Below are 144,179 nucleotides of genomic sequence, written 5' to 3' on the forward strand. Positions count from 1 at the left end.
AAAACATGGAGAAGTTTTGCAAAAACAATAGCAAGAACAACAATAATAAAGAGGATAAATGTGAGAAATAATTCATTTGGACCCCTACTGTATTCTAATCAGTTTGATATAACACATAAATCATATAGGGATAGATAGGTTCTTATAGTAGAGCTCAAACTTTAATGTAATGTTTACTACTCATTTACCAAGTTATGAGGCTCACTTGTGTAACCACAAGAATGCTGACAAAGATATCTCCACCCAGTTTTATTCAAATTCCAATTCCAAACCTAGCATGGTGGGATGCCTTGATGCTTTGGAAAATCCCCCAATTTATTTTTGTACCTCCAGGCCATTCTCTCTTGTCCAACACGAGCAGGTGACCATCTTATGACCACTTAGTACAGGTGCTCCATGCTTCACCATGACACCCCTCCCCACCCCGCTAATATGTCATGTCTGGCCCTCAAGAGCAAGTCTATCAACCCATGAGATTCTGTATTTTGCCATGCCCTTTTTGCATATTTGGATATCAAACCCTATAAAAAGCGAAGTACTGGAAGAAGGGGGCATCTCAGATCAAGAGGAAGATATGAGGTTCACTTCTTTAGAGAGAACCACGGACCTTAAATAAAGTGCCATTGACTCAGAGCTCTGCCTCAGCCTCTTTTATTGTAGGTTGGGCAATTTTAACCCCCCCACACAGTAAAAAGAGCACTAGCTCTGGAGTCAGAGGACCCGGGTTCAAATCCAACTTCTGACATAATGCCCATGTGACCTAGGGCAAATCATTTAAATTCCCTGGGCCTCAGTTTCCTTATAAAACAAGAGGAGTAGGACTAACTGGTCTCTAACATCCCTTCTAGCTCTCGTCTTAGGACCCTACGATCTCTGAAGGTGCTCCAGAAATTCCCCAATTCTCTCATTGCAATCGCTGCAAATTCTTTTGCAGAAAAGAAAGTAGGAAAGAACCTTTGGGGTTACTCACCTTTTTTCCAGCCACGGCAGATAGGAGAGGGCTTCGCATTTCACAGTAGTAAAGGCTTGGCCAAACACATGCTGTGGAAATTTCTTCAATTCTGATTCAGTCATGTTCCGAAATCCCAGCACAGTGTCAGCCCAGAACGGCCTCTCTTGGTGGGGAACAGTTCTATATATCTGCCAGCTAAAAGCCATGGATTGAAGAGAGCTCGTCAGCTTTCATGGAACGCACACACTCAACATCATCAACAATAACAACAATGGCCTCTATTTCTATGGCTATTTAAGGCTGGCAAGGTGCTTTACGTATGTTATCATATGTTATCTCACTTGCCCCCATTTGATAAGCTTCTTGCTATTCATCTTGGCCTCTCTCACTACTGAGCACAGTGGTGCCTCGTATGAGCACACAACAGATATTTGTCAAGAGAGCAAACAAATGAGGTGTGACTATAAAGTCACGAGAGAGGATTTTTCAAGTGGAGTTTTTAAACTGGCTCTGAAGGTAATTGCAAAAGCAGAGTCTCCAAAACTATTTTGGATCAATACAACAGGTCAGAATCAGGATATAACCTTCCAAAGTACTACTAATAGTCAATTATAATCAATCAATAAACATTTATTAAACAACTATTAGGTCATATGCCAGGCACTATGGTTTGGTGCTGGGGATACACAGGCAAAAATGAAGTAATTCCTGTCTTAGGAACCTTACTTTGAAGAGGAAAGCAAATTCTGGTTTCTCAAAGGATCTCCTGGCTTTATATTTATATGTATATAATCTCTTTAACAAAGCATCCTGGGACAACCCTCACAAACCATACCAGTGCCGGTTGAAAGAAACAAGCTGTCACTCTGGTGAACATAGGGGCAGTATAGGACCAGTGAGGCTTTTCCCTTCCCCCCCAAAAAAAGTACTTTGCTTTTATTTTGTATACATTTCACATGTATTTATATGTGTGTATGTGGTATCCTCCTCCAGAATGTAAGTTTGAGGCCAGGGACAATTTGGTGTAGGTCCTCAGTACCTCCTGGCACATAGTAGGCATTAATAAATGTTTGTTGATTTGGTGAAGAAAACATTTAACTATGTTCAGCATCCTCTGCTCAAGGAGCCAGGAAAACATATGACAGGTTTTTTAAAGATGTCCATTCCCATTACCACAATTCTGTAAAGGAAAACATGGAAAAACTTCTTAATTCTGATCAATGCAGTGACCCATTGAGTCTTCCAAAGATAGACAAGCATGATTCCCATTTCTCAGTAAACAGGTGGCAGGCTATAGGTGTGGGATGAGACATACATTTTCAGATGTGGGAAATATGTTGATATGTTTTTTCTGAATACTCCTAGGCTAGCTACATGAGGTAGCAAAGTGAGTTGAGCACTGAACTTGGAGTTACGAAAACCTGAGATCAAAACCAGCCTCAGACACTTGCTAACTGTGTGAGCCTGGGTAAGTCACTTAACCTCAGTATGCCTCAGTTTCTTCATCTATAAAATGGGGATAATAATAGCACCTGCCTCCCAAGGTTGTTGTGAGGATAAAATAGATATTTGTAAAATGTTTTATAAACCTTAAAGCACTATAAAATTGTTAGCAAGCTATAAGTTTCAAAGGAGGACTATTTTTTTCCAGGGAGGGGTTGTTATTGAGAAATGATATAAAAAGAAAAATTATCAGTAAAACATCAAAAACATATGGTAACATCTAACTTGACCTAAAAAATGCTCAACCTTACTTACTTATAATAAGAAACATTCTGTGGGGAGTCATTAGGAAATGACAGTGATACTTCAAAAGGTTCAATAAAACATTTTTAAATGTCCATCTAAATGGATAAAACTAAAACATTCTGGAGGATTCATTTTTGTGGTATACCTCTCTCCCCCACTGATGCCAGATAAATGCAGTCTTACTATACGCAAGTATATTATACTTCTATTTATACATTTCAATATCATGCTATGAAAACCATTAGTCTCAATACACAGAAAACCATGTTCGGCTCTTCCCTCACCATAGCCATTTTTTCCACTGTGTTACTTCCTAACTAACCATTCCCCCAAAGAAACACAAAATTATTATTTTTTTTTGCAAGGAACCATAGCAATTGTTTATTGTCTCTAAAGCAGCTAAGTATTATCTTTCTATCTTTTACATTTCATGAAAGAAGCCACTTTTCAAATGCTGTTTCTAATTCCCCTAGCATTTGGAGCACCGCAAGCATATCTTATGATGAAGAGCATGTTTATTCACAAGTGTTTGACATTTTTTCAAAGGCCCTCCTGAAATTTGCTCACTTACCCAGATATTAGGTGAATGCCAGCATCTATAGCTTCTGATGAATTAGTGATTGCAAACAATCTGTCAAAGGTTTCTTGAAACCATTGCTTCTGCAGGTGAATTGGTGTATCTATCATTATGACATAAGAAAAAAAGGGAAACAGATGGAGAAAATACAGTTTTTAAAAAAAGACTTCAGACCAGCTCCTCCCTGAGGATCAGAAAATAAATTCAGAAACATTTTCTTTGATCATATCACTCCCCTGTTTAAGAAGCTTCAATGGTTCACTGTTACTTCTAGGTTGAATTATAAATTCTGTCTGGCATTTAAAGCCCCTAAAAATATGACATCATCTTGCATATATGTTAGGTGAATTGGGCATGCCCAGACAAGCCTGGGTTACTCTAGAATAGACTATGGACAGAGTGCTAAAGTCAGTAATGAAAGAAGTGAGGATTGCATGTTGACAGGACATAGGATTCCCACCCCCCATTTCAGAAAAGCAAGGCCTCCCCTCACACTTCACAGAAATTGGCCCTTGGACCACTGTCTTTACCGTCATGTCTTTCCTCCCCTTGTTTGCCAGAGCCACAACTGTCCAAGCCAGGGGTGCGGAACCTGCGGCCTTGACGCCCCACCCCTGGTCCAGGCCTAAAACTGTAGTGTCATAACTGAGCAAGGAGAGGTCAAGAAAGAACAATGGCTCAGGCTGATTCCTTTCCTGAGCCACCTGTCAACTGTAGATGCTTCATGCTCTCTGCTGCCTTGCTATTTCATGGGGTTTTGTTCTTGCAAACTATTCACCCCCCACTAGGCTTTGGACTTGTTCTTGGGTTCTGTTCACAATCTGTCCTTCTGGATGAATTGTTTCTGCAGATTTGTGACCTTGGGTTTTCCATCTTAGATTTCTGTTTGAAACAGGTCCTTCTTTTTTCTTCCCCAATCCAGACAAAATGAATGAACAGAAAGGGAAACAAATATTGATTAAGTGCCTTCTGTGTGCTAAGTGGGGGAGGGGGCTCTGTACAGGAGGGAGTAGGTGTAATATGTCCTGAGTGAAGACGAGATACAAGAGGAGTGGTTTACTTCCTCCCAAGCATGCTCTCAGATGGTCTGTTTGTTAAGAGCTGCTAATCTCTGGCACCTCATGCCCCCACCACCAATGCCACAGTCACCATTATCATGGCAGCCGTGGGCAGAGAACCAAGAAAGGCCTACCCATCTTTATCAGCAGAATTCTAGTCTAACAATGCTAACTGCAGTTTCACTCACCTGGATAAGCATGAGGAATAAGTATTCCAGCTGCTACATCGCTAGTGGTGTCAGGTGTAAATTTATCTGAAATAACATCGATGGAGCATTGTGGGATAGATTCAGAAATGCAGACAGCTGTGGAGAGCCCAACCACACCTGCACCAATAACGGCAACCCTGGTCATATCCATTGGCTCTGTGAAGGTGGGGGAAAGAGAATTCTAAAATACTGCTTGGAGACTTTCCGTTCTTCCAACAGAAACTGTGCTTCTGAAAAACTTTCATTAAGCATTGAATTAAGCACAACACAGTATAATAAAATGTGATACAACAAACACATACTAAGTGCCTACAGTTGCCTCTGACTGATGGACTCCCATTTGGATCATATAATTTTAAAACAACAACGTGTTAATTGTAGGATTTTGTCCAGTCATTTTTGTTTTTGTTTTGTTTTTTCAGTCACACCCAACTCTTTGTGACCCCATTTGGGGTTTTCTTGGCAAAGACACTAGAGTGGTTTGCTATTTCCTTCTTCAGCCCACTTTACAGATGAGGAAACTAAGGCAAACAGTGTTAAGTGACCTGCCAAGGATCACACAGCTAGTACGTGTCTGAGGCCAGACTTGAACTCATGAAGATGAGTCTTCCTGACTCTAGACTGGCACTCTCTCCACTGTGTCATCTAGGTATAGGATAGCTTCTATTAATCGTGGACCCATTTCTGATGGGATAGTTACAAGGAGAAAGGTGAGATAGGTGTAATGAAACTAGGATAGAATTCAGAGCTGGAATGGACACCAGGAAGGAAGGAAACAAGAATTTATTAAGCACCTACTATGTGCCAGGCACCTTACAAATATTATCTATTTGATCTTCCCAACAACACTGGGAGGTAGGTGCTATTACTATCCCTATTTTACAGTTGAGGAAACTGAGGCAGACAGAGATTAAGTGATTTGCCCAAGCACACAGCGAGTAAATGTTGGAGGCTGAATTTGAACTCAGATCTTCCTGAGTCCAGGCCAGAACTGTATTCACTGTACCACCCAGCTGCCTTAGAGATCTTCGAGTCCAATGCCTTCATTCAAACTCATCATACCCAAGGCCTCTTATACATGGAATTCCAACCCGAGGTACCAAAAAGACCATAGGTGGTCTGGAAACAAGAGCTCTAACAGGGTTGTATTGGAAGGACACACATCCCATGCCAAAAGTTTCTCTGCAAGATTAAAATGAATCTGGTGGTGATGACACACATACTTGAAAATCCATATTGTCCTTGGGACACTTCCAAGACAGGAGTTAATTAGTTCATCAGTAGGCATGTGAGGGAACCTCTGGTATGCGCTCAGGTCCATAAGATAGACTTTCCCAGGTAATTTTGCAGCAATGTACTATTTAAGACCAGTACTGCAAAACTGTAAACTTTATGGTTACAACATGTTCTCATAATTACTCTTTGATTCCCATTTTACCATTGGTTGTGCCCATTCTTCCTTGTTTCCCCCAGCAAGCAGACCAGCCCTGAAGTCTATAATATGATTATTGAAGGGAGCCAGAAAATCTCACCTACCCCTCAAATTTCTTACCTGCAGTAAAATGAAAAGAACATTGGATTTGAGTTGATTAATCAACAAGCATCTATTAAACACTATGTGTCAGATATTGCGCTAAGTTCTAGGGATACAAAGACAAAAAAAGAAACAGTTCCTGACCTCGAGGAGCTTATATTCTAAAAGGGTTAACAATATATGCTTATATAGGTAAATAGAGAATACTAGAAGACGAATACAAGGTAGTTTGAGTGCTGACTTGGCCACTTCTTACCTATGTGACATGGGTTAAGTTACTATGGGGCAAATTACTATGGGGCAGTTAGGTATTGCAGTGGATAGAGAACAGGGCCTAGAGTCAGGAAAACCTGAGTTCAAATCCAACCTCAGACATTTGCTAGCTGTGTGACCCTGGGCAAGTCACTTAACCTTGTTTGCCTCAATTTCCTCATTTGTAAAATGACCTAGAGAAGAAAATGGCAAACCACTCCAGTATCCTTGCCAGGAAAACCCCAGATGGGATAACAAAGATAAGGACACAACTGAACAACAACTTTGCTTCTCATTTATAAAATGTAAAATAATGCTACCTCCCAGGGCTGTTTTAAGGAAAACACTTTGTAAATATTAAAGCCACCTAATTGTGAGCTGTTATTACTATTACTTGAAATTTCACTGTTAGAGGTCATTCCTTTGGGTTAAGGATTTGCCAAGAGGTCCCGAAGTCCTCTGATAATATTTTACTCTTCTGAGAACATTTGTAGTTAACCCTCTGAAGAGTATTTCTTCTGCAGATTGTTTGGGTGTGGATAGGATAACTACTCAAAAGGAAAGGGGACACAGAATAGTAAATTTTAATGAAGGCAGGAGGAGGGAAGAGGAAAGAACGCAATTTGAAAGGGAGTGGGGAGGGCTCTGCCCTAAACCAGGGACAGCATGGTCTAGTGGGAAGAACCGTTAGAGAACTTGGGTTTAAATCTAGCCTAAAACACTTACTACTTGCAGACACTTAAGGGACCTTGGGAAAATCACAGAACCTCTTTGAGTGTCAGTTTCCTCATCTGTAAAAATAAAGCCTTGGTTGGGGCAGCTAGGTGGCACAGTGGATAGAGCACCAGCCTTGGAGTCAGGAGGACCCGAGTTCAAATTTGACCTCAGACACATAACACTTACTAGCTGTGTGACTCTGGGCAAATCACTTAACCCCAATTGCCTCACCTCCCCGAAAGAAAAGGAAAACAAAAGACCTATGATAGGTACCGAGAGGAGGAAGAGGAAGGTCCAGACAAGAGGTAGGAAAGTAACAAAGACAAGTTTTACTCTTCACAATTTTTCTGTTGGGGGTCAGCCTTGATCAGCCTCATCATTCTTGGCTATAGAATATCTAGCCAGGGGTGGGGAACCTGCAACCTCAAGGTCATATGTAGCCCTCTAAGTCCTCAAGTGTGGTCCTTTGACTGAATCCAAACGTCACAGAACACATTCTCTTAATAAAAGGCCAGTCTAGCCTGTGTGGGCCTTGTGATGATGGGATAGAGAAACAGAGCAGCATCACTGTTGTCATGGAAAGAGCTATGTGGATTCAGAGTCCAAGGGCCTGAATTCAGATTGCAGCTCTTCCTCCTTGGTCAATTCACTTAACCTCTCTGGGCCTCAGTTTCTGCACATGTAAAACCAAGAGGTGGGACTAGATCAGGAGTTTGTAATCTTTTGGGGAGTCATGGACCCCTCTGGCAGACTAGTAAGGTTAAGCCCTCCTCAGTATAATGCTTTTAAATGCAGAAAATAAAATATATAGGATTAGAGAAAAATTGTAAGTCATCAAAATATTAAAAAAAAAAAAAACCAATTTCGTGGACAGCAGGTTAAAAACCCCTGGAGATGATCTCTAAGGAACTTTCCCTCTTGGATCCTGCCTTAAGAAACTGGTGAATGCTAATGGCATATTACATAATACTACTTAAAAGCAAAAGAGGAGCTGTGGGCACGAATTTTAGCAGCACTCACTTAAGACTCCCAGCTCACCAGCTTCCAGGCCACCTTTGAGGCACTCAGGACTCTGCAGAAACCTCTCACATTTAGACAATTACACCTGGTTAGTGAAGTGAAGGAGAAAATACCTGGACTGTACAGGTCTGGGGCTTCAGCCTGGGAATCCACCGAGCACTTGAAATCAAAACACTTGTTTTCCCAGAGGAAGAGGAGAAAGAGCCGAGTCAGCTAGGGCCAAAAGTAAAGCTGCTCCCCATTGGAGGCATTTGGACGACGCCCCCGCTGACTTCACTCCCCATTGGCCAGTGGGTCTTTTCGGCACTCGAACCTCTTGATCTCTCCCCCGCCCTAGGAACTGGGGTCCCCAGGAGGGAGCTTATACGTTAACGTTGGCAAAGCTGCCAGGAGATTTACAAAAACAGTTTTGCCCGCTTCCCTCCTTTCTCTCCACCTCCTCCCAGGTTTCATTTTAATACCTAGAATCCAGCTGTCTCCTGGACGTGCCTGAATTCTTCGGTGTCCCAGGGAGCCCAGGCTGGAAGCCAAAATTCCATTACTTTCCTTTGACCTTTCCTTGGCAGTCACCTCCCCACCACCCAAGTCCACTTTCTTGTTAGCCTCCAAGTCCAGCTGGCAAAGAGCGACTCCCAGGGTACAGCCTGTGGGACGTAGCTTTCTCTACCTGTGGACCCCCTTCCTTGTGAACAGGAGGATTGGTTATTTTTGTTATTTTAAATAGAGGACCAGGCGTTTGAGGTTATCAGCAGCCCTGGAAGCCCCGTATATGGACTACAGGCAACTCCTTTACAAAGAAAATCTCAGAATAGTCTAAATGATTGTGTTCAAAGTGCGACTTGAAGCATAGCAAGCTTTGTGTGAGAGAACATCTCACAGTTGGCCAGTCACATGATACCTGAAATTCCACCATTATTGCTCATCTGGGGAAAAGAGTTAATTAACAATTCGTTGTTGCCCAGCATTGTCCTACTCTTCGTTACCTCATTTGGAGTTTTCTTGGCAAAGATACTGAAGTGGTTTGCTATTTCCATCTGCTCGTTTTACAGATCAGGAAACTAAGGCAAACAGGGTTAAGTGACTTACTCCCAGTGACACAGCTAATAAGTGTCTGAGGTCAGATTTGAACGCATGACTACAGACCTGGCACACTATCTACTGTGCCACCTACCCACCCCTTAATTAACAATACTTTTCAAAATATATTCAACAATCATTTGTGGTTGAAATCTTATCAGCACTTTGTGCAACACACTGTGTTAAATGCATTAGGGATTCTTAACCTTTGTTATGGTCCCCTTTGGTGGGGAGTCTAGGACCCCTTCTCAGATTGTTTTTAAGTGAATGAAACAAAACTCATAGGATTACAAAAGAAACCAATGATAGTGCAATGGTTATCCAAAAAAAAATTTTCTTAAAGTTCATGGCCCCCAGGTTAAGAACCCCTTCAAAGGATAGAAAGACGTATAGGTATAGGAAATACAATCCCTGCCTTCATAGAGCTTATGGATCATCACAAGGTCTAAATTTAGAGCTGGAAGGAGTTCAGGGTCATCTAGCCCAACTCTCTCATTTTGCAAAGAAAGAAACTGAGATCCAGAGAGATTAAATGACCCTGTCAAGGTCATAGGGGTAATAAATTTGAGGTGGGATTCAAATCTAAATCTTGATTCCTAAATACAGATCTGGCCATGTCACTCCACTATTCAATTAATCCCAGTAGCTTGCTACTACCTCCAATATCAAATAAAAATCCTCTGCATCGAATTCAAAGCCCTTCATTACCTGCTTCCCCTGCCCTACATTTTCAGTTTTCTTACATCTTACTACCCTTCCAACACACTCTGGGAAGCAGTGACTGAGCATTTCCATTGGCTACCTCCTGTGCCTGGAATTGTCTCTCTCCTCTGCCTCCTGGCTTCCCCACCTTCCCAGCAAGTTTCAGTTAAAATCCTAGCTTCTGCAAGAAGCCTGCCCTTATCTCCCAAATGCTAATTTCTTCCTTTTGTTGACTGTCTGCAATTTATCCTGTGTACATGGCTTACACAGACTTGTTTTCATTTCACCTCCTTTAGACTCTGAACTCCTTGAGATCAGAGGCCATTTTTTTGCCCTTTTTTCTATTCCCAGTCTTTGACACAGAGTAGCTGTTTAATAAATTTTTGTTGACTAATTGCTTTTCTCTTGAGGTAACCTTCTATTAAAAGCTCACTTTTACATAGAACTTTACAGTTTGCAAGGGAGGCTTTATACATATGATCTCATTAGATGCTCAGAATAATTCTAGGAAGTAGGTGTTATTATTATCTGCATTTTACAGATAAAAAAACTTATTCAAAAAGTTAAGTGATCTGCTGAGGGTCACATAGCTAATAAGTTTAAGGTAGGATTCAAATCCAAATCTTGATTCCATGTACAATACTCTATCCAGGAGACTTTGATTGATTTTTTATATACTTTGTATTTATTACTTGTATATTTGTTGTGCCTACCAGGTACAAAAGAATATAAGCTTTTTGAAGGCAGAGACAATGTCATTTTCATCCAAATATTCCCAGTACCAAGTGTCTTGCCCATAATAGAAACTAAGTATTTGTTAAATTGATTTTTTCAAATGGAGATGGGAAGTTAGACTATCTGAGCTAAGGCTCTAAGTAAGCAATTCCTCAAAGAAGCAATGTTTGGGGAACAGTGAAACTGGCTAGGGAGGGAGGAGAAAAGGACTTTAAGGAATAGTAAGAAGTAGGTCAGAAAAAATCAATTGGGGCCAGTGTGTAAAGGATTGAGCAGGAATTAGGTAACATGCTGTGTGTAGTATAGTTCCTGGTGAATTGACCAAAAAGAAGAAAGACTAGAGAGAGGCTCAAGGCTTGAGACGATAAAGGATAGAACTTGTGGTGTGGAATAGGAATGAAAGAAAAAACGATGAATAGAGAAGATATTTCAGGGGAGGAAATGATAGACTTTAGCCACTGATGGAATATTCTCAAAGACTTCACAATCCTGTTGCAACTGATTTATCAAAACAAGATAGAATTTGTAACTATAAAACATATTAAGATTAGAACTTCATAAGTTAAAATACAAAAAAGTAAGCATAACCACATTGGTCAGAGCAATGCCCAAAAAGGCCCTGTCTTTGACAGTGTCAACAATGGACCCTTTGAAGGAAAATGTTTCTAACCTCCCTAATATTAACCTCAAAAATTAGACATATTCCTCTCCCAAAAAAACTCCTGGTGTCATTTAATGGTTATTATGGATCTGTCATCCACAAATTTATCTAAGCCTTTAAAAATCTATTCATATATTCAGCCTCTACCAGCTCTTGGATTAATGAGCTCTAAAATTTTACAACCCACAGTATGAAGCTGTGCTTGTTCTTATTTGACCTAAATTTCCCTTTGTTGGGTTTTCAAGGGCACAAGAGTTAGTGTTTGGGGGGTTTATGATCCAGGATTTGACACAAACCCATGTTTATTTTCTCTACATTGCTCATTGTTTTATAGAATTAGATTTCATGACTTTCATGTGAAAGGTGTCAATAATTTTAGTCTACAACTTCTCCCCTGCATCCTCCTCTAATTACAGTAAAATCTGGAATTCCTGGGATTGACCTGATCCCAAAGCCCCGAATATAAAGGTTCAGGAGTGGTATAGTTGCCTATCCTAGTGTGGAAGCCTATTATCTTGGGTCCAGGACACATCAAGAGAGGGTATATTTTCCTATAGATAGCTGACTAGCTAAGTAGTCCTAATCCCCAGACTTTCCAGCCTTATGTATATTCATACTATATTATTCCAGTTATGATTACCTTTTTTAAAATAAAATTAATTTTTGTTACATTTTAAGTTCCAAATTGTCTCCCTTCCTCCCTCCCAACCCCACATTAGAAAAGGCCACCTAGATAGATACATTGATAGATAGATAGATATAGATATAGAGATGTATCTCTGTGTGTATATATGTGTATGTGTAAAACCATACTTCTCTTTATCAGTTCTGTGGAGGTGGATAGCATCTTCCTTTATAGATCCTTTGTAGTTGATTTGGTTATTTATAATACTCAGAATAACTTAGTTGTTCACAATTGTTGTCCGAACAATATTGCTATTACTCTATACAATGTTCTCTTGGTTCTGCACATTTCACTCTTCATTATTTCATGCAAATCTTTCCACGTTTTTCTAAAAGCAATTTACTCATCATCTCTTACAGTATAGTACTATTCCATACAATCACATTCAAATAAACAAAGCACCCTCCACCTTTCCTTTAGACCATTATTTGTTAGGAAAATGGTATCATGGATTGAGCACTAGACTTGGAATCAGGAAGGCCTGGGTTTGAATCCTGCCTCAGACACTTTCTGCATGTATAAACCCAGGCAAGTCATTTAACCTCTGTGAGCCACGGTTTCCTCATGAAAAATGAGGGGAAAGGTGAATTTGCTGACTACTAAGGCCCCTGGTGATCTATGATCTTGGGAGTAAGTGCCTAGGGAGTGTGCATGTATGTCCCTGTCTGGTTCTTTACCCATATTTCAGCATCACAAGAGAGCAAGGGTGAAAACAGAAATTAACAATTAAAAGCTCTTGACTCAGAATCTCTTGGTCATTTTAGGTACCTCTCTCCCAACCTTCTCTACTTTTAATCTACCCCTCTTGAAGGGCAAGGACCAGAACTGTGTATAAGATTCTCTGTAAGGAAGTACCATAGAGTTGGACAAGACTACAATCATGCTTTGCCTCTAATTCCCTCACTGAAGACAAAAATGCCAAGATTTTTCTTGACCCATTTTTGTCCACAGCAGCATATTTGGCCAGTGTTTTCAGAGGACAATTTACAATGACTCCCAGATCCTTTTCCTGGATTATAAGTAGGAGCTCAGAGTTCATCATCATGTAAATCTAGTTGGTATTCTTTTCCCCAAAATGTACTTGGTCATGCCAAGTCATCTCCATTTCTCTCCTCAGTTATGAAGAGAAACTCACCTGGGAACATCCCCTCTGACATCATGAAGTATAACTGGGATGAGTCGAACAAATTTCTTGACAATTTACAGCATAAAAGAGGAAGGGGAGAGGTCAGGTATTTCCAGAAATAATTGTGATTTGTTTATTTATTTATTTTGTTCATGATAATCTTTTTTTAAAATTTTTTAAACATTTTTTTTTAAGTTTTAAGTTCCAAATTCTATCCCTCCCTCCTTGCCTGAGACAATAAGCAATAAGATATAGGCTACACATGTGCAGTTATGTAAAACATTTCCATATTAGTCATTTTGTACGAGAAGACTCAAATTAAAGAAAAAAATGAAAGAAAGTAAAAAGGAGCATGCTTCACTCTGTATTCAATCAATATCAGTTCTTTTTCCGGAGGTGAATAGCATGCTTCATTATTAGTCCTTTGGGGTTGCCTTGGATCATTGTATTGCTGAGGACACCTAAGTCATTCACAGTCCTTCATTGAACAATATTGCTGTTACTGTGTACAATGTTCTCCTGTTTCTGTTCACTTCACTATGCATCAGTTCATGTAAGTCTTTCCAGGTTTTTCTGAAATAATCCTGCTTGTCATTTGCTATAGCACAGTAATATTCCGTTAGAAGCATATACCCCACCTTGTTTAGCCATTCACCAATCGATGGCCATCCCTTTGATTTTAGTTCTTAGCCACCATAAAAAAAGGCTGCTACAAATATATTTGCACATGTAGGTCCATCTCCCTTTTTTGGATGTCTTTGGGATATAGACCTAGCAGTACTATTGCTGAATCAAAAGGTATGAACAGTTTTACAGTCCTTTCCATATTGCTCTCCAGAAAGGTTGGATCAGATCACTTCTCCACCAATAGTGCATTAGTATCACAGTTTTCCCACATCCCCTCCAACAGCCTAGGGGGCTGCTAGCTTGCAAGAGGGCAAGGCCTCACTAGTAGATTGCCCCAGGCTTGGAGTTTTGCTGCAGACGCTCTGATGTGAGGCTGGCTGCTGCTGCTGCTACTTTTGCAGCTCAATCTCCTCCTACCCCACTAAGACAGACCTTTCCTGCTATGCTGGTAAGTTGCTTCCCTGCTCCTAGAACAATTTGAGGTGGTTTTCTAGTTGTTTGGAGGAGAATTTGGGAGGGTTTTAGAGGGTTCTTTCCTAACTCCACCTGCCATCTTGGCACCAGAAGTCTATGTTTGTGATTTAAAAACAAAAGTTCTCAATTTAAAAAAAAAATATTGAAGACAGAATAAAGAACTGGGATGGAGAGGCAACATGGTACAGAGAAGAAAAAAAAACATACTGTATTTGAGTCAGAGGACTTGAATTCAAATCTTGGCTCTTCTGTACATAAAACTGGGTGACTTTGAGCAAGTAACAACCTCTCTGGATCTCAGTTTCCTCATCTTGAACTAAATGGGTCTCCTAGAGTCTTCTACCTTGAAAATCCATTATTCTAGTAAATTATCCATGGGAAGAGTTTTCTGGTAAAATTTGGCAAGGGTATAAAACTTATTTGCAGATGAGAAGTGTAAATGATTTTAGCTGGTAGGAAACTACAAAATTACCCTCCCCAGCTTCCTTTTAGGGGGTTCAGGATAGGGAGGGAAAGAAGAAACTCCCATTCTCACCCTAAATGGATGAGGGAATAGGAAGAGGCAAGGAACACCCTATCCTCAAGGTAAGAACTGACCTCTGTGTTTATTTATGAAGCTAACTAAAGTGAATGTAATTTTTCTTGTTTGAAAGAGTTATTGATATGTGACTATTTGATTTAACCATTCTTTAAAACAAAAAAAGCAAAACAAACTTTGACATCATAGAAAGTTGAGGCTTTTGGAGGGGATATGGTATTAGTGTATAAAGCAGTAATAAACTTGGAGTCAGGATATCAGGGATAAAATCTTGCTTCATAGACTTACTAACTGTGAGACCCTAGACAGGTCATTTAGCTTCTCAGAACCTCAGTTTCCTTATCTGTAAAATGGGGATAATATCTAAGTGACTTTATACAAATGAATTATTTTTATTATTGGACCTAATGTTTTTCATCACTGGTCATTATCCTTAATCTCTTTTAGCATTATTTTGACTTAATTATTATAGCCTTTCATTATTCTTTCAATGCTTTTTCAATTCTTCTGATTAAAGTCAGTGAAAAGCTTCTTTTAGGTACTAATTATCTTGAATATCTAGTAACTCCTTTAATAAGGGCAGCTAGGTGGTGCAGTGAATAGAAGGCCAGGACTAGAGTCAGGAAGACCCAAATTCAAAGCCAGCTTCAGACAGTTATTAGCTGAGTGACCTTGGGCAAGTCACTTAATCCTGTTTGCCTCAGTTCCTCATCTGTAAAATGAGTTGGAGAAGGAAATGGTAAACCATTCCAGTATCTTTGCCAAGAAAACCTCAAATGGGGTCATCCAAAAGTAATACATAATCGAAATAACTGAATAACTCCTCCAATAAGAAAGAAGGAAACCCAGAGCAAGGTACAAAGGTATTAAGGGGACAATACAAATACAAATACAAAAGTATTAGGTATGAAGTGGTAGTAGGAATCAAGAAGCAATGAAAATTCAAAAACAAGAATATTGAATCCATGAATCAGAAATTCTAGATTATTAATGTTTGTGTGAGAGAACAAAATAAATTTCTCAGGCCTACCCTCTAGCTCTGGCTTCTAATTGAGGGCTGGGAAAGAGACAGAAATCAGACAGTGAAGTAGGGAGGAAATCAGGAATGAAAGTATTACCCCATGACCTCAAAAAAGTCACTTGATTTCTGTGGACCTCAGTTTCCTCAACAGTAAATGAGGAAGTCAGAGTAGATGATTTCCAAGGACCCTTCCAAATCAAGATCTATGATCCTACATAATGCTTTAAGTCATACTTTTTAGGAATATGCAATCATGAACCTGATGGCTAAAATCACGACCTTCTCCGCTACAAAGGTAAATAACTTCATAAGGACAGAACACGAAATTAGCTTGCAGCAGCTGGGTTGTTGTTTGAATAGGGTTCACAAAAACGGAAAGCCAAGAAACTGAAATTTATCACACCCCGGATGCAAGGAGGCTATTATTAGAAGACAGTAATATTGCAGATATTTTGAAATAATTTTGCAAGTAGATTATCTAGGGATAAGATCACCAGTTTTGAAATGTCTGTTGGTCAACCCATAGTCTCAGAGGGGGAAAAGTGTTTGACAGAGCCCAGGTCTCCTGATTCCCTGGCCCTGCTACTCTTTCCACCAGACCCAGCTACATCCATATTAATTGAATTCACCCTTCCCTGCACAGATCTGCTATTACTTGGTTCAGGAAACAAATTAGATTAAAGGCTTTTTCAAATGCCAAAAGTCAGCCAATTTTAAATCTCTGTTCATAATGGACTCTTAAAATTAGCATCCATTGACTAAATCTTACAGTTGTTAACTATCACATTGATCAGAAGAATTCAATTACTCCATAAGAACAACATGCCAACATTAGTTTTGAGTCTGCCAATGAACCCTTTAAAAAGATAGGTTTAAAACAAAACAAACAAAAAAAAAGGACACATTTATGAAAGGGTTAACAACAGTTCCCAAGAAGTATATACATGGTACATTAGAGAAAGTGTTGGTTGTGAAGTCAGAGGACCTTGGTTAGAATTTCGCCTCTGATATTTACTGCCAGAATGACATTGAGCAAATCGTGATATCTGGGCCTCAGTTTCCTGAGCTCTAAAATGAGGGACATTGGCCTAGATGATCTTTAAGGTCCCTTCTAGATGTTGACCGAGGTCAAGATATTGTGGGTATACATAAATATATATATATTTATATACAGGTAGAAACTTTTGGATTTTGTTTCAATTTGATTTTACTCATGGTGTAGGACAAGCACCAAGAGTTGATATTATTTATCTCATCTATAGAGATACGAAATAATTCTAAAAATCTCTTAGGAACAATATCCCAAAAAGTGATGTTGTTTCTTATGTAAAGATCTCTTTATCTGTTTAGCCTTTCTCTTTTAATGTCCTTCTGTTACGGACATGTCAGTGTTTTCAGGTTCCTCTGTCTCTTGCTCTGTTTCTTTTTCTGTTGCTTTGTGTCTCCTCTCATTTCCATTCCATGTTCCTTAACCAATTGTCCTTTTGGAGTGAGTTTCTACAGTTATTGAATAGTTTATGTTCCTTATTCTTAAAGTTAGAAAAACATTTTCTATTCTACTCCTAAAAAAAATCAATGAAGTTCTGGAAGTCATGTTATAGAAAGGATAAGGACAAGCTGGAGTAGATCCTAAATATGAAAGTCAAGGAATGTATGTCTTATGAGGCCTGGTTGAAGGAGCCGGGGGTGGATGTCTGGCCAAGATGTGACACCCTACCTATTTTGAAGGAGCTGAAGTGGATGAGAGATTAGATTTCTGCTTGGCCCTAGCAGGCCAAACAAAGAGCAATCAGTCTAAGCTGCAGAGAGAAATAAAGACATGATATAAGGAAAAACTCCGTAATAATTAGAAGTGCACCAAAATGGAAAGAGCTGCCTCAGGACTTAGTGGAATCCATCTCACTAGAGTTCTGAAAAAAGAGATTGGATCTCCAAGTATGTCGCTGAGGGGATTAGGTTCTAGTTAAAGTTGAAAAAGATGGCCTCCCCTTGTTTCTCAAATATATAAAGAACTGAGTCAAATTTGTAAGAATACAAGTCATTTCCCAATTGATAAATGGTCAAAGAACATGAAGAGGCAGTTTTCAGAAGAAGAAATCAAAATGACTACATATAGTCATATGAAAAAATGCTCTAAATCACTTTTGATTAGAGAAATGCAAATTAAAACAACTCTGAGGTACCACATCACGCCTATCAGATTGGCTAATATGACAGAAAAGGGAAATAATAAATGTTGGAAAGGATGTGGGAAAATTAGAACACTAACGTATTGTTAGTGGAGTTGTGAACTGATCCAACCATTCTGGAGAGTAATTTGAAACTATGCCCAAAGGGCTATCAAACTGTGCATAACGTTTGATCCAGCAATACCACTAGTACGTCTGTATCCCAAAGAAACTATAAAAGGGGAGGGGGGGAAGGAATCTACTTGTATAAAAATATTTATAGCAGCTCTGTTTGTGGTAGAAAAGAAGCAGAAATGGAGGGGATGCCCATCAATTGGGGAATTGCTGAACAAGTTGCGATATATGAATGTAATAGATTACTATTGTGCTATAAGAAATGATGAGCAGGCGGATTTCAGAAAAACCTAGAAAGACTGAAGCTGAGTGAAGTGAGCAGAATCAGTAGAACATTGTACACAGTTAACAGCAACATTGTACAATGATCAGGTATGATAGACTTCGCTCTTCTCAGTAATACAACAATCCAAAACAATTCCAAGGGACTCATGATGAAAAATACTATCCACATCCAGAGAAACAACCAATGGAGTCTGAACGCAGATCGAAACATACTATTTTCACTTTCTTCATTTTTTCCTTTTTCTTTTTCTTTTGGTCTGTTTCTTCTTTCACAACATATGACCCATATAAAATTGCTCACTGTCTTAGGGAGGGGGAGGGGAGGGACAAAATTTGGAACTCAAAATTTTTAAAAGATGAACATTAAAAATTGTCTTTACATGTAATTAGAAAAAAAATCAAATGCTATTTAAAAAGGAAAAGGAAAAGATAACCTCCAAGGTCCTTTTTCAACTCTAAGGTTCTAGGATTTCTAAAGATGATGTTTCTAAATTTTTTTGTGTTATACACCCTTTGGCAGTCTGGTGAAGCCTAGGAACTCCTTGGAATAATGTTTTTAAATGCATAAAATAAAAAGCAAAGGGTTATGAAGGAAACTAATTCTATTGAAAGTTATTAAGTTAAAAAAAAAAGTTCACATACACATATATCCCAAGTTAAGAACACTTGCTATTGAAAAAAAATTGCTTTTTACTTTTTTGTTTCATATAAAATACACATGTGCGGGGCAGGTAGGTGGCACAATGGATTGAGCACAGACTCTGGAGTTAGGAGGACCTGAGTTCAAATCCAGCCTCAGACACTTGACACTTGCTAGCTGTATGACCCTGGGCAGGTCACTTAACCCCAATTGCCTCGCAAAAAATAAATAAAATAAAATAAAATAGACATGTATGTGCGTATATAACACATAATCCCTTCACTAAAATCCCACTCTGATGCCAGGCAAGTCCTGGCAGTGCTCAGTGATGGACAATATGACTATTGTTGACCCACTTCACTAAATTCAAAGGAACTCAGCAAGTTATCAGAAGGATCGGGCATTTTTTCAGCTACAGCACTATTCAATATTGTCACCTAAGGCATAGGGGGATTGCAGTCTGCATCAACTGAAGGAGTATCCACACCAAGGAAATCACAACACTAAGAAAGGATGAAGTTTATACATGTATATGTATTTGTTGTTATTCAGTCATTTCAGTCATGTCTGACTCTTCATGACCCCATTTGGGGTTTTCTCATCAAAAATACTAGAGAGGTTTGCCATTTCCTTCTCCAGCTCATTTTACAGAAGAGGAAACTGAGGCAAACAGGGTTAAATGACTTCCCCAGAGTCACACAACTAGTAAGTGTCTGAGGCCAGATTTGAACCCAGGAAGATGAATCTTCCTGACTTCAGGCCTGACACTTTATCCACTGCACCACCTAGCTGCCCTTGTGTATATAATATATATGTATGTGTATGTGCATGTCTAAATGTCTAAATGTGTGTATACATTTTTAAAAATAGCTCAACATTTCCATTTCTCAAGTCTTTTATTTTAAAAAGGACAGGTTCACATAAACATAAGGATTTTCTGAACTTGAAATATAACATCGAGAGAGAAGCAACATGGCACTGTGTATAGAGGGCTGGCCTTAAAGTCAGAAAGACCTTGGTTCAACCCATATCTCTGACACATAACAGATTTATAACCATGTAAGTCACTTACTCATGTAAGTCACTTAAATTCTTGTGACTCAAGCAACTTTGTGAGACTAAGTTACAGATAAGATGATCTGTATTAGCAAAAGAAGTTTCCAAATGAATTTCCTGCACTAATGAAATCACAGGTCTGGACCTCCAAATGGAAATATGTGTGTTTATGTCTATGTGATAGACATATGTGTGTATATATGTATATGTACATGTGTATTGTATGTGTATGTTTTATATACACACACACACACACATATTTTAAGTTTGAAACAGTTAAGAGAATAGCTACACATAATTTTTTGTGATATGTTTATGGGACCCCCACCTAGGAAGATCTCAACTCATCTATAACTTACTGTTCTTTTTTTTTTTTGTGAGGCAATCGGGGTTAAGTGACTTGTCCAGGGTCACACAGCTAATGAGTATCATGTGTCTGATGCCAGATTTGAACTCAGGATCTCCTAACTCCAGGGCTGGTACTCTATCCGCTATGCCACCTAGCTGCTTCCTACAACTTACTGTTTCAGAATGTTGCCTAAGGCCTGCTGATGTAGAGACTTTTCCTGGGTCTTCCAGTTTGGAAATGTCAAGAGTTGGGACTTACACCCAGGTCCTTCTGATTCTATGTACATCAGCAGTCTATTCACTATACCATCTCTTCTTATTTCTACCCAATGAATTTAGTATCAAAGTGTCCAATAAAGAACAGGATATCAATAAAATGTTGATCACACCATGAACAAAATGTCGCAGCTACCAAGCCCCACCTCACCCCTAACTGTACTTGGCCATTATAGTTTTGCTATGACTTTGAGACCATGCCCATGTCACCTGAGTAACTCCCTATCAGGTCAGGACACTCTCAGGGCCTTTAGGATTACATCCTTGTAGGCTTAAGAGTGTCCAGTTGAACCAGATCACCAAAAAAATGATGGCAGATCTCCTCTGAAGAGCAGATGATTTGTCAGTTGTCCTTTTCCCAGCCTACTGCTTCAGATTAAATGGAAGTCAATGAGATGATGAAAGGTGACCAATAGTGAGATGTTTCTTGTCAGGGTAGTAAGACTGACAAAGGACATAGAACAGTGAAAATCAAAAATAGACTGATAATGAAGGAAAAATGAAAGAGTTTTTAAAAAAAGTAGAAATAGGAGAACAGCAAAAGGAAACCTTACCTTTTTCATTTGCATTCCTGGTAGGAGAAACTAATTTTTTAAAGTTTAAATGAAATGGAGAAATGGAGAATTCAGCATTTTCCCAGGAAAGCCAATCATGTAAAAGCAATACTAGTCTTGGTCCCAGAATACATAGAATTGAGCCCTAGTAACAATGCTTGCAGTACAAACCTGGACAAGTCACTTAATCTACCTAAGTCTCAGTTCTTCTATCCATAAACATGGAGATAATAATATATTTGTACTACCTATCTTACAGGGATGCTTAGGGAAAAGCAGTACCTAAACATGAAGGTTCACATGGAAAAACTTACATGAACTGATGCTGAATGAAGTTAGCAGAAACAGGAGAACATTGTACACAATAACAGCAACACTGTGCGATGACTAACTTTAATAGACTCAGCAATGCAAGGATCTAAGACAACTCCAAAAGACTCACGATGGAAAATGCTGCCTATGTCCGGGGAAAGGACTATGGAGTCTGAATGCAGATCGGAGCATTACTATGTGCTCTCTTTTGTTGTTGTTTTGTTTTGTTTCTTGTTTCTCATGGTTCCTCCCATTGGTTCTAATTCTTCTTTACAACATGACTAATGTGAAAAGATGTTTGATATGAATGTACATGTAGAGCCTATATCAGATTGCACACCATCTTGGGGAGGTGGGCGGGAAGGAAAGAGGAGAAAATTTAAAACTCAAAAGCTTATGGGGAGCAGTTAGGTGGTACAGTGGATAGAGCACCAGCCCTGGAGTCAGGAGGACCTGAGTTCAAATTCAGCCTCAGACACTTGATACTTACTAGCTGTGTGACCCTGGGCAAATCACTTAACCCCAATTGTCTCACTAAAAACAAAAAAAAAGCTTATGGAAGTGAATGTTGAAAACTAAAAATAAATAAATTTTAAAAAGAAGGAAAAAAAAACCATGAAGGTTCTACTGTGCTTAATGCATAAACAACGCAGTGCTGATGAAGTTTAAAAAAGCCACCATTTTTTTCTCAGTAGCATGAACACCTGATTTTCCCAGACAACAAATGGGTCACATAACTTTTTAACCCTCTACTTCACTTAGAATATAACTAATAGCTTTGTCTCTCTATTCAATTAGCTAAAGATAAAAGAATCAGTTCCTGATGATCAAGAAAACTACCAGTAGCTACAAATAAATACACCTGGGAGAAAATGTGCACATCAATCCTAGCAAAAAAGATTAGAATGCAATGATAGTTATGATGGAATTGAAAGGGTTAGGATGGTAATGTAAGTTTTAAAATCTAGCCAGAAGTGATGAAAGAAGAAAAAGAAAAACATGTCATGAAAAAGGAATGACATCTTCATGCAAATTGCTAAGAACAAAAGCCCTTAGAAATATTCAAATTGACATTAGTTCAGTCAGCATGCTGACCTCAAACTCTGACTTTGCAGTGCAAACTTGCAGAGATCTTTGAAGCGCTAAATTGTCACCAACTTCAAAGGGAACTTGGCATGTGAAGGAGACTCATGGGGCAAACCTGGCTGGAAGACAAAGGGAGAATTGGCGAGTTCACTCAGTCATTAATTATATGATAAAAATCACAGAATAGGGCTTTCAAATTCAAAAATCAAACCACCCAGAGGACTAGAAAACCACAAGCATAGCGTGAGGATCAGATCACCCAGACTGGACTTAAAACAAGGGGACCTGTCATATTTGATTCTCTGTTGATTCTCTGTTAAACAGCCAAACAACTTGTTCTAGGGGAGTCAGGAAGACCTGAGTTCAATTCCAACCTCAGATATGTGTGACCCTGTTGGTGTTTTTCTGCCATCTGCATTTACATTTCCTTAGGAAAAAACTGTTATTTCAGTTGTGTCCTCTTCATGACTCCATTTGGGGTTTTCTTGGAGTGGAGGTTTGCCATTTCCTTCTCCAGCTCATTCTTTCAGATGGGGAAGCTGAGGCAAACAGGATCAAGTGACTTGCCCAGGGTCACATAGTTGAGTAAGTTTCTGAGGCCAGATTTGAACTTAAGAAGATGAGTCTTCCTGACTCCAGGCCTGCCACTCTAACACCTCAACACTGAGCTGGCTATGTGACCCTGGGTAAGGTATTTAACCTCTTTTTTTGGCCTCAGTTTCCTAATCTGTAAAATGGGGATGACAACCTCTGAGGATTGTTGTGAGGACAAAAATGAGATAATATTTGTAAAGCACTTTGTAAACCTAAAGATGCTATTTAAGTGCTAATTAGTATTATTACATTATTATTATTGCTTTCAATCCATCCACAAAATGAATTTGTTATCTGAGAAAGCATTTAAGAATTTTTAAAGCTCAAAAAGTAAAGAAGGAGAAATGGAGGAAAAAATTACAAAGGGAAAATATATCCCCTTCCTATTAGCAATAAATCGATTAAAGAAACAAACTGGAAGTGTTTGCATGTGTTTAATCTATTAGCAAGCAGGACATTGTTTTTATAAAATTTATTTATTCATAGAAAATAGTTTCCAAAATTCCTTATAAAATTAAAAAGGGTGAATACAAATACATAGGAAAGGAGTTCTAATAAAATGGCATTCGTGGTTAATGATTTTTCAAATGATAGCTAACATGTAAAACACTCCTATCCGTGAGCACCAGCTGTCCCTTGATGAACCATCTCTATTTTCCCTGAGTCCATACTATTTATTGGAGGAATCAGTTTGGCAGAAGGAATGGCTCTCTTCACTCCTAGTTCTTCAGCTTCCTCCCAAGTGTTGGTCAAAGGTTTCCCGAGAGTTTCAGGGAGCATCAGCGTTAACATTCCAGTCAGAAAGGCTATAATACCAACCAGCAACTAGAAAAAATAAAATAAATTCACAGGTCATCAACAAATCAATCGACGGGCATTTAATAAATACCTACCAAGTGCCAGGGGTGGGGAACCTGTGGCCTTCTAGGTCCTCAAGTGCAGCCCTTTGACTGAGTCCAAGTTTTACAGAACAAATCCTTTTATTAAGGGCTGCCCTTGATTAATCCCCTTAATAAAAGGATTTGTTCTGTAAAACTTGGACTCAGTCAAAAGGCCGCACCCAAGGACCTAGAAGGCCGTATGTAGCCTCAAGGCCACAGATAAAGATAAAATAAAGGATAAATAGGTCTTTCCAAGAGAGGGAAAAAGAGCTTTGGAATTTATTTCAGAAGGAGATGAAGATGTTGTCCTACTTTGCTATGATTTTTACAACTGTGAGAGTGTTTCCTTCAAACCCACCAGATTTCTGGGTAGGTGGTACACTAAGGATCTGGAAGATCTTGGGGTCACTGCAGTTTATCACTGAGCAACACACTAGGGGGCAGTGTGGAACCATTTCCCTACAAATGTTCAGTGTGGATTTTGACTTTTCAACTCAAGCTGAACATGAAAATAGAAATCTGACCTGATGTATTAATAATTCACATTTATAGAGTACTTTAACATTTCTCATCCTTCCAATATCCTTGATTTCAAATTTGAAAAAGAACTGATGCATTCAATAAAAGAAAGGAACATTATATATTGATTAGAAGAGGGAGGGAGATAGGATTTCTTAATTCCTAAGAATAAAACTTTTTTTAATGACCTGGATGAGTTAAATTAGAAGGATAAATTTAGAACTGACTGTGAGACATACCTCTCAGCAACAGGCAAAACAGTCAATCAGTCTACACTGAACATTCATGGTGGGCGGAGCTTTATATTTGCTGGGAAGGGAAGGTTTGCTCTTCTTTACTATTAGGGAACAGCACTGCACCTGTGATTTTATTGGTACAAGAAATTCCCTTAAGGGAAGCTCCCTCTATCAATACAGATCAGCCAATTGAGGTAGAGTTGCCTAACATAGTGGTGTCAATTCAAACAGAAACAGATCCCTGAAGGCATATGTTGACTTAACCCACAAATTAAAATTATCTGTTGTACTGTATTTGTATTCCATTAAATATTTTCCAATTACATTTTAACATACCCAGGAGTGTTACTGGCTGCATACTTGACATCTCTGGCCAAGAGTACTGAGCAGTTAAGTGAATTACCCAGTATCATGAAGGCACAGGCAGGACTTGAACTCAGGTCTAACCCAGCTCCAAGACCACATCCACTAAGCCATGCTGCCTTCTATTTTTGTTATTATTTAAAATAAGCCAGGCCCTACCATGAAACTTTTTTTCCATGGGAAATATGGAACCTATCTCTTTAACCTGTTCTCTTTTGGGTCAGTGTTTAACTGACCTAGCAATGGAGAGGACCTGGGAGCCATATAGACCAACCCCCAAAACTGGGGAGACTGAGGCTCAGAGGAGTTAAATGACTTGTCTAAGGTAGCATCAGATGCAGGGTTTGACCTAGCTCTTCTGACTCCAGAACCAATGCTCTTTCACAAGAACCCCTATACATGAAAATGTATAGTTCACAGATAAGGAGACTTTATAAAAGACTTAGCAATACTTATGAGATCATTGATTTAAAGCTTGAAGGAATCCAGAAGTCATTCAAAACAACCTCCCCCACCCCTCACTCCAATTCAGTGATTTCCTATTACCTATCAATAGAATGGAAGTACATATTCTCACAGCCCTTAAAAAGAAACTACTGCCTCCTTGGGCATTATGTCAGCCACACATAAACTTCATAAGAAAATTTGCATTATTATTGTACAAATTTCACTTTTTAAAAAAATCAAAATAAAGCATAAAACCTAAGTTACTTGAGTTGCATTAACTGGCCAAAGAAAGCATGCTCAATTACACAAAGGTATTGTTTAAAAATATATTAGGTTGATTATATCAGATTGCTTACTGTCTTGGAAAAAGGGGGAGGGAGGGAAGGAGAAAAATTTGGAACTCAAAATCTTATAAAAATGAACGTTGGAGGGGCAGCTAGGTGGCACAGTGGATAGAGCTCCAGCCTTGGAGTTGAGAGGACTTGAGTTCAAATCCAGCCTCAGACACTTGACCCGCACTAGCTGTTTGACCCTGGGCAAGTCACTTAACCCCAATTGCCTCACCAAAAAAAAAAAAAATGAATGTTGAAAATTATCTTTTCATGTGATTGGAAAAATATACACTACTTATAAACATGTGTGTAGATAGATAAATAGATAGAGAGATAGTTGAGATTCCCCCCCACTTTCAAAAAAACCTACTTTTTCCAAATATAGGCTAACCGTAGAATGACATCTGATTGGAAGGGAAAAAAAATGTGCATGTACATATGTGTACATGTATAGAGAGGGACAGGGATTAGACACCTGATTTCACTGGTATATAAACTTTTGCATCAGGAAACTAACTCCAGCAATGAAGGTCAGGACCTTCTCTGCAACTTTTAGCCTTGTGGGTACTGAAAAATAATTGATTATAAACCACACAGCTTTTAAAACAAAACATTGAGGTAGAGGAGGGATCACGCCTATAACTAACAGGATATTTCAACTTTTAATTAAGGATCCATTTGAATTTAAGAAACTTGAGAATTAACCCCCACATACAGACCCAACCCACACAGCAATCAGGCTTCTCTAATGCCAGATGTGCCAAGCATAAAGCAGCAACTGCCATTAACACCTGATTATCATGAAAAATTGATTTTAATAGGAATCTGCCAAATGGCTGGATTCTCCAGCACACGCTTTGTAGTGTCTAGAGGCTTCTACACCTCTTTGCATCTGTAGGATCATATAAGAGTGCCTTGCTATCTGCTTTCCTATAGTGAGGTTTTGCAGTGTTTGCCCCAAATGAAAAAAAAAATCAGAGCTTTTAGCTCTGTTGAAGAAGCAACTGAGACAGCTAGAGGGTTCAGTGACTAGAGAGGTGGTCATTTTGAGAATTTCTACAAAGGGACAGGTCAAAACCACTGTGCCCCAAGAAGGCACTGTTTTCTCCTCCTTCCATACCAGCAGAAAGAGGCAGAGAATTCCACTGCAATTCCTGCACCATCAGCACAAAGCACCTTTCAGGAGTTTGGGACAAGTCTTAACAGTGAGGGAGAGCAAATGCCAAGCTAATCCTTCTGAAGGGCTGGACCAAATGAAGTCAGACTCTGAAATATCCAATGTTTTTCTTGAATGCTTCTTGCTGTTCAGTTGTTTCAGTTGTGTCCTGACTCTTGGTGACCCTAATTTGGGGTTTTCTTGACAAAGATACTGGAGAGGTTTGCCATTTCCTTCTCCAGTTCATTTTACAGGTAAGGAAACTGAGGAAAGTAGGGATAAGTGACTTGCCCAAGGTCACACAGCTAGTAAAGGTCTGAGGCCAGATTTGAACTCAGAAAGATGAGTCTTTCTGACTCCAGGTACTGCTCTCTTTCCTCTAGCTGCCTCAGTTACTTCTTCAACAGAACTAAAAACACGGATTTTTTTTTTTCTACTTGGGGCAAACCCTGCAAAACCTGCCACAGAAAAGCAGAAGGCAAGGCACTGTTATGTGATCCTGCAGGTTCCACCAGGGAGGGGTAGAGGGGGGTGGGGTGCAGAAACTACTAGATACAACAAGGTGTGCCCTGGAGAATTAAGGCATATTTGACAGATTCCTATTTAGATTCCTATTGAAACCAATTTTTCTTGATAACCAGGTGCTAACAGCAGTTGCTTTTTTATGCTTGGCACACCTGATCGCTGTGTGTGTGTTGGGTTTGTATGTGCAGGAGGGAGGAGAATGGTATCCTTTACCATTTACCATGACTAAGGGTAGATGCCTTTGGGGAAGGGACTGAAAGAGAGTTTGAAGCCCAATCTAAACTCTCACCCTCAGAACCTCAAAGTAGCATGTTAAAGCCATGGAACCTGAGGGATTATCTAGTTCAACCCTTGGATTTTACAGAAGAGGAAATGAGGCCCCCAAGAGAGGAGGTAACTTGGCCAAGGTACTCGAAGGTTCAATAAAGCTTTACTGAAACAGAGGCTGATTTGGGGTAGAGTCAAATGGAGCCTAAATCTCAGAAACTCACAGCTCATTAGAATTGAAAGGGACCTCAGAGAATGCTTGGGCCAACTCCCTCATTTTACAGAGAAGGAAATAAACCCAGAGTTAATGTCAGAGCAGGGACTAGGAAACAGGTCTCCTGACCCCTAATCCTGCCTTTTTAGCCACGTTGTTCATATATAGTCACCTTGAGGGCACAGACAACTGACCCTTCCAATAAATATAGCAGTGATTAGTCTAATGATAAATGACAAGTGGCTAAGCAGTGAGAGGGGCCTTCAATCCTTCCTGGCATACCCTGGACTGAAGATTACCCTGTTTCCTCTTCCTGGTGGGAAAATTTCAACAGTTTAGGAGGGCAAAGCTTCAAATGAAAGAAAAGTCTCAGGGACAGGGGGGAAGCAGATGCATATCCAGGAAGAAATGGACCTTCATGGACCTTCCTGGCCTTCCCTTGTTTCCCACTTCTAGTTTGGGGCAGATCTTGCTGCACTGATAGAAACCTCCTAACCTGGGACAAACATCTTCTCCTCCCTGGGGCTGCCCAGTCCCTATTTTATGAAGGGCTAAAGGCCTTGAAATTCCCCTCTCAAGTCACCACAATTTCAACATGGCCCTCTGCCACTCACTGAACTCATTATATCTAACCTACCACTATAAATCACTAATAATTAGAGAAATAGAAATGAAAGCAACTATGAGGATCTACTTCATACTCATCAGACAGGCAAAGATGACAAAACTGAAAAACGACAAATGTGGGAAAAGCTGTGGGAAAACAGGCACAATATCAATGACTCTTTTCTCTCTGACGCTCTCTTCTCTGTCAGGGGTGGGGAACCTGCAGCCTCCAGGTCACATGTGGCCCTCTAGGTCCTCAAGTGTGGCCCTTTGACTTCACAGAACAAATCCTTTGAAGTTTGGGTTCAGTCAAAGGTCGCACTTGAGGGCCTAGAGGGCCCATGTGGCCTTGAGACCACAGGCTCCCCACCCCTGCTAGGTTTTCATGGTACTGCTCTCTTTCCTCCAGCCTACCCAACTGTTTCTTCTAAGTCTCTTTTACTGGATTTTTATCCAGGTCATTTTACCAACAGCCATGGGGGGGTCCCCCAAGGTTCTGTGCTGGATCCTTTTCTCTTCTCCCTCTATACTGTTTCATTTGGTGAGCTCCTAACCTCACGTGGTTTCAATGATCACTCATATGCAGATGATGCTCAGTTCTTTTACAGCCCTAACCTCCAGCCTCATATCTCCAACTTCTTGCTGGACATCTTAAACTGGATGTTGCACAGACATTTCAAATTCAACATTTCCAAACTAAAATCATTATCTTCCTCCCCCCCCAAAAAAAATCCCCCCCTCTCCCAAACCTCCCTATTACTATTAAGGGTACCACCATGCACACAGTGACCCAGACTCACAACCTAGGTGTCATCCTTCTCACTCCCTCTCTCCCCCTTCCCCCCACGTCCACTCTGGTGCCAAGTCCTGTTGATTCTACATCTCTTGTATACGTCGCTTTGTCTCCTCTGACTCTGACACTACCCTGGTCCAGGCCCTCTGCACCTCATACCTAAACTATTGCAATAGTCTACTGATTGATCTCCCTGCTTTGAGTCTCTACCCATTCTAGTCCATTCTCTATTCAGCTATCAAAGTGAAAGCATAGGTCTGATCATATGACCCCATACCCCTATTCAAGAAACTCCAGTGGCTTCCTATTACCTCCAAGATTAGACAGTTAAGCTTCATTAAAGTGTAGGTAGCTAGATTGTGCAGCAGATAGAGCAACAGAACTAGAGTTAAGAACACCTGAATTCAAATCTGGCCTCAGACACTTAGCAGCTGTGTGACCCTGGGCAAGACACTTAACCCTGTTTGCCTCTTCTGTAAAATGAGCTGGAGAAGGAAATGGCAAACCACTCCAGTATCTTTGCCAAGAAAATGTCAAATGGGGTCACAAAGAGTTGGAAACAACTAAACAACAACAAAGTTTAAAACCGCACTGAGATTTTGGGATACCCTGTCCTCTGCTTAGTAAGTTCTCTTTCATAACCTTATCTCCTCCTATTTTTCCAGTCTTCTAACACATCACTCCCCTCCACTAAATATTCCATCCAATGACACTGGCCTTGCTGTTTCTTCCACAGGACATCACCCCTCTCAGAGCATTTTCATTACCTGGAACATTGTCCCTCCTCATCCCCATCTCCTTTCTGGCTTTCCAGGCTTCCTTCAAATTCCAACTAAAATCTCACCTTCTACAAGAAGGCTTTCCTAACTATCCCCCCCATGTTATATTTTATCAAAAGCTTTCTCTGTATCTAATTATAAAATTACATAGTCTTCTTATTTTTCTCTTTTGATAAGATTTCTTACATGAATCTTTCCCTTGCTAGTAAGCCATCCTTGCACTCCAGTTATAAATACTTCTTACTCATGATGGTTAATTTTTTATGTACTGCTGTATTCTATTTTGGGGCATTTTAATATCTTTGCATTAATATTCATTAGTCATAGTGGTCCATCAATTTCTCTCTTAGCCTTGTCTTGTCAGGCTTCGTGATCAAAACCATATTTGCCTTGCCAAAGGAAATTGCTAGTCTACAATCTTTCTCTCCATAATAAAACAGTCTCTATACTAGAGTATAGGTCCTATGCTATAGGAGTTACTTGTTCTTTTAAAGTTTGGTGAAATTTGCATGTGAATCTGTCTGAACCCCGTGCCTTTTTTTGCAGGACAAGCACTATATCAATGTCTACTCAGATATGTCCATTTATATTTTCGACTTCTTGTTTTGCTAATATTTGTATTTTATATCTTTCTAAGTCATTATTGATTTCTTTTAGATTCTTTTAGTTTATAGGTCAGAGCTATGTGTAGTAATTTCTGATAATTTTCTTGATTTCTTTGCTCTTATGAACTCTTCTTTTTCCTATTCATTTTAACCATTTGGACTAAACTCTCTTCTCTTTTTATAAAGTTTTTGGATTTATCATTTGAATTTGCTTATTTCAATTGGTTAAATTCTGTTCTATCTTATTTTATTTCTCTTTTTCTGTTAGTATATTGCTTTGTTCATTTTCTAGGTTTTTTTGAAGTATAGATTCAACTTTTTGATCTTGACAGGGCTTAAATTTGCTTCTGAGTACTGTTTTTGCTGCATCCCATGGGATTTGAAATGTCTTGTCTGTATTATAATAATCTTTTATGTGATGACATTATTATTCTCATACTTTCTTCTTTTACTCAGGAGATATGTTTCTATTTTATATTAAATATTCTTAATTTTATATTATTAAGATTTGATAAAATTACCTTGGTTACATATGGGCTTACTCCTTTCATGCATTATATAATTATTTGCCGTTAACTTTATTGCATTCTGATCTGTAAACATAATGTGTACAATCTCTTCTTTTCCATATCTACCTCTACTTCTTTTTGAATCAGTATGTTATCAATGTTTCTGGATACTCCATTTGTTCTTAGAAAAACCTATACTCTTTTTTCTCCCCATTAAGCTCTCTCCATACAGCAACTGCATCTAGTTTGTTTGTTTGTTTTTGATAGTTTATAAAGAACCTTCTTTTATTGAAAAAATCAATTTCATTGATAGCTTTTGTTTCCATACTCTCTACATTTCCCATTGTATCCTCTCACCCTCCTCATTGAGCCTTCCTTTAAAAAAAGTTTCTCTGATGCTTTTTTTTTTAACATAATTTTAATTTCCCAATGGTTTACTGCTCCCTGTACTGCACAGTAGAACTCTTCCTTGTAACAAATAAGTATGGTCAAGTATTGGCCATGTCTAAAAATATATGCCTCCGTGTACACCTATTGAATGGGAAGTATGTTTAACTATCAATTTCTCTGAAGTCATGGTCACTGCTTTGATCAAAATTCTGGAATCTTTCTATGTTATTTTCCTTTACACTATTATGATTATTATGTAAATTATTTTCCTGGTTCTTATTTTTCCATTTAGTTAATTCCATTTTTTTTTTACTTTGGAGATCATCTAATTTGTTTATTTTTTTTTTGTTTTCAACATTTACTTCCACAAGATTTTGAGTTCCAAATTTTCACCCCATCTCACCCCTCCCCCCACCCCAAGATGGCATGCATTCTGAATACCCCTTCCCCTAGTCTGCCTTCCCTTCTATCTCTCCCCCCCTGCTTCTCTTATCCCCTTCCCCTTCAATTTTCCTATAGGGCAGGATGGATTTCTGTACCCCATTTCCTGTATTTCTTATTTCCCAGTTGCATGTGAAAACTTTTTTTTAAACATGTGTTTTTAAAACTTTGGGTTCCAAATTTTCTCCCTTCCTCCCTCCCCACCCACCCTCATTGATAAGGCAAGCAACTAAATATAGGTTATATATGTGCATTTATGCAAAACACTTCCATAGTAGACATGCTGTGAAAAACTAACTCTATTTCCCTTAATCTTATCCTGCCCATCTATTAATTCTATTCTTCCTTTTGACCCTCAGAAGTATTTGCTTCTGATTACTCCCTTTCCCCATCTGCCCTCCTCTCTATCATTCCTCTACTCTCTTGTCCCCTTCCCCTCCCTATTTTCCTGTAGGGTAAGACAGATTTCCACACCCAATTGAGTGTGTATGTTATTCCTTCCTTAAGTCAAAGCCTATGAGAATAAGATTCACTTATTCCCTCTCACCTTCCCCTGTTTCCCCTCCACTATAAGAGCTATTTCTTCTCTGTTGTTTTTTTTTTTTTGTGGGATAATCTACCACGTTCTACCTCTCCATTTCTCCTTCTCCTAGTATATTCCTCTCTCACCCCTTAATTTTATTCTCCAGCTATGACCCCTTCATTTTCAACTCACCCTGTGCCCTCTATCTATCTATCTATCTATCTATATCTATATATACATACATATAATTTTTTCCCTTCCAACTACTCTAATACTGACAAAGGTCTCATGAGTTACAAATATCATCTTTCCATGCAGGAATGTAAACAGTTCAACCTTAATAAATCTCTTATGATTTTCTCTTTCCTGTTTACCTCTTCATGCTCCACTCGAGTCTTGTATTTGAAAATCAAATTTTCTATGCAACTCTGGTCTTTTCATCAAAAAATGCTTGAAAGTCTTCTATTTCACTGAATGACCATTTTTTCCCCTGCAGGATTACACTCAGTTTTGCTGGGTAGGTGATTCTTGGTTGTAATCCTATCTCCTTTGCCTTCTGGAATATTATATTCCATGCCCTGTGGTCCCTTAATGTAGCAGCAGCTAAATCTTGTGTTATCCTGATTGTGTTTCCACAATACTTGAATTGTTTCTTTCTGGCTGCTTGTAATATTTTCTCCTTGACCTGGGAACTCTGGAATTTGGCTACAATATTCCTAGGAGTTTTCCTTTGGGAATCTCTTTCAGGAGGAGATCGGTGGATTCTTTCAATTTCTATTTTGCCCTCTGATTCTAAAATATCAGGACAGTTTTCCTGGATAATTTCTTGAAAGATGATGTCCAGGCTCTTTTTTTGATCAAGGCTTTCAGATAGTCCAATAATTTTTAAATTCTCTCTCCTGGATCTATTTTCCAGGTCAGTTGTTTTTCCAATGAGATATTTCACATTGTTTCCTAATTTTTCATTCTTTTGGATTTGTTTTACAGTGTCTTGATTTCTCATAAAGTCACTAGCTTCTAATTGCTCCATTCTAATTTTTAAGGAAGTATTTTCTTCAGTAAGCTTTTGGACTTCCTTTTCCATTTGGCCAATTTTGCTCTTTAGGGCATTCTTCTCCTCATTGGCTTTTTGGACCTCTTTTGCCATTTGGCTTAGGCTGTTTTTTAAGGTGTTATTTTCTTCAGTATTTTTTGGGGTCTCCTTTAGCAAGCTGTTGACTTGTTTTTCATGATTTTCTTGCATCACTCTCAGTTTTTCCTCTGCTTCTCTTACTTGCTTCTCAATCCCTTTTGTGCTCTTCCAAGGCCTGGGACTGATTCATATTTTTCTTGGAGGCTTTGGATGTAGGAGCTTTTGCTTTGTTGTCTTCTTCTGGTTGTATGTTTTGATCTTCTTTGTCACCAAAGTAAGATAATATAGTCTGACTCTTTTTGCGCTGCTTACTCATGATCCCGGCCAATTACTTGAGTTTTAAACTCTTTGTTAAGGTGAAAGTCTGCTTCCAATGTGAAGAGTGTACTGTCCCAAGCTTCAGGGGTTTGTACAGCTGTTTTCAGAGATACTTCTAGGGACCTGTAAATTTTCAATTCTTCCAAGTGCTATGATAAGGGGTGAGGTATTTTCTCTCCACCACCACAACAAGCTCCACAGCACCAGCATTCCTCCTTGCCCCAGGACCGCCCCTCAGAACTGTGACCCAGATCCAAGCACCAGTAAAGCAAGAGATTCCTGCCTCAGCACTGGCAAAGAGATTCCTGCAATCCCCCTCTGATCAGCCACTCGATTCCCCGTCTGATCAGCCACTCGATTCCCCCTCAGTCTGTGGGTTGGAAGCTCAGGAAACAGTCACTGCCCCGAGGGCCGTGCTCAGGACTTGCGGCTGAGACCTAGCTCCTCTCTCACAGCAGGCACAGACTTTTCCCACTGACCTTCTAAGTTGTCTTTGGCATTCAGGGGTTGAGAAGTCTGGAAACTGCCACGGCTGCCTGCCATTCAGTCTTCTGAGGCCTGCTACGGGGTCGCTGCAGCCTGCGCGCCCACGCAAAACTGCGCTCTTCTCCCGCCTGGTGCAACATACCTTTCCAATCAACCATCCAGGCTGTCTTTGACTGGAAATTTGTTTCACTCTGTCTTTTTGTGGGTTCTGCTGCTTTAGAATTTGTTTAGAGCCATTTTTTTAGGTATTTAGAGGGCTTTGGGAGAGAGCTCAAGACAGTTACTGCTTTCCCTCTACCATCTTGGCTCCGCCCTGTTAATTCCATTTTTTAAGGAGTACTTTTCTTTAGTGAATTTTTATGCCTCTTTTACCATTAGGCCAATTCTGTTTTCTTAAGGTGTTAGTTTTTTCATTATTTTTTGTGCCTCTTTTTCCAAGCCATTTTTTAGTATATATTTTTTGCATTACTCCATTTCTTTTCCCAGTTTTTCCTCTACCACTCTTATCTCTTTTTTTAACTCAGGAATTCTTGTGGGGTGTGGGCCCAATTAGCATTTTTCTTTGAGGTTCTGTTCACAGCAGTTTTCACATTATTGTCTTCTGAGTTTATATCTTAGTCTTCCCTGTCACCATAGTAGCTTTTTAATGGTCAAGTTCTTTTTTTGTCATTTGCTCATTTTTCCAACCTATTTCTTGACTTTGAATTTTATGTTAAAGTTGATCTCTGCTCACCTGGGGATGGGAAGTTACTGTTCCAAGCTTCAGACTTTTTCATGTTGCTGTTTTTGGAGCTAGTTCCGAGAGTTTGCATGTTTTCAGTTCACATCCAAGGTGGTGTGATTTGAGGAGAGGTGTAATCACTGCTCTCTCCTGGTCTCAGCTCTTCTCTTTACCCAAGAAGGGCTCCTGCTCTCCTGCAGTCCCAAGCACTAGTGCTCCTCTCTGCCTTGGAACTGAGACCAAGGTCCCAGCACCCTTGTGACCAACCAGAAGCACTACTCTCGGCCCTAAATCTGTGACCCAGAATTGCATATGAGCAATACAGTCACCAATCAGAACCAGTTGCACCCAGTGCCAGCAAAGGGTCCCCTGTAATCTCCTTCTGACCAGTTGTCTGACCCCCTTACTGTCTCTGGGCTGAGAGCTCCCAAAGTTTCTGCTGCTGCTTTCACAGTGGCCCCCAAAGCAGTGCTTCTATACTCTGGGCCAGCTTCCACATCGGTGTCACAGACCTTTCCTGCTGACTCCTAAGTTGTCTCAAGCTGGGAATATGCCTCATTTTGACCTTCTGTTGGCTCTGCCACTCCAAAATTTGATTTGGTGAGTTATTTTAAAGTTGTTTGGAGGGGAATGTTGGGAGGGTTCAGCTGGATTGCTGCCTGTATTCTGCCATCTTGGTTCCACCCCTATCTAGCTTAGTACTCTGTTGGGCACTGTATTTTTTTCTATTTTTCCTCTCTTTTGATTTGCCCTATTCTGATAATGGGGTATTGAAATCTCTCACTTTTTTTTTTTTGCTATTCCTTTTTATAACACCCTCAGCCTTTCTTTTATGAATTTTACTGCAGAATTATTAGGTACATCCATATTGTAAATAGATTTTTCTCTCATTTGAATATAAACTTACAGCATAACATAATATTTTTGATTATCTTTCCTAATACTTTCTGGTTAAAATTTGATTTTGCTATTTTCCATACCATTCTTGTTTTTTGTGACTTTGTAACAGCATGGCAAACTTTATAACACCTTTCATATTAAATACAAAGTTTTCTAACTTAAGTGGAAAACAACATATTTGTTAGATTCTATTTTATGCCATTCTAGAATTCATTCTTTTTACTAAAGAACTCATTTTATATTTAGCATTGCAATTGTTAGATTCTTCTTTCCTTCTGGCATTTTATTTCCTTGTCATAAATTGGATAACAATTCAAAAAACTTTTGTTGTTATTAATAACCTAAACCAGAATCAAAATTCTTGTTTTATACTGGTAATATCTTAGTATGTTTCTTTAACTTAGACTTCTCCTTTATCAAGGACAGAAGCTTTTCTTTTTCCCTAGAAATTGTTCTCTCATGTACCTTTGTACTCATCTTATTTTTCCCTTTTTTCTTTGTTTATATAAAACAGTCACATTTTTCATTAACATCTATTTCTTGTTAATTCGAGAAATATTAGTTATTTAAAATTTTTGTTTTGCATTTGAATGCTTAATTATTTAAAGACTTCACTAAAGTGTTTGAACAAGTCTCTATAAATTATATTAAATTAAATTCCCCACTACATTTCAATGTTGTATGTATTGTATTTTTTCTCATCAACCTACATCTTTTTTGAGAATTTCAAAATTGATGTTCCTTGGTATGGTTATTTCTCTTGGTAACTTACATAGTTTTTGTTCTTTTCTTTAGAGTATTAAAATTTAACTATAAACTGGATTCAAACCTTGGCTCCTCCACTTTATATTTATATGTGATGTTGGTCAAATCATTTAATTTCTTTGAGTCAGTTTCCTCATCTGTAAAATGGTGGGGAAAGGGTAGTCTGGGGCATTGGACTGAATGACTTCTGAGGGGTTTTTTTTTTCCTACTCTTAAATATATGACCTTATTATCTTGCCTGGGAGAATTGAATCTTGCCATTTTCTTTGTCAGGGCAGCCAGATGGCACAGTAGATAGAGTGCCAGGCCTGAAGTCAGGAAGATGAATCTTCCTGAGTTCAAATCTGGCCTCAGACTCTTACTAGCTGTGTGACCCTGAACAACCACTCCACAGTATCTTTGCCAAGAAAACCCCAAATGGGATCACAAAGAGTTAGACATGACTGAATAACAATTTTCTTTGTCAGTTATGTTAATCCTTTCTATTTACATTTAGTCATTAGTCTGTTCATTCCAAAAAAGTTTTATTGAACAATTTCCTGGAACATAGTATTAAAAATTTTTTGCTTTTTTAAATTGGGAGGGGGATGTCAGTAAAAGTCTTAACCTGTTGACTTTAATCATTTAAGTCTGAATATTTTATGGTGCTTTTAATAATTTGATGAGCTTGTTTTCCAGCTGTTCTGTGGAGTCTACAGTTCTGTTTTATACAATGATAAACCTGCTGCTTGCTGCCTCATTGATTTTGAACTCTTTCAGGTATGTTCTCCATTCTAAATGTTATTTCCCTCCTATCATTTAAAAGTATCTATTAATTCTAGTTTCAGCTCCTTTCTCCCTTTGTAGCTATCTACAAAAATTCCAATTTGAGGAACACTGAAAGACCAGCCTGCTTAATTATGCCTTTTTTACCTGCCTAAAATCCCTACCACTCTGACTCTGCTAGGTTAGACAATAGCAGCAGTTGTCTCCAGAAAACTAGAGTTAAAATAAATACCTGTTACTTCAGAGAAAACCACCTCTCCTCTTGGCACATCCGACATTGAGAGGATTTGTTTATCAGATAATAATAGGTGAGAACTTGGACCCTGAAGGGTTCAGCCACAGAACAGATTGGTTTCAATGACAGAGGCAAAGTATATTTTCCATACTATTCTTGTTTTTTGTGACTTTGTAACAGCATGGCAAACTCTATAACACCTTTCATATTAAATACAAAGGCTATACTTAGCCTTGGGTGGTGAAAGGTAAGCATGAGAGTGTCTGATCACAGGAGAATTTGTTCTGGCTATGATGTGACAAAACATGAGAAAGGCAATGGATAGAGGGAGGTGAGAAAGAACAAATCCATTCAATTTGCCTAGAATAGACCCTGATTCCAGACTTAATGAAGTGATGAGGAGATGATCATTTCGATAATAGACACGATGATTCGTTGTTGTAGTTGTTGAGTCATTTCAGTAGTGCCTAACTCTCCATGACCCCATTTCGGGATTTTTTGGCAAAGATATTGGAGTGGTTTGCCATTTCCTTCTTCAATTCATTTTACAGATGAGGAAACTGAGGCAAACGGGATTAAGTGACTTGCCCAGGATCACACAGCTAGTAAGTGTCTAAGGTCAGATTTGAACTCAGGTGCTCCTGATTCCAAGCCATTCTATCCACTTCACCACCTTGCTGCCCCCCACAATGATCATAATAATGTAAATATTAAGAACTCTAAAAGGAATCCAAACTTAAATGATTGTTTAACCAAATTTGACTCAAAAGAATAATGAACGCTACCTGCCTCCTCTTAGCAGACTGGTGAGGGACTGTGGGGGAAGCCTGCTACATATGCTTTCACAAGTAGTCACTGTCTCATTTTGGCTCATCTATTTTTATTACAAGGGAAGACTTAATTCCAGAGGACGGGGGTGTGGAGGCTTGCCTACATCTGAAAATTATTGTGATATAAAAACAGGCACCAATAAAACTTTTTTTAAAAGATATGATCATTTCTAGGAGTAAGAAAAGAGAATCATTAAAAAAAAGTGTTTTTTTAAACCATCCACTTATTAGAATCTCACTGACTACTATTGTTAAATTCTAAATTAGCATTATCAATAAAATGCTGTCAGTTGATACCTGTGGCATGAAGATCCACGCACTTGAGAGGTAAACACAGAAAGGTGCAATCACGCTTCCTACACGGCACATCATGCTACCACTTCCTACCGCAAGGGACCTAAAAATGTTAAAAAAAAAATGTTAAGAAAGCAACAGCACAGGAAGTAAGGGGCAGATACAAGACAGAAAACTGGGAAGAATATTTGAACATTGCTGCAATTTCCTGGGTGGAAGGAGTCCACAGGCCAAACTGCATTGATACATGGACTTCCCTCAACCCACACAGTTCATGGTCCCCTCAACACCTTCAAAAGAGATTTTTTAAGAGTTGCTGTGGTCAGAAATATTTATCACCTAATGGCCGGCTTTCTGACAATGAGCCATTCAGAACTCAGCTAGCCTGGGCCGTGGCCTGTAGACCAACAATGGGTCTATGCTTGAAGTGTCCCTGGTTTGGTAGGGTTCTCCAGAATTCACACACCGTTAGCATAGCCACATTGAATCAAGAGAACCCTCCACATTCTGGAAAGACACTGGAGGAGGATTTCTTTGGTAGAGAAAAGGACATAAGAGAAATATTAGATGAATTCAGAAGGAATTCTAAGATAAGATTTTTCAAGAATATAGATATGAAACAAAGTCAATGCATAAGGTTTTGCAACCACGAGAGTCACAGATAGCATTATGCCTCAATTTATGCAAGTGTGAATAGCTGAAAAGTTGTACATAAATCTGATTTTCTTTCACGTCAGGTAGTATTTTAAATATATGACCACTATCTACAGAGAACATCAATATATTTTTTTGTAAAGTAAGAAAGCTTCTTTTAAAGTGAATTATCCAGGGGTAGCTAGGTGGCACAGTGGATAGAACACTGGCCCTAGAGTCAAGAGGATCTGAGTTCAAATCTGGCCTCAGACACATGATACTCACTAGCTGTGTGACCCTGGGCAAGTCACTTAACCTCAATTGCCTCACAAAATAAATAAAGTTAGTCATCCCTCCCTAATAAATAGTACTGTTTCACAAGTTCAAATGTTCACCTGTTGACTTTTTCTTGAAGTAGGATGTACCTCTAGTTGAAAAGAGACCATCTATTTTATTAAAATTCATACCAGCTGCCATTTTAATAGACACTTCATAAATGCTAGTTGATGGGGTGCTTTGAAGTTTGCGAAGCACATCACAAAGCTGACCTCATAACAACTCTATGAGGAAGATATTTTCATTATTCCCATTTTATAGATGAGAAAACTGAGGCTTGAAGAGATAAATGAAGTGGCTTGCCCATGGTCATGTAACTAATTAAGTGTCAGGGCAGGAATCAAACCTCTTCTCTTCCTGTCTCCAATTCCAACATACCATCTCCTATGGCCACACAGCACAACTATGAGACACACATCCACACTAGTGGCTTAAGGCAATCCCTCTTCTCCTTAGCCAATGGAGATTGACTGAATTCTTCCTTGCCCTGAATTATAGAAAATGCCCTACAAAAAGAACTTTTAGAATTTGTAAGTGTCCCAGGATTAGGTCTCATCTCATTAAATGTGAATGGGTTTCCTTGTACTCTATAACTGGGCATGTTGCTTAGATCTCTCCCACCTTCTTTCCTACCTATAGTCATATCTAGGTTCACAAATGAGGCCTAAGGACCTCAGAATACAAGGAATAAATAGCACCATTGGTTTCTGCTTTCATGTAGAAGGGAGTATAGCCAATTATCCCCTGCAGGCCACCACCTGTTTTTGTACAGCCCACGAGATAAGAAAGGTTTCTACATTTAGGATCATAGTTTGTCAAACATTAAAAGAACAGCAGTGATATATCATGAGAAAATAGGCCTCCTGTGGTATAAGAAATAGAGGCAGTCATAGGATATTGGGAATTAAAGCTAGAAGAGGCCCAAGACAATTGAGTTTTAAAGTTCTTTAAAAAGAGATTTTTAAAATAAGTGTTTCAAAAATTTTTTTTAGTTTTTTAGTGCCAATGAACCATAGTTGATACTTAGCACAGTGCCTGGCACATAGTAGGTGTTTAATAAATGCTGGCACTTATCACAGTGCCTGGCACATAGTAAGTGCTTAATAAATGTTTACTGACTAATCAATAATCACAACCTTAGAGTTACAGTACACCAGAATTTCTTTGACCTCAGGCTCTCTTTCTATATAGAAGATATCTGGGACATCTGTTTATTAAGTAGCCAATTAAACAAATGATGCCTAACTGTGACGTACCGTAAAGTCCTCTTTCAATGACTAGTTGGGGAGTGGAGGTGAGTTTGGGTTCTCAGTAACTATATCAGCAGAGTGCAAACCCTGGTATGCCCTATCGAGTGACTTACCAACTGAAAAGATTGTGAGTTTAGGCCTGGCAACTTGGATGGCTGTCATCTGTCATCATTAGGCAACAAGCCAAGAGGCTCATTATCAGTTTGGTCAGTGTGGGAGAATAACAAATTTTTAGTCATAATAAATCTCACAGCTCACCTTCTGAAGCATAGTGGAGAGCCGCTATCTGCATCAGGGAAGGCAGCACCCACAAACAAGTCACACCTTGAAGTATCAGATGATGTACATTCAACGATAACAGGAAAACAGGAAGCTAAATCGCCAACTCTCACCTTATGAATGTTGGATACAGTTCTGCCGTATACAGGTAAATGAGGCCAAATGCAACACCAATGGCAAACTTTCCTGCCATATTTGCCAAAACATTCAAAACACTGCAATGCTGTGGAAACAATGAAAATGTGTCATTCTCAGTTTGCAATGACCTTTTGACTCATTATCTTCTTTGAAGCTCATGATAACCCTGAAAGATGAGTACTACAGGTATGGGTCCCCCATTTTACAGATGAAGAAACTAACAGAGAATCCAATTCACATTATAGCTAACAAGTGTTGGAGCTGGGATTCTAACCCAAGGATCTCCTAACTCCAAGTCCTGCATGCTTGTCTCTACCTCGGGCTGCCTCTCTCTTTTTCCTGTTCCTTCTTTATTCACACTGTCACCACTCAGGGGTGCCTAGAGCCTAGAGACAGCTAGGTGGTGAAATGGATAGAGCACATATCAGGAGTCAGAAAGACCTCAGTTCAAAACCTGCTTCAGACACTTATTAGCTATGTGGCTTTGGACAAGTCACTTAACCTCTGTCTCAATTTTCTCATCTGTAAAATGAGGCTAATAATAGCTCCTACTTCACAGAGTTTTTGTGCTGATCAAATAAGACAATATTTGTAAAGCACTAAGCACAATTCGTGGCACATAGTAGGCACTTCATAAATGCTTATTCTTTCCCTCCCAATGCAAACCTGCATCATCATTTTTCTTCTGGCCTGTTTTATAAGCTTTATACCTAGTTTCCCTGTCTTCCCTCTCTCTAATACCTCTTTTGCACCACTTTGAAATTATTTTCCTAATGCACAGCTCTGACTACATCCCTCCCCTGCTCAAAAATCCTCAGTGGCTCTCTATTGACTTTAGGACAAAATAGCAACTCAGATGGGCATGTAAGGCTCAAAATAGTTCCAAAATAAGTTTGCAGCTTTATTTCCCTTCTCAGGGACTGCCCTGCAGCCAAGCTAGACCCTGCTCTCATTCTGCATGCTCCCACCTGATAGAAGAGCATTTCATTAATTCAGGAAACCCCCTCTGACCCAGAACATTCTTCTTCCTCATTCCTCCAGCTCACCCACAAGTCCTCCTCATTTAAGGCACACCAAAGGTGCCAGTTCTTCCATGGTACATTTCTCATTCCCTTCCACCTGAATGCATTTTCTTAGCCCTCAAATTTTCTTAGAACACTTTGGCTCTCTCCTTTGCCCATAATATACTCTACCCTGGACTATACTGGTTTGTATGGTGTATTCCTCCTCAAGCAGCTAGGTGGTACAATGGATAGAGAGCCAGGCCTGGAGCCAGGATGACTCATCTTCCTGAGTTCAAATCTGGTCTCAGATACTTACTAGCTGTGTAACCCTGGGCAAGTCACTTAACCCTGTTTGCCTCAGTTCCTCATCTATAAAATGAGCTGGAGAAGGAAATGGCAAACTACTCCAGTATCTTTGCCAAGAAAACCCCAAATGAGGTCACAAAGAGTTGGACATGACTAAAAAGACTGAACAATTCCTCCTATAAGAATGTAAATTCCTAGGGGCGGCTAGGTGGCGCAGTGGATAGAGGACTGGCCCTGAAGTTAGGAGGATCTGAGTTCAAATCCAGCCTCAGACCAAACACTTGATACTTAACTAGCTGTGTGACCCTGGGTAAGTCACTTAACCCCAATTGCCTAAAAGAAAAAAAAAATAATAAGTAGGTCAAACGAAAGCTAGGAAAAAAAAAAGAAAAAAAAAAGAAAAGAAAAAAGAATGTAAATTCCTAGCCTATTGGACATTATTCCCTTTTATGTACTTTATATTCCAGCCAAACTGGACTACTCCCTATTCTCATATGGGGTTTGTATTGCTATTCCTTTTTGTATTTCTAGCATCCACACATAGTAGGCACTTTACAAATGTTTTCTGAGTCAAATTGGGAACCAAAAAAATGGGTTCCTTGGATATATTTAGGTAATTTGGGAGGTGCATTTGCTCTCCCAGATATGAGGGAGAGCAAATGCTCCTGAAAGAGATCCCCAAAGGAAAACTCCTAGGAATATTGTAGTCAAATTCCAGAGTTCCTAGGTCAAGGAGAAAATATTACAAGCAGCCAGAAACAATTCAAGTATTATGGAAACACAATCAGGATAACACAAGATTCAGCTGCTTCTACATCAAGGGACTGCAGGGCATGGAATATAATATTCCAGAGGGCAAAGGAGATAGGATTACAACCAAGAGTCACCTACCCAGCAAAACTGAGTATAATCCTGCAGGGGAAAAAATGGTCATTCAGTGAAACAGAGGACTTTCAAGTATTCTTGATGAAAAGACCAGAGCTGAATAGAAAATTTGATTTTCAAATACAAGACTCAAGTGGAACATGAAGAGGTAAACAGGAAAGAGAAATCGTAAGGGGCTTATTAAGGTTGAACTGTTTACATTCCTGCATGGAAAGACGATATTTGTAACTCATGAGACCTTTGTCAGTATTAGAGTAGTTGGAGGGGAAAAAATTATATGTACATATATATAGATACAGATAGATGGATAGATAGAGGGTACAGGGTGAGTTGAAAATGAAGGGGTCATATCTGGAGAATAAAATTAAGGGGTGAGAGAGGATTATACTAGGAGAAGGAGAAAGGGAGAGGTAGAACGGGGTAAATTATCCCACAAAAAAAAAAAACAAGAAAAGAAAAGGCTTTTATAGTGGAGGGGAAACAGGGGAAGGTGAGTGGGAATGAGTGAATCTTATTCTCATAGGATTTGACTTAAGGAAGGAATAACATACACACTCAATTGGGTATGGAAATCTGTCTTACCCTACAGGAAAATGGGGGGGGAAGGGGACAAGAGAGTAGAGGAATGATAGAGAGGAGGGCAGATGGGGAAAGGGAGTAATCAGAAGCAAATAATTCTGAGGAGGGACAGGGTCAAAAGAAAGAATAGAATTAATAGATGGGTAGGATAAGATTAAGGGAAATAGAGTTAGTTTTTCACAGCATGTCTACTATGGAAGTGTTTTGCATAAATGCATATATATAACCTATATTTAGTTGCTTGCCTTATCAATGAGGGTGGGTGGGGAGGGAGGAAGGGAGAAAATTTGGAACCCAAAGTTTTAAAAACACATGTTTAAAAAAAATGTTTTCACATGCAACTGGGAAATAAGAAATACAGGAAATGGGGTACAGAAATCCATCCTGCCCTACAGGAAAATTGAAGGGGAAGGGGATAAGAGAAGCAGGGGGGGAGAAATAGAAGGGAAGGCAGACTAGGGGAAGGGGTATTCAGAATGCATGCCATCTTGGGGTGGGGGGAAGGCAAGATGGGGTGAAAATTTGGAACTCAAAATCTTGTGGAAGTAAATGTTGAAAACAAAAAAAGAATTACCATAAAAATAAATAAAAAGAAAAAAAAGAAAATAATCAGCATAAAGATGGCAATTTAAAAAAAAAAACAAAAAACAAAAAAAAAAACAAATGTTTTCTGAGTCAAATTGGGAACCAAAAATAATGGGTTTCTTGGATATATTTAGGTAATTTGGGAGGTGCATTTGCTCTCCCAGATATGAGGGCAGGTTACCACTACAGTATAACCTATACTCACTGATCTAAAAGGGCTCTCAAAAAGTAATAGGATCTTAGGTTCATCACAGTGCAAACTTGGGGCAAGTCATTTAATATCTATGGGCCTCAGTTTCCTCACTTGTGGACTGGCAACAATAATATAGCGGGATCAGGAAGACCTGCGTTCAAATCCAGCCTCAGACACTTCCTACCTATGTGACCCTACGTAAGTCACTTCACTTCTTTCTGCTTCAGTTTCCTCACCTATGAAAGAGATAATAATAGCATCTACATTCCAGGGTTTTGATGATAAAGTGAGATAATATTCATAAAATACTTTGCAAAGTACATACATACAGCTTAAAGAGCTATATATATTATTAATGTTATTATTATTACATGCACAATTGTTACATGGCAGCTATCTTTCCCCTAGTAAAGTGAATTAAACTAGAATATATTTTATTTTGAGAATGTGAAAACATCACAACACTGCTTGAGACAACTGGAGATACAACTGGAGGTGTCACCAAGCCAGTGCTAAAAAGCACAGCCTTATATAGAAGATTTCCTAAGAAGGAAGCCTGTTCCATACTTTGAAAAGAATACAGAAAGTATAGAGAACTTGGAAGAAAATATTGCCTATTGGAGATCAAGTGAAATGAACAGTCTAAAAAGTCTCACATTAAAAGCATTACAACCATGCCTGGATCATCCATCAGTATAATTCTATCCCCCAAAGAAAAATTCCTGATAGTAGTCCCTTATCAATCAATCAATAAGCACTTATTAAGTGCCTACTATGTGCCAGCGATTGTGTGAGGTGCTACAGATACAAAGACAAAGGATGAGACAATCCCTAAGAGGAATTCTCATTCTAACAGGGAAGCAACAAAGGCATATGTAAGTAGATACCAAATAAATATAAAAAGAACAAATATAATGTAGTTAAATAGAGGGTAGTTTGGGAGGGAGGGAGGTAGCAGTTAAGGACATCAGGAAAGGTCACTACCAAGAGATTCAGCCTGGAGATGGACTGTTGTGTGTGAAGATCAATGGTCAGTTTGGTTGGATCAGAGTCAAAGAGGCTGAGGAATACACAGTGAGGTGAGAAAAACAGGTTGGGCCCAGGTTGTGATGGCCTTTAAAAGCTAAACAGGAGTTTAGAGTTTATCCTGGAGGCAATATGGAGGCCCTGCAGTTGATTGAGTAGAGGAATAGTAGGGTCAGACTTGGGCTAATGGAAAATCACTTTGACAGCTGTGCGGAACTTCCTAGATTTGGACAATTTGACTGTAGACATGGGATAATCATTTAAAGGGGAAATACAGTCAAAGAGAACATATATTCTCTCAATCTTGAAGGGCAAAGCCTTCTGTAGCTCCCTAATGCCTTCAGGATAAAATATTCACTCCCCATGGCATTTAAGGCCCTCCACTCTGGCTCTCTACCTCCTTTCCTAGCTTATTGGACATTATTCCCTTTTATGTACTTTATATTCCAGCCAAACTGGACTACTACCTATTCTCATATGGGATATTTCATTTCTCACCTCTGCCATAACTCAACAGCTACAACAAATTCCACCCTCCAAATTTGCCTCTCTGAAGCTTTATCTTCCTTCAAGGCTCAGTACAAGAGCCCATTCCCGACTTTGGGAAGCCTTTCCCATTTGCCCAGAATTACTATTTCTCTCTTTCACTGAACAGATTATCTTATTCTTACTTATCTATGTACATGTCCTAGCCAACAGGTTAGAAGCTCCTTAAGGGCAGGAACTGTTTCAATTTTATCTTTGTATCCCCATTGCTTAGCACAGTGTCTGGCACTTCAGAAAGATTTTTAATTGGATGAACTTCAGTTCTGCTCTAAATAGAAGTTATATTTAAATCTCAAGTAATTTGACTTCCAAAAAATTGCAAAATCACTTACAACTACTAGATCATGCTATGTCATATATTTCTAATGTCTAATGACTGCTGACACTATTTCTTGATGAGCACAGCAGCTATCACTAAAACATTTCCAATCTCTTGACAGTATCTATTGTTGAATATGGAAAGAAAGCTCATGCTTATAAACCCACTTACTTTACCTCTAATTCAATATATGCAACAGAAAAACAAGCATTTCTATAGTGCCTACTGTGTGCTAGACACTGTTAAGTGCTTTACAAATATTATTCATTTGATCTTCACAACAACCCTGTAAGGTAGACGTTGTTATTACTCCCATTTTACAGGTGAAGAAACCAAGGCAAACAGAGTTAGGTGACTTGCTCAGGGTCACATAGCTACTAAGTGCCTCAGTCTAGATTTGAATTCAGGTCTTCCTAACTCCAGGCCTGGCACTCTATCCAAATGGCAGGCTCATTTCTTGGAAAATAAGATTGAAGAAGTGGTTCTCTAAGTATGAGATATGAGTTTCCCTAGGTGAGCCATGAAATTTTGGATGTTATACTATTTCATATAAAAGAAAATATATAAATAATTTAATATGAATTTTACTTAGCTAGCATGCATAGTCTAAGCACTGTTTTTTTTTAAATAAACAAAACATGCCTAATATTATGTATGCATTCACCTTGAAATACACCAGACCTTGAACTGACAAAGAACTCTGCTCTCACAGAAAGGGAATCACGCCAGTGACAGTCACCCAATTTTCCTGTAGTGCCAACTTAAACATTCAGTGTGTCTCAATTCCTCCCAGCAAAGAATACTGAGCTTTACACCAAGAAAAGTTGGAGAACCACTGATTTAAGATAACAAACAACTCACCTGAGGGATCAGCATAATCATGGCACAGATCAGGGCACTAGAGATAAGAAATGGCGTCAGGGTATTTCTTCTTCCAACTCTGTCCATTCCGAGGCAAGCAATTACATAAGCAGGGAGCTCCACAGCACCTGTCAATGGAAAATTTAGCAAACTGTAGAGTAAGATAAGAGCAGCTAGGTGGCATAGTGGATAGAGTGCCAGGTCTGGATTCAGGAAGACCCAAGTTCAAATTCAGCCTCAGACACTTACTAGCTCTGGGACCCTGGGCAAGTCACCTAACCCTGTTTGTCTCAGTTTCCTCATTGGTGAAATGAACTGGAGAAGGAAATGGCAAACCACCCCAGTGTCTTTGCCAGGAAAAGCCCAAATGGTGTCACAAAGAGTCAGAATGACAAATGAACACTAACAAGGGCAAGAAGACAGACTCTATCTGTCAAAAAGAAGAGAGGAGCTGAGGTTCCCATCCCTGTTGAAGAACTCTAGATTTGACATCAAAACACCAGGATTCAAATCTTACTACATGCCACTGTCTGTCTAATCTTTTTTTTTTTTTTTTTTTGGCTTTTGGGTGAGGCAATCAGGGTTAAGCGACCTGCCCAGGGTCACATAGCTAGTAAGTATCAAGTATCTGAGGCTGGATTTGAACGCAGGTCCTCCTGACTTCAAGGCCAGAACTGTATTCACTGCGCCACCTAGCTGCCACTGTCTGTCTAATCCTACTACATTCTCTGTCTAACCTTGGACAAGTTAATCTCTCTGGACCTCACTTTCTCTATCTGTAAAGTGAGCAGGTGAACCTAGACGAGCCTAAGGTTCCTCCCAGCTGTAACTCCTATGACTGACATAAAATGAAGAACTCTTCTGAACCTATTTTTAACTGGATTCACTTTTATTTATGCCGCTGGCTACAGGCCCGTGGTTTTTCTGACCCTTTTGCAAACATTGATTTTGGAATAATAATCATATCCTTAGAAAAGACATCCTCTAAACTTACAGATGTTCTGCCTGTAATTTAACAAAGGTTTAAATAAGGATAGCATTTTCATGGGAAAATAAATTCTAGCTACAAAGCAAACCCTTCAATCCTGGGATCCCAAGTGAATCTTTCCAAAGGGACTCTTCCCCTCATGCTCATCCCTCTTGCCTAATACCAAAAAAAAAAAAATTTTCACTGCTACTGTCATAGGAAGTGGGTCCTCCAAGCAATGTAGCTTGGCTGGAAGCTAGCTTATAAATATTTCTGTAACAATTGTGGTGGCACAATAGATAGAGTGCCAGGCCTGGAGTCAGGAAGATTCATCTTCCTGAGTTCAAATCTGGCCTCAGGCACTTACTAGTCACGTGACCTTAAGCAAGTCACTTAACCCTGTTTGCCTCAGCTTCCTCATCCGTAAAATGAGCTGGAGAAGGAAATGGCAAACCACTCCAATATCTTTGGCAAGAAAAGAATCAGACACAACTGAAACAATCGAACAACAACAATTTTTACAGCATCATGGAATCATAAGCTAGGAGCTCTCATTTTACAGAGGAGAAAACTAATTCAGAGATTGTGACTCATCCCAGGTCACACATTTAGGAAACGAGGACTCAAATTCAGCCTTTCTGACTCTTAGTGTGAACCTCTTTGACTCCCTGATACCCTATCAAAGAGAAAGAAGAAATTGTACGGAAAGGATTGAGCTTATTAAATACAAGAAGAATTTCTGGACAACAAAGATAGCCAAACACCAGAAAACTTCACCAAGGGTGGTTACTGAGACTCTTTCTTCAATGGTCTTCTGAGGGAGGACTGTTTAATAAAAATAGCTAGCATTTATATAGCACTTTTAAGGTTTGCAAAGTACTTTACAAATATCTTACTTTATCTTCACAATAACCCTGGGACCAAGGTTCTATTATTATTATTCTCATTTTACAGAAGAAAAAACTGAGGCTGAGACAAGTTAAGACTCGGGGGTGGGGAACCTGCAGCCTTGGGGCCACATGTGGCCTTCTAGGTCCTTGGGTGTGGCCTTTAGACCAAGCCCAAGTTTTATACAACAAATCCTTTTATTAAGGGGATTTGTTCTGTGAAGCTTAGATTCAGTCAAAGGGTCGCACTTGAAGACCTAGAGGGCCACATGTGGCCTTGAGGCCACAGGTTCCCCACCCTTGTATTTGTTCAGGGTTACATAGCTAATAAGCATCTGAGGCTGGATTTAAACATAGGTCTTCTTAATTCCAGTCCCAGTGCTCCATCCACTGTGCCACCAAGCTGAAAGAGACATATTTTGAAATACAGGAAATGTAAAAACACAAGTTTTGTGTGTATGTGTGTTTTTTTTTAAATAAAGAGAGGAAAAGGGAGAGAGAAGGTAGAGAAGAGGAGAGGGTGATAGATAACATAACCTAGGCTACCTTATACTGTAATTATTTGCATACAGGTCTTAGCCCTCACACTAGAATGCCAAACTAGAGGCCAAAAACCATAGTGGTTAATAATTACCGAGTGATATTAGTTGAACAAATCAATAATACTATTTTTATCATTCTAAAGAATTTTCCCCCAAAAAATTGCCTTAGTGGCAAAAGTATAATATTCTGGGGTTCCGAAACAAACACTAAAGACTTGTCCTTTATTTTTTGTTACAAGAGATGATTTGTTAAGTAGGGAGGGGACAGAGAAAACAATTTACTAGGTACCTACTATGTGCCAGGCACTGAGTTGAGTACTTTACAAATATTACCTCATGTTATCCTCACAACAAGCCTGTGAGGTAAGTGCCATTACAATTTCCATTTTCGATCGAAGAAACTGAGGCAAACAGAGGTTAAGGGACTTGTCCAGGATCACACAGCTAGTAAGTGTCTGAGGCCAGGTCTGAACTCAGTTCTTCCTGACTCCAAGCCCAGTGGCGTATTAAATGTGCCACCTACTTGCCCCTAAGTGCCTCAGTAGGGAGGTGGGGAAGAATATATTCAGAAATAATTTGACATAAAAATAAAATCCATTAATAAAAAAAGATATTGTTTGAAGAACAGACAGTGCCCGTTAACTTTTTTTTTTAGTGAAAAATAAATAAACCTTCTGAGAATATCCTCCTTGTTGCACATGTGTAACTATTGTGCATGAATTCTTTGAGTAGTACATGTGCCGTTAGTCTCAGAGGCTCTCTGAACTACAAAACAATGTACTAAGGCACTGATAATCATTCTAGTATCAAGTGAAGCTGGGGTGAGGGGAGGTGAGAGTGGTGAATGTTTAATAGCTTAAGAGAAATTAGTAATATGCCTAGGTGGTCCTGGTTGGTTAGGGTGTAGAGGCATTGTCTGCATGTATTTGTTAGTTTTGTCTTTCCACTTAGGTCTGAACCCTGATGATGTCATGAACAATGCCCACCTCTTTGGTAGTGACCTCCAGCCTTTCTGAAAAGAGAATTAATCATTTTACTCTGAGAAATGGGAACATATCAAGACATATCCAGAGATCATCAGATATATCCCAGTGTGTCAAAAGACCAGGCCTGAGAATCACAGCCATACCCAAGCAATTTCAAAAATCTGTAACTTCAAAGGTTTATGTACTATGCAGATTGGGGGGAAAAATTCACTACAATCATTGCTCAGTAATCTGCATGAACGGCAAAGACATTGAATGATGCAAGACAGTAAATAAGCCAAAATAATTTACATTCAGTTTTCGAAAGAATTTTGGCTATTACATGGGCAGTGCTTGATCATTTGGGAATTTATGCTACTAATCAATATAGCAAATGTCTCCCTCGTCTTCTCCTTTTCCTCCTATTCCTTGACTTTGAAACCTGTATAGGGCTTTCCTTGTGAAAACCCCATGAGATACCTTTGTTACCAGGTTATAAATGGAACTGAGGTCTTGAGAGGAAGATTAAATTGGTCATGGTCACATAGCTAAATGTCTGAGCTGGGATCTGAGCCCAAGTCTGTGTAGCATTTCCCAAACAGATTCACAAAAGAGTCTGAAGCAGAGATGAGCCATCTCTTACAAATTTGCTGGTTCACTCATTCCTTGAGCAAAGGAATCCAGTAATTATTTTGTCTTAAAAGCTATCTTTTTGGTTCCCCATACAGTAAACAGAATCCCATTTATGACAATTAACTACCTAATAAACCAAGAAAGTAATAATAACTGGAATTCAAGATTTTGCATGGAAAATCCACAATGCAAATAAATCTTCCCACAAATAGTCAGGAGTGCAGCATAGCATATGCAAAAATGAAGACTACTAAGTTTTCAATAGTTTACAAATCTGTACTTTTGTCTAAACTGGGACTTGCACGTTGAGTACTACCAGAGCAATACTGGAAGCAATTCTATCATGCCACTACAAAGGAATAAAACATGCCTCATATTCAGTAGCATGATAACATGCAATTTTATCTACTGCAATTTGGCAGGGAAAGGTGGAAAAGTCATTTTACTGGCTAAATGACTACAGTAAAAATAAATCACATTTTTGAGATCAGACAGAAGCCACGATAATGTGGTTAGCAGTCACGTTCTTAGAATAAAAGGATAATGTAACTATGCTACACAGATCTATTGAAACTGCCAAGTTATTAACTAGTCACATGACTGTCATCGTAAATTGGGTCAATATTTACCTATGAGGAACAGGTTTAAATATTCATTGCCTCCCAGGGTAACAGAACTCAAAGAAAATACATAGTATCCCAAACTGCCAGTAAACCAAATGAGCCAGACTGTGAGGGTCCTCCTTGCAATATTCCAGTTACAAAACAGATGAAGTATATTGTGACTCCTGGGTGCAGACACGACATCCCCAGTGGTGGTGCCAATATCACCACCCTGTTCCACCAAAAGCAGGTCAGACACATTACAAGAGTGTGTTCCATTCCATTTTGCTATCATATCAATTACTGTCTGTGCTTCTTCACATCTTCCTTCTGAGAGAAGCCAAAATGGTGTTTCAGGCAAAGCCCAGCAGCATAAGACAAAGGGAAGAGTTGTCACGGAAAGACAAATCTGATAGAGCCACCAGGTCCGGACCAAATATCCCATCAGAGCCACTACCATAATGCCGACCGCAAAAAAGGCATGGACGTGCATAGACGCCCATGTCCGAGCTTTAATACCGATGAATTCTGTCACATAAACAAATACCACCACCAGATAGCCGCTGGCAGCCTGGGTGGGGAAAAGAAAGAGACATTAGTTCAGCCAGCACAGCTTAATAAAGAAAGAAGGGTTGCCAGCGAAGATTATGTTTATCTTTACTCTAATAATGGAGACCATCCACCTGTAAATGACATTCACATGATGTGCTATGGAGGGAAGAAAGAAAAAATGACAAGAACAGATTTCTAAAGTTTTCAAACAGCATTCAATTCTCTTTTGCTTTAATTACTTGCAAATAGCATTCAGGTTTCTCCTTTCTCCTTAATTACGGGGATTACCCTTCTTTACATAAACATCCTCTCACTCATCTCTCTAACTCCCTCCCTTATGTTTACTTAGTAATTCTCTTTAGAGGGCACGCAGCATGTTGTTGAGTTGTTTCAGTCACGTCCAAACTCTTCATGATCCCATTTAGGATTTTCTTGACAAAGATACTGCCATTTCCTTCTCCAGCTCATTTTACAGATGAGGAAACTGAGGCAAACAGAGTTAAGTAACTTGCCCAGGGTCACACAGCTAGTGTCTGAGGCCAGATTTGAACTCAGGAAGATGAGTCTTCTTGACTCCAGGCCCAGCATTTCATCTGCTGTACCACCTGGCTGCCCAACATGCAGTATACATAGCCTGTAATAAGTCACGTTAATTTATTAAGTGCCTACTATGTGCACGGCTTTTTGCTAAGCATTGGCTACAAAGAGAGGCAAACAACAGTACGTGCTATTAAAGAACTGAAAGTCTAAGATAGTTTTAACGACTATGTACAAACAAGATAGGTACAGGATAAACTGGAAATAATCTCGGAGGGAAGGCACTGGGATTGAAGAAGGTGGGATTTAGCTGAGACTTATAGAAAGCTAAGGTAAAGTCAGGAGGCAGAAATGAGAAGGGAGAGTATTCCAAGCATGGGGGACATCCAGTAAACATGGGGAGTGAGGAGATGAAACGTCTATTGCAAGGAACAGCAAGGAGGCCACTGTCATTTGATCACATTGGAGAGCTGGTAGATGGCACAATGGATCAAGCAATGGACTTGGAATCAAGATGTATCTTCCCGAGGTCAAATCCAGCCTCAGACATTTACTAGCTATGTGACCCTAGGCAAGTCACTTAACCCTGTTTGCCTCAGTTTCCTCATCTGTAAAACGAACTGGAGAAGGAAATGGCAAACCACTCTAGTATCTTTGCCAAGAAAACCCAAATGGGGTCATGAAGAGTCTGATATGACTGCACAAAAACAACAACAAAAGATGTAAGACTGGAGAGGTAGGAAGGAAACAGGTTTTGAAAAACAAACACCAAAACATTTATGTTTTATTCAATCCTGGGGATAACAGGGAGTTTACTAAATGAGATGGTGGCATGGTCAAACTTGCACTTTAAGATCATTTGACGGTTGAGTAGAGTTGGGAGAAACATAAGGCAGGGAAATCAACTAGCAAGCTAGAATATTACAATATTACAATAAGGACATGAGGGCTTGGAGCAGGGTAACAGGAGTCTTGAGATGGGGGCTTAAACAAGGTAGATAGTGAAAGTAGAATAACTTGGTGATAAGTTGGATATAAGGAGTAAAAAAGACTGAGATTCATCCAAGATGACCCTTGCGTTGTAAGCCTCACTAACTAGGAGGATGGTCATATCCTCAAAAGCAACCAGGAAATTAGGAAGAAGGAAGGGTTGGGGAGATGTTCTGTTTTGAACATTCTGAATTTAAGATGTCTATGGGGTTTCTACTTTGAGATGTCCAGTAGGCAGTTGAAGATTTGAGACTGGAGGTCAGGAGACAGGGCAAACAGATTTGAGAATCAACTGCATAGAGATGATATTTGAATCCATGGGAGCTGATGAAATCATTAAGTAAAATAATATACTACAAGGAGAAGAAAAGAGAGTTTGGGACAGAACCTTGGGAGACACCCAAGGGTGAGATGGAAGAAGATCCAGCATAGGAAGTGGAGGAGGAATTGCCAGCCAGGTAGGAGGAGAACCAGGAGAGAGCAGGGTCACAAAAACCTAGAAAGAAAAGAATATTAAGAAGAGGGTGATAGGGACAGCTAGGTGGTGCAGTGAATAGCAGTGATCCTAAAGTCAGAAGGATCTGAATTCAAATCCTGCCTCAGACACTTACTAGCTGAGTGACCCTGGGCAAGTCATTTAACCCCAATTGCCTCCACACACAAAAAGAAGAAGAGGAGGGTGATAGATCAGGTCAAAGGCCACAGAGAGGGCAAGAAGGATAAAGACTGAGAAAAGGTCCTTACATTTGTCAATTAAGAGATCACTGATAACTTTGGAGAGGATTTGAGTTCCAGTTGAATGATGAGGTCAAAAGCTAGACTGCAGAGAGTTAAGAAGACAGTGACAGGAAAGTCAGTGGAGAGAACAATCGTAGTCAGCCTTCTCAAGGAGTTTAGCTACAAAAGTGAGGAGAGATATAGGATGATAGTTAGCAGAGATAGATCAGATTAGGATTTTTTTAAGGATGGGGGAGAGATGTGCATTTGTAGGCAGTAGTGAAGTAGTCAGTAGACAGAAAGAGATTGAAAATAAGTGCTTAATATTTTTCATTCATTAATAATATTTAACAAATGCTTTCTCATTTATTCATTCGTTCATTCATTTATATACCACTGTCCTCCCTCCATTGGTTTACCATAAACAGGCAGAGAACCACAAAATAGCAAAAATATATAATACATTTTTTGGTAAACATAAATGTTAGAAGACATTTATCTTTTGATTTTAAACAAAACACTATAGAATTTGTTTTAGCTAGCTTCTTATTAATGTCCATTTATATTAATCTCTCATCTAATGTCCTTCTATATCTCCACAAATTACGTTCAATAAATGTTTGCTGCTGGGAATGATAATTTTTTATTCAGTCATTTGAGTCATGTCTGACTCTCTGTGATCCCATCTGGGGCTTTCTTGGCAGAGATACTGGAGTGGTTTGCCATTTTCTTCTCCAGCTCATTTTACAGACGAGGAAACTGAGGCAAACAGGGGTAAGTGACTTGCCCAGGCTCATACGACTAGGCTGAGGCTGGATTTGAACAGGAGTCAGGAGTCAGGAAGACTCCAAGACTGGTGCTCTATCCACTGTATCACTTAGCTGCCCGTAGGAATAATAAATAATGGACAAATTTCATTCATCTTCCCTTCATTAGCAATTTTTTATCTTGGAGACTAGCCCATGAGGCAGGCATTAGTACCATTCACATTTACTAGAACGACCTCTTCACTACATCAACACTCTCTTTCCTACTGACTGTCCCTATCTCTAGGCTTAGAAAATTGAACCATCTGTGTGTCCTTCATAAACAAAAAAACTCATGAGATTTAAAGAAAATGGAAGAAAGAAAAGCATTATTAAGCACCTACTAAGCGCCAAGAACTATGCTAAGTGCTTTATAGATATTTTATTTGATCCTCACAACCAACCTAGGAGGTAAGTGCTATTATGATCTCCATTTTACAGTTGAGGAAACTGAAACAGAGAAAGGTTAAGGGACTTGCCCAGGGTCACACAGCTAGGAAGTGTCTGAGGCTGGATTTGAATTCAAGTCTCCCTAACTCCTGGGCCAGCACTCTAGCTACTTCACCACCTGGCTGCTTCTAAAAAGGATGAGAAAACAAGTCAGAACACCAGATTTTATTTTTGCCTCAGGATTACCTTTGTGATTGCAGGCAAGTCAATTAATGTATCGGTACCTCAGTTTCCTTTTCTTTAAAATGGAGAAATTTAATTTGTACCACGTTGCTGCGAGAAAACCCCTTGCAAAGCTTGCAGTGCCAATTTTTATTATTACTACACCCCACTCCTTCACAAATTGATTATCTCTCAGGAACTCTACAAGCACAATTGACTAATCAATTCTAATTTAACAAAGCTGGGAGACCAAGAAGAATTCACAGACATTTGGTAACACTAGTATGAACTGATTCAGAGCAAAACGAGCTAGATCAAAAGTGAAAGACAAAGACCACAATAATGTAAAGGAAAGCAGCAAAAAAAAAATGCTTCAGAATTGTAGTCACTGCAGTAACCAATAGTGACTTCAGAGGACTGACATTGACCCATTTCCCCTAGCTCTTAGAGGGGTGGTAGACTACATATGTAGAACGCAGCGTGCATTCTCAGACATAATCAGCTTTAATTTGATTCACTTAACTGTACTTGTTACCGAGAGGGTTCAATTAGAAAGAAGGGGACGAGAACAGTCATAGAGAAGTGCCAGTGTTATTTTTAAAAGCATCAATAAAACTTTTTTTAAAAGGATGATTCTAATTTTATATACAGCAAAATAAAGTCGTAGGGAATTTAGGTGACTAGTCATTTTGGGATGAGAAAGTGGAAACAGTCTCTGGGAATAGCTGCAGAGTTAGGAACAGAAACTAGGTACACCACTTCTCGATCTTCTTACAAAAGCCACCAGTTTCTTTTCCTGAATATAGAGTGGTTACACTTTGGCAGCTTCTGAAGTACACGAGGGCTAATGGGGAAAGGATTTCATCTTTCATTGGGAGACTGACAGGTGAATGAATAGATTTCTAGAATGCTAAGAATGGTAGGAATCCCAAAAAGCCAACTAACCCATCTAACATCCTTCTAGGAAAGAGAATACTTCCAGGGTAGTTCAAAATATTTAACAACAGGCTCTCCAGGAGGAAAAAAAAAGTACTCACAATACATATTTAAGCTTAATCTGCATTTTTCGCATTTCCCCCATCACTTTCTGAAGTCTGAATAATCAACGAAACAATTTTTAAAAAGCCCTGATTTTTAGCATTTGCCAATTTCCAAGATGTAAATGCTCACCCTGAAATTTTAATAATCAGCTGTGGTGAGTAGGTTCACGGTGGTTCTAGAATACCCTGTACTATTATACAGCCATATGATGTCAAGATGATATTTATGTTATTTAGCCTGAAAAGGAAATGATAAAAAAAAAATTTCTTATTAACCTGTCCTGCTGCTTTAATGAGCCCTGCCATCAGAACATTTGTTTTTCATCTGATCTCATCCTGCAGCTTAAGAACATTTTCCTTTTATTTTGTCTTTAGTGGAGTTAGGAGAATAATGAAAGAATATTTTTTAATAAAAAGACTTCATGGACCAAAAGAAAATTATTCAGTCATCCCCAAGTCTTTTCTCTAAGGCTTAATACTTAATCCCTCTTCGCTGGCTGTATCTGCCAACTCTTTAATCACTGGATAGAAATAATCTCAGCTTACTGAGTAACAATTTTTCATTTTAATGAATTCCATCTTTAAACCTGAATGAACAGAACAATATTTTGTTACAAGGCAAGCAAAGATTATTGCCAGCTCATTTGTCACAGACCAAAAGAGTTTGCTGGGTATATGTGTGCCTTATGGTGACAAAGATGATAGGAGATATTTAATGCTGGAAGGGACCTTGAAGACCATCTTGTCCAACCACCTCATTTTATGGATAAACAAACTGGAACCCAAAGAGATTAAGTAACTTGCCCAAGGTCACACAGGTGGTAAGTGGCAGAAAAAGGAACTGAATCCAGGTCTGTTAATTGTAAATCCAGCATTCTTACCACTGTCCCACAAGATACTCAGATCTTGGGTCTTAAGCCATGTGTAACTTTTGCACATGTAAGATGAGGTGTTTAAAAAAAAAGTCTAATTCTTATATTAAACTAATGGGAAATTTTTAAGGGCACACGATAAGTCACATGACTTTTGATTAATGTTGATGGCAAAGGGGGCTTCAGAAGAACATAATTACTGCCCCAATTCTCCACTTCCAAATCTCTCCATCACTAAGTCAACCACAGTTGCAATTTTAGAGGAACCACCTTATCTTGATATACTAACAGCAGAACAGGAAGATAATTCCCAAGTATATATTTTTGGTAAAGTATATGGAATTCAATTCAATTCAATTCAACATTTATGAAGTGCCCCTATGTGTAAGGCACTGTGTTTGGTGCTAGGGATAGGAAGACTAAAGAGAAAAAAATAGTCCCTGGGCTCAAGGATCTTAACGTTCTCCTGAGATGATACCTGTAGCCAGGCACTAACCCTTACCATATAAGGAAACTATAAAGGACAGATGAGAGACAGAGTGTCATCATGGGTAGAGTGCTGGGAAAGGAATCAGGAAGACCTGGCTTGAAAGTTTGCCTCAGAAACTTACTTGCTAGTATAAGCATGCATATATGGTTGCCTGGGCATACCTTAATGAATCCAAAAAAATTAATATTTTGTTTATTGCTTAAGTAAAATTTAGTAGTTAATTTTTACAATTTAGTTGTTTTAGTTTCTTTGATAAATAAAAATAATATTCTTTATGACTGAATATTCCATAAATATTCACCTTAAAACAACAAAATTCCTTTAATATATACTCTAATGAAATATGCTGTATACTATGCTGATTCTGTGACCCTGGATAAGTACGTCACTTACTTGCTCTTAGCCTCAGTTTTTTTATTTATAAAATGGGAAAAATAGTGGCACTTACCTCACAGGCTTGCTGTGGAAGACCAAATGAAATTATACTTTACTTAGGTAAAGCATTTTGCAAACCTCAAAATTCTGCACCAATATTGGTTTTTATTATTCTATGTAAAGTGGCAGCTTTGGAGAGAAAGGGACAAATCTGAGGTATAAGAAACAATAGGACAGAGTGGGGAACCTGCGGCCTCATGTGGCCCTCTAGGTCCTCAAGTACAGCCCTTTGATTCAGTCAAAGGCCCTGAATTTGGTCAAAGGGCCGTGCTTGAGGACCTAGAGGGCCACATGTGGTCTCAAGGCCACAGGTTCCCCACCCCTGCCATAGGAGGCTTCTTGTAATGTACAGGGTTCAATTTTCTGGTTTTCTGTGACCTACAGTATGACACGACTAAGTTTAAATTAAGAAACGTTTCAGAATGGAAGAGTCGTATTTTTTCCAGACACTCACCATAGCAAGAAGAATGCGTACAGTTATGAAACTGTAATAGTCAAATGTAAAAGCCACTGCAACCCCCAGGCAGAACTGCCCAGTGCTTGTGAACCACATCACAAACCGCCTTCCTAACCTGAAAAATCACACAATGGAAGAAACAAAGCATTGGTATACAACGACATTAAACACCGACTCCACTTGTCATGTACAAATGTCACAATATATATTAATCAATAAAGAATGTGACAACCCCAGGACAGAGCTGGTACTTTGTTTCTAAAACAGGCTTACCCTTCCAATTTCTAAGAAAGCATTGCCTAATTGGATAATATACACATAAGAGAGCAACACATTATCTCTGACTTTCTCAATTTCTCTCTCTCAATCTCTTTCCTTCTCCCCCATTCTCTCTCTCACATAATTTCTCTCTCTGTGTGTATATATGTATGTCTCTGTCTCCATCCCTGTCTCTCTCTATATATATGTTTCTCTCTCTCTCTCTCTCTCTCTCTCTCTCTCTCTCTCTCTCTCTCTCTCTCCCTCCCTCCCTCTCTCTCCCTCTCTCCCTCACGCTCTCTCCCTCTCTCTCTCTCTTTCTCTCTCCCTCTCTCCCTCTCTCCCTTTCTCTCTCTCTCTCTGCCTCTCTCCTTCCCTCCCTCCCTCCTCATTAAAGAGGCTGTTCTTTGCCTCATTTTTCTACCTAGCCTTAATCACTAAATAGGTGTTGCCTCAGTCAAACTGAGACCTGCTAAAGACCTTGGCTTTAAAATGCCAAGGTCTTCCACCACATCTGGGGCCATCTCCAGGCATCCTGATGTGTATCTGGCCACTGGATTCAGAAGGAGGAAAAAGTGAGGCAGGTGACTTTGCACAGCATTCCCTCACTTAAATACAATTTCCTTTCATGTCATGGCATCACCTCCATGATATCATGGTCCTCTTTGAGAACAAAGGACAAACAACAGCAATAACATATGTAATTAGTTGCCAAGTGTTTTCAGTTCTATTGCCACAACCTCTCTTACCTCAGTTCCCCTTTCTATACTCTCACAGCCACCACGCTAGTTGAGGTCTTCATCAGGTATCATCACAATTATTCCAACAGCCTCCTAATTGATATCTCACCTTCAAATCTCCATCCTCTCCAATGCATCAGCCACACAGCTGACAAAGAAATTTTCCCAAAGCATAGACCACAAAGGTAAAATTACATAGTGGATATAGAACTAGACTCAAAGTCAGGAAAAAACTGGATTGAAACACTATTCAGATACCTCCTAGCTCTGTGACCCTGGGCAAGTCATTTAACTTCTCTCAGCTACAGTTTCCTCATCTGTAAAATGGGATAATAGCCCCTACTTCTAAATTGTTGTGCAGATCCGTTGAGATGACATAGGTGAAACATTTTGCAAACCTTAAAGCATTATATATGTTAATTATCATTATCATCGTTGCTCTCATCATTATTGTTATTATTATTACTATTATTGTCATTGTTATCATCATTATCATCATCATGTCATTCTCCTCCTCAATAAACTCCAGCAATTCCCTATTGGTTCTAGAATCAAGTATAAACTTGTCTGTTTGGCTAGTAAAACCCTTCCCAATCTGGCACCAATCTACCCTTCCAGCTTTCTATATTCCTGCCCGTCATACGCTCTACAATCCACCCAAACTGGCCTGTTTTCTGTTCCTTTCACAGGATACTCAAGCCTACATCTTTGTGCCTTTGTGCTTGCTGACTGTTCCCCAAGCATGCAATGCCCTCTCTCTCAACCTTCACATCTCAGAAATCCTAGTTTCCTTCAAAATTCAATTCAAGAGCCAACTTCTATATAAAGCCTTTCCTGATTTACCCACTGTTTCACCCTCAAGTCCTCACCCTCACTCACGCCACAAATCTAAACCACCGTCAGATCTTACCATTTTTCTCTTCATGACATTTCTCACGTACATCTCCTTCTCTCTTCTCATACAACTCCAACCCTAGTTCAAGTCCTCACCATCAACTCTCACCTGGATTATTGCATTAACATTTTAATTGGTCTCCCTGCCTCAAATCTCAGAATGAACTCCAATCCATTCTCTACTGAGCTTGCAAAGTGGTTTTTCTGCATTGTAAGAATGACCACATCACCTTTCCCACACTGACCTAACCCCCACTCATTAATCTCCAGTGGTTCATTGTTACCTCCAGGATAAAGTCCTCTGTTTAACATTTAATGCTTTTCTTAACCTTTCCATCTTTGTAGTCTCCCTGCATTTTACTCCCATTCACATACTTCATGATCTAGCTACACTGCCCTAGTTTCTATTTCTTGTATACAAAACTCCACCGCCTACCTCCATATCTTTGCACTGACTGTCCTCTATACCTAGAATGTTCTCCCTTTTCACCTCTGCATCTTAGCTTTTGTGGCTTCCTTCAAGACTCAGCTCAAATCCCACCTTCTCTATCCCTGAAGCTGCTAGAGCCTTCCTCTGTGAGATTACTTTCTATCTACTCTATCTATATTTGTTTTCTCTGTTAGAATGTGAACTCCCTGAGGAAGGGGACTGTTCTGTTCTGGCATCCTCAGAACCTAGCACATTGCTTAGCATGCTTAGGAACTTAATAAATGCTTTTTGAATTGATATAGTCATTTCAGAGACCTTTTACATAAATGAGATCCTACCTAATTTTAATAGCTTTTACTTTAACACTCTCTTCAATGTGGGTACTCGATACAAGGGTATCATGTCAGGGGTGGGGAACCTGCAGCCCTCTAGGTCCTCAAGTGTGGCCCTTTGACTGAATTCATACTTCACTGAATAGTTTCTAATTGGTCTCCCTGCCTCAAGTCTCAAGAATGAACTTCAATCCATTCTGTACTGAGCTTCCAAAGTGATTTTTCTGCATTGTAAGAATGACTATGTCACCTTCTCCACACTGACCCAAACCCCACTCAATAATCTCCAGTGGTTAACTGTTACCTCCAAGATAAAGTCCTCTGTCTAACATTTAACGTTTTTCTTAACTTTCCTATCTTCCTAGTCTCCCTATAGTCTGGATTCAGTCAAAGGGCCACCCTTAAGGACCTAGAGGGTCACATGTGACCTCGAGGCCACAGGTTCCCTACCCCTGGATACTTTCTTATCCTAAGTAGCACAGTGGATAGAACACTTGACCTAGAGTCAGGAAGACCTGAGTTCAAATTAGGCCTGAGACACTTACTACATGACTTAGAGAAATGTCATTTAACTTCTCTCTACACTGACCTCGCAGGGTTTGCTGTGAGCATAAAATGTGCCACTTTGGATAAGAAAGGATGTACCTTTGGACAGAGTACCCACATTGATGAGTTGACAGATCCATGGAAGTGTTCAAGTAAAAACTTTTAAAATTAGGTAGGATCTCATATTTAATACTGTTCCTCTTAGGTCTCATATAATAAGGACACTGAGGAAGATGGGACTAGGAAATTCATCAGTGACTATCTTACCAGTGTAAAAAGTTTAAATAATCCTAAATCACACTTCCTAGTAGATAAATCTGGGTGACAAACTTGGTGAAAGAATTGCTAGAAAAACATTTGAGCACACACTGAATGAGGGTGCAGAAGTTTGTACAGATATTGTATTGCAAAGGTATATCTATACTTTACCTATCTGAAAGATCACCAAAAATTACTGCTCCCAGAAGGACTCCAAGCATGAAAGTAGGTTGAATGGATTTTGCAAACCACTCCCGGTGACAGACCAGATCCCATTCAGTCACCACGGTGCTCTTCCACTTGGTCTGGTCATAAAAGTAGCCATCAGTGCAAGGAAAGTAAGATTTGTTACCATCATATTGGTATTCAAAATAAGGGTGCTCCCTTTTGGACCTGCTGCACTGTGCAAGTTCCCAAACATCTCCATTCTGCAGCTGCACTACCATATAATCCTCTTTGCCTGGTGTGAACAGCGCCCAGGCATCCTCTATCTTCAGGCTAGATGAATTATAAAAGAGGACCTGACTTATGTTCCCCAGGACCCCACAGGAAAACTTGGGGGTAACAGCCATGAACACAGAAGCCAAGTAATGGATTCCACAAGAGATGGTTTGGAAGACTGATGCAAAATAGATAAATGCCTGGAATCTGCAAGAGAGGAAAAGATGGTTAATAACTTCCCACTGAAACATAGAAGATCTCCCAAATCAGAGATACCTCTGGTTTGGAAATCAAATTTATTCTAAGGAGAAAGTCAGTCTCTAATGGTGGCAAATCAATTTATGGCAGTCAGGGGAGAACCCTTCACAGTTGTTCTGTCATTATTAAAGGAAAAAGAAGATATCTTCCCTATCAAGGTAGGCTTACCCGGAATTATTGAGGAGTCAAAGCCTGTCTTCACATTTTGTCTCCTCCACTAAGAGGAAACATCAATATTCTTTGTATTGATATATGTGATAATATTTGTCATCAATATTATATCTTTGACTCTTCTTACTCAGAGCCATTTCACCTCCAGTTCATAGAATCATAAATTTAAGAGTGAAAGAAAACTTAAAGATCTTTCATTTTACAGATGAGGAAACTATGGACAAGAGAAGTGAAATGATTTGCCCAAGGTTACACAGGTAGGGAAGGGGACAGCCCAACTTTGAACCCAGATTCTCTGACTCTAGACCCAGGTCTCTTTCCTCTGTACCACACTGTCTCCCATTAGGCTCCTGGTGGTCCCTTATTTCTTTCTCATGGAATTCTATAATTCTTGCTATGTCTCTCTTCTTTCCTCCCCTTCTCTAAATTCTTCTCTCCCCTTGAGTCTCCTTTTCCTTTTTCTCTCTGATTCCTTCTTTATTCCTCTTCCCCTCCCTGGAAGTCTCTCCATGCTTCTCAGTCTCTTTACCCAGCCTTTTTCTTTCCTTCAGCCTCTCTCTCTATTTCTTACCCAGGTATCATCATCATCATCATTACAATAATGTAACAACAGCTAGCATTTATACAGCACTCTAAGGTTTACAAAGTACTTTACATATGTTTGATTTTCAGAACAACCCCATGATAGCAATAATATTATCCCCATTTTATAGGGAAGGAAAGTGAATCTGAAAGAGGTTAAGTGACTTGCCCAGGATCACCCAGCTGATAAATGTCCAAGGAAGAATTTGAACCCAAGTCTTCCTGACTCCAAGTCCAACACTCCATCCACTATAACACCTAGCTATTATATAGAACTGAAGGATAGATTCTATCATGTGTGTATTTACTGAAAAGTCCTAAATAGTACAGATTGAAGCATATTTTTTCTTTATTTTTCTTGGGTTTTTTTTTGTGAGGCAATTGGGATTAAGTGACTTGCCCAGGGTCACACAGCTAGTAAGTGTCAAGGGTCTGTTCTGAGACTGGATTTAAACTCAGGTCCTCCTGACTCCCGGACCAATGCTCTATCCACTGTGCCACCTAGTTGCCCCTGTTCATTTGTTTTTAACAGCTTGGCTAATGTGGAAAGTATACAATACACAGGACTAAATGACCATAGTAATCTAGTGTTCAACAAACCCAAAGACCCAAGATTTTGGGACAAGAATTTGCTATTCGACAAAAACTGCTGGGAAAATTAGAAAGCAGATCAGCAGAAACTAGTAATAGATCAACATTTCACACCATATATGAAGATAAGTCAAACTGGGTACACGATTTAGACATGAAGGGTGATACCATTAGCAAATTAGGGGAACACAGAATAGTTTACCTGTCAGATCAATGGATAAGGGAAGAATTTATGACCAAACAAGAGATAGCATGACAGGATATAAAATGGATAAGTTTTATTACATTAAATTAGAAAGGTTTTGCACAAACAAAACCAATGCAGCCAAGATTAGAAGGAAAGCAGAAAACTGGAGGGGGGGGAATGATTTTACAGCAAATTTCTCTGATAAAGACCTTATCTCTCAACTATATAGAGAACTGAATCAAATCTAAAAGAATACAAGTCATTTCCCAATTAATAAGTGGTCAAAGAATATGAAAGGTAGTTTTCAAATGAAGATATCAAAGGTATCTGTAGTCATGAAGAAATGCTCTAAATCACTATTGATTAGAGAAATGCACATTAAAAAAACTGAGGTACCACATCACACCTATCAGATTGGCTAATATGACAGAAAAAATGACAAGTGTTGGAGGATATGGGAAAATTTGGATTCTAATGCATGTTAGTGGACTTGTGAACTGATTGAACAATTCTGGAGAGCAATTTGGAACGATGACCAAAGGGGTATGAAACTGTGCATACCCCTTGACCCAGAAATAGCACTACTAGGTCTATATCCCAAAGAAATTTAAAAAAAGAAAAAGACAAAAATATCTATAGCAGCTCTTTTTGTGGTGGCAAAGAATTAGAAATTGAGGGGATGCCCATCAACTGGGAAATGGTTGAATATGTTGTGGTACATGAATGTAATAGAATACTATTGTGCTATAAGAAATTATGAGCAGGCAGACTTCAGAAAAACCTGGGAAAACTTATATGAACTGATTCTGAGTGAAGAGAGCAGAACCAGGAGAACATTGTACACAGTAACAGCAATATTGTAAGATGATGAAGTATGAATGACTTAGCTATTCTCAGCAATACAATAATCCAAGACAACTCTGAAGGATTTATGATGAAAAATGTTATCCGTCCCCAGAGAAAGAATGATGGAGTATGAATACAGATCAAAGCATACTTTTTAAACTTTAGTTTTCTTGGGTGGTTTTGTTGTTGGTCTATGTTTTCTTTTACAACATGATTAATATGGAAATATGTTTTGCATGACTACACATGCATAATCTAGATCAAATTACTTGCCTTCTCAATGAGGGGGGTGGGAAGAGAGAGAGAATTTGGAACTAAGAAATTTTTAGAAGAATGTTAAAAATTGTTTTTACATGTAATAGAGGGAAAATAAAATACTAAATTAAAAAAGAAAAGGTATTGAAACCATCCTTAAAGACTAAAGATGAAATATGCTACCTCCCGACAGAGAGGTGATGAACTCAAAATGCAGAATGATACCTTTCTTTTTTGACACAGTCAAATAACAGAATTTGTTTCACTTGACTATGAATACTTATCTAAGGGTTTCATTTTTTTTCTTTTTTGTTTAATTGAGAGTAGGGAAATGGAGGGAAAGAGAATAAATGCTTTATAATTGACCAATCTTTTTTAAAAAACCATTCTCAAATCTTCATTGTCTCTAGGGACTAAAATTTGGACCACTGACATAGCTATAACTTCCTGATTTTCTTAGTACAAAAAAACCAGCATACAAGAAAGCAGACAATCTCAAAGTTCCTTTGAAACTCTAAATCTATGATCCTATAAGAATTACAAAAATACACCAGCATTATAAAGTGTTTCCTCTGCAGTCAATACAGTAGTGATGATGATGGTAATGATAATATAATAGGTTTGTGCCAAATTCATCTATATCATAAGAAAGAAATAATGATACTTTGATGACTTTGAGCTAAAGGTACAAGAACTACAGCTAGCAATTCTGGCATCTAGGGCATGTAGAACAAAGAAAATGCCATCATGTCAACTTTGTAAGTCATGATGTGAAAATAATAGAAAGAACCATGACAAACCCAACTCAATGATAGGTGAGGACCCAGAACATTTCCATCTAGGGGAAAGAGGCCCCAAAATGCATGTTCAATCAAAATATTAATATAATAAAATTATATTTTGTTACTATTAAATTTAAATTATCCAAAGTCATTTTAAAAGTTTTTATGCAAAACTAGTAAAGCTACAATAGGAAAGGAAAATCTTTGTATCTCACACATATGTGTGTATATGCATGTATATATATATAATATATATATATATATTAGATATCAAAGCTTTATCAGAAATGTTGGCATCTATGAGAATATGAGTACAAGAGCTACTTCACAATAGATAAATGGTCCTCAAGAGATATAAAATGGGCAGTTTTCAAAAAAAGAAACGTAAGCTATCAACAACCATATAATTCAATGTTCCACATCACTAATAAAAGAAAATCAAATTAACCTCATATCCATTAGACTGGTAGAGATGACAAAAGATGAAAATGGGCAGTGTTGTAAGGATTATGGGAAAACTAGTACACTATCAATAGAGCTGTGAACTGATGCAAAAATTCTGAAAATCAATTTGAAATATAAAGAAGTGATACAGAACAAAATAATCAGAATCAGGAGAACAACGTACATGATAACCACAATTCTGTTATATTTTTTTAAAATGAAAGACTTTAACATTTTTATCACAGTGACCAATTATGACTTCAGAGTCCTGATGATACAGCATGCCTTCTGCCTCTCAGCAGAGACAGTAGGCTATAGTTACAAAATGAGGCAGACATTTTCAAATATAGCCAACTTAGTTAACATTTTGCTTATTACTTCTTTGTTACGAAGGAAGGTTCTATTATGGGCAGGGGGATTGTAAGAGTTTCTGGAAAATGATAGCAGTCCTTTTCAAAAGAGCATCAATGAAGCATTTTTTTAAAATGTAAATTTAACAAAAATTTAAATTGCATACTCTTTTAAAATCATTATTTTAAATTTGCATTCCCTCTAAATGTTAGTACCCTGGAGCAGGGATCTGATTACCCCCATTCTAGTAACAGCTCTGAAAGGTACTACATATAAGTCAAAGGTACAATATCCATTATTTTTATGTTTCCTGGACTCAATTTCCATAAGCTACCCTGTCGGCTGGATAAAACTGCATAGAAATGAAAGAAATGATACTTGTTCAGTTTCAGCAATGTCAGACACAACTTCTGTTGCCCAATCTAATGCCTATGTTAAACCTTTTCTTAAAAAGATCACATGAACCTTTTGAGAAACCTCCCAAAATGATAGTCTACTATAATTTCATCTTCATTTCCAAGTTTTGCTCCTTTATGAAACAGATTTATGAGTCAAATTGGTAATATGCTTGCTCTTTAACCCTAGGGTAAACTAGTTCAACCTCCTTCATTTTACAGGTGAGTGAGGTCAAGAGAGGAGAAATGACTTACCCAGCGTCATACACAAAATAAACGCCAGAACTGACACTAGGCACATTGTCCTCTGACTCCAAATCCAGTACCTTCTCTCTGACTTATATTTTACTTGACATCTAGCTATATCTACACAACACAAATGCAATTTGCCGTTTCAGTGAAAAATAAATCAAATCAGTTGTTTGAAATAATGGAAACAAAACAACTGGATGATTGGTTGTTTGGACACCTTTAGACAGCTTCATTCTACTCATCTGACCTTCACTGGTTGGGTATGTATGTATGTATGTATGTATGTATGTATGTGTGTGTGTGTGTGTGTGTGTGTGTGTGTGAGAGAGAGAGAGAGACAGAGACAGAGACAGAAAGACAGACAGAGACAGAGAGCTGGAGAGTGTCCATAGGTTCAAAACATCGCTAAAACACAAGAAATTATTGCAGCGCTAGACCTATCTTGAATAGTTTGTGGTCTGTCTGAAAAGGATATTTCTCTAAAAACATATACAGTTAAATTTTGTCCTAAGTTTCTGGAGGTAGCAGGTCAAGGACTAAGACAACATAGCTAGAAAGGAACAACTGAGAGGTAGCAGGGTACGTGGACTAAAAATATTTGACTTGAAGTCAGAAGACCTGGGTTCAAATCTCAGCAAATCTCTTAACCTCTCTGGGGTTTCCTCATCTGTAGAGTTCGAGGGTTAGATTAGATGACTGCTAAATTCCTTCCTAGCTCTAAATCTATGAGTGGTATCTTTCTTGTCCTTTCATTAATGCCCAAAGAATCTACTAATATTAGGGAGTTTATTTTTTAAAAAAAGGAAGGATTTGGGATAAAGGATTATATTTTATTAAAATGTTTCCTATCGTCTGAGTGGTGTTAGTATATATAACATAGTAAAACAAACCTGGGAAGACCTACAGCATTTTTTTTAAGCCAATATTCTATGGAGAGTTTTTGGAAAGGCATACAAAAGAAAGACAGAGGATAAAAATCCAGGAGAAGCTACTCAAATAAAATCATTAATCCAGTGTCAAGGTTTATTTGAATGCAGAACAAATACACAAACTTTAGACCTTGAACTGGGTGCATAAAACACATTGTTAAGACATATCCAGACAACACTCTGGAGCTCATATTTCTAAAAACCACAAAAAATTTCCAGTTGCTATGGCCAATTAACACAGTTTAAATTTTTCATTTTTACCATCCATATATTTTGCCTATATGAACTATTAGCTATTCCTTGTTCTTATCCTGCCAAGGCAGTGAAGTTGCTCAATGAATAGAGTGCCAGGGCTGGGAGTCAGGAAGACTCATCTTCCTGAGTTCCAATCTGGCCTCAGATACTTACTACCTGTGTGACCCTGGGCAAGTCACTTTACTCTGTTTGCCACACTTGTAAAATGATCTAGAGAAGGAAATAGCAAACCACTCTAGTGTCTTTGCCAAGAAAACCCCAAATGGGGTCACAAAGAGTCAGACACAACTAAACAACCACAGCAATGTAATCTCAGACTACATTAACACAATCCTAGCCCGTAAAATGAGGAAGGTGGTGATCCTGCCACATTCTGATCTTGAGATTCTATATCTGAAGTACTAGTTCCGGCCACATTTTAGGCAGGGCAGTGGAAAGCAGTAGTCTGGTCAGAGGAGAATGAAAGTAATGGAAATCATAGCATGCAAGGATCTGTTTAAGAAATTTGGGGTATTCACCCCAGGGACAGCGGTGGTGGTGGTGGTGGTGAAAGTATTTATATAGTGCTTTGAGGTTTGCAAAGCATTGTATATGTTTTTTTTTTCATTTGAACCTCCCAAAAAATTCTGCAAGGATTTTGTTATTACGAGCATCATTTTACAGATGAAGAAACCAAGTGATTTCCTCAGGGTCAGGAAGCTAGTATCTGAGGTGGGATGTGAACTCAGGCCTTGAGAAGAGAAAATTTAGAGGATCATGTGTTTAGAACCAGAAAGGATCTTAAAGGCCATTAAAACTAAGTAACTTTTAACTTGAATTCAGGTCCCACGTGCTGCCAAAATCAGTATTCATTCCACAACTATACCTTACTACTTTCCCAAGGTTTGATAAGGGGTGGATGATAGCTATCTTCAAGTTTTTAAAATTTTTTTTGTTATTTAAAAAAAATTTTTTTTAATCTTCAAGTTTTGAAAGGCTGTCATATAGAAATGGGATTAAGTTTTAGGGGCTTGGAACCAAGGGCAGAGGGAGAAAGAATGGTGAGAAATTATAGAAATACAGATTTTGGTTCACTACAATGAAAAACTTTCTAACTAGAGGAACAACTCAAAAGCAGAATTGGCTTCCTTTTGTAGGCAGTGAACACCCAAGCCAATCAGGGTCTTTCAGCAGAGTCAGATGTCCATTTGTCAAGGAGATTTTAAAAGATATTCCTATTCAGATACAAGTTAGACTAGATGACCTCTTAACCCAGAGATTTGTCCCTTTTAACCCTGAGATTCTATGAGTTTATAAAAAACTAAAGGACATGGAATGACAAATTTTCCTGGCTTTCGTGCAGTATTAATAGAAAGAAGTAAAATTATTAAAATGAAAGGAAAATGTAAAATTTATCCTGAAATTAAACTAAGGCTTTTTTCCTCTTTGATTTTGCATCCAATGCTCAAAGTTATTAAAAGCATCCTCTTTCCCTAGACCGCAGGCATTTGTACAAGACAGAAATTAAGACTGTGAGGTTCCGGTTTGCCACTAAATTCAGGATGCCTCCAATGGAAAGCTATTATTTCCTTCATGCATTTTTAAGTTCAACAGGGAAAATAATGGATTGAAGTCAAGAGGCCAGCCAAAGAAAATATAATGAAGAAAATAATACATTCAAACCAATGCAACATTGGACCTGCCAACTGTTTACTATTTGTCGCCTTCTGGGATGATGATTTCTCCCTGTTAAGATTAAGAATTCAAGACAAAAATATACTTCCAGCTAATTTGTTTTTCCTTTGATCATATTTTCATCTCTTTTTCTCTCTGGCTTTCATGTGTCTAATTTTTCAACTCAAAGACACTAGGTAGGAATTACAGGCATAACTCAGAGATATTGCAGGTTCAGTTCTGGATGGACCACTGCAATAAAGCAAATATCTCAATAAAATGAGTCACGCAAATTTTTTTGTTTCCCAGTGCATATAAAAATTATGTTTACACTATACTTATAGTCTATTAAAGGCAGCTAGCTGGTGCAATGGATAGAATGCCAGAGCTGAGTCAGGAAGACCTCTCTTCCTAAGTTCAAATCTAGCCTCAGACCCTTACCAGCTTTGTGACCTTGGGCAAGCTATTTAACCCTGTTTGCCTCAGTTTCCTCATCCACAAAATGGGTTGGAGAAGGAACTAGACCAGTCAAGTATCTTCATCAAGAAAACCCCAAATGGGGTCATGAAGAGTCAGACACAACTGAAAAACGACTGAACAACAGTAGTCTATTAAGTGTGCAATAGCATTATGTCTAAAAAAAAACCTACACACTTTAATTTAAAAATATTTTATTGCTAAAAAATGATAACCATCATCTGAGACTTCAGCAAGTTGTAATCTTTTTGCCAGTGGAGGGTCTTACCTCAATGTTGATGGCTTCTGACTTATGAGGGTGGTGGTTGCTGATGGTTGGGGTGGCTGTGACAATTTCTTAAAATAAGGCAACAATGGAAAGGATTCTGGGAAGATGGCAGAGAAGGTCAGAAAATTCCAGTTTCTCCAAATTTTCTCCACAAAAAGAGAACATTGCCTCAAAGTGAATGTGGAGCAACAGAAATAGATAAAAGTCAGGGTAAAGCAGTTATCCTCCTAAGATAACTTGACAGGACCTCAGGAAAGACCGTACTTCTTGGGGCTAAGGGATGAAGTACAACAATACCTCCAGGCAGATTTCATTGAGTCAACAAACAACAAGCCCTGGGGGCAGCTCTAAATCATTATTAATGAGAGAAATGCAAATTAACACAATTTTGAGATATCTCATTACACCTCAGATTGGTTAAAAAGATAGATGCCCTTCAACTGGGCAATGGCTAAACAAGTTGTGGTATATGATTGTGATGGAATACTACTGTGCTATAAGAAATGATGAACTGGTTGATTTTAGAAAAACATAGAAAGACTTGGACCTATGAAAGAAGATGCTATCCATCTCCAGAAAGAAAGAACTCATAAATAGAAATATGTACAGTATGGTTTTACACATATGCATATATTTATATATGCATATGTGTGTGTGCATGCGTATATATTTGTCTTTAACTGTAACCTCTTCTAGGGTAGGGTGAGGAGGGAGGGAGGAAAAAAGTACACAGCAGAGAACTAAAGAAAACTTAGAGGGAAGCACAGAAAAGCTGGGTAGCTCTGAAAACAATGTGTAATATTTATTAAATATTTTTCAAAACAAAAGTAAACAGTGTGAAATGGAAATTTATGGTTTTATATTGAATCCTCTATGTTCTGCTGTGTACATGGCAATATTCTTTTTTCCTTGTTTTTTTTTATTTAAGCTTAAAATGAATAAAATTTTTTAAAAAATGAAGTTTACCAAATCAATGGACTCTTTTTTTTTTTCACTTCAATGCTTGGAGGCCAATGAAGAGGCCATATAAATTGGCCCAATTTCAATACTGTTGTAACTCAGGGAATAGGGAGGCTCAAGATGAGAGAGAGAGAGATGGGGAACAGAAAGGACAGTCAATGTAGTCAGAATATACACATTTATTGATGAAGTTCACTGTCTTATATGGTGATGCCCCAAAACAATTACAATAGTAACTTCAAAGATTACTGAATCACAGATCATCATAACAGATACTATAATAATAATGAAAAAGTTTGAAATACTGTGAAAAATACCAAAATATGACACAGAGACATGATTTGAACACAGTCTGTTGGAAAAATGGCACCGGTAGACTTGCTTGATGCAAGGTTGCCACAAACATTCAATTCATAAAAAATGCAATATCTGCAAAGCACAATAAAATGAGCTAAATGAACTAAATACGTAGTTCCAGGTTCTTTAGGATATAGAGTTTTGCTGCAATTAATAAGAACACTTACCACCCAGGGTTGTGATGATCAATTAAGATAATATTTATAAAGTGCTTACAGAGTTCCTGGCACGTAGTAGATGGTTGATAAATGCTTTTTCTTTCCTTCCTAGAGGAGGCTGGGTTTCTAAGTGCAAACCTTTTGATTTCTTTCTCTCATCTACTTAGTTCATTTTCTTCAACTCCATTTCATTTTTTCTTTTATCAGGAAGCCCTAGTACACTGGAAAAAGTACTAGCTCTGTGGTCAGAAGACTTAGATTCAAATCCCACTTCGATGATTCATTTATGACCTTGGGCAAATTACTTATTCTCCTTGGGTCACCTTCTTCATCTGTAAAAGCAGGGGTTTGGATCATATAACCACTGCAATTTCCTCTAGATCAATGATTCCCCTTTCTACCCTTTCCTACTCCCTTTTATGAATGGTAAAGAATTTATGTCATTTTTTTCCTTCATTCTTTTCTTTTCTTCCACAATGTTATTTGTTCCTTTCCCTCCTCAATTAGCCACACTGTCAATGTCTAGATTAGAACCAAAGGTAGCCACTACTCATAATTTGTACAGTACTTTATTACATGTTTTACATTATTAATTCAATATGAAACTGCTAAGCATACAAAACCAGAGCAACAAACTCATGTGTAAAGTTTGTTCAGTAGTTTCAGTCATGCCCAACTCTTTGTGACCCCATTTGGGGTTTTCTTGACAAAGATACTGGAGTGATTTGCCATTTCCTTCTATAGTTCATTTTACACATAAGGAAACTGAGGCAAGCAGAATTAAGTGACTTGCCCAGGGTCACACAGCTAGTGTCTGAGGCCAAATTTGAACTCAGGTCTTTCTGACTCCAGGCCCAGGGCTCTATCCACTGTACCACCTAGCTACCCTAATGTGTAAAATTTATGATTCCCATAACTTTTCCCATAATTATCCTATGAGATGAAATTGGTAATGTAATTACCAACCTCATTTTACAGAGAGAAAACTGAAGCTCAGAAGGGTTAAATCGTTTGCCTACTGAATGCTCAAACTCATTTCTGTTAAATTTTAATATTGGACAAGAACAGGTACTAGACTTGTGATTTCATTGCTTCAGGGATTTTGAATGAGGAAACTGCCTCTACCAACTTCTCTGCAACTCAAAGTCTGAGACAGTTGCCTAGAGCATTTCTTAATGCTCATTTCAGTCATGTCCAACTCCTTCTGACGCCTTTTGGGGTTTTCTTGGCAAGATACTGGAGTGGTTTACCTTTTTCTTCTCCAGCTCATTTTACAGATGAAGAAACTGAGGGAAGAAGGGTTAAGTGACTAGCTCAAGGTCACAAAGCCTATAAATGACAGGGGTTGAACCTGAATCCAAGTCTTTTAGCTCTCTAAAAAGTACGCCAGCTCTTCTCCAAAATACCATGCTTCCTTTCCAAACTCAGGAGAGAATAAAAATTTTTAAGTTCTTATTGAAGGTGTAGGGAATACTTTAGACTTTCAGAAATATTCCTTTAGTGAAGATAATAAGCAGCACTTTGCACAAAGGGAGGTAGGCTAATCAACCACCTTCTCAAGAGTTAAAAGACTCTTTATCTTAATGGACCTTTTTGTCTATTTTTTAAACTAAGCCAATGGAGAGGTACAAAGTCTGAGAAGTTGAGAACTTTTAAAAAGCTCTCATTTTATTGTGCAGAGAGTTTGATGAGAAAATAATGGCTCATCTTCTAAACTTCTGCCAAGGAGACCATTAATTCACTTTCCTTCCTTAAACTTTTTTCTTTCTCAGTAAAGAAAGTGGTGATACACAAAGGAAAATGGTAGAGTCCTATCGGGGATAAAAAATTATTTATCTTAAAAAGGGGATAATGGCTTTTAAAGTGCTTCAAAACAGCAAAGGGTGATATTAATGGTAACTAATATTATTACACAAACCTCCCCTATAATCCTTCAGCCAAGAATCACATTAATGAAAGGTGATGGTCAGCATAGAGTTTAGAGGGCACTCTGAGCACTATTGTCTAATCCATTGGGAAAGTGTATCCTAGTAGCAAAGAATAATGCTTCCAATCTGAATCAGTTATGGCACCTTTATATTAGCCAAACTACAATACAGATGACTAAGTCACAGCTTATTTTAAACTGGTTAATATCTTAGATTGTTATACTAGAAAGAGAGAAGACTTGTTTCATTAACAATTCATTTATACTCAAGCAGGTCAATTAACAGAAAGAACCCATACTGTTATGTGCTGAAATAATCATAAAAGCACTCATAATAGCAAAAAGCAGGAAACAAGTGTATGCCCAATATTTGGGGAATGGATGACTAGATTGAGGCATGTGAATGTAATGGAATACCATCATGGCATAAAGGATGGATATGAAGAATTCAAAGAAATGTGGGAAGACCAGTGTGAATTGGTACAGATCAACAAGATGTATAATGACTACAACAATAGGAATAAAAACAACACAAAAAGAATTCAAAATTCAAGTCAAATACAATAACCAGTGTGGGTGCCAATTGACTAAAACATATTGTTTTCTTTTTTCTTAAGGAATGGTGAACTATAAGAGGCTTAAAGTCCTGCCTCTGACACATAAAAGCTATATAACTACTGGCAAGTCGCATAACCACTCAGTGTCCCAGTTAACCATCCAAAACTACAAATTACAGAGGAATTGCTCATTTGTACCAGTGATGGGAATTTCCACATTTATATGAACCCACCTGCCCCACCCTGGCAAGCCTAGAGAAAGCTGCTTTTGCTAACAGTCTCTTACTTTATAGAATTTAAGTGTTTATTTCTGAGAGAGTTTAGAGAGCAGTAATTTATTGGGAAATGACTTACCAAAACAAAATTTATCAATGCATAAAATAAAACGAGCATCAGGATTTTAAAAAAATCTATTTACATAGCCTCTGAAAAAGCTAATCCTGCCCAATGTATATTGATTATTAGTTTCAATTTGACAAACGTTTTCCTGGGCTATTCTACCATCTTGGACTTTCAACTGGAGAAGGAGAAGGGAAAAAATTTACACAGGAGAGAAATACAGAAGAAGGATAAGAAGGGAAAGTATTCCATACAGCAAGAATAATATAACAGATTTCAAAATGGCTTTTTAAAAGTTGATCACAAATATCTGCTGAGTGGCCACTGTCTATAGAACACTTGCCAGCAATGCAAGGAGACACATGAAAAATGTCAATGATCCTTACTAAGCGTCCCCTAGAGGGTGACCGGAGAACAAAGCCAGATACATATGAGAAGAGGCATATTCTTTGTTATATAAGTTAAGAATTCCAGGGTTTGTTTTTTTTAATTTAATGGGCACCTGTGTAACACACGTGTTAAACATTTACCATCTGTGATCCCTCATTCTCTTACATAAGCAGCCCGATAGTATTCTTTTCAGCACTTCTTAACCATGCATAGGTTACCCTTAGAAATATGTTGTAGTCTGCTTGTGCCCATCATGCATGCATAGCATGTTTCATTAGAATATGCACCTAAAGAATTCACATTTTTCATTTATTGAATATTTTATCATAAGACATTTTTATTCATCAAATTAAAGAAATCAAAACTTAATTTTTAAAATTAACTTTACTTACATACTAAAAAAATGAGACACATAGTATTGGAATAAATATTTTTGAAACCTTAGCATATGCTTGGAGAAATCACAGCCCACACTGTGCACATGTGCACATGTGCACATAAAACACACACACACACACACACACACACACACACACACACCTCTCCTAGGGTCTTTCTCCATTTTCCTTTGGCTGACGACTTCAATTCTTCAGCCTCTGGACATCCTGACCAAACAAAATCAAAAAAATCACACATTTGAGTAAATGCTCTGTGATGAGTCTCTGAAGGAACAGGAAAAAGAATCCCAAGGGATAAGAAAGCAAAAAGGGGCTGTACTAATGGAGGGAGGAAATTGACACAGATGAGATCTCAGATCCACTGAAATAAATGTTTCATCACTTGAATGACTTTTGATTAGGAATAAAGATAGAATACACATTGCCCTTATAATCAGGATACATTATCTCATTATTGATATTCACAACAGCCTTGGAAGGTAGATGCTATTATTATTCCCATTTTACAGATGAGGAAATTAAGGCCAAAAGAGTTGAAACGACTTGCCCAGAGTCAGGCAGTTAGTAAGTGTCTTAGGCCAGATCTGAACTCCGGTCTGCCTAACTCTAGGTTCCAAGTTCTATCCATTGCAACGCTTATCTGCCTATCAAGAGCAAAAGATGACAGAGGGCCAACCTGAGTGTTACACTGTTATCCATGAAATATTAAAAGACTCAGTGAAATCACTCTGATATTCCAGCAGGTATAGGTACTCTCTAGAGAATTTATGGAAAGCACGGGAAAGAATTACACTAGGTAAGAAGCCACTAATAAGTCACAATAGGTACTAAAGAATGAACCACCCTCACAAATGAGAAATCATAGAGTCAAAAATAAAATCATCAGAACTAAGAACTAGAATTATACATACAGTGAGTGTCCAGTTCAAACACATAAATGCAACCTATTTACAATATAAAACATTTTTTAATGCCACTGTAGACTCAGAAGGAAACAAAGAATTTGAATGCATTCAAGACAAACCTCAAATACTTTGTCAAACAAGATTTGCCTAGGTTGTCAAATTTAAAACCAATTCAAGAGAACTGGGAAAACAAGCTAGCATTTTGCTCTATTCCTGAGATTTTTTTCTGAACTATTAATCTGGAAGAAAAGGAAAATATTTCAACTGGAAAATCTAGGCCAAATGTTCTTCATCACATCATGGAGAATCACGGAATACTAGCCCTGGGAGGCTTTAGAACATATCTAGTCCAAATTCCATCCCCACCCCTTTTTCCCCCATCATTTTACAGATGCGAAGATGAAAGCTGGAAGACAGCGACTTCACCTTCTCTATGCCCCCATTTCCTCCTCTATGCCTCCCATTTCCAATGAAGTTGGTATATGTAACTGAAAGCTTCAAAACTAAGACAGCATTAGGCTGCATACCATCAGGTGATGGAAGGTGACGCCATCTACTAATGAAGCAATTGCCACACAATCAACTGGAAAAAAACAAATTTGAGAACTAAGGTAAGAGATGAATATCTAGGAATTAGTAAAGCGGAGCACAGAATTTTAGTACTGGAAAGCATTTCAGCGGCTTTCTAGTCTACCCCATACCCAAAAGGAATCCCCTAAACAGACCTGACAAGTAGTCAAGCCTCTGACAGAAGACCTCCAAGAAGGGGAACCACCCCATTTTACCTTTGAAAAGCCCTTATTGCAGGGAGGTTTTCCTAACATCAGGCCTAAATTTGTCTCTTTGTAACTTTCTTCCCATTGTACCTGGTTAGGGGAATGAGGAGGTGAGGAGAGAAAAAGGAGGTAGAGCTCACTCCTGGTAATTAAGAACAATCACCAGGACCAAAATGAAGAGCCAACTAGGAGGAAAACGAGGTGAGATCCAAGCCTAATTAAAGAGACACTAGCCCCTAAGCTAAAAGACCATCTTCCCCATAGTAGCAAAAGTAAGATTCCTAAAGTACAGGTCTAATTATGTCACTTCCCCGCTCATTAAATTCCTATTACCTCTAAGATTAAATAAAATCACCTCTATTTGTCATTTAAAGTCCCTTACAATCCACCTTTCCATTGTTATCATATATTAATCCCCTTCAGTTAGGCTAACCTAGCCCAGTGGTCCCTCACATACAACAGTGTATTTCCTTTCTCCTTGCTTTTTCATTCCACGCAGCTTTTAAATCATTGGATGATTTTTAAAAAGTAACAAAAATGTAACTGAACAATGTGACAAAATGAGTTGTAGTAGTTGTTATCTAAAATAATGAGTTGTAACATTGCCTACATTTCAACTGTGGAAACAACCACGGGGTTGGACCTGGTTATGGAGGGGAAAGAGATATGAAGTTTCTTCTGTCAGAGAAAAAACTGGGGGATTTCCATCTATTTCTACTTAAAACTTCAAACTCTGTAAATTGTGCCTTAGGCCAAATTACTTTCATCTCATATGCTGTTTTTCCAAGCTTAGAAAATACTTGTTTCCTGCTAATCTGACAAGAATGTCTGCATAAGAAAGTTATGAGAATAATAACAATTCATATTTTTTCAGCAACCTGGGAGTTCCTCCTCATCATTTTGTGAGGTGAATGGTACATTATTCTTTACATTCTACAGATGATGACAACGAGGTTTGGGGAGGCAAAGTGAATTGACTGTAGTCTCAGAAACTGATTTGGAACCCAGGTCTAGTCTTCTTTCCCTACACCAAGAGTTTAGAACCCTTTGGAACTGGACAATAGGAAAATACTATTTCAGACTGCTTCATTTTTATCCAACCTTATCTTTATTCTGGGCATCAACTATGGTGCAAAAGTAAACCTGGCCAAGACACAGCTGACTACACACTTCAAAAACTGTCACTTACACTATTCGATGGAAATGGAGATAAGAGAAGAGGGTAAGCAGTCTAGCGGATTAAAGGGGGAAAAAAGTGGAGGGAGTGGGAAGGCAGAGAGGAAAGTAAGGAAATCAACAAGGCAGAAGACCATATGACTGCTGAAAACACCAACCAAGGAACCTTTCTAGAGCATTCTAAGATTCATAAAGGCCCTTCCTCACAACCCTGTAAGGTTGATACTTTCATCATGATCCCTCTTTAAGAGCTGAGGAAACAAACTCTGGCTAAGTGACTTGACTGTGGTTGTACTTCTATGTAGTTTCAGAAGCAGGACTTAAACTCTAGTTTGCCAACAAGTCCAGTGCCCTTATCACTATACGGTGTTTCTTCTTCACCCAACATTACTATCAGTCAGGCAACTTTTATCAGACACTTACTAGTGCATAGAAAGGCAAAAACATGGTCCCTTCCTTTAAGGAGCTCAGTATCTAATGCGGAAGACAACATGTAAATAACTTATGAGTGTTGCGCCGTGTGTGTATGTGTGTGTGTGTGTGTGTACAGAAGAAATTAAAAGGAATATTAGATGGAAGGATCTGAGGGGAAGGTAGGGTAGAGAGAGTGGGAAAGGCTGGATGTGAGTTCAGTCTTGAAGAAGAGAAGTCAAAAGGCAAAGAGAAGAAGTTGAGAGAATTCAAGGCCTGGGAGACAGCTAGTGTGAAGTTGTGAATCAGGAGATAGTTAGGAATCAGTTAGGATAGTTAGTTAGGAATAGTTAGTTAGTTAGTTAGTTAGTTAGGAATCAGGAGATGTTTCACAAACAGGCAATAGGCCAGTCAGCATAGCGGGATCATAGAGTGAGTGGAGGAGAGCAAAATGAAAGAAGACAGAAAAGGTAGGAAGGACATTGAATGTCATACAGAGGGTTTTATATTTGAAGCTAAAGGTAATAGCCACTGGAGTTTAATGAGTAGGGGGTGGGAGAGATAGGGTCAGACCTGTACTTTAGGAAGATCACTTTGGCAGTATAATGAGAATTTAAAAAGTCTTTTTCTACATATTATTTCATCAGCCCACCATAAGTTATTCCTCATCAACCACATACACATCCTTAAACAGCACATTTAGCTAGGTAAACTTCTTTATACCAATTTGAGTAGAGGAACTATTAGAAAAATTATAGTTCAAATTTAAATCCTGGTAACTCATTCTTGTGTGTGTGTGTGTGTGTTTGATGGCAGATAGAAATGAGGTATTCTTTGTATGGAGAAGTCAACGTAGGGCAATGGAAACCAAGTTTGAGTTGGAATCAGGTGTGATCTCTGCCCTCCTACAACTTACAAGTCTATTAGGAAATAAGACACAATCACAATAAGAATTTATTTTGATGAGGATGAATTGAACTATTTAACAACAACAAACCCCACAGAGCTGTGAGCCAGGTACAGTGCTAAACTGAAGCTAGACAACAACAACAATAATGAAAAGTCCCTGTTCTCAAGGAGCTTACGTTCTACTAGGGGATACAATAGTCCAATCAATCAACCAACCAACCAACAAGATTTTTATTGTGACTATTACCAAATAGGGTGAAGGTAAGGAGTGAGAGCCTGAATTATCAATGGAGAGAAAGGGGATAGATGTTAAAGCTGTAGTGACAATAGAATTGACAAGATCTGGAAACTTGATAAGGAATGAAAAGTATTTATTAATCACTTACCATGTGTCAAGCACTGTGCTAAGCCTTGTATTGATATAAAAGAAAAATGGTCCTGGTCCTCAAGAAGCATGCATTCTGATAGGGGGAGACAAGATATATAGAAGAGAGATGCCCAGTGAAGGGATTTATGGTTTGAGAAGTTTTTTTCATCTCACAGGGAGTGGGGTTGAGGGTAAAGGCATAGAAAAGTAAATTGGGTTGGGGTGGCTAGGTGGTGCAGTGAATAGAGCACTGGCCCTGGAGTCAGGAGGACCTGAGTTCAAATCCGACCTCGGACACTTTGACACGTCCTAGCTGTGTGACCCTGGGCAAGTCACTTAACCCCAATTGCCTCACCCCCCCAAAAAAAAGTCAATTGGCATACCCTTTCCAGAAGCAATGGTAGTGTTGATTTCAAATTGAGTTCCTAGAGCAAGTAAGGAAGAGTGAGGTGTCAAAGATGACTCCAAGGTTCTAAACCTGGATGACTGTAGGAATGGTGGTATCTTCAACAGAAATAGGGAAGTTGTGAGGACAAATGGGTGAATGAGGAAGCTAACACCTTTCATTTTGAGCATGTGTTTGAAACACCTGTAGAATATCCAAGCAAAGATTCCCAGCTGGCAGCAGAGGGCTCAGGACAGTGCCCAGAGATATGCCCACACAGCAGGGATAGTACTCTCACCTTTACCCCACATATCTAGTCTGTTGCCAAATCTTATCCATACCTCCACAGCATCTCTCTTATCTGTCTCACACTTTCCACTCAGCTGCCACTTGAGTTCAGGCACTCGAGCCTAGAATGTTCTCCCTCCTCACCTCCAATTCTTAGAATCCCTGACTTCTTGTTTAAAACTCAGCTCAAGCATCACCTCCTCCAAGAGGCCTTTCTTGACCCTCACAACAGCTAATACATTCTTCTCTATGTTATATTCTAGAATTAATTTCCTTATATATTAATTAAAGGCTATGGGAAGTTTACTAAAAATCAGGGGCAAGAGGACTGGAAAAAAGGTTTGGAACACTTGGTTTAAACAATTTTTATTCAATTAAATTATGTAGTACTTCCTAGATGAAAGGATCCTTTGTTTTTCATCTTATTTAAACTCTATTAAAGCTGTAGCGACCATAGAATTGACAAGATTTGGAAAATGATTAGATAAGGAGTGAAAAGCATTTATTAATCACTTAGTATGTGCCAAGCACTGTGCTAATACAAAAGAAAAATGGTCCTGGCGCTCAAGAAGCATACATTCTGATTGGGAGAAGACAAGATACATAGAGGAGAGATGCCTTCTAACATCTTATTCAAACTCTAAGTAAAGCTATTTCTAAACTACCTTGTTTCTTTCATTCTTTTTTTATAGAGCTATCAGAAAGATACTCCTTACCTTCCTCAATCTGACTTTCAATCATCACTCTGTAAAATGTTATTTTATATATAACATAAATACATTATATTATGCATATACTTATTTCTTCTGTTTCTTGACAAAGGGAACCACAGTTTTCCACCACCATTTTATGAAAACTCTTCATATGCTTGGGAAAATATTTAGTCTTTGAGCTTCTGCAACAAACAAAACTAAGTCCTTTAACCTTTTCCCAAAGATCCTCTTTTCCAACTCTTTAATCATCTCTGTGGTTCTCCTATGACCTCTCTCCCAATGTTACATTCCTTGTTTTCCCTCAGTGGGGTGTTCCTTCTACCCATCCCACCACCCCCTCCAGTGCACTGAGTCAACGGAAATCACCCATTCTTGCCAATAATATAAAAAGATATCTTAAAGGGAAAAGAAGCAAGTACAATAGCCAGAAGCAACCACCAGTATGCTTGACAGTGCAATCTGCTATGGAAGGATTATCCCACCCCACCACCCTCACAAAAAATACTCCATTGAAACAAGAGTACAATACTCAGTTCTTCTCAATAAACTACAATATGCAAGTCACTGGGAATATAAAGACAAAAATATTCTATCAGTCAGCCAATAAGCATTAAGTGCCTTCTATGTGCCAGGCACTGTGCTAAGCACCAAGATGGGGAAAACGACAAATATGCAAATAATATAAAATACATACAAAGTAAATACAATAGAAGGCCATTTTGGTGTAGAGGAGGCACTAACAGCTGTGGGAGAGGGGATGATAGTGATGAGGAAAGACTTCATGTAGGGGGTTAGAAAGGGAGATCCTTTAGAAGGTGGATCTGAAGAGGAAGAGCATTGCAGGAAAAGGACACAGTCTATGCAAAGGCTTAGAAACTGGAGATGGAATGTCTCTCATGAAAGACAGCAAATCAGGCAATTTGGGGTAAACACAGCTTGCACGAAGTACAGCAATGTTTACACATTATTATTAAGTCTAGAAAGGTAGGTTGGACCACTATTACAGAAAACCAATGGTGAAGCATGCTAAATTCTAGGCCTGGAAGTCACTGCCCCTCCTAGCACTACGAAGGGCAGTGACTTCCAGGCCTAGAATTATTAGACCTGAGTGTTCAAATCTGGCCTCAGACACTTACTGGGCAATTGGGGGGCCCTGAGCAATTGATTTAATCTCTGTCTCTGTCTCAGTTTGTTTATCTGTAAAATGGAGATAATAATAAGCACCCTGGTTGTTAGGAGATCAAATGAAATAACATTTGTTAAGCATTTAGCACATGCCTGGCACATATTAGGAGCTTAATAACTTTTTGGTTCCTTCCTGACAGTAAGGCAATGGGGGTGGAGGGGAATTCCATGAGGAACTGGGTATAAAATGTATAAAATGACAAATACATATTTTTGGATATGACAAATGTGGAGAATTTGTTTTGCTTGACTATGTATAATTAATTGTTCAAGAGTTCTTTTTCAATGAAGGAGATGCAAGGGAGATAAACAGATTTTTGTTCATAAAAAATGAATTTAAAATTAAAGAAACTAATGTTGAAAAAGAAAGAATTGAAGTCAAACTATGAAGGGCTTTTAAATGTATACAGGAGGGGCAGCTAGTTGGTGCAGTGCATAGAGCTCCAGCCTTGGAGTCAGGAGGACCTGAGTTCAAATGTGACCTCAGACACTTGACACTTAACTAGCTGTGTGACCCTGGGCAAGTCATTTAACCCCAATTGCCTCACCAAAAAAAAAGCAAAAAACAAAAAAAAATTTTAAAAATTAAATGTATACAGGAAAGTTGGTACTTTACTCTAGAGACAATAGGGTGCCACTGGAATTTTTCAAAGAGGCAGCCATATGTTCAGATCTGTGCTTTAGAAATATCACTGGCTACTGTGTAGAGGACGGATAGGAAAGACTTGAGGCAGAGAATCCAATGAGGAAGCCATTTTAAGGGTCAAAATAATATATGAGGAGAGCTAGTAGTTATGAGTTGAAAGGAGAATGGAGAAAGGTATGTCGTAGAGTTAGAATCATGGTAAGAAGATGGTTGTGAACATAGGTGAAGGTGATGGAATATATGTTTTGAAGGATGGTATCACCCTCCACAGAAATAGGACATTGGAGAGAGGGGTGGATTTGGTGGGAAACATAAGGAGTTTTGAAAATAGTGAATTTGGCAAACCATTCCAGTATCTCTGCCAAGAAAACCCCAAATGGGGTCACAAAGAGTCGCACATGACCAAAATGACTGAACAACAAAAATAGATAATCCAGCAGGGGCAATGTCCAATAGACAGATTGTGACGTGGGACTAGAACTCAGGAGCGAGTCAAGGGATGGACATACAGATCTGGTGTAATTTGCATATGGATGCTAAGTCTACTAGTCCAGGGTCCAAACCACACCTCTGACACTTTCTAGTTGCGAAACACCCTGACCCCCCCCCCCCCTAAATCACTCAGAGCTTCAATTCCTCATCTATAAAATGCAGATAAATAAAACTTGTATTCCCTACCCCATAGGGTTGTTGTAAAGCTTAAATGAAATAATGGAAGAAAAGGGCTTTGCAAACTTTAAAGCTATTCAAATGACTGTCGTTATTATAGGTTACTAGATTAAATAGATTTCTACTCCAGATATGTTTCTTTGGACAACCTCAATCCATTTCATTTTGGGTACAAGGACATATGATCCTTGTTGTTTTTTCAACACATATATTTCTAGACACTTTCTTAAATCATATTAAGGTGAAATCTTGACTGTATCCCACCTGTACATGCCTGTTTTCCCAAAATTGTTTGGCATCATCCTGAGAACAGGGGCAGGTGTACAGAGGTAAATCTTTCATTACACAAGGAGAAAACATAAGTATGAGAAATAGGCACCATTTATTCAGGTGTTAAATACACCATACACATATTTCTGTTGGCTCACTAAGGCCACTAGGTTTGGCCTGTATAAACCATCTTTGTCCAACTGACCAATGCCAAGCCCCACCTGTCCACTTCCTCTGATCTCTCTCCAACAGATTTTCAACAAACAAAACAAAACAACCCAAACCTGACCCCAGGAAAAAGATACAAACATTAAATAAAACTTGGTCCCTGCTGTCATGGTCTTAAAATGACTGTACTCTCTGAATTGTCACTACCTCTTCCCCAGCAGACAGCTGAGATGCTCTTCCTGTCCCTCAGTAGCACTATGCAAGATTTAATGCTTCTAAAAGAAGAAATAGTTGGTCAGGTTCTTTTCTCTCTTCTGTGTAGTCATTAAAGCACCTACTTTAAAACTGAAGGTAAGGGGTGTCTAAGTGGCATAGCCAATAGAGCACCAGCCCTGGAGTCAGGAGGACCTGAGTTCAAGTCCAGTCTCAGGCACTTGACACTTCATAGCTGTGTGACCCTGGGCAAGTCATTTGACCTCGACTGCCTCACCAAACAAAAAAAAAAAAAGGAGGTATTTTGCCTTCATTTCAGTCAGTCATTCCTTCATTCAATAACTTAAACTTATTGAAACCCCACTACAGGAAAAGCAGCAGTGTGGAAAATAAAAAGTGAAGACCAAGAGGTGTACCCCTCACAGTCAAAAAGTCATTCATTCAACAAATACTTACTGAGTCCCTACTGAGGACAAGGCATTGTGAGAGACTCTAGAAGTCCAGAGAGTTAGCAAGGCTTTGGAAATGCAGCATTTGTTAAGAAAAGTGAAAGAGAAGACAGCATCAACTGTCTTAGATGTTGGAGGAAGGACCTGAGCTAGGCACAGAAGGGCAGAAAGCCACACCTGTTACACATCTTCTCTGAGCTAGGGACTTCAAAAAAGTTATACTGTCAAGGCCTAACCAAACGTTTTGCTTTCCTGGAACTCATCCTGGATCTGAGAATTAGGGGGGAGAGGCATTCTTTCCCTGCCCCAACATCTGTAAGCTTTTTCCAGCGCCTCCCTTTCCTCCAGTCCTACACCAAGAACATGAGTCAAGTGAGGACAACACACGGCTAGAGCCTTGGAAGGGAATCTGGGGTGATGACTCTCCAGGAGAGGTAAAACTGTTCCCAGCCAAAGTCTGCAGCAGCAAATCTAATTGGGTACCAAAAGTCCCTGCACGCACAGACCCAAACACACCACGCACTATCAGGGGCAAAGAAAGGGAAAACTTCCTATACCCCCGACCCATTTTTTTCTCTTTTTCTGTTGAAGGAAAGAACGGAGGAGAATAAGGAAGGAAGAAGGGGAAAAGAAGGGAAGTAGGATGGGGAACAAAGGAAGGGAGGTTAGAAGAAGTGGGAAGGGAAGATGGGGAGGAAAGAAGGGGAAGGAAGGGTAGAGGAAGAGAAAAAGAAAGGAAGGAGAGAAGTTGGGGAGGAGAACAGGAAGAAAGGAGGGAAGGTGACTGGAAGAGGGGAAGGAAAGGAGAGAAAAGGGGGGGAGGAAGAGGAAGGGAGAGCGAGAGGAAGCGGGGGAGGGGAAGAAGGTAAAAGCCAAGAAAGGGCAGGTTCCTCTCTTCTTCTCTTTTCTCTCCCTCTTTCCCAGGAGAGGAAAGAAGTTAGAGGAAAAGGAGAGGGGGCTACTTCAGAGAAGAAGATTTTGGTGCCAAGCTAGGAACTACCGCACCGACCCCTGTACCTGCCAAAGTGTCCGACTTGGTCAAAGATTAGCTCGAAGTTGTGGGAACTCATGTTGCCTGGTTGCCTGCTCCAAGGGAGTGAGTGCCCCAAAGCCGAGCAGCTTGGAGTGCACTCGTCGGCCCGCCTTCCCTCCTTATCCCGCCCAGCCCAGCCTAGGGCGTTGCCCTCAGAGACCACCCCCAAACCTTCGTCCCAGCTCCGAATATAAGCCCTTGGGCATGCAGACATAATGACAGACTGGCACCCCAGTCTGCTCGGGCTCTACATACCCTTCCCCCTCTCCCTAGTGCCTAAGCCCTTGATCTGAGTGTCTGGCTCTTCCCTTCAGAAGCTCTGCGGCCAGCTGCGTGACTCTGTGTGTGTGTGTGTGTGTGTGTGTGTGTGTGTGTGTGTGTCTGTGTCTGTGTGTGTGTCTGTGTGTGTGTGTGTCTGTGTGTCTGTGTTGTGAAACAGGCATGACTTTATCATCCTGTTGCACCTGGAAAGCCAGAGTTGGGCAAGCTGGCTTGGGGCGAAGGTTCATCCCTCTAGTATTTCTGGCTGCTACCCCTGCCTACCCAACTGTCCTTTGTTTTCCTCTTGCCTTGTGTTGCCTATTTTCTGTGTCCTCCCTACTGTCCTCTCCAGTGCCTATCTCCCTCAGTTGTACCCTTGTGCACCCTCCCCTATCCCACCATGTTGGTGGCAGCTAGATGGTACAATTAATATAGTGCTGGACGAAGAGCATGACCTGAGTTCAAATTCATGCTGGGGCAAGTCACTTAACCTCTCCCAGCATTAGTATCCTCATCAATAAAACATGAATACTAGATGGCAGAGTAAGAAGTAAGTCATTCTCACCCTCCCTCAGTGACCTCTGAAAGCCCAGAAAATATCGCCCCAGGAAAAACTCTGGAACAGCTGAACCAGCAGTACGATGTAGTGCAGCAGTCTTGTAGCCCAGGAAGCTTGGGGGATTAGTGGGAAAGGCCCGTCTCACTCTGGGGGATGGGGAGATCCTAAGCCTGAGGATGGTGGAGCAGGCAAGCACCAACAGCAGGACCCCCAAGTGCCTCAGTACCGGCAAGGGAACCTGTAAATACCAGCTTGGAAAACCACCACTTGAGACAGTGTTCTCCAGCAGCCAAATCTGCCAGTGCCTCAGCAAAACTCTGGGAAGCACAACTCCAAGAGGTAAAACTCCAGGCTGATAGACATCCTCAAGCAGGGAAACATCCCTGTACAAGGCCCAGGTAAGCAGGAGCCACAGAAAGGAGCCCAAGGCCTATGTCAGCAGGAATCAAAGAAAGGAACCCAAGACCTAGATCAGCAGGAGCCAAAGAAAGAAGCACATGGCCTGGGTGAACAGGCATCCTCCAGGGGCCAGACTCCTCACCCCTCCCCCTAGAGCTCCAGTGATGCGGATCCCAGCCTAACACCAGGTAAGCTGCCAGAACCCTACAGCCTCCAACTGCCAGCATCTGAGGCCCCAGCACACAAAACCAGTGACCAGGCCCCGGGCTCCCAGCACAAGAAGCTTGGGTCAGTGCCCCCTGCTCTCCAGCAGAAGAGCTCAATTTTTTTAAAAGTCAAGAAATAAGCAAACGCTATGAGCAAAAAGAGATGGACAATGACCATAGATTCTTATTATGGGGATGGGGAAGATGAAGGCAGAAATTCAGAAGAGGACAACATTGTCAATATACCCACATCTGAAACCCCAAAAGGGAATATGAACTAGTCTCATATCCAAAAAGCCTTCTTGGAAGAGGTCAAAAAGGATTTTAAAAGTCAGATAAGAGAGGTAGAAGAAAAATTGGGGAAAGAAATGTGAGGTGTGCAAAAGAGAGGCAACAGCTTGGAAAAAAGAAGGACAAAAATTAACTGTAGAAAACAAGTCCCTAAACAAATACAACTGGCCAACTGGAAAAAAATACACTGAAGAAAACAACTCCTTAAAAAGCAGAATTGGCCAAAGGGACAAGGAGGCACAAAAACTCACTGAGGAGAACTCCTTAAAAAGTAAAATGGGCCAAATGGAAAAGGAGGCACAAAATCTAATAGAAGAAAATAATTCGTTAAAAATTAGAATTGCCAGGGCAGTTAGGTGGTACAATGGATAGAGAACCTGCCCTGGAGTCAGGAGGACCTGAGTTCAATATTGGCCTCAGACACTTGACACTTATTAGCTGTGTGACTCTGGGCAAGTCACTGAACCCTATTGCCTGGCCAAAAACAAAACAAAACAAAAAATAAATAAAAATAAAAATTAGAATTGGGCAAGTAGAAGCTAATGACTCTATGACAGAGAGAGAATCAGTCAAACAGAAACAAAAGAATGAAAAAAATAGAAGAAAATGTAAAATAACTCATTGGTAAAACAACTGACATGGAAAATAGATCCAGGAGAGACAATTTAAAAATTATTGGTCTATCTGAAAACCATGATGAAAAAAGAGCCTGAACAATATCTTTCAGGAAATCATCAAGGAAAACTGCCCTGAGGTCCTAGAACCAGAGGGTCAAATAGTCATCAAAAGAATCCACTGATCACCTCCTGAAAGAGATACCAAATTGAAAATGCCGAGCAATATTGTAGGCAAATTCCAAAATTATCAGATCAAAGAGAAAATATTGCAAGCAGCCATAAAGCAATAATTTAAACATCATGGAACCACAGTCAGGATTGCACAGGACCTTATAGCTACTACATTAAAAGATCAGAGGCCATGGAATACAATATTCTGTAAGGCAAAGGAGCTTGGATTACAACCAAGGATCAACTACTCAGCGAAATTGAGCATAATCTTTAAGGGGAGGTGATGGATATTCAACAAAGTAGGAGACTGCCAAAACTTCCTGATGAAAAGACCAGAGCTCAACAGAAAATTTGATCTTCAAATACAAGACTCAAGAGAGGCATAAAAAGGTGAACAGGACACAAAAAAACATGTTATTAATAAAGGCAAACTGTTTACATTCCTACAAGGGAAGATGATTTGTAACTCTTGAGAACTGTGTTGTTATTACACCATTTAAAAAGGGTATACATAGACAGAGAGTGTGAGTATAAATTGACTTTGATGTAATGATAAAACAAATCTAATTAAGTGGATTAAGTGGATCTAATTAAGGGATTGTACTGGGAGAAAAGGAAAGGAAGAGGCAGACAAGGGTAAATTACATCACATGAAAAGGCACAAAAACCTATGACAGTTGAGGGAAAGAAGGGAGGGAGATGAGCATTGTTCGAACCTAATTCTCATCAGATTTGGCTCAAGGAAGGAATAACATAATCAATTAGGTATAGAAATCTAACTTACCCCATAGGAAGTGGGAGGGGAAAGGGAAAAGAAAAGGAGGGGGTGAATAGAAGAGAAGGAAGAAGTAATAAGGGTAAAGGTGAAGAAAAGGAAGGGTGGACTGAGGGAGGCAAAACACTAGTGAGGAGGGAAAGGGAGAAAGGAGAAAGAAAAGCATAAACAGGGGGAAAATAGAATGGAGAGGAAGACATAGATAGTGATCATAACTGTGAACATGAATGGGATGAGCTCTCCCATAAAACAGAAGCTGATAGCAGAGTGGACTAAAACCATAATCCTACTATATGTTTTTTACAAGAAACACATCTGAAGCAGAGGGATACACACAGAGTAAATGTAAAGGGCTGGAGCAGAATATACTATGCTTCAGCTGAAGTAAAAAAAAAAAAAAAAGCAAGGGTAGCAATCCTGATCTCAGACAAAGGAAAAGTAAAAACAGATCTAATTAAAAGGGATAAGGAAGGAAACTACAACCTGCTAAAAGGATCCATAGACAATGAAGTAATATCATTACTGAACATATATGCATCAAGTGGTATAGCATCCAAATTCCTAAAAGAGAAGTTAAAGGAGTTACAGGAAGAAATAGATAACAAAACTGTACTAGTGGGGGGCCTCAACCTCCTCCTCTCAGAACTAGATAAATCCAACCATAAAATAAACAAGAAAGAAGTTAAGGAGATGAATAGAATTTTAGAAAGTTAGATATGATTGACATCTGGAGAAAATGGAATGGGGATAGAAAAGAAAATACCTTTTTCTTGGTGGTACATGGTACCTACACAAAAACTGACCATGTCCTAGGGCATAAAAACCTCACAATCCAATGCAGAAAGGCAGAAATACTAAATACATCCTTTTCAGATCATGATGCAATAAAAATTACATGTAATAAAGGGCCATGGAAAGATAAACTAAAAATTAATTGGAAGCTAAATAATCTAATCCTAAAAAATGAGTGGGTCAAAAAACAAATCATAGAAACAATCAATAACTTCATCGAAGAGAATGACAATAATGAGACAATATACCAAAACTTATAGGATGCAGTGAAAGCAGTTCTTAGGGGAAAATGCTTACATGAATAAAATAGAGAAAGAAGAGATTAATGAATTTGGCATGCAACTAAAAAAGCTAGAAAAAGAATAAATTAAAAATCCCCAATTAAATACCAAATTAGAAATTCTGAAAACCAAAAGAGAGATTAATAAAATTGAAATTAGGAAAACTATTGAACTAATAAATAAAACTAAGAGCTGGTTTTATGAAAAAAAACAATAAAATAGATAAGCCTTTCATTAATTTGATTTAAAAAAAGAAAGAAGAAAACCAAATTGCCAGCATAAAAAATGAAAAGGGTGAATTCACCACCAGTGAAGAGGAAATTAAAACAATAATTAGGAGCTATTTTCTCCAATTGTATGCTAATAAATTTGACAATCTTAGTGAAATGGAAGATTATTTACAAAAATATAAATTGCCCAGATTAACAGAAGAGGAAATAAAATACTTAACCCCATTTCAGAAAAGGAAATTGAATAAGCCATCAATGAACTCCCTAAGAAAAAAGTCTCCAGGGCCAGATGGATTTCCAAGTGAATTCAATCAAACATTTAAATAATGACTAATTCTAATACTATATAAAACTATTTGGGAAAATAGGTGAAGGAGTCCTACCAAATTCTTTTTATGATACAAATATGGTGCTGATAGCTAAACTGGGAAGAGCCAAAACAGAGAAAGAAAGTTATAGCCATATTTCTTTTTGTTTGTTTGTTTGCTTTTTTGTTTTTGCTAGGCAAGGGGGTTAAGTGACTTGCCCAGGGTCACACAGCTAGTAAGTGTCAAGTATCTGAGGCCAGATTTGAATTTAGGTCCTCCTGACTTCAGGGCCAGTGCTCTATCCACTGAACCACCTAGAGGCCCCCTTAGACATATTTCTAATGAATATAGACACAAAAATTCTAAATAAAATATTAGCAAAGAGATTACGGGAACTTATCTAGAGGATAATACATTATGACCAGGTAGGATTTATACCAGGAATGCAGGGCTGGTTCAATATTAGGAAAACTATTAGTATAATTGACTATATCAACAACAAAACTAACAGAAATCATATGATTATCTCCATAGACGCAGAAAAAGCTTTTGACAAAATGCAACACCCATTCCTATTAAAAACACTAGAGAGCATAGGAATAAATGGATTCTTCCTTAAAATGATAGGTAGTATCCATCTAAAACCATCAGCAAACATTATATCTAATGGGGATAAGCTAGAAGCATTTCCAATAAGATCAGGGGTGAAACAACGATGTCCATTATCACCACTGTTATTCAATATTGTACTAGAAATGTTAGCTTTAGCAATAAGAGAAGAAAAAGAGATTGAAAGAATTAGAATAAGCAAAGAAGAAACACAGCTATCACTCTTTGCAAATGATTTGATGATATAATTAGAGAATCCTAGAGAATCAAGTAAAAAATTACTTGAAATAATAAGCAAATTAGCAAAGTTGCAGGATATAAAAAAACCCACATAAATCATCAGCATTTCTATATATTACTAACAAAGCCCAACATCAAGAGATAGAAAGATAAATTCCATTTAAAGTTACAGTAGACATTATAAAATATTTGAGAGTCTACCTACCAAAACAAACTCAGGAACTATATGAACACAATTACAAAACATTTTTTACATAAAATCAGATCTAAATAATTGGAAAAATATCAGTTGCTCATGGGTAGGCTGAGCTAATGTAATAAAAATGATAATTCTACCTAAATTAATTTACTAATTTAGTGCATACCAATGAAACTACCAAAAATTATTTCATAGAGCTAGAAAAAATAATAACAAAATTCATCTGGAAGGACAAAAGGTCCAAAATATCGAGGGAACTAATGGAAAAAAATGCAAGGGAAGGTGGCCTCGCTGTACCAAATCTTAAATTGTATTATGAAGCAGCAATCATCAAAACTACTTGGTACTGGCTAAGAAATAGAGTGGTGGATCAGTGGAATAGGCTAGGTATGCAAGACACAATAGTCAATGACTATAATAAGCTACTATTTGATAAATCCAAAGACTCCAACTTCTGGGATAAGAACTTACTATTTAACAAAAACTGCTGGGAAAACTGGAAAATGGTATGAAACTAGGCAGGAGCTAGGCATAGACCAACATCTTACACCCTATACCAAGATAAAATCAAAATAGGTACATGATTTAGATATAAAGACTGATACTATAAGCAAGCTAGGAGAGCAAGGAATAGTTTACCTATCAGATCTATGGAGAAAGGAAGAATTTAGGGCCAAAGAGATAGAGAACGTTATAAAATGTAAAATGGATAACTTTGATTACATTATATTGAAAAACTTTTGCACAAACAAAGCCAGTGCAGCCAAGATTAGAAGGGAAGCAGAAAGCTAGGAAACAATTTTTACAACCAGTGTCTCTGGTAAAGGCTTCATTTCTAAAATATGTAGAGGGGCAGCTAGGTGGCATAGCAGATAGAGCTCCAGCCTTGGAATCAGGAGGACCTGAGTTCAAATCTGGCCTCAGACACATGATTCTCACTAGTTGTGTGACCCTGGGCAAGTCACTTTACCCCGATTGCCTTGCAAAAATAAAAATAAGTAAGATAAAATATGTAGAGAACTGAGTTGAATTTATGAGAATACAAGTCATTCCCCAACTGATAAATGGTCAAAAGATATGAGCAGGCAGTTTTCAGAAGAAGAAATTAAAGCTATCTTTAGTCATATGAAAAAATGTTCTAAATCATTATGGATTAGAGAAATGCAAATCAAAACAACTCTGAGATACCACCTTGCACCTATCAGATTGGCTAACATGACAAAACAGGAAGATGATAAATGTTGGAGAATATGTAGGAAAATTGGAACACTAACGCATGCTGGTGGAGCTGTGAACTGATCCAACCATTCTGGAGAGCAATTTGGAACTGTGCCCAAAGGGCTATAAAAATGTGCATACCCTTTGACCCAGCAATACCACTTCCAGGTCTGTATCCCAAAGAGATCAGAAAAATGGGAAAAGGACCCACATGTACAAAAATACTTATAGCAGCTTTTTTTGTGGTGACCAAGAATTGGAAATTGAGGGAATGCCCATCAATTGGGGAATGGCTGAATAAGCTGTGGTATATGAATGTAATGGAATATTATTGTGCTATAAGAAATGATGAGCAGGCAGACTTCAGAAAAATCTGGAAAGACTTGTATGGACTGATGCTGAGTGAAGTGAGCAGAACCAAGACAACATTGTACACAGTAAAGCCACACTGTGAGATGACTGATTTTGATAGACTTAGCTCTTCTCAGCAACGCAAGGATCTAAGACAACTCCAAAAGTCTCATGACGGAAAAAGCTATCCACATCCAGAGAAAGAACTATGGAATCTGAATGCAGATGGAAGCATACTATTTGCTCTCCTTTTCTATTGTTGTTTTGTTTTGATTCTGCTTTCTCCTGGTTTCTCCTATTGATTCTAATTCTTCTTTACATCATGACTAATGTGAAAATATGCTTAATATGAATGTATAAGTAGAGCCTGTGTCAGATTGCACGCTCTTTGGGGAAGGAGGTGAGGAAGGAGGGGAAGAAAATTTGAAACTCAAAATCTTATGGAAATAAATGTTGAAAACTAAAAATTAATAAATACATTGTTTTAAATAAAATGGGAATAATAAAATCACATATTTCACAGGGTTGTCAGAAGGCTCAAATGAGATTATACATATAAAGTGTTTCCAAACTTTCAGTGAAGTGCAGAGAAAGAAGAGAGTAGTAGTGATTCATTGCTCTAGGGAACTGAAGAAGTTATTTGTCAACCTGATAAAAGAAGTCTGTTGTCTTCCTGAGGCATGAATCCAAGACCCAGCAGTGAACACCCCAATTCTTAGCAAAAGAGATGACAACTAGCAGTTTTGAGTGATCCACATGGATGCAAATGGCACTGCCAGAAGGAACCTAAAATGTATTGCCAATGATTAAGAAGTGTTAGCCAAGAAACTGAAGACCACAGGGGAACAGATTGCATTCTCCTCACTGTTGATTATTAAGGCCAGGGATGCTAAAGAGAAAAATTAATTTGGGATGTGAACAGCTGGCTAAGAAAGTGGTGCCTGAGAATCATATTTGGATTTCTGGATCATGGCTTACAACATAGTGTTGGCAGATCCCTGGACAGAGATGGAGGACACTTAGGAATTCACTTGCTGGACAATTTTGATGGCATAAAACTGAAAAATTTTTATACAAAGTCAATGAAGTTAAAATTAGAAGGGAAAGAGTTAACTGGAACAGCCATGTTGTGCCATGACCAACTGCCAGATTTAGCCCCTCTTGGCAATGCAAGGATTTAAGACATCTCCAAAAGTCTCATGACGGAAAATGCTATCCCCATCCAGAGAAAGAAGTATGGAGTCTGAATGCTGATTGAAGCACACTATTTGCTCTTTTATTTTTTTCTTCTGTTTTGTTTTGTTTCTTCTTTCTTGTGGTTCCTCGTATTGGTTCTAATTCTTCTTTTCAACATGACTAATGTGAAAATATGTTTAATAGTAATGTGTATGTAGAGCCTATATCAGATTGCACATCATCTTGTGGAAGGAGGCAGGGAGGGAGGGGGAGAAAATTTAAAACTCAAAAGCTTACAGAAGTGACTGTTGAAAACTAAAAATAAATTAATTAATAAAAAAGAAAGAAAAAGTTAACTGGAGAAAATTTTGCCACCAGTTTCTCTGATAAATGTTCTGATTCCAAGTTATATAAGGAACTGATTCAAATTCATAAGATTAAGACCCAATCCCCAATTAATAAATCCCCATTCAAACATGAATAGGCAATTCTAAAAGGAAGAAATCTCAACAGTGGCAGCTAGGTGATACAGTGGATAGAGTATGGGCCCTGGAGTCAGGAGGACCTGAGTTCAAGTTCAGCCTTAGACACTTATTAGTTGTATGATCCTGGGCAAGTCATTTAACCCCAGTTGCCTCCCAAGAAAGAAATCTAAGTTACCAACACCCACATAAAATGCTTCAAATAATAATTAAAGAGATGAGGCCATCTAGGTGGCACAGGGGAAAGCACACTAGCCCTTCAGTCAAGAGGACCTAAGTTCAAATCTAGCCTCAAACACTTACTAGCTGTGTGACCCTGGGCAAGTCACTTAACCCCAATTGCCTAATAATAATAATAATAATAATAATAATAGAAATGCAAATTAAAACTACTCGTCAGATTGGCAAAGATTTCCACTGCCCCTAAAAAAAAAAGGAAGCTGGTAAATGTTGAAGGAACTAAGGGAGAACAAGCACATTAATGCATTGTTATTAGATCTATGAAAAATGGTCCAGCCATTCTAGAAAACAATTTGCAGCTATGACCCAAAAAGCACTAAATTGTGCATTCCCTTTGAACCAGCAATATCACCATTAAGTCTATATCCCCAAAAAGATGAAAGAAAAAAGGACCCATATATACAAAAACGTTTATAGCACCTTTTTGTGGTGGCAAAGAAATGGAAATCAAGGGGTCGTAAGAATGTAATAGAATATTGTTGTGCCATAAGAAATGATGGTTTTTTTCTTTTGTTTTTTTTTTTGTTTTTGAGGCAATTAGGATTAAGTGACTTGCCCAGGGTCACACAGCTAGTAAGTATTAAGAATTTAGTCTGAGGCCAGATTTGAACTCAGGTCCTGTGCTCTATCCACTGTGCCACCTAGCTGACCCCATAAGAAATGATGGAAGGGATGTTTTCAGACAAAGCTGGAAAGACATGTATGAACTGATGCAGAATGAAATAAGCAGAACCAAGGGAATAATTTATACAATAACAACAACATTGTCAAGACAAATATCTTTGAAAGACTTAAGAACCTAGATCAACAAAATGACCAATCACAATTCCAAAGGATCCACGATAAAATGTGCTACCCACTTCCTGACAGAGAGGTGATAAAAGGAACTTAAGAGTGCAGACTAATATATCTATCATATGGGCATGATCACATGTTTTGTCTGACTATTCATATCTATCATAAGGGTTGTTTTCCTTTTTCCAATAGGTGAGAGAGGTGGGAGGGAGAGAAAAATATTTTTGTTAATTGAAAAAATTAAATTACATTTTTAAAAAATACCAATTCTATGCTTATAACTCAAAGAGACCAAAGAAAGAACAAAAGAATCCCTATGTACAAAAATATTTATAGCAGCTTTTTTTGTGTAGGCAAGGAAATAGGAATTAAGATGCCCATCAATGGGGGAATGGCAACAAATTGTGGTATATTAATATACTGCAATATTATTTGTGAGGGACTGTTTGATGCCAGCTACTGCCAGATGGGGGTTGTGCCAACGTGGGACAGAAACTGGGTACCAGAAAGTAACTGGAGCTCTTGCTCCCGAGGCAGAGGCAGTGCTGGGCAGAGTTGTAGCGTACTGGGATGAGATCTGAGGTCAGAGAGGTAACCGGAGCTCACGCTCCCGAGACTGGAGCGGTGCTGGATGGAGCTGTGACAGGCTGGGGAGGAAGCGGGGTACAGGGAAGTGGTCGGAGCTCGCGTTCCCTAGGCAAGGACTGTGCCTCTTGGAGGGGGATGACAGATAGCGAACTCTCTCTGTCTGGCCTCCTTCTTTGGGTACTATGCCGACCCCGGACACCTCCCCCCGGTATCTGGACCTGACTTCCTGAGTCACGTATGCTCCCTAGGTATAGCACCGACCCCAGACACCTCCCCCCGGTATCTGGACCTGACTTCCTGCATCACGTGTACTCTCCATTGTCTATGCACTAATCCCTCACGCCTCCTTCCAAATCTCTGGGACCCACTTCCTGTGCCACGTATGCTCCCTTTGTCTGGACTCTAGCTGGACATCCCTTTTTTGATATTTGATCCTCGACGAGTCACTATGGGCGGGCTGAGGAAGAGGGACGAAGAAGGTACTAAAAGAGCTGCAGGGAGGGGGGGGGCGGGGTTGGCCTTTGTTCCTGCTTGCGCGTGTGCCTTCCTGCCTGGCCTTGCTGTGATGATTATTGAATAAAGTTCAGGTTTTTGCACCCCCGATCGGCTCGTTTCTGGTTTTACCCGGGTGGCCTCCGATGATACGGTGAGTATGACCCTGGTTGGCTGAATTGGTTGAAAGAGTGTGCGCGGTTTGGACCGGCACAATTATTGTGCTTTAAGAAATTATGAAAAAATCAAGGATTTTTGATACTTGACACTTACTAGCTGTATGACTCTGGCCATGTCACCTAACCCCAATTGCTTTGCCAAAAGAAAAAAAGAAATTATGAAAGACATGGTTTCAGAGAAACCTAGAAAGATTTGCATGAACTGAAGCACAGTGAAGTGAGAAAATCCAGGAGAACAATTTATACAACAACCACAATTATAAAGACAAACAGCTTTGAAAGACTTAAGAACTCTGATCACTGCAGTGACCAATTACAATTCTAGGGGACTCACAATGAGATATGCTATAGACAGAAGCAATGGACTCAAGATGCAGAATGAGACATACAGTATAGGAAATTATTTCACTTGACTATGTATATTTGTTACATTTTTCTTTTTCTTTTCCCATGGCGGTGTGAGGGAGAAGTGCAGGTGGGAGGGAGAGAAAATAAGTTCTTGATAATATTTTTTAAAAGTTTTTGAAAATATATTTACTGGGTGTCTTGTAAGTTTAATTAAAAGGGCTTTGAACTAAAAAATTATGGTTAAAGGGGAGGACTGCCTGTATATATTCTGCGAGTTAGATACTATAGCCTCAAAGAAAGAGGACTAGCAAGAAGAATGCCCACAGCAGATAAAACTCGAGAAAAGAGCCAATGTTACATCGCATGGCATCAAAAATCATACACAAAGGCCCAAAGTTTAGGCAACAAACAAGAGAAACAAAAGTCCCCATGCAAGGAGGGTGAATTTGATCTCATTGTTGAGACTAGCTGAGGTGAATCCTATAACTTGATCACATCTCTGGATGGATATGCCTTATTCAAAAGAAAGGACAGGTTGGGGAAAAAAAGGAGGGAGGGGGAATAGATGATTGTATATTAAGAAGATATACTCATGTGAGGAAATCCAGGAACCAGAGTAGGGAAGTATGAATGGAGGGTGTTTGGATGAAAGTTAAAGAGGGAGGAATAGAAGGAATTTTGTCATTGAAACCTGCTACAGAGCCCCTAGATAGAAAGAAGAAATAGATGAAGAATTCGGAAAACAGCACAAATCTAGAACAGAAGATGATATATTATTCATGGAGGACTTCAATTATCCACCTATTTGCTTAAGCTCTTTCTCCTTTGCCAAAAGCAGAGCAGTTCATGATTTCTTGACCTGTCTCACTGAAAATTTTATCTTTCAAACGTGAAGAAACCAACAAGGGGAAATTCTGTTCTTGATCTTATTATCACTAACAGAGCTGGCACTGAAATGAGAGGGACTTTGTGAAGAAATGACTAATCTATACTAGAATTTATGATAGAAATGGACAGGAGAACTGGATATAAGCTGATATGCACCCTAGATCCAGGGAAGGGAGATTTTTCAGTGGGTTCAGAGGAAAGATAGACAGATAGGATGACAAAGACTAAAATGTTTTAGGGGGTGTCAGTTCAGGAGGGACAGGAGATGACTAGGAATAAAATTCTGAAGACACAAAGGTAAGCAGTTCCAAGAAAGAGAGAAAATGGGATTTGTCTGAAGAGACAAATGTGGATGCATAGGATACTCACCAACCAATTCAGATTTAAGAAAGAAATATAAAGAAGTTGGCAGCAAGGCCAGCAAGTAGAGAAAGGATGAAACTGTGGTATGGTCCTATAAAAAGAGTGTGAGGAATACTAAAGGTCAGAATGTGTGGAGGCTGATGAGGGAACCTAAAGACAACCACCAAAAGGAGGGTATTTTAACTTATATTGGTAGGTAATGGAGTATTGAAGAAGGTTTGGACGTTCACTTGGGGTGGGTGATGCAAAAATAACTGACAGTAGAGAGAAGGTAGAGTTGGTCAATACTTATTTTGTTTAAAGGTGAATGGCCTTTACCTTGAAATGAGAGCAATGACTAACAGAGAACTGAGAGAGTAAGAGAGCACCTAGATACTCTTGATGAATTTAACTCACTTGGCCAAGAAAAACTGCATCTCAGATCTAAAAAGAACTGGCAGATGTGATGGCTAAACCATTTAGTCAGGATATTTAAAACACCATGGAAAATGAAGGAGGTACCACAAGACTGGAGAAGGGCAAATGAGCTGATTTTCAAGAAATGGAAGAGAACAGTTTCTCTAAGCCAGTGATTTGACTTAGATTCTTGAAAAAATTCTAGCCTGGATAATTAAAGAGATGGTTGGCAAATACCTAGAAAAGAAATCAGTGATTACAAAGAGCCAACATGGTCCCATCAATAAAAGATCACATCAGACTAACCTTATTTCATTTTTTACAAGATTACTAAACTAGTAGATGAGGGGAATGTTAAAAATATAATTTACTTAGATTTTAGCAAAGCTTTTGATAAAATATCTCATATTCTTGTGGAAAAGACAGAAAGATATAAATTAGACAATAATAAAATCACATGAACTGTTGGATGACCAAATTCAAAGAATGGTTGTTAATGGTTCATTGTCAACATGGCAAGAGGTCTCCAGTGGAGTATCTCAGGAATCCATATTTGGTACTGTGCTGTATTAACACTTTTATCAATTACTTTGATAAGGCATAAACAGTATGTCATGTTTGCAGATAATACAAAGTTGGGAGGGATAGCTAACACACTGGATGACAGGATCCAAAAGGATTTGACAGACTAGAGCGTCAGACTGAATGTAAAAGGTGAAACCCAATAGGTATAAATTTTAAATCCTATGCTTGGATACCAAAAAAAAAGAAATGAACTCCACAAATATATGATGGAAGAAGTATGTTCTGAAAAAGATCTGGGGGCTTTAGGGAAGTGCAAGTTTAATATAAATTGGCAATGAGATGTGGCAACTACAAAAACTAATGTGACCTTGGGCTGCATTAAGAGGGGCATAGCTCCCAGGAATAGAGAGGTGATGGTTTCAGTGAACTCTGCCCTCAGCAGACCTCATCTGTAATATGGTGTTCAGTTCATGAACAACATGGTGTAAGGACATTGGTAAGTTATAGAGTGTCCAGAGAAAGGCAGCTAAGTTGCTGAAGGGCCTTGATTTCAGAACATATGAAACTTGGCTGAAGGAATTGGGCATGTATAGCCTGGAGAAAAGAAGACTTATGAAGGACATGACAGCTGTGTTCAGATATTTAAAGGCCTATAATTCAAAAGTATTGGACATGTTCTTTTTGGCTCCAAAGGGCAGATCCAGGAGTAATGGATATAAGTTGCAAAGAGGTAAATTTAGGCTTGATGTTAAGAAAAATGTCCTAACAATCAAAGCCATGCAAGAATGAGATGGCTTGCCTCAAAGAGGTGGTGGGCTCCTTCTCCTTGGAGGTCTTCAAGCAGACTGAACAACCACTTGTTGGATATGTTATAGTGGGGATTCCTTTCATGTATGGGTCAGACTACATAGCCATTAAGGCCCTTTCCAGCTCTCAAATTTTGTGATTCTACAACTCTAAATCACCATAGGGCAACAAAACTGCTTTCTCCTTGAACTGAATTTTCATCTATTGGCATCTCACCTTTCCTTCAAAGCCTATCAAATGTCATCTCCTCCATGAACTTTTCCTAATCCCCACCACTTTCAATTCAACAAACAATATTAGGAGCCTATTATATGTGGTAATGGAAGGCAAGGGCAGGATACAATAATATAATACATATGCAAGTAAATAAGTACCAAATATATATTGTACAAAGGAATATAAACTAATTTTAAGAATGAGGGAGTGCTAATTACTAGGGGATAAGAAAAGGCCTGATATGGAAGCTAGCACCAGAGCATTAAAGGAAATTAGGCATTCTAGGAAGTAAAGGTAAGGAGGACACACATTTCAGATATGGGGAAGTGGGATCACTTGTATGAAGGTACCAAAGCCAGAGATGGAGTGTTTCCTAAGGGGAACTGGTAGCAAATCAGTTCAACTGGAACAAGCAATGCTTAAAGGTGAATAATATGAAATAATTGGAAAGGTAGATGGACTCCAGGTTGTGAAGGGTTTTAAATGCTGGGTTGAGGAATTTGTGTTTCATCCTGTAGACAATAGAAAGATATTGGAGATTATTGAGTATGTGTATTGGCAGAGGGTGAAACATGGTCAGGTCGCTGTGTTTAGGAATATGGATCTGTTAGCTATGTGGAGGATAGATTGGAGATAGGAGAACCTGGAGGCTGAAAGGTCAATTTAGAGACCATTGCAGTGATCCAGGAGAGAGATGATAATAACCTGAACTAGAGGAAAACCTATCTGAACAGAGAGGAGGGGATAGATTCCAAGGACAGCGTGCAGTTAAGATTGATAGGAGCTGGTAACAAATTGGACATGAAGAGTGAGGAAGAGGACAACTTCAAGGTTGTGAACCTGAGTGACTAAAAGGAAGGATAGTGGTGACATAAACAGAAATAGGGAAGTTTGGAGGAAGGATGTGTTTTGGGGAAAATATATTTTGTTCTTTTTTGGACATGTTGAATTTGAGATGCCTCCTGACATCCAAAAGGAGAGACCCAGTAGACAGTTGGTAATCTGGAAGTGGAGTTCAGGAGGGAAATTAGGGGTAGATATGTAGATTTGGGAGTGTGCATAGTGATGATAACTGAACCCAACATGAAAAATGAGATCACTGGGACAGAAAGGATAGAGAAAGATAAATGACCTTTTTTTAATTCCTTGCCAGAAATGTTGTCGTTAGTATAATCTCATAGCTCCCTGTGCCATATCCACTGTAAGTTTATAACGTATATTTTATTATGATACTAATGTCTTATTATACCTACTTATGTCTTATTATACCTACTAAATGACTTACTATGTCTTATTATACCTACTAAATTTTCAATTGTTTAAGGACAAGATGTATTTTTGTTTCATTTTTGTATCCCAATGCCAGCATAATACCAACCATATAGTATAAGGACAGTCTTTATGGTGGAAAGAGAGAAGGGAAACAAGAGTGAGGGTCTGGAAATACTATTATTCTGGGAAGACACTGACCCAGAGCAAGGTTCCAAGAGGAAATTTCAGTATAAACATAAGGAATTTCAGTATAAAGGTAACAAAAGAAGGAAACAAATATTTATTAAGTGCCTACTACAACCCTGGGAAGTAGGTGCTACTATTATACTTAATTTACAGATGAAGAAATTGAGGCAAGCAGAAGTTAAATGACTTGCTCAGGGTCACCCACTTAGCGTCTGAGGCTGGATTTGAACTCATATCTCCCTAATTTCAGGACTAGCATTCTATCCACTATGCCACCTATCTGGATCATAAAACCTCCAAAAAGCAGAACTGGAAGATCTGCCTAGGTCAAGCTTCCTAGACCAGGATTTGGAGTTAGGAGACCTGGGTTCTAGTCTTGGAAAGTGCAAGCTTGTTAAATCTGTTTTATCACCTATAACATGAATGTAATAATACTTGCACTACTAACCTCAGAGGGTGTTGTGAGTAAAGAGCTTTGCCATCTGTAAATGGCAATGTTAATGTGAGTGGCTGCCAATATTATTATTTTACAGATGAGGATGCTGAGGCCAGAGAAATTAAGTTACTTGTTTAAGATCAGACCTAGCCTGTTTCAGAACACTAAGCACCCAGATCTCTTGGCTGCTGATCCAAAATTTAATAAGATACAGAAGGGAAGTAAATCATTGAATTTTGGAGCTGGAAGGGACCTTAGAGATAATTTACCCCATCTCCTCCACTCTAGAGATGAGAAAGCTGAAACTTATAGAGGGCAAGTGAATTAACCGAAGCCCCAGGATCATAGTAAGAGCTGTAATACTAGTTTTCTGATCTCACGCCCCTCAAAGGATGAAGAGTGCAGGATTTCAACTTGGTGAACTAGACTGTGGTCTCCAAGGGGAGTTGTAACATGGAAAAAGCACTGGATTTAGAGTTAAAAGATCTGGGTTCAAATCCTCACTCCTTACTTCTGTGTGATTTTTTTAAACTCTCTGAGTCTTGGTTTCCCTATCTGCAAAATAAAGGAGTGGGATTGGATATCAAGATCCCTTTCCATTTGATGACCTGGAATCTTTCCATATGATCCTATGGAAAAGATACTGGTCCCCTTCCAAAGATATCTACTTCACTCAGATGCCTGAAATTCCATCCTCAAAAGATTTATTTCACTGCCTCCTCTATAGGCATCATATTTTAAATTACAGGTGTTCAAAGAGGAGTAACAAACTTAATTAAACATGGTAGTGTGAAATAGTTTATTGCCAGTTTCCCCGATGTACTGGAGAGCTTTGGAGAAGTACAGCGATTCTGAGTTCCTTGAGGACAGCTCTGCAAGTGGAGAAAGGCAAGCGCTATATGCAGAAATAAAAAAGGCATTCTGAAGTTCCTCCCAGAAGCAGGGGGCAGCTTATCATTTCTTATAGTGCAGTAGTATTCCATCACAATCATATACCACAACTTGTTTATTCCTCCCCCAATTGAAGGGCATCTATCATTTTGGCCAATCTGATAGGTGCAAGATAATATCTCAAAGTTGTTTTAATTTTCATTTCTCTAATCAATAATGATTCAGAGCATTTTTTCATATAACTATATGTACTTTTGATTTCCTCATCAAAAAAACTGCCCATTCATATCCTTTGACCATTTATCAATTGGGAAATGACTCATATTCTTATAAATTTGACAAAGTTTTTTATATATTTGAGAAATTAGACCTTTATCTGAAAGATTATCTATGAAAATTTTTCCCACTTTTATACCTTCCTTCTAATCTTGGCTACATTAATTTTATTTGTACAAGAACTTTTAAATTTAATATAGTTGGAAATTATCCATTTTACACCTCACAATATTCTCTATCTCTTATTTCTTCACAAATTGTTCTCCTATCTATGAGTCTGAGAGGTAATATGTTCCATGTTCTTCTAATTTTCTTGTGATATCTCCCTTTACATCTCTAGGTCATGTATCCATTTTGACCTTATTTTGGTTTAAGATAATGGTCTGTGTCCAATTTCTGCCAGACTGCTTTCCAGCTTTCCCAACTATTTTTTTTACCAGATAATGAATTCTTATTCCAAAAACTTGAATCTTTGCATTTGTCAAACACAAGTTTGACACATCACACAAATACTGTGGATTGTATGTCTACTCTGTTTCACTGACCTACCTTTCTTCTTCTTAGCCAGTATCAGATAGTTTTGACACTTGTTGCCTTATAATGTAGTTTGAGGTCTGGTACTGTTGAATCTCCTTCCTTTATATTTTTTCATTCATTTCTTTGAAATTCTTGACCTTTTGCTCTTCCAAAAGAATTCTGTTATTTTTTATAACTCAGTACAATAATTTTTAATAAATTAATTGGGATGGCATTGAATAGTTAGGTGAAATTGTAATTTTTATTATATTGGCTGTGCCTAGCCATGAACAAGCAATATTTCTCCAGTTATTTAAATCTGACTTCATTTTTATAAAGAATGTTTTATAAGCCTATAGAGACTTTCATGAGCTGATGCAAAGTGAAATGTACTATGTACAAAGTAACAGCAATATTGTAAGATGATCAACTGTGAATGACTTAGCTATTCTCAGCAATACAATGATCCAAGACAACTCTGAAGGATTTATGATGAAAAATGCTATCCATTCCCAGAGAAAGAACTGATGGTGTCTGAATACAGATTAAAGCATACTTTTTTCACTTTCTTTATTTTTCTTGAGGGGTTTTTTTGGCTCTATGTTTTCTTTTACAACATGACTATTAATGAAATGTTTTGCATGGTTACACATATATAACCTATATCAAATTGCTTGCCTTCTCAAATGGGGGGGGATGAGAAGGGAGGAAGGGAGAGAATTTGGAACTCAGAGTTTTAAAAATGAATGTTTAAAATTGTTTTTACATATAAGTGGGGAAAAAATAAAATGCTAAATAAAAGTTAAAATAAATTAAAGAGTGTTTTATAATTATGTTCATGTAGTCCCTGAGTCTGTTTTTGGCAGGTATACTCTCAGGCATTTTATATTATCTACAATTCTCTTGCTACATCTTCTTACATGGTTTTGTTGGTGATAAATAGGAATGCAGATGATTTATGTGGGTTTATTTTACATACTACTACTTTACTAAAATTATTGTTTCAATGAATTTTTTATTTGAATCTTTAGGATTTTCTAAATATATATCATCTGCAAAAAGAGATAAGCTTATTACCTCATTTCCTCTTCTGATTCCTTCAATTTCTTTTTCTTTTATTGCTATTGCTAGCATTTGTAAAACAACACTGAATAATATTGGTGACAGAGTAGTTTCCGTTTCTCTCTTTTAATTAAATCTATTTAACTTTAGCTTTGTCTGAGATCATGATTGCTGCCCTTGCTTTTTTTTCTCTATCAGCTGAAGCATAATAAATTCTACTCCAGCCCTTTATTTTAACTCTGAGTGTATTTCTCATTTTTAATCGTGTCTCTTGTAAACAAGATATTTTAGAATTCTGATTTTTAAAACATTCTACTCTTCTTTTCTGTTTTATAGGTAAATTCATACCATTCACATTCAAAGTTATGATTACTGGTTGTGTATTTTCCTCCAAACTATTTTTCCTCACTATTTATCCTTCTCACTCTTTTTACCCTATCCCTCTTCATGGGTCTAATTTACTTCTAACCACTGCCTTGCTTTCTATCCCTTAATCTATCCATGCCTCTAAGAGTCCCTCTCTTCTCTCCCTACCCCCCTAATTCTTAATATATACACCCTTCTAAAAATCCCTCCCTTATTCTATCCCCTCTCTTTATTTCTTTATAGATTTAGAAAACTTTTATACCCTTCTAGATATATGTGTTGTTCCCTCTTTAACCCAATTCCCATGAAAGTAAGGTTCTAGCACTTCTAGTCCTCCATCTCCACTTGTTTCTTCCATATCAGTTCTTCCTTTCATACCTCATGTATATGAAATAATTCTTCCTTTTTACCTCCCCCTGCTCAGTTTTATTTTTTGGAATCACTCCATTGTATTCAGCTCAGCCCAAGCCTTTCTTTTAAACCAAGTAATGACGACAGTCTTAAGAGTACTGATAACATTTTCACATACAAGAAGTAAACAGTTTGACCTTATTGAGTCCCTTATAACTGTTCTTTAATGTTTACCTTATATTTCTCCTGAGTCTTATATGTTGAATTTTCCAATGAGTCATGGTCTTTTTGTCACAAATACCTGAAAGTCTTTCAATTCATTGAATGAACTTTTATTATTATTCAGAATTATACTCAACTTTGCTTGGGAAGTTATTTTTGGGTGCAACCCCAGCTCTCTTTTGCTCTTCAAAATATTATGTTCCAAGACCTGCAGTCTTTTAATATAGAAGCTGCTAGGTCTTATGTGATCCTGATTGTAGCTCAACAGTATTTAAATTATTTTTTCCTTGTTGCTTATAATATTTTCTCCTTAATTTGGAGCTTTGAAACTTGGCTATATATTCCTGTAAATTTTCCTCTTGGGATCTCTTTTAGGTGGTGATCAGTGTATGTTTTCTATTTCTGCTTTATCTTCTTATTCTAGAGCTTCAGGGAAATTTTCCTTGTAATATTGTATCAAGATTCTTTTTGGGGGGCAGTTAGGTGGCACAGTGGACAGAACACTGACCCTAGAGTCAGGAGGACCCAAGTTCAAATCCTGCTTCAGATATTTGATACTTACTAGCTGTGTGACCCTAGGCAAGTCACTTAACCCTCATTGCCTTGCCAAAAAAAAAAATTCTTTTTTTGATCATAACTTAGGTAGTCCAACAATTCTTATGTTGTCTGTCCTCAATCTGTTCTCCAGATCAGTTGTTTTTCTAATGAGATGTTTCACATTCCATATTTTTTCATCCTTTTGATTTTGTTTTATTATTTCTTAGTGTCTTCTTATGTCATTAGCTTCCCCTTGCTCAATTCTAGTTTTCAAGGAGTTATTTTCTTTCATAAGTTTTTGGATCTCTTCTTCCAGGTGGTTGACTTTCTTTTCATAATTTTCTTGATTTTCTTGGATTGCTTTTATTTTTTCCCCTAATTTTTCCTCAATCCCTCTTATTTAATTTTTAAAGTTCTTCCAAGAACTCTTTTAGGGCTTGTGACCATTTGATGTTTCTCTTTGAATTGGGAGTGGTTTTTTAAACTTCACTATCTTCCTCTGAATATGAACCCAGATCTTCTTTATCCCTATAGTGGCTGTCTATGGTTGGGTTCTTTCTTCTTTGCTTACTCATTTTTGTTTTTATTTTGTTTTCTTTTTAGCACTTACAATTATTATTATAAAAGGCTCTAGTCCTGGGATGTGGGGAATGGTGTCCCAGGCCTCAGGTCCTTCTTACTGTTATTTTCTGAGCTCTGTCTGGGGGCCCAATCTCAAGCAATCCCCTTCACTCCCAAGCCATGGCTTGGGCCCCCAGCCCCACTGTCCCACAAATGCCCTTGCTCCCTGAAGTCCTTCCAGTAGTTACAAACTTCAGCTCTTCCTCTCTGCCTGAGAGCCTAAACCAGGGACTCAGCTCTCCTGCAAGTGCCCACAGCCAGCAGGGTCCCTGCCCCACCACACTCACTAGGTGTGTGTGTTTGCTCCTTCTTGCCCTCTGTGATCATGACTAGTCAACACAGCTGAACCTGGCATCACAAAACAGCAAAGAGTCCTTCAATCCTCCCCAACTCAGCTGTTGACCCACTGTCTGGGAGGTGAGGCTACTTGCCTGACCCAGCTGCACCCGGGCCTTACTGCTTGTTGATTCAGAGAAGTCTGCCTGAAGGTGTTTGCTCTTAATTAGTGGACCCCTGGAAGTAAGGTCTTTCCTGAGGTCTTCTCATGTCATTTTAGGAGGACAGCTGCTTTACCCTGACTTTTATTTATTTCTGCAGCTCTACCTTCACTTTGAGGTAACGTTCTGTCTTTTTTTGTGGGGGAAATTTGGAAAGCCTGGAATTTTCTGACCTACTCTGCCATCTTCCCAGAATCCTCCCTTGATGTATTTTTAAAGCCTTCCATAAAATCCCTCATTGGAAGGGCTGCTAGGTGGTGCAGTGGATAAAGCACCAGCCCTGAAGTCAGGAGGACCTGAGTTCAAGTCTGGCCTCAGACCAACACTTGACACTTAATAGCTGTGTGACCCTGGACAAGTCACTTGACCCCAATTGCCTAAAAACAACAAAAAAAAAATCCCTCATTGGAGTGAGTTAAGCATCCCTAATGAAAGCAATTATACTTAGTACCCAGTTGTAAATCCCTTTAATAAAGAAATAACCTAAAGAAGAATTGTGTGGAAAGCCAAATAAAAACCAAAGGAAGAACACTCCAAACTTTCCCACAGGCTGAGCGGTGAAGAGGTGGTAACAGTACGAAACCAGAAAGGGGAGCCAGACAGCTAAGTCCAAGGGTTTGCTCGTAGGAAAAGGTGGGCTCTTGACTTTAAGGTAAGAAGCACAGGTGTAAGATAACTAGAGTTAAAACTTCACTAACCTGTGTAAGTAAAGTTTCCTTTACTTGACAGTTTCTCCAAGGGTTCACCATGAAAAAGAAAATGGGCTTAGGTGTCAGGGTAGAAGGTATTAAATGTCCTCCAAAAGTCAAAAGGGAGTTTTGACACATAAAGTTTGTTGATTTATTTTTTAAAATGTATTATATACTATATATTATGTGTATGTATCTATATGTAAAATATTATTATTAAAAATTATTGATTTAAAAAGAGGTGAGTTTTTCTCCTTGGTTCTAATTAGAACTCTCCTCAGTGATAACAGGAAATATTAACAAGAGATGCATAAAATGGACAGTCACACAAAATTCCCTTCACCTCTCTTCAATCCATTGTCTTAATATCGAGCCATACCCTACTGCCTCTAGGATAAAAGACAAATTCTTCCATTTGGTATTTAAAGCTCTCCTCAGCCTGGCACCAGCCAGGCTGATTTCACAGCACTCCTCCCCAGGGACTCCTTATAGTCCAGTCAAACTGGACTATTTGCTGTTTCTCTTGCATCACCTTCCATCTCCTACCTTTGCACAGGCTGTCTCCCATATTTATAGTATTTTTTAGAATTGAGTATTTCCTCTCTTTCTGGCAGCTAAGTGGCACAGTGGGTAAAATGCTAGGTCTGGAGCCAGGAAGACTCATCTTTGTAAGTACAAATATGGCCTCAGACACTTACTAGCTGTGTGACCATGGGCATGTCACCTAACCCTGTTTGCCTCAGTTTCCTCATCTGTAAAATGAGCTGGAGAAAGAAATGACAAACTACTCCAGCATCTTTGCCAAGGAAACCTCAAATGGGGTCACAAAGAGTTGGACACAGCTGAAATGCCTGAACATTTCCTCTCCTCATCTTAATATTCCTGCTTTCCTTCAGGGTTCACCTCTAGTGCCACCTCCTACAGGTCTCAATCAGGCAGTCAACAAACATTTTATTAAACTGTTACTTAGTTTTTGGTTCTGTGCTATGCACTATGTACACAAAGAAATGTAAAAACAACAAATCATTCCCCTCAAGAAGCAAGCATTCCAATGGGGAGGCCTTTCCTGATGCCTCAGGCCACCTGGTATGTATTTGTATTGAGTTATCGTGTTGTCTCTCCCCACCCCACCCCCATTAGAATGTAAGTTCCTTGAGTGCAGGGACTATTTATTTTTAGCCAGGGCCTAGTTCATTACTTTGCATATATTAGGCACTTAATAGATGCAGCCAACCTTGAAACAATGATTGAACTTCAGAGATTGAGGGTTATTTTGTCTAGAGGTATACTTAAAAGTTTTTCTTGACTCTAAAATAATAAATTAAGATTAGAGGGAAATTATTGCATAATAATACCGGAATCCCAGAGCAGGAAGGGACATTAGCAGGTCACTTCTATCTTTTGCAGTACTAAATATCTCAGATAATTGTTGTTCAGTTGCTTTTCAGTCCTGTCTGACTTTTCATGACCCCATCAGTGGTTTTCTTGGCAAAGATACTGGAGTGGGTTGCCATTTCCTTCTCCAGATTATTTTACAGATAAAGATACTGAGGCAAACAGGGTTAAGTGACTTACCCAGGGTCACACAGCTAGTAAGTTTCTGAGGCTGGATTTGAACTCAGGTCCTCCTGACTCCAGAGCCAGCACTCTATCTACTACGCCGCTTAACTGCCCTATCTCATATAATAGCTGTTTTTAAAAACTCTTCAGAAATGCATTAGAATCCAGTCAATTTCATTTCTGCAACAAAAAAATTTTCCCTTTTAGCTACTTCTTTTATCTAACCTCACAGTGCAAAATAATTGCTAGGAATTTTGCTAGTGGACTATATTAAAATATTCTCTTGGATTCCAGGCTGTAGCACAGTAGAGAGCATGCCAGGTCTGGAGTCAGGAAGACCTGAGTTCAAATCCAGCCTCAGACACCTACTATACCTACTAACCATGTGACCCTAGACAAGTCACTTAAGCTCTGTTTGTCTCAGTTTCCTGTCTGTAAAATGGAAATAAAAATAGAACCTACTTTCCAGAGTTATTGTGAATATCAAATAAAATAATAATTGTAAAATGGTTAGTGGAGTGCCTAACATGCTAATATATAACACAGTTACATTATATAAATAATAATTTTTATTGTTATATTCCTATAGCATTTTGAATTATATATATATTTTCTTTCATTGTGCCACTTCAATTTTTGCCCTTTTCCAGTCATTTGTAAATATCAAGACACGTTTTAGCCCTTCAGAAGGCAAAATTTTTTTAATAGTTATTTAATAGATTCAATAGATTCCTAGATGGTATCTTTTGTTTCCCCAGTATAAGTTCCATATAGGGCAAAGTCTAAACTTTTACAAGTGTTCCTCATTTTGTGCAATACCCATATTCCGGAAAAGTTGTGCGTAAGTTAAAATATAACAAATTAAATCCTATGTAAAGAGTCAGGACAAGGTTATAATCATTGAATCATGAAGAGATTTTTTTTTTCGTGTTAATACCGGCTCTCTGATTTATCTGCTTTATAAAATGCTTGCTTCTCAGTGGCTTGTGGAAAGCCAATAAACAGAGATTATTGGCTGACTTTGTCGATATGGTATTTTTTAATAAATAAGTTTAATTGATGCCTTATTTTTTATACCACAATTATGTTGTTCCTATTGGTTCTAATTCTTCCTTACAACATGACTAATGTGAAAATCTGTTTAATAGGAATGTATATGTATAGCCTATATCAGATTGCCTGCTGTCTTGGGGAGGGAGGGAGAAGAAAATTTAAAACTCAAAAGCTTATGGAAAGTATTGTTGATAAATCAAAATAAATCAATAAAAAAAAAGAAATAGCCTCACCTGCCACTGAGGAGGCAGCCTCTTCCCTTCTCAAAATGGATTCCTTGCTTGTATCAAAGTAAAATAGGCAAAAATTCCTGATATTGTATTCTTGACATATATGAAAGAAAAAAAGGACAGGGTACTGGTCCAGGCTGCCATGCGTGCTTAAACGAATTCCAGGTATGGACAAGTTAGAGTTCACCAGCATTATGTTACAATGAAACATGATAAGATACATGGCTGAAATAAAAAACCAGATCATATGTTATATTAAAACAGCTGTTTGTTTTATGATATTAAAAACACTATGTGAAATTATGTATCTACCATTTATCTCAGTGCTTTATCTCATCTTTTATTGAATTATTTTGTCTATTTGACATCCGCCTTGTTTGACATTAGCACATGTCTTCAGGAGGCTGGAGCCACATCTTCACTGTTTACATTCTATAGTACCAAGTGAAATGCGTAGGTCTTTGTATATTTTTAATTAACATGAATTAAATGAATGGCCTCATTTGTTCTTGAGGGGTCAGTTTGGTATGGTGGAAACTGTTGGACCTGGCATTAGTACGCCCTAGTCTGAATATCCAGCTTCAAAGCTTATTAAATCTGTGACTGTGGGCAAGTCACCTATGAGTTTGTTTCTCCAGTGATAAACTGGAGATAATAATCCTCTCACAATCTACTTCACAAAGGACCACTAGGTGGTGCTATGGAGAGAGCACTGGGCTTGGAAACAGAAAGATTCATCTTTGTGAGTTCAAATCCAGCCTCAGATACTTACTAGCTGTGTGACCCTAGGTAAGTCAGTTAACCCCATTAGCCTCAGTTCCTCATCAGCAAAATAGGCTAGAGAAGGAAATGACAAACTATTCTAGTGTCTTTGCCAAGAAAACCCCAAAATGGTGTCACAACGAGTCAGACACAACTGAATGACATCTGCTTAATTAGCGGTCTTAGTGCCTGGGGCAGCACTAAGTTCATTTTTAAATTACTCATAGAGGTAGAACCCAGCAACATGCTTTACAGGCAAGAGATAGAAAAAGACTCTGGAACACTTTGAGATCACTGCTGGTGAGATCAGAGACTAGGAGGTACAGACCTGGTTTTTAGCCTGCCAAAGAAGTGTGCCTTCTGGTAGCTTATTCTTGCCAATCAGTTTCTGTTCTGCTGAAGTAGTGAAAGTCCTGCCAAAATATAAATGTAACCAATACAAAGACTGCAATCTTTAAAAATAATTTTTAAAGACATTTGTGCCTTCTCTTTTGGGTGTCTGAGGGTCAGGCAGCAGTCATCCCCACCTTAGTTACATATCTGACTCACAGAGTTGGTTTGCAACTCTTCCAGTACAATAAAATGTGAGCTATTATCAATTACAGGCAAACAAAGCTGAGGTCAAAAGTGTTCAATCATACAACACAGCAAATTCATCAAATGAGGAAACATAGGCAAAGGGCTTTGTAAACCCCACGTCATAAAGGCTAATTGTTAGTAGTTTCTTTAAAATGAAGGTTGGACTAAATGAACTCTAATATTCCTTCAAGCTTCTGAGCCTATAACCCTGACATTTTATTTACTTGTTAATTAGCAGATTTATAGGTGTTTATTTCTGAATTATATGTATGATAATAATCTGAGTTCAAATTTGAAGCCCTTCTGCTTTGTTTCCATTTCTTTGCTATCCAAAAAGTACTGCTATAAATGTCTTGGGGTATGGAGAGCTTTCCTTCCAAAATGGCTTCTATATGGCAGAAAAAGAAAGTTCATTGATTGTGGTTGGAAGTTCAGAGAGGGAAGGGCTAATTTTCAGTGTTAATGGAGGAAAGAGTGTATGCCGGAAGACTTTATGGAAGAAATACTATTTGAAATTGGCCCTAAAGTATGGGTAGAAATTGGACTATTGGAGGTAGGGATAAAAGAAATTGCAGGCAATGGGTACAGAAGTGAGGAAGCTTAGAGCATGTTCAGGAAGCCAGCAATGTATTTGAACTGGAGCGAAGATGAGAAATGGAAAATAAGCCCAGGAAAAAATTGGGACTAGGTGGTTCAGGGCTTTAAGAGGCCAGCTAAGGATTTTAAAATTTTTATTTAGTAGGCAATGGAAAGCCATACTCATAAAAAGCTTTTTTTTTTTAAGCAATTTTTTTCTACTCACATTGCCTGATGACTTTAGGCCTTAACTATTCAAGTATATGCTAATATTCATAGCTATATTATACAGATGCTAATCATGATTTTAAAGCTATAATACACTCAGTAAAGGTAGTTAGATATATCTCAACTTTGCTAGCAATTATATTGAGCTTATTTTTTATGTTTTTCTGTTTTTTAATCTTTTGTTAAATTTTATTTTCAATTCCAAATTCTCTCTCTTCTTACTTCTTCCCCCACCCATTGAGAAGTCAAGAAATACAAAATAGGAAACTCAAAATTATAAATTTGAGGTCATGTAAAACAAATATCCACATTAGCAATGTTCAAAAAAAGAAAGAAAGAGAAATAAAGGAAAAAAATGCTTCAATATTCACTCCTAGTCCATCAGTTCTCTCTTTGGAGGTGGATAGCATATTGCACATCGTGAGTCCTTTGGAGTTGTGATGGATCATTATACTGATCAGTTACTAAGTCGATTATCTTTACAATATTGCTCTTATTACATAAATTGCTCTCCTGATTCTGCTCACTTCAGTTCGCATCCGTTCATACAAGTCTTCCCAAGTTTTTCTGAAACCATCCCCTTCATCATTTCTTATAGTATAGTAATATTTCATCACATTCAAAGACTGTAATTTGTTCAGCCATTCCCCAGTTGATGGGCTTCCTGTCAGTTTCCAATTCTTTGCCCCTAAAAAAAGAACTGCTATAAATATTTTTGTACATATGGGTCGTTTTCCTTTTTCTTTGATCTCTTTGGTTTACAGAACTAGTGGCATCAAAGGATATGCATAGTTGAATAGCTTTTGGGGCATAGTTCCAAATTGCTATCCAGATTAGTTATACTAGTGCATAATACCACCAAACATACATTAATGCACCTATTTTCTTATATCCCCTCCAGCATTTGTCATTTTCCTTTTCTGTCATTTTAGCTAATCTGATGTGTATGAAGTAGTACCTCAGAGTTGTTTTAGTATGTATTTCTCTATTAGTGATTTAGAGAATTTTTTCATGTGACTATTGATAGCTTTGATTCCTTGCACTTCAAAATCTTGTTCATGTTCCTGAATAATTTATCAACTGGAAAATGGCTCTTGTTCTTATGGCGCAGTACTTCATATATTTGAGAAATGAGACTTTTATTAAAGAAATGTGCTGCAAAAATTTTCTTCCCAATTTCCTGCTTTCTTTCTCATTTTGCCTGCATTGGTTTTGTTTGCACAAAACCTTTTTAATTTTATGTAATCAAAATTATCCATTTTACCTCCTAGGAACCTCTCTATCTCTTGTTTGGTCATGAACTCTTCCCCTATCCATAGATCTGACAGGTAATTTCTTCCATTCTCTAGTAATTTGTGTATGATATCACCCTTTATGTCTAAATCATATACTGAGCTTTAAGGTAAAGCATTTTATATATGTTATCTCATAATAACCCTGCTATGTAGGTGATATTATTATCCTCATTTTACAGATAATGGAATTGAGACTGAGAGAGATTAAATGCCTTGCTAAGATTACATGACTAGTAAGTATCTGAGACAGGATTCAAACTCAGGTCTTCCTGACTCCAGGTGGAACACTCTGTCCACTTTGCCATCTATAAATCAAACCAGAAAAAAAAAAAGTATACAAATATTTAATTCCAAATGAAACATGAAATTCCAGGATGCTATTTTTGGCTATATATATTAGAGAATTTGTTTTTCATTCTTAATTTCTACAAAGGACATAGGGAACTAATTTTGTATACTTTATCTACCATAATATTCTCAGTAAAGGAACTGGTCGAAAGGATTCTTTGTTTCTTATCTGCTAGTAATTCCTTTCATTGATAATTGGTAATATAAGTGGTATAATCTGAAGATAAAAAACTATAGAATAAAAATCAGAAATTTGTACATGAGCTGTTAAAAATTTCCTCTGGCTTTCAGCCCCACATGCAAATCACAGGATTTTGGAGCTGGGAGGAATCTTAAAGATCACCTTATCTAACCGTTTCATTTTACAGAAAAGTAAATTGAGGCTCAGAGAGGTTAAGCAATTTGTGCACAATCACACAGCTAAATTAGCAGCAGAGATAGGATTAAAATTCAAGCTGCCTGCACAGTAAGTCACAAATTATTTCTGCTTATGGCAAGATGCTTCCATAAACAACAGCTTTTTATAGATGAAATACATATTAATATTGATGATAACAATAAGAGCTAGCATGTATATAGTGCTTTATAGTTTGAAAAGTGCTTTGCAAGTATTATCTTATTTTATCATCATAACAACCTTGGAAGGTAGGTGTTATTATTATCCCCACTTTACAGATGAAAATACTGAGCCAGAAAGAGATTAAGTGATTTGTCCAAGGTCACACACAGTAAGTATCTCAGACAGTATTTGAACTCAGGTCTTACTGACTCCAGGTCCAACAGCCTATCCACTATGTCACCTAGAATACAGCTCGTTTTTACTTACTTTCTTGATAATTAATAGAACTTTTCTTAAATGGCAGTGCCAATTGTAAATTTAGTTATAAATGTATAAATAGCAACTGCATTCTACTTTTTACCATTTATTCTTATGAAGGCTTTTTTATTATAGCTAAACCCCCAAAACTTTTTTCAAATCAAAATTTTCATAGAAGAACATATTTGTTTATAGCTAAAAAGGATTTTAAAATTAATCTAATCCAATCTCATTTTACACGTGAGGAAACTGAGGGCCACATAGGTTAAGTGACTTGCTCCTAGTCACAGGGTATACTTGTTGGCGGTAAAAGCTGCACTGATACTGGAAGATTAGAAATAGCTATAAAGTAACACGTTGAAGATACAATGACTTCAATGCTTTCTATATTTTATTTGGTCAATAGACCTAACATTAGCTTAATGCTATTTGTATGTCTTCCTCTTCTTAATAGACTTGGAATATAAATCCCTGAGTCTGAATTGGTCACAAGGAGAAATTTCTTTGGAAAATGAAGATGGAATAAATAGATAAAATCCCTGAAAGTTTACCCTTACGAAGTCATCTTTGTAAGGCTGCAGTGTAAGGCACTTTGACCTGGTAGCCAAGAAAATGAAAGAGAAGATTTGCTTAAAGCTAAGACATATCATGCAGGCAAATGTATACATAGAGCTTTTCAAGAAGCTAAAGCTCAGTTGAAATCCTACCTAAGAACACGGAGAGCTAGGTGGCGCAGTGGATAGAATGCCAGGTCTGGAGTCAGGAAGACTCATCTTCCTGACTTCAAGTATGGTCTCAGACACTTACTAGCTATGTGACCCTGGGCAAGTCATTTCACCCTGTTTGCCTCAGTTTCCTCATCTGTGAAATGAGCTGGAGAAGGAAATGACAAACCACTCTAGTATCTTTCCCAAGAAAACCCCAAATGGGGTCATGAGGAGTCAGACGCCGACTAAACAAAACAATAGCATAGGCATGGGTCCTTAGATCATGAACCTTGCTGCCTCCTAAGGCAATTTATTCCACTTAAATAACAATAGCCTTTACTGAGGACTTTTAAGGTTTGCAGAGGGCTTTATGTAGGTCATCTCATTTGACCTTCACAACAACCCTGAGAGGTAGGGGCTATTATTATCCCCATTATACAGATGAGGAAACTGAGGTTGACAGAGGTTAAGTGACTTCCCCTGGTGAATACAGCCAGTAAGGTTCTGAGGCAGAATAAAAACTCAGATCTTCCTGACTCCAGATCCAACACTCTATCCACTGTGCCACCTAGCTACCTAGTTGTCACATCGTTGTGACTCCAAGACCACCATTCTGTAGGTCACCACCTAACTCCCTTCTGGAAGACTTTGTTTAAAAGTTTAATCCTGCGAATCTTTGTAACTTTTACTATTTTTCCTGGGTTTGTCTTCTGGAGAAGTTTTCACCCTGGGAGTTCACCATACCAGTGGTTCTCAAACATTTTGGTCTCAGGACTCCTTTACGCTCTTAAAAATTAGTGAGGACCCAGGGCAGCTAGGTGGTGCAGTGGATAGAGCACCGGCCCTGGAGTCAGGAGGACCTGAGTTGAAATCTGGCCTCAGACCAAACGCTTGACACTTACTAGCTGTGTGACCCTGGGCAAGTCACTTAACCCCAATTGCTTAAAAGTAAAAAAAAAAAAAATTATTGAGGACTCTAAAGAGCTTTTGTTCATGTGTGTTATAGCTACTGGTATTCTAAATTCAAAATTAAAACTGATAAAATTTTAAAATATTCATTTATTAATTAATTTAAAGATAATAGTAACCCCATTTCATATGAACATGACATGGCTTCATGAAAAATAACTATTTTCTGAAACAAAAAAAATTAGTGATAAGATTGGCATTGTTTTACATATTTTTGCAAATCTCTTTAATGTCTGGCTAAATAAAAGACTGCTGGTTTCTCATATCTGCTTCTGCATTCACTCTGTTGCAATATGTTGTTTTGGTTGAAGTACATAAGGAAAATTCAGACACATATATATGTAGTTGGAAAAGGCAAGAATAGTTCAATAGACAAATAATGACTTAGTATGATTTTGAAAAGTTTTCACCTCAGAACCCTCTGAAAGGATCTCAGGAACTCCTAGGGGTCTGCAGATCACACTTTGAGAACCATCACCCTATACAAATTGAATCATAGGTCTGTACCAAAACAGCAACAACCACAGTCCAGACGGAATTATCTGTCCTTTACTTTCTTCTCCCAATGCTACTATCTTCCCATGTGAGAATTTGGGCTATTGTAATAGCAATGAATCACTGCTTCCACATTTCCCTTCTTTGGAGCTATCCTACATATCTGCAGGTAGATAATATACCTAATGCACTATTGCTCCCCTGTTTGAAATCCTTCCATGGATCCCTGATGCCAATCAAGCAAAATAAAAGTCTCTTAATCTAGTATTCAGAGCCCTCCCCAAACCTGGCTGCAAACAATCCTTCCAGTCTACCTCATACTGCATCACCTCTGCTCTAGTCAGCTGGGATACTCCACTGATCTCCAAGCATACCCAATCATTCAATCAATAAACATTTATTAAGTGCCTCTTCTATTCCAGGCCCTGTGCTAAGTGCTGGACACTCTGAACTTTCACTCCCTTAGTCCCTCTCCCTAGACTGTCCTTCCTCCCATATTCACCTATGAAAATCATACTCATCTTTCAAAATCCAGTTTTGGCACCCCTTCCTGCATTCAACTTTCAAAAATAATCTTTCTCTTCTGAACTCTTTCAACAATTCAATTTAAATCAATGAACATTTATTTAACACCTACTATGTATAAGGCACAGGGCCTAGCCCAAGGATACAAAAAAAAAAAATGGGGAAAAGAGTCCTTGTCTCAAGGAGTTTACATTCTACATGTGGACAGATAAATATAACATGAGGTCATTTGGAGAAGAGGACACTAACTGCTAGGGCAATCAGGAAAAGCTTCCCACGAGTGGCTGTTCATGAGCTGAGCCTTAGAGGAAAGTAAAGACTCTTAGAGATGGAAGTGAGGAGAGAGTACATTGTCAGCATAAGAGATAGACTGTGCAAAGGTAGATGTGAGAGATGGAATAATGCCTCTAGATTGTAAACTCTTTGCAAGCAACTTTTTTGCCTCTTTTTGTATCCCTGGAGCTTAGCACAGTGACTGGTACATAGTAGGTGCTTAATAAATATTTATTGGTTGATTACTTGCCTACTTTGGGAACAAGAAGATCAGTCTGTCAGTAACATAGACTGCATGAGAGGAAGTTATGTGAACTAAATGTCTAACGGAGGTACTTATATTTTATCCTTTTATCTTGAAGGTGTTCTCAAAGAGGACCAAAATGACATCACTATGTTAGAATCAAGTTCCAGTGTGTCTGACTGTGGTTGATCAGACTAATATGAGCTCGGGATGCTCCACCACAGGTCATGCACAAATAGTCCATGTGAACATTTGGTGTGGATTCTCTAAATTTGCAGTCTTGGGTTTCTTTTGAGCTAGATTCTTCAGTGGGGGAGGGACATGGTCAAAACTGTGTTCTATGAATATACATTTGATTACTATAGAGAGGCAAAGGGAGAGACTATAGATTGGCAAAAGGAGAGACTAGAACAGATATCAATTTGAAGGCTCTTTTGAGTGGAAGGATTCTCTCCCTCAGGCCCTATAACTGCCCTTAATTATTGCCCCTTATCTGCCTCGTCTGTGCCAGGAATCTGATACTTGGGACCTATGCCACTGCTGCCTTGACGATGAGACAATTTCTATATGCAGTAAAAATGGAATCTAGGCTCAAACAGGACAGGGATTTCCTAACCGTTGTTTCCTTCCTTCATTGCCCATTTGATACAAGGGATGACCTGGTTTCCCTTCGTGAAGGGATTTAGGACCAGAATGGTTTGAGAGAATAGGGAGGCATTTACCACGCTCTTGACCTTCACTGAGGGGCATAGTATGGTCAGTGTTTACGTAAGGTAACAGGTTATCAGCCCCAACCTCACAGGTGATAGGTGACTTATAGTTACATTGCATGACACTGTTGGGGAATCTATACCCCTTTTGGTGTGTAGGTATGTGTGATATGCATGACATCTTTCAGTCTGTGTCTCTGTCTAGTTTTCTATTCCTTGGCCCCAGTTTCCCTGAAAGAAATCAGGTTTTCTTTTCTCTAATCCTATCCACCTAAGGAGGGGGTTCAATTATATATTAAGAATGAAGCAGAATAATTCTAGGATCATAGAATCATAGATCTGGGGCTGGAAAGGACCTGAGTGACCTCCCAGGGTTTTTTATCAAAAGGGATAATTGTAAAGTGTTTAGTACATGCCTGGCACATAGCAGGTACTTAATAAACACTTCTTTCTTTCCCCTTTGAAAAATTAAATTTATAAATTTCTCTTGCCATTTGTTTAGAAAAGCTTATTTTGATGCTCTGTTGTAAGAAATTTCATTCTCTTTTTAATCTAAAAGCTAAAATTTTAGCTGAAAAATTGGATGTTAAAATCATAAATCATGAATGAATAAAATCATTCATTTTGAATTATTCTGGTTATTAAATAGAGATCTAAGGGTAGCAAGGTAACATCAAGTCATCATTCTTGACCTTGTGGACCTACCTTATCATGATAAGCTTTTTCATTGCAATATGAATCATTAGATATCTCTTTCTTGTCCAAATTAATATTTCTAGTGGTTTCACTGTGTAAAATATGCCTTAAAAACAGATGGTAGATTTGAATATTTTCCAGTATGTTTAGACTTAGATGTATTTGCTAAGCAAAAATAATAATCTGTTGATAATTTTTTTTGTTCTCTTCAAATCCGAGTGTTACCTGAAGCCCCGGAGGTCCCCTTCATCTATGGAACTCCTACTCTGGACTCACACAGAGTTCAATTCTAGAGGAAGCTGGCCCTTAAAAGAGGGGAACTGGGTTTTTTCTCAAAGTTTCTATCTCATTGTCCCCTCCTTGGACCTTTTATTTAAAAGAAAATCTCTTAAACAAAGCTAAAGTATGGCTCATGTCTGGGGTTTCCCCAAAAGTAGATTGACAGGGTCCTTCCTAGAATAGGTAAGCAAAGTTCAAAATAGATACCAGATATAGGACAGTTATTTATTTCCTCCAACACAAAAGAAATGCTTGAAATGATAAAAGACAATGGTGTGTATTAACAAATACTTATAACCTAAAATTATAACCCACAAGCTATTATGTTCTCTCAGGAGGTAAAGACAACTTTGCAGGACCACTCAACAGGTATTTCACATTCACCCTGCATCTTTACTGTCTGATCAACTCACAAAGTTGTAATATTCTGACCAGCCAGTACCTGGTTTTTTATTCCTTTCAGTGGCTTAATTCTTCTAATGGTGATCTGAGAAGCTGTTAAGGAAATCACCTTTTGTTAGACAACCAATACACAACTCAGGAACTTTCAAACTTACAAGGTAGTGACCAGAGCTAGAAATGTCCCTTCTTAAGAATTAATATTTATGATCTGGGCTTAAGGAAAGAAATAATACAAAAGGGGCAGTGGGAGACTTGAGATCTAGTCTCAGGCTCACCTAGGCAAGAACAAACACATGTTCTTGCTGTCATAGCTGTTGGCAAGGGCAAGAGAGTATGGAAAATTCCTCTCCTCTGCTGAAGTCCAAGGAAGATCTGACCCCGAATGTGTCCCAAAGAGGTCACTGTCCTCCTTATAAGCCACAAAGTGGGCTGCTCTTCCCGGCTCAGTGGATCTTCTTTGACACAGCTCCTGGTCACAGGGACCAGTGAGGGATTGTGGCATCATCCCAAGGCAAAGCAGAGTGTAATAATGGATAATGCTCTAGATCTATCTTCTGTAATCAGAAGACATGAGTTCAGCTCCAGCCTAAGACACTTACTAGCTCTGTGACCCTCGGCCAGGGGTGGGGAACCTGCGGCTCAGGGCCAAATGTGGTCCTCTAGGTCCTTAAGTTGAGGCCCTTTGACTGAATTCAATTCTATGAAGGTTGGTGGTGTAGTGGATAGAGTCAGGAGGCCCTGAGTTCAAATCCAGCCTCTAACACATAACACTCACTAGTTGTGTGACCCTGGGCAAGTCACTTAACCCCAATAGCCTCACATATTTAAAAAAAAAAAAAGGAATGTAAGTGCCTGGAGGGTAGGGGACTGTCTTTTTTCACTTGTACTTGCATTCCCAGTTCTTAGCAAAGAACCTGACAGAGGGTAAGTACTTAATAAATGCTCTATTTATCTCTCAGGTATCTTTCTCTCTATCCATCTATCTATCATATCATTCAGTAATGGTAGACAATAGAGAAATATTGTTTGCATTTTAAACAATATCAAAAAGTACATATAAAACACCAGGAAGTTTCTATGTAACAGAATATGCGGAACAGTGCAATGACTGGGAACATTTCTCCTCCCCAGGACTAGAATATTTCATGTAGCAGGTGTAGCTGGGGCAGGACCCAAAGGAATGAAAGGCAGGGCTATTGTGAGACTCAAATGAAATAATGAATGTAAAGCACTTTGCAAACTTTAAAACACTATAAATAGCAGTTCTTATTATTGTTGTCATTATGATAATTGGTATAGTCACCAGACTCCCAGTCGAATGATGACTTCATTACGAGTCTTCTACTGCATTCTGATCAGCTCAAGCTATGTTTATAGAGCTATACAGGGGCAGCTAGGTGATGCAGTGGATAAAGTGCTATACATGGGGTTAGGAAGACTCCTCTTTCTGAGTCCAAATCTGGCCTCAGACACGTACTAGCTATGTGACCCTGGACAAGTCACTTAACCCTGTTTTCCTCAGTTCTTCATCTGTAAAGTGAGCTGGAGAAGGAAATGGCAAGCCACTCCAGTATCTTTGCCAAGAGAACTCCAAATTGAGCCATAAGTGGGACACAACTGAAATGACTAAGCAACAGTAGTGTGCTGGTAAATGTTTAACAACCAGCCTGGGGTGGGGAACAGGAGGGGTAGGGTGTGCACACACACATTTAAGTTTAATCTACATCGTTAACACTTTATTAAATCTAAAAACAAAGAAATCAAGCACTAATTTTAATAATTACTGATTTCTGAAGTGTAAATACACACACTGAGATTTTTAACAATCCCCTCAATTTGCTCTCATCAGCCAGTTAGAGTTGGCTCCAGCACACTCCTAGACAAGATACATATACAGGAGACTTGGGGAGCATGACAGGATGGAGTTGAGGGAGAGAGACAGACAGACAGAGAGAGACAGCGAGAGAAAGCATCTCACCTCCAGGCTCCAGAATCATCTTGGAAGGAAAATGCTTATTAATTTCTGCAATAAATGATATATTAATAAATCTTTTCTACCTCTTATCAATTTGTAACCTCTTCTATATACCCTAAATCACCCAGTCCCACAGATATATCTCTACTACAGGGGTCATCAACCTTTTTTATATAATGAGACGCTCTCTGAAGCCCATAAAACCTTTCTTAGAACAATGTTTTTAAATGCATAAAATAAAATACAAAGGATTGCCAAAGAAATCATCTATTTTGAAATAGTTATCAAAAAAATTTTAAACATTCGTTTTTTGTAGTGCTTATTTCTTTATTGCTGGAAGAGCTAAAAGAAATTTTTTTTAAAAAATTCTAAACATGAACCATTCAAGTAAAACCAACCTAACTATAGAAATTTAGCAAAGTCAGGAAATAAAAGTAGTACAACCATCTGAAGGCTGAAAGGGCAAACACACAGAGAAAGAAGCAGTCTTTCTCTTACTTTTTTTAACATAAATATGAACTTCTTATGATTCACCTGCTTGTATTGAGCATAGCAATTCGTTCCATGTAATTGTTTTCTCCAAATATCTTTTGAGAAAATTTAAATTTCAAACATAATGTGTAAAAAAAAAATTAACTACACCCCCACCACACAACCACAAATGCCTTCTTTCATTAATCAGAGTTTTCATTTTAAAAACAGATCAATAAAAATATTGAAAAAATTATTCTCATTTTATAATTTTTTAAAGCTAGAATATAGAATTTCTTGGAAAATAAACCAGAAACTGCCATCCAGTTCACATTCCGGTTGCTGGGAGGATAAGTACAACTCAGAAACATCTTGGGGCCTAGTCCCATGAGGGATGGAAGCCCCCTAGAAATGAGAAAGGTTGGAGCAGGGGTGGGGAACCTTTGGAGTTAGGCCACATGTGGCCTTCTAGGTCCTCAAGTGTGGCCCTTTGACTGAATCCAAACTTCATAGAACAAATCCCCTTAATAAAAGGATTTGTTGTGTAAAACTTGGTCTCAGTCAAAAGGCCATACCCAAGACCTTGTGTGAGGGAGCCAATATCATTTCACAGAGAGTTTGTCAGGGAAGGCTTCTGCAAACAAATTTGAAAGGACCTAAACTTACTCCATACAAAAGCTGCTCTAAAAATTAGATTTTTTCAATGCTGCTTGGTCTGGAATTGAAGTCGACATGCCAATGTTTTGTTCTTGAGAATCATTTTCCTAAATTAAACCTGGAGAGCTATTGTTACCAAATACAGGTAGAGTAGGGATCTAAAAAATTATAGGGGGGAAGGGACTGGAGGAAGAGGAGACCAAGAATTACCAAGCTAGTCCTCATCATTCAGCTTATGTTGGAAAATGAAAAATTAAATTAAATTAAAAAATTAAAAATAAGATTTGGTTCAAAATAGGACACAGACTGAAATCCAAACAAGTTTGCACAGCCTCTGCCCCACCCCACTACTAAACAACCAAAAGCCCTACTTCTGGTAAAGGGTGGATAGCTGGGCCCTCCCTCAGCCAGCCTGCACAGACAGCTCTGAGTGGACAGACAGGGGATGGTTCTCTTCCAATCTGAGGTGTTAACATTTGTTTTTTAAATTTTGAGTTCCAAATTCTCTCCCTTCTCTAGCCCTTCCCCTACCGATTGAGAAGGCAACAATATGATACGCATTGTACATGTGAAGTCACGCAAAACATATTTCCATATTAGCCATACTGGGGTGGGGATGAGGGAAGGCAAGAAAAATAAAGAAAGTGAAAAACAATATGCTTCAGTCTGCACTCAGTTCATCCATTCTCTCTCTGGAGGTAGAATGACATTTTTCTTTATGAGTCCTTTGGAATTCTCCTGGATCATTGCAATCAAAATATGTTTTAAAAAGGACACCAATTCCAGGTTAAGAACCTTTGCTCTACTATAAATACAAAGAGGAGCTGAGATCTAATGCTAAAAAAGCATTAGAAAAATCACCACCAAAAGGCATCCTCGAAATCCTTTCTCTTCACTGTTCCTGTTGTAGGATTCCTTGTATTACATGAGGCCACTTATTCCAAGAACCAGGATAAGGGAAGTCATGTGATTATGAAAGAAATATAGCATATTTTGAGAAGATAAAAGAGTAGAAATGATGATACTGTAAGGATTTGTTCAGAAAATGCTATTGCCTTAAATCTGAAAAGAAACTGACTGGGATTCACAGCTCACATTTAGATTTAGCCCAAACAGTCACTTCATCAAATGAAAATGATAGGATTCAAGTCAGATTCCTTCTCATCACACCTTAAACCTTCAGGTTTAGGGTCTTTTTGTTATGGATCCAATCCAATCCAACACATACTTATTAAATGGCTCCTGTAACCCAGTAGTCAATACCTAGATACAAAGTTTAGATATTATAGTCCTTGCCCTCAAGGAGCTTACAGTCTAGTAGGAGAATAAATCTTCAATGCAGATAATCATTTGATGACTTAATAAGCTGCAAAGTGTTCAATTATCATGGAATCCACAATAGTATATATATATACACACACACACACACATATATATACACATACACACATATGTACACACATATATAGAAATATGTACATACATATATACATACATACACACTATTGTGGATTGTATGTGAAATCTAAGAAAAATGCAAAATAAAGTGTTACTTGTCACTGGGGAACCAGTGACTTTTAAAGATTCACTTTCTCTTCTACTAAAAGAAAAACCTAGGGAATCCACCAGGGGTTGGCATATCAAAGAGGGTAACCCAATAGCTAACCCACTTACTTAGCTACCTAAATCCAACATGGACATCTGATAAAAGTCCTTAGTGCAATCTCTCCTTCCCTCTCTCTATTTGTCTCCTCTGCATTTTGCATTCACAGTTTCCTCACCTTCAGAATCAGAACCTGACCTCATCTTTCAGTGTCATCTAATGTACTTCTCCACAAATTATTTGGTGGGCAGGGAAAGGGGGAACCTTGCTTGAAGAAATAATTTGTAAAATTCTTTTCCAGCCTTGATTTTTACTAATTATGAAAGGTTGAAGCATACAGTACCTTGTGAACTAGTGTATTTAAGACAATATTTTTTTTAAAAAATCCAACATAGAAAATTTTAGAGTACAAAGAACAAACATATGGAAACTCTAATCAGTTTTGTCCAGTTAGCTTGCTGCAGCAGTTCTCAAAATGTGGTCCTCAGCCCCCTGGAGATCCTTGCAACCCTTTCAGTGGGTCTTTAAAATCAAAACTATTCTTATAATAATTCTGAGACATTATTTGGCTATTAAACTATTCCTCTCTTTTCCAAGTATACTGTATGAAGCCAGATTTTCTTCATATACTTCAACCAAAACAACATATTGCAACAGATTGAAGGTAGAAGCAGATAGGAGATTCCAGCTGTCTTCTAGTAAGCCAGAAATTAAAGAGCTTTGCAAAAATATGAAAATAGTGCCAATCTTCTCACTCAAGTTTTTTGCTTTGGAAAATAGATATTTTCATGAAAAGAGTCTATTTTTGTTGATATCCAATGGATTTGTTATTTTAAATAAATAAATATTTTAATATTTTATTTATTATTTTTATTTAATATTTTATATCTAATATTTAATTTAATATTTTTATTTACTTAATATTTTAAAATAAATTTTATATTTAAATGAAGTTTTAATTAAATTGAATGAAAATATTTAATATTTTTTCAGTTTAAATTTCTAATACAATAAATATCAAGAGATATAACCCATATAAACAAAAGCTTTTGAGGGTACTCAATAATTTTTAAGAGTGTAAATGGGTCCTCAGACCAAAAAATTGAGAACCACTGGCTTATAGTATCATAGACTTTTAAGAATTCTATACCTAGAGTATAATTATATACAGCTATGTTGAGACTGAGGTAATATGGGATCTCTAGTTTGAAATATCCAATGGGCAATTAGTGGTATAGGACTGGAACTCAAGAGAGATGCTACACTTCTTTTTTCACAACATGACTAACATGGAAATAAGTTTTACATGATTGCATACTTATGACCTATATCAAATTGACTACTATCTTAGAGAGAGGGCAAGGGAGAGAGAGAGGGAAAGAATTTGGAGCTCAAAAAAATTTTAACTTGAATGTTAAAAATTGTCTTTGTATGTAACTGGAAAAAATAAAATACTATTTAAAAAAGAGAGAGAGAGACTAGGACTGGATATATAATCATTAGCGTAGAGGTAATTGAACCTATAGGAAAGCCAATGAAATCAAAAAGGGAGAGAGTATAGAGAGAAATGAACTGTAGATGAAAAGTTCTCTTTTGGAGTGTATTATCTTAAGATTCTGTAAGGTAGCTAAATGGTAAGAGTGGATAATGTGTTGGACTTGAAGATAGGAAGACCTGGGTTCAAATCTTGCTTCATATACTTTCTAGTAGTGAAACCATGAGCAAGTCACTTAACCTAGCTCAACCTCATTTTCCTCATCTTTAAAATGGGTATAATATCATTCCTATTTCACAGGATTGTTATGAGGATCAAATGAGGCAATAAATGTACAATGCTTTGTTGACCTTAAAATACTATACAAATGTTAGCTTTTATTATTATCTATTAATTTATTTAAAAAGGGTTAGATTCTGTGTGACCCTGGGCAAGTCACTTGACCCTGATTGCCTCACCAAAAAAGAAAAAAAAAAAAGATTAGACTTATAATGCTTGACCCCATAGAGTGGAACTAGGAGAAACAGTCCAAGTTGCAGAGAGGGAGATTGAGGTTTGATGTTAAGAACAAACCTGAGAACTGTCCAAAAGTGGAATGAGCTGCTTTAGGAAGTAGTGGGATACCTCTCACCAGAAGTCTTCAAGCAAAGTCTAGGTGAACACTTAATGGGTAGCAGAGGGATTCTTGTTTTGAGCCAGTATAACCTGGTGGCCTAAGCGGTCCCTCTGAGATTTGGGGAAACTGATTTGTCAGATAAACCAGCCTATTTGAAGCAGCAAGGTATCCTGAGGGAAAGAAAGAAATCAGCTTATATCATACCCAGAGTGGGTCAAACCACTCTGCTCTCCACCTCCCCTCAGATCCAAGCAGATATAGCCCAGGACCATGAGCCCAAGAACCCACTGGCCCTGCTTCCAACTCCACCCTCGAATCCATCATCAAGGGGAATAACCCTTATAGAGACAATCCCTGACACCACCAACACCAACTGCCAATCAACTGTCACAGGTGAGCAGGTAAGCCCCAGAGCACTGAAAGCAACAGTGCCGCCTCATTTCTAGCCTAGCCTCCAAAGTCATAGTCTAGGGAAGCAACCCTTGAGGAGATGCAATCTGGAAACTTGTTCTATAGGTGGTGCAAGCTTCTGAAGACCCAGAAAAGAAAGTTTTCACCACCAAAGTCCTCAGTGCTGTCAAATCGTTCAACAGCAGAAAATGACATTGTCTTATTAATAGAAATTACACTAAAAAGATGCATTACTATCTGCTTTGCCCCTGCACCCTAAAGACAACTGAGTCTTTCCATCTGACTTACGAGTAAAACCTCCTCTATGTGTCATCTCCCTTAATTGGAATGTGAACTCCCTGAGATCAAGGACTGGCTTATTATTCTACTTCAAGTGTCTGGCACATAGTAAGTGCTTAATAAATGCTTTTGCACTCATTTGTTGTTTCATAATACTTTAATCTTTTTTCCTTTCTATTTTTGTTGCTGTTCAGTTGTTTCAGTCGTGTCTGACTCTTCATGACTCCATATGGGGTTTTCTTGGCAAAGATACTAGAATACTTTACCATTTCCTTCTTCAGCTCATTTCACAGATAAGGAACTGAGGCAAACAGAGTTAAATGACTTGCCCAGGGTCATACATCTACTAAGGGTCAGATATGAATTCTAGTATTCCTGACTCCAGGCCCGTGCTGTAGCCACTGTGCCTCCTAGCTGCCTTATTTCATCTCTATACTGGTCATTAAACAGCTCCCTGTTTCAATCCCTGCAAGCTCTTAACTCGCATACAATGTTCTCAGGCTGATATTTCAGATGGCCCTATTGCCTGATTCATCTGGGGTGAACCCATGGGAATGCAAGAATATCACTATATATAGATCAGGATGGACTTTGTCACTAAAGAAACTTGTCACTAAAGAACTGACAGCTTGTGACTTATCAACTAGCAGGTGTTGTGTGAGGAGAGAGGGGGAGGAGGAGAAATATCTAATATGCCAAATTTGTGCCAGGTTAGCCCATTTGGTGCTGGCTTTCTTCTTGGACTTCCAAAAAGTTGAACTCCAATAAGGCTAGAAAGGCAACATAGTATGGTGGAAAGAGCTCTTGTCTGGTATTCAAGAGACATGGATTCGAGTCCTAACTCTTCCACTAGTTGGTTGTGTGATCTTGGGCAAGCCTCTTTCCCTCTGTGTGACTCATTTTCCTCATCTATAAAATTAGAGGGGTGTAAGTATGTGTGTGTGTGTGTATTTATTAGATGATTCCGTAGATTCTTGGAGCTCTGATATTCTATAATTCTAGCCCAAATCAATAGAGCATGTATTTGTGTGTGTGTGTACATTGCATTAATAGGTGCAACATCTGCTTGGTTATTGCCTGACATTATAACTTTGCTATTTTTGAGGATGGCACTTGAATCTTTGTGAGAATCTGCAATCCCTGAACAGCTCTGTCACCAGTTTTCAAATTTATGACCATCCTGCTTTCCAAGTCTTGGGATTGATTAAATATGGGAGCCTCTGGAGGAAAGATTCAAAGATGCTTTGTGTATACCAAAGCAACCACAAATTTGTTACTGGGAATTCACTGTCTCAAAGTACAAGGTGGGCCCTTTCTCTACAGAGCCAAAGTTTCAGGGAGGTTCAGCTCCAATCAGCTAGCTTTCCAGCTCTCGAGACAATTATTACAATAAAAACACATCTGAAGACCACTTTAAGATTTACAAAATGCTGTTTTCACAATCACCCTGTGAAATATGTAATACAAGTATTTTTAGTCCCATTTTACAGATAAGGAAACTGAGGCCCAAAGAAGTTAAACAACTAGACCATGGTCACATTGCCAATGTGGGACATGACATTTGTACCAAGGTGTCTAGTACTCTTCTCCACTGCTTCTCTATCATCATCATCATCATGACTCACTCCAGTCATCTTCATACCATGCTACCCTGCTGCTATTGAGTCCTCTGAACCAAAACTCCAGAGTCCCTGACAAGCTCTGGAGCTAAGCTATTCAGCTTTGGAACTCTCACCCTAAGGGAGTGAGGGGAGTGAGGAGCAAAGGCTCGCCTGATTATTGAGAGCCTAGCAGGTCCCAGTCCTATACGGAAGAAGGGAAGGAGGGAAGGAGGTAAGGAAGAAAGGACAGAGGGAGGGAAGGGAAGGGAAAGAGGGAGGAAAGAAAAAAGGGATGGAGGAAGGGAGGAAAGGAAAGGAAGAAGGAAGGGAGAGAGGGAGAAAGTAGAGAGGGAGGAAGAAAGAGGAAGGAGGGAGGAAGGGAAGGAAGGGGAGAGGGAAGAAGGGAGGAATGGAAGGAGAGAGGAAGGAAGAGAAGAAGGGAGGAAGGAGGGAAACAAGCATTTCTTAAACATCTACTATGTACCAGGCATTGAAACAGTAACCAAATCAAAACTACCACTGCTTCTGGAAAGAGCATGTCCATTGCCTGCCCTATCCATAACTGAATTATCAAGCAAACCAGCCTAGCTGAAGCAGTGAGGTATCCTGAGAGACAGACAGAAAACTGCATATACCAGATGGGTCAAACCATCTTGACCACCCCTTCTCCTCAGATCTAAGCAAAAATAGCCCAGGATCCTGAGCCCAGGAACCCTGGGAGCATTAGCCCCCACAACCCCCACCCCCAGACCACTGGTCTTACTTCGAACTCAGCTTTTTCATCTGTCATCAAGGGGAGCAACCCTTGTAGAAAAGGGGCCCACACTCCCTGACACCACCAACACCAACTGTCAGTCAACTGATGAGCAGGTAAGCCCCAGAGCACCGCAAACAACAGTACCCACAAGCCACTAGCCTGGTTTCTAGTGTTAAAAGGATTTTTACTGAGCTTAACTTTTAAGTAAAGGTTTAATAAAGGTTTTTTCATGTGTGCATTCATCAGCATTGTTTGTTTATTTATTTATTTGGGAGGGCAATAGAGAGTAATGAAAGGAACAGTGGATTTGGAGAAAGTGGGCTTACAGCTGAATACTGGCTGAGCTTCTGACCTTGTGACTTTGAGCAAATCATTTACCTTCTTAGGGCCTTAGTTTTCTCATCTATAAAATGGGGGATTGAACTAAATGGTCTCTAAAGACCCTTCCAGCACTAAATCCTATGAAATATATCTATCCATAGATATGCATATATAAATGATATATATATATAAACAATAAATGTAGGTACATTTGAGCACAAATAGGTATATATAAACACATATACTTGTATATAAACAATAAAAGTATTTCATAAGATTATGAAATACATGTAAGTATATTTATATCGACATATACACACACACACACAGTTACATTCCATCATACTAACTACAGCCAATTTTCAGATAAGAAAGCTCCTCCTGTCCCTTCTCTGTCTCTGTTAAGAATCCTCTGGAGACAGTGGAACATTTTGTCTTAAAGCTGGATCTTAACAGAATAAGCTCCTTGAAGGCAGAGGTTTATTTTTTGCATTCCCAGGACCCAGCACTGGTACCAGCTTGTTCAATGAATGAATAAAGTGGATCCCTAGGAATTTGGCTCTATCTTTAAAGAGATTAAATGCCTGAATCTAATGGGATTTGTTAATCTCTCACTAGAAAGCTTGGATGGGGAGATTTACTGTCAAATTTACTGTTAAAGGCAATAAATCAAACAGCTTCTAGCTACCAACAGTGGGGCAGATACAAATGCCTCAATTTTTGTGACATTCTTAAAATACCTCAAACAACTCCAAAGCAAACCACTAATTCCTACCAGCCTGAGGAAAACATCTTAAATTTAATTCAATTCAGTAAGTACTTATGTTTATTAAGGGCCTACTGTGTGCCAAGTAATATGCTTAAGTACTAGGCAATACAAATTTTAGATAAGACAGGTCCCTAACCTCATGGAGATTATAATCTAGTAAAGAGAAATATGGCACTTGCGTAGGTAAAAAGAATACATAATATGTGCATTTAAAAAAAAACATCGTAAATACAATGATTCAAGGAACAAAAGATTATTACTGGTAGAGATTCAGAGAAGGCTTCATGAGGCTTCCTCCTTCCCTCTCTCTCTCCCTCCTTCCTTGCCTTCCTTCCCTCCCTCCCTCCTTCCTTCCTTTTTTCCCTCCCTCCCTTTGTTCTTTCCTTCCTTTGTTCCTTCATGAAAGCCTTGGGCTTTGAGACAAGATGGATAGGAAATTTACAGGCAAAGAGAGTGAAAGAGGACATTCACACAATCATTGGACTTTAGAATTGAAAGAGACTTCCATGGCTCTCTACTATTTCTTGTACCCAAAAAGGAATCTGCATGGCAAACTGCCTGCCAAATGGTCATCCATCTCTGTCTGCAGAGCTGCAATAAGGGAACCAAGGATAAGGAACATCACAAGCAGAGACAGAGTGCAGCAAAATACAGGGGGAATTCAAGAGACGGACATTGGTGATCCTGGGAAAGTAGGATGATGTCAGGTTGCAGGAGGCCTTGAATGGCAAGCAAAAGAGTTTAAACTTTATTCAGTGAGCAATAGAGAGCCACTGAAAATTATTGCCCAATTATTGGCCAAATTCATGAAGAAAGATTAATCTGGCAGTGGAATAAAAAATTAATTAGAGGGAGAGAAAGGATGGAAACACAATGATCTGTTAGGCTGCAATTACAATTTTTCAGACTGGTAGTAATGAGACAACACAAGAGCAGATGTAATCTAAAGGCCAGACCAGATTGGTTATCTGAATGATTGTGGGATAATAATCGTCATCATTATCTTAATAATAGTCAGCATTTTATATAGCACTTTAAAGTCTGCAAAGCATTTTACAAATATTATCTTGTTTTATCCTCACAATGACCCTGGGAGGTAGATTCTATTATTATCCCTATTTTACAGATGAGGAAACTGAGGCAAACAGAGTTTAAGTGACTTGCCCAGGGTCATATAACTAGTAAATGTGTGAGACAGGATTTGACCTCACCTCTTCCTGACTCCAGCGGCAGTTCCCTATCCTCTATGCCACCTAACTGTATTGGCAATCAGAATTCAAAACTAAGGCAAAATGCAAAATTTCATTCAAATGTTCAAATGGATCTGTGCTCTCATCAATGTAGGAGTTTCTGCCAATGATGCAGAATGCAAGCCATCCATGCTTGCCCATCCTAGGTGATTCTTCTCTTCTTCACAGTGTCTGCCTGGCATTGATAAATGCTAGTTGGCCAACTGTTCTGCCAAAAGTTTGCCACAAGCAAACCACCCAATGTGCTTAAAGGCTTACTCGGTTTCTCCCAACATTTCAAGAGTATTATTGGAGCATCCTGGGTATCCACTAGGTGTCATCCGTCGCTCTTGAAATGCAGTGAACCCTTCTTCTCTTCTTGTCATATAATTCTTTGATGACATCCTTTACTTCTGTTCATCTTTGAAGTTCATTGATGGTTATGTGTTACCTCCAATTCACTGGCCCCAGATACCTCTTCTGTATGATACTCATCTTTAGTTCTTCAAAGGCAGTGGTATTTCATGTCTTGCTGCTATAAAGCAACACTAGTAAAATGTCCATATTTAAAAAGATGGGCCTCTGCTTTCATGGGAAGCTAGAGAACAATAAAGAGATTTGTAATTTCTCGAATTAGGGACGACTGGGTGGCACAGTAGATAGAGCACCAGACCTAGAGTCAAGAAGATTCATCTTCCTGAGTCCAAATCTGGCCTCAGACACTTTCTAGCTGTGTGACCCTAGGCAAGTCACTTTAACCCTGCTTGCCTCAGTTTCCTCAACTATAAAATGAGCTGGAGAAGAAAATGGCAAACCACTCTAGTATCTTTGCCACGAAAACTCCAAATGGGGTCACCAAGAATTGGACATGACTGAAAAACAACTGAACCATAATTTCCTGAAAGCAATCCAACCAGTATTTTCAATTCTGGGTAGAGCTCATTGTCCATCAATATTGTCTGTCCCAGATATGAAAACTATTGGACAAGATTTATAGGATATCTATCCAAATGCATATTAAAATATGGACAATAGATTTTCCTCATTCATTTGGCCTTTTCTGTGTGGATGGAAACAGTTATTACAGCTCTCTCCCAACATTTGCAAATGGGAGATTCTAGAGGACCTCACCATTTACAATTTACCCTTCCACCACCTGTACTCTACACTGAATTGCCTCCATCACAGTACAGTGAATATTTTTGGCATGCAAACATCTCCTTATTTTATACTTTGCCTGATGTTTATTATCAGAAGGTCTTTGAATAGGCTTGTTTCTTCCAATGAATCTGCAATGATCTTGATATATGAATGAGAGACGTGGTTGTAAAAGAACCTGTAAGGCAGAGTTCTGTTCTACTGAATCAAATGCTTTTTCATAATCAACAAACGTAAGTCCAGTGGTATCTTAAACACCTTTCAGATCTCTACATCTTTTGGTTAGTTGTGAGTTGGTAAAGATGTGGTTCACTGTTAAATAGCTCTTAAAAATGTTCTCTATGGATTCTCTCATCAAGGATGCCCATTCTTTCAGTATTTATTTTTAGTACTAAAGAAGGAAGAAAATATGCATTTATTAAGCACCTACTATGTTCCAGACAGTATGTTAAGCATTTTATAAATCTCATTTGATCTTCATAACAACTTTGGAAATGAGGCACTATTATTATCCCCAATTTACGGATGAGGAAACTGAGACAGACAGTTAAGTGACTTGCCTAGTTACAGCTAGTTAGGTTACGGCTAGTAAGGTTCAGAGGCCAATTTTGAATTCAAGTCTTCCTGACTCTAGACCCAGCACTCTATCCACTATGCCATGTTGTTGTTCAGTTGTTTCAGTCATGTCTGACCCTTCATGGGGTCAGACCTCCATTTGGGGTTTTCTTGGCAAAGATACCATAGTGATTTGCAATTTCCTTCTCTAGCTCATTTTACAGATGATGAAACTGAGGCAAAAAGGGTCATATGACTTGCCTAGGGTCACACAGCTAGTTAACATCTGATTTGAACTCAGGGAGATGAGTCTTCCTGATTCCCAACCCAATGTTCTATCCACTGTGCCACCTGGCTGCCTTAATTTTACAAATGAGGAAACTGAGGCAAACAGGGTTAAATGACTTGTTCAGGGTCATGCATCTAGTGTGTCTGAGGCTAGATTTGAACTCAGGCATTCCTGACTCTAGACTTTGCGATTACTCACTGAGCCACCTAGCTGTCCAGTTTAGTTTATTTATAGTTGACTTTAAAATGTTATATGACCTGACAAATCATCAGTAAAGGAATTTGAAAACTGCTAATAAAAACAATAAAAATCCACAAGCCTTGGCAATCTGGCATTGGGACATAAATGAGTCAGAGAGAAACTTTATAAGAGTGTTTAATATTGGAAAGCTGTGTGCCACTCCCCCACCATATGTGCAGATGCATATACATTTTCCAAATGTCTTAGCCTAATACTGCTCTGCTTGGAACAGAACAAACCCCAGGGCAGCCAGAACAATAACCGCAGACCAAGATCTGGAGCACCATACCTCTGTGATTCATTGCTTTGCAGCTGCCAACACTGAGGCAGAGTCTGCCAGATACACACATTATGTTTTGGCATGACTTTTGAAATCGCAGTTGTTAAAGGTGACCTTCTTATATTTATTTGAATCCATTAGAGGGGGAGTGGGTCAGGGTGACTTTAAAGGACTTGCAAAGCAGTTAAGCTTTTAGGATTAATACATTTATAGCTATTTCACAAATTAGATTTGGAAAGGAATGCACCATAACTGAAAACATTATAGCATAATATTATAGCAAAAAGACAGAATGATAAGAGGGGGAAAGTACCCTGCAATTCATCTAGTCTAACTTTTTGATATGAGGAAACTAAGGACCAGGAAAGTGAAGTTATTTGATCTCCAGGTCAAGCAAGACAATAGAGCTCAAAATAAAAACTGCTAAAAATGCTTATGATAATAGCTCAAGTTTATAAATATACCAAGTGTTTTACATACATTATCCCTTTTGGTTTCTCAAACAACCCTATGAAGTAGATACAGGTATTATTGTTCCCATTTTTTAGATGAGGATACTGAGGAAACTCTGAAGACACCCAGTGCTTTGTCCAAGATCACACAACTAGCAAATTGTAGAGTCTGAGCTCAAACCCAGGTCCTTTGACACCAAACTCAGTTTTATTTCCACTAGACCAGGTATTCTTTAACTTGTTTGTGTAACAGACCACCTTGGCAGTCTGGTAAAGCCTATGGACCCCTTCTCAGAATAACGTTTTTATATGCATAAAATAAAACACATAGAATTACAAAGGAAACTTAAGTATATTGAAATAAAGATGTCATTTTTCCCATCCAAAATCTCAGACCCCCTGAATTTTATCCTTGGACCCTTTGAGGATATGTGGACACCAGGTTAAGATAACCTTCTGAAAGATATCCTCTACACCATGCAATTAGTGTAATGGAATTGATCAGTAGAACTCCCAATCAATCTGATGAATTCCCTGCCAGACAATTTAATGAAAATTATAGGGCATGGGTTTTTGCCAGAAGGGCAAACTTCCCATGGAGCTAGATAAATATATATACATATTATCCCCTTGGACTTTTTTTTCCTTCTTGCTCTCCTTCGAACTTTCAGCCTGGAGAATGCCAAATGAGAAGAAGGGGATTCATCCTTTCTCCTCCTCCTATGTCCTCCTACCATTATCAAAAGAGCAGCAAAGGAGGCTTAAAGCAGAAGCACATTTCCATGGAAGGCATGTACTTACAACATGCAGGCTGTGAAAGGAGTTTCTGGATCTCAAAGTCATAGCTTCCTTATTTTGCCTGTTTTCATATCTGATAAGAAGTCAGAGACTAGTGAGCCTGAGGATTAATATTTCTAACCTTGAAAGTTACTTAAGAGTATCCTGTGTCTGAGGGTTCCCGAGCTCACAAGTTAGACATTCTCCAAAAGGGAGAAGATGTCCTTAAATTATCAGAAGACAACAATACCGTCAATTGGAAGAGCCTGAAGCTGGAAGACTAAAGCATTACTATAAGGGACCAACATACCTGGATGGTTCAGGTCCAAGGTGAAGGGCAAGTATTTGTTCAGTGTAAAATGTCTTTATCTTCTAATATCTTTTTTATTAATTTCATTAAGTATTTCCCAATTCCATGTAAAAAATTTTTAACATTCAATTTTTAAAATTTGAATTCCTACTAACTATGTGACCCTGGGTAAGTCATTTAACCCTGATTGCCTCCAAAAAAAATTTTTTTGAGTTCCAAATCTCTTTGGAACTTTCTGTCCTCTTCTCATCCCTCCCCCTCCCCTTGAGAAGGAAAGCAATATGACGTGAAGTCATGCAAAACATATTTTCTTATTAGCCACATTGCAAAGAAAAAAAATCAAGAAAAATAAAGTAAAAATAATATGCTCCAATCTGCACTCAGAGTTCATCTGAAGTATTTTTATCTTCTAAGGGAGCATAGTGGACTATTGTGTATTTGATGTTTCTTTGGTCACGCATGTCTATAAGGCTTTTGCATCCTATTTTATTTTTGTAGAGGAAGAAATAAAGACTTTCCTATACCAACTTTATACACTGGGTCCCTTGAAGAAGGACGATCCTCTTACCCACATATTAAGAGACTCTGGATGCAAGAGATACTTAAGCTTTGTTTTAGAGATTTTTCATGGAGTTTTATTCTATGGTGAGGGCAGAATCAGAGAGAGAAATTGACCTCTTTTGGAGCCAGGCACCCTGAGCCAAACCTACTTTGTGTAAGCCTGTAGTCTTTGGGGAGCCCTGGCTTATGGGTGACACTAGAATAGGAAAAAACAAAAAACAAAAAAAGAAAAGTTGGGGTCAATCATCATGCCCCATTCAAAAGTAAGCACTTAAATATCAAATTGAATTCTTCTCCCCTACACAATTCATATTCCCCTTTATTTGTTCTCTCTGTCACTGCTCTATCAAGACATGTACCACCATCTCTACTTCCACTAATTTACAATAGCCCCATCAAAAAAAAGTCTTTTTTTTCTCACACTGTTAATTCACTCAACTGTTAACAACATCTATAACTCTAATAAATGTTTCTATGCACCTATCCCTCTCAAGGCTACATCCTGCTGTAATTATATTATCTGTAGAAACTCAGTTATATTTCTATAAAGGACTGCACCATTCATATGTGAATAGTTTTGTTGCTTGAAAGTAGCGGAAAAGAGAGAGTTATTGTGAGTTAAAATAGCTTGTCATTGTTCCATCAGTTTGAGAGGAGAAGAGGGATGGGTTTCCCTAACAGGAAAAGTGAGGGCCATAAGGGGAGTCATTAACAGAGAAGTAGTTTCACGTGGAGCAGAATATTCCTGAAGGAACAAAAGACATAATGCCTGTAGTCCAGAGTTTGAGATGCCCCAAATGCCTGGGTCTTCTCTTGCTCATTTGCCTTCCTCCTAGGTTTCTGTGTGGCCCACTCTTCCCCATGGACATTTTGTGGATTGATGAGAGAATATGACCCATATCTGTATATGGATTGTAACATACTGATTATGCCTACATTTGCTTTATATTATGTTATTGCTAAGTAAATATGTTGTGTTTAAAAGCTAATAGTGTCATGACGACTGATTTTGTATAAGCAGGAAGCAACCTCCACAAGAGAGTTAACCCTAGGACACTAAAAGATTTTGAATCAAAGCTTCAGCTCTGGGAAGCCCAGACCCACTGGTATGAGGACTCATTGAAGTGAGTGAGCCAGCCCAAAGAAATTAAAAAGGTCCAGGTGCTGAATCATGGACTATGTGTCTAAGAGCATGAAGATGAAACTAACTAGATTAGCAAAACTCAGAAGGAATGAAACATAGTAGACTAGTGTTTATTGAACCTAGGATAATCAATTACTAGGAAAAGGACTACCTATTTAACAAGAACTGCTAGAAAACTAGAAAGCAGTTTGGAAGAAGATGGATTATCATATGTCACAATAAATTTCAAATGTAGACGAGACTAAAATAAGGAGGTCATATTGAAAAAAATTTAGAGGAGAATGGAAGGAAGAACTCTTCACAATTATGGCTAGTAGGAAAATTCTTGTCCAAGCAAGAGCTAGAGATGATCATAAGAAACAAAATAAACAACTCTGGTTACATAAAATTAAGAGCCTTGTTCAAAAACAAAATCAATGCAGCTTAAATAAGAACAGAAACTGTCATTTAGGGAAGTTCTTTGCATTAATTCATAATATATAGGTAATTGACAAAAATATATATGACTAAGAACCATTCTCCAACTGTTAAATGGTCAAAAAATGTGAATAAGTAGTTTTCAAAAGAATTGAAAACTATCTACAATCATATGAACCATATCCAAATCACTGATAAGAGAAAAACAAATTAAAACAACTCTGGGGTTTCTTCATCTCATTAAACCATCATGAGACCCATCAAAATGGCTAATATGATAAAAGACAAAAGTAGTCTTTGACTATTTTGGAATGTTATATCATATGGGAAGTTAAATACACTGGTGTGTTGGTAGAGTTATGAATTAGTACAACCATTTTGGAAAGAAATTTGGAAATACATAAATAAAGTGACCAAAATGTCCATACCCTTTCACCCAGAGATTCCACTACTACATATAACCCAAGGAAGTCAATGATAAGGGGGGAAAATCCCCATATATTCCAAAATATTTATATCAATATTTTTGTGGTAGTAAAAACCTGGAAAGGAGATGTCCATCCACCAAGGATTGGTTAAAAATTAGAGTACATGAATGTAATAGTCTATTACTCTGCTCTAAGAAATGGTGAATATGATAATACAAGATAAAACATCTCTGGGGTTCTATCATATACCCCTCTAATTGGCTGAGATGAAAAAAAATAGTCAATATTGGAAGTGATATGGGAAGTTAAGCATACTAGTGAATTGTTGGTGAAGCTGTGAATTGATTCAACCATTCTGGAATTAGTCAAGAAAAGTTAACTAAGATGTTCAACTAAACTGTCTTTGACTCAGTCATCCTCTTACTGGGCATATCAATCATTCGGTGTCAATCAACAAACATTTATAAAGTGTTTACTATGTGCCAGGAACTGTGCTAAGCCCTGAGGATGCAAAAAGAGTCAAAAGACAATCCATGCCCTCAAGGAGCTTACAATTTAATGAGAGAGACAACATGAAAACAAATATATACAAAGCAAGCTACACTCTGGACAAATAAGGGATAATTAACAGAGGGAAGGCACCGTAATTAATTATGCCCTAAGGAGGTGAAATACATGGGGAGAAGTCCCACATGTACACAGATATTTGTAGCAGTACTTTTTGTGGTAACTGAAAACTAGAAATAACATGAATACCTGTTAACTAGAGAATGACTGAATAATATGATATATTAATGGGATCTAATGTTATAATAAAATAATTTATTATGCATATAAGGAGTATGGAAAAACAGGATCACAGAGTTAGAGCTTGAAGGTACATTATATTCCCTTTTACAGGTAGAGAAACTGAGGTCCAGAGAAGAATGATATACACAATGACTATAATAAGGTAAATGAAAAGAGATCTTACTAGAAGTTGAACTCTAAGGAATTCTAATGATCAATCTTGGCCCTGGAGAAAAGATGTTGAAACAGATCTCTTTCCTTAAGCAGGCGGCTAGGTGGTCCAGCAAATAGTGCACTGGGCCTGGAGTCAAGAAGACCTCAATTCAAATCCAACCTCAGATACTTAATTTCACAGGGTTGTTGAAAGGATCAAATGAGACAATATTTGTGAAGTTCATACCATAGTGCCTGGCACAAAGAAGACTCTTAATGAAT

The 144,179-nt window shown here is 38.5% G+C and overlaps 2 protein-coding genes across 2 annotated transcripts in view; both read right to left on the minus strand.

Annotated features, from left to right (window-relative positions):
- DDO (D-aspartate oxidase) overlaps positions 1 to 8,247 on the minus strand; it is a 17,124-nt gene extending 8,877 nt beyond the window's left edge. Inside the window, exons 1-4 of the mRNA XM_027855891.1 lie at positions 8,182 to 8,247; positions 4,525 to 4,701; positions 3,273 to 3,381; positions 971 to 1,147 (exon numbers count right to left, since the gene is read on the minus strand). Of these exons, the coding sequence (XP_027711692.1) occupies positions 971 to 1,147; positions 3,273 to 3,381; positions 4,525 to 4,696 (458 nt within the window). The 5' untranslated portion in view covers positions 4,697 to 4,701; positions 8,182 to 8,247. The remainder of the gene's footprint in view (positions 1 to 970; positions 1,148 to 3,272; positions 3,382 to 4,524; positions 4,702 to 8,181) is intronic.
- A 15,424-nt stretch (positions 8,248 to 23,671) lies between these two features.
- SLC22A16 (solute carrier family 22 member 16) lies at positions 23,672 to 88,538 on the minus strand. The gene is made up of 8 exons (XM_027856290.1): positions 88,473 to 88,538; positions 63,874 to 64,350; positions 60,242 to 60,359; positions 52,764 to 53,307; positions 48,141 to 48,268; positions 41,812 to 41,921; positions 39,204 to 39,303; positions 23,672 to 23,993 (listed from the first exon to the last, which is right to left on the minus strand). The coding sequence occupies exons 1-8, from the start codon at positions 88,523 to 88,525 to the stop codon at positions 23,781 to 23,783; spliced, it is 1,743 nt and encodes a 580-aa protein (XP_027712091.1). The 5' UTR covers positions 88,526 to 88,538; the 3' UTR covers positions 23,672 to 23,780.
- Between the last annotated feature and the right edge of the window lie 55,641 nt (positions 88,539 to 144,179).

This window comes from Vombatus ursinus, unplaced genomic scaffold (assembly GCF_900497805.2).
Source record: "Vombatus ursinus unplaced genomic scaffold, bare-nosed wombat genome assembly UNPS02000582.1, whole genome shotgun sequence".
Taxonomy (NCBI): Eukaryota; Metazoa; Chordata; class Mammalia; order Diprotodontia; family Vombatidae; genus Vombatus; species Vombatus ursinus.

Bases quoted from the DNA above. Each gene is read 5' to 3' on its own strand.
- SLC22A16 (XM_027856290.1), bottom strand. From the start codon at position 88,525: ATGAGTTCCCACAACTTCGAGCTAATCTTTGACCAAGTCGGACACTTT. The intron at 60,360-63,873 runs GTAAAGTATAGA...GTGATTTTTCAG, and splicing joins TTTGGTGATCTTTCAGATAG to GTTAGGAAGGCGGTTTGTGA. The intron at 41,922-48,140 runs GTGAGTTGTTTG...TTGTTTCCACAG, and splicing joins TGATTATGCTGATCCCTCAG to CATTGCAGTGTTTTGAATGT.